This window comes from Sycon ciliatum, chromosome 8 (genome assembly GCF_964019385.1).
Source record: "Sycon ciliatum chromosome 8, ocSycCili1.1, whole genome shotgun sequence".
In the NCBI taxonomy this organism is placed as follows: Eukaryota; Metazoa; Porifera; class Calcarea; order Leucosolenida; family Sycettidae; genus Sycon; species Sycon ciliatum.
In genome coordinates, this window is record NC_088650.1 from 16,767,883 (window position 1) to 16,912,061 (window position 144,179).

At 47.4% G+C, this 144,179-nt stretch overlaps 3 protein-coding genes and 2 long non-coding RNA genes across 5 annotated transcripts in view; 3 read left to right on the top strand and 2 right to left on the bottom strand.

Moving 5' to 3' along the window:
• Positions 1-14,826: 14,826 nt before the first annotated feature.
• On the top strand, positions 14,827-70,079 carry LOC135823904 (uncharacterized). Its single transcript, XM_065336780.1, has 8 exons — positions 14,827-15,042; positions 22,278-23,085; positions 25,825-26,022; positions 32,459-32,532; positions 33,704-48,288; positions 49,826-49,889; positions 51,916-52,118; positions 69,957-70,079. The coding sequence occupies exons 2-8, from the start codon at positions 22,308-22,310 to the stop codon at positions 70,039-70,041; spliced, it is 15,987 nt and encodes a 5,328-aa protein (XP_065192852.1). The 5' UTR covers positions 14,827-15,042; positions 22,278-22,307; the 3' UTR covers positions 70,042-70,079.
• On the top strand, positions 69,955-118,302 carry LOC135823905 (uncharacterized). Its single transcript, XM_065336782.1, has 6 exons — positions 69,955-70,020; positions 83,050-83,857; positions 92,527-92,724; positions 98,938-99,011; positions 100,183-114,755; positions 117,115-118,302. Exons 2-6 carry the CDS (start codon positions 83,080-83,082, stop codon positions 117,263-117,265), a joined length of 15,774 nt encoding a protein of 5,257 aa, XP_065192854.1. The 5' UTR covers positions 69,955-70,020; positions 83,050-83,079; the 3' UTR covers positions 117,266-118,302.
• LOC135823173 (uncharacterized) lies at positions 86,980-88,549 on the bottom strand. Its single transcript, XR_010554621.1, has 2 exons — positions 87,949-88,549; positions 86,980-87,362 (listed from the first exon to the last, which is right to left on the bottom strand). It is a non-coding gene; the product is annotated as an uncharacterized LOC135823173 (long non-coding RNA).
• A 12,235-nt stretch (positions 118,303-130,537) lies between the features above and the next one.
• LOC135823596 (uncharacterized) lies at positions 130,538-131,455 on the top strand. The gene has a single exon (XM_065336442.1). It carries the CDS (start codon positions 130,538-130,540, stop codon positions 131,453-131,455), a length of 918 nt encoding a protein of 305 aa, XP_065192514.1.
• An 11,543-nt stretch (positions 131,456-142,998) lies between these two features.
• Positions 142,999-144,179, bottom strand: part of LOC135823179 (uncharacterized) — a 2,187-nt gene continuing 1,006 nt past the window's right edge. The window contains exon 3 of the long non-coding RNA XR_010554622.1: positions 142,999-143,995. This is a non-coding gene — a long non-coding RNA (uncharacterized LOC135823179). The remainder of the gene's footprint in view (positions 143,996-144,179) is intronic.

The window sequence follows — 144,179 nt, forward strand, 5'->3', positions numbered from 1 at the left end:
GTCTCTTGTATAACTCCCCCTTTCTCAACACACCAACCGAGCCTGTTAGCTCCAGTCAGTGTTGACAGACTAAGGGTCAGAAACAGTCTCCCTTCAACTGTTCGCAACTCCAATGCTCGTTCCTGTTGAATAAATGCATATGTACATTAGGCTACTTACATACACACACACATACTCGTACATCCATACATCCACACATCCATACATACAAACATACAAACATACATCACTTCTCAGGAAACTACCATCCCTTATTGGCCTCCAAGCCTACAAATCCAAAGTCCACCATCATCTTCGTCGTAGCTCCACTTATATAAAATATATTAATCATAGCACTTCTTTCATAACACTCCCTTGCTCATCTAATCCCGACCCTAACCCTCTGATCCGTTCTGTCCATGGTGACAATGTGTCACATGGCTCTCTCTCTCCTTTAGTGTCAAACTGCTTCAATGTCAAACTGTTTCACTCCGCATTTACATAACTTCTTTCCCTCTCCCTTCAGAATCTCTTTTCTCTCCCTTTCAGCCCCCATAATCTATGCCTTATCGTGCGCGCACTAGCGCTAACGCCAAGATAAGAGGTCGTTGTTGCTGGCATGCCTCACTGGCGCAGGCTCCACTTTGGAGCCCTTCTGTCCCTAATTTTGTGCTTTCATTGCTGTATCTTCAGTAAAAAACACATACTATACACAGTATGAGCAAGTTGCAACGGGTTTGAATATTGGTACTAGAAAACTTCTGACAGATGGTGTAATGTAGAAGTAAGAGGATGTGTTGGAACTCCCCAGGTTGTACATGTGTCTAGTACTTGAAGCTCCGTCATCTTCTGTGAGGCTGGTTTTGAGTCAAAGATGTGGGATTCTATCCAGCACCTCGGGAAGAGATTCAGAGTATTTGAGATGCGTGTTAACTACCATATTTCCCTAATTGTAAGTCACACCCTTTCGCCCTTAACAAGGGCAAAGATTAGAAAGGGAGAGAATTCCGATCAATTGTGACATAATCCTACCAATGTTACTATATTGAAACAATAATAATGGATCGAGTCTGAAAATGGGAGTGTGATTTATTATCGAGTGCGACTTATAACCGGCGAAATACGGTTATGTTATGCTTCCCGATTTCGAATCAAGTAGCTTTGCTCTGGAAGAAGATGAATTGTACAGGAATACGGGAAGAAAATTGTATTGTGGTGAGGGTGGGAGGAAGGGGGGGGGGTATATTGAGACACGAATGTTTTGTTACCGTATCCGGAACTGCCCATTGCGGCAGAGTTCATCCACGCTAAACTCAATGCAAGTTGACATGGTACCTCCACAGTCTGTTCACATAAAGACCCAAGTCAGCCGGTCATGATTTCGATTAGCATCAGATCATTTTCACGTTGCTCTATTTGGCAGATACAATCCAAAAGCAATAGTGAGCCGAAGCTATAATTGAGATATGAAAACGTGACATGCTGCTGTAAAATGTACAATTAGTATAAGTAATATCAAATGAACAACTCTTTTTTAGACCAAAAACATATTCTGAAAGAAAAAGTACAAACTTGTCAAGTAATATGTCGTGGTCGGCCGATCGTCCCTACGTGTGAGTTATCCCAAGCCTGTTTGCACAAAGTATATGTGCGACTCTTGGTCATTCCAATCAGGCATACCTCAGACCCAACGCACAGAGAAATCAGCATGGCGGAGCACAAAGGTCCGGTATAGTAAAAGTAGAAATGCAAGGGAAAAGTAAGAAACTTGAAATGCACAACCCGGCTTGAGCGGTAACGGAACTCTCTATTAAATAATAATAAATGTAGTAATAAACTCTAAGACTCTCTCTCTCTCTCTCTCTCTCTCTCTCTCTCTCTCTCTCTCTCTCTCTCTCTCTCTCTCTCTCTCTCTCTCTCTCTCTCTCTCTCTCTCTCTCTCTCTCTCTCTCTCTCTCTCTCTCTCTCTCTCTCTCTCTCTCTCTCTCTCTCTCTCTCTCTCTCTCTCTCTCTCTCTCTCTCTCTCTCTCTCTCTCTAAAAGTCCACTCTAAAACTCGACTCCACAACTCTACACTCTACTCAAAATAAATCCTGACTGCCAGACTCTACCCGAGTCAGCGAACTTATACCAGCTGAAGTCTATAGCCAGCAGCTGCGAAGAGAAGGAACGAGCAGGCAGCAGCAAACAGAGCGCGAGCAAAGGTCAGCAGAAGCAAGCGGCACGTAACGTTGCTGCAAGGAAACTGCAACACTATAAACATGCAATGAAAACAGGCAGACGGAAAGGCAAGACGATCGATTACAGTTCTGTGGTAAGGACGAGTCTAGGCAACACATTGAGGAGCGTCAGCAGGACATGGCTAATAGTGATGACGAGTAGTAGAACATATCTAACACGTGGCTCGATCTTCTAGAAACGTACATCATATGTGCCTATGCTACTGTTCTAATTATTATGCATAGTCATGGTCGCAGCGATAGGGTACATAACTGTTACATGTAAATGGTTACGAGCACTACTGTGTACGCAGTGCCATCACAAATACATAAGCAGTAGGAACCGTTGAAACATACGGATAAAATTATCGTCAAAAGAGTGGAGAGAAGAAGAAAGCAAGGAAGAGGACGGTGAGACTAGAGGTAAAAATAGTACGCAGTGTTCTATTGTTTGCAAAGTGAAGGCTGTGTAGTATAGATATGCAGTGTAGATATGTAGCTTGTAACGTCTTCAAATGAGTGAGACCATAAACACATGTACGTAACAAAACAAAGAAATGTTTATTAGCAAACACACATGCACAATCAGCATTATCAATGAGGCGATTGGCCACAGAAGAATTCTCCTTCCGATCAACGGCACGAACACTAACCCGTGATTTAGGTGTACGGTTAGACTCATCCGGTGTTGTCGCACTCCAACACACTCTCCCACACATACACACATACACACCAGGGACGTGCTGATTGAAATGCTGCTCTGTATGTGGCAAAGTGTAGTTCATGTGTGGTTTTGATCCAACACGTCTCTTTGCTACTCTATACAAGTACTTCGAAGTACCTTATTTGCCGCGCATTGTAATTGACTCACCAGTGTTGTTGAGACGGAAATATGGATACCACTTTCCTTCATCGCGAGCGCAGTCAGAGGGCAGGCTGAGGATCTTCACTCGTTCCATGCCTTCGAACAGCACCTCGAGCCTCTGACGATCTAGATCGATAGTCATAGCTGCGTAGCAATTCTTGTACGGTACGGGGATGTCAGATGACTTACCGTGCGTATGCTGTTGACAATGTTCCTCGCACCACCACCATCCTTGCACCTCCTTGCACGTCTCTGCTTCTCTGACAGTATCCTGGTCCTTCAGCTTTGCTACACCCATGAAAATGTTGTGATGATCTTCCCAGTTGATCACAAATCGCCAGCACTCTCTGCCAGATGAGAATCCGTCAGTACATACAGCCGTTGCACAGTCAGTATTGGTAGCAGTGACAGTGTAGCTGTCCTCAGGAACTGATAGTGATGTTGAGCATAAGTTACGGTTGAATTCCGTGAAATGGTAGCTCGTACAACACGCGTACAACGTCTTTTCAGCTGATGATATATGAAGAGGATAACCACCTAATCCAATTTTGATCGATTGAGTCTCACATACTGGTTTATCATCGTCGCTACGGGACATTGTTAGCTGCATTTTCTCCATGCGATTGTCAGGATGTACCATGGCTATATGGATATCATCCGGTACAGTATCAACGTGCAGTGGTAGTTTGTCAAAGCCTTCAAGTGGAAACTGGAAGAAATTACCTCCATCTGGTGTTGACTTGATAATGTATGGCACCGTGCTCTCCACATCCACTCTGGTTGAGAATACGGTTGTTTGTGACTTAACCATTTTGACAGCATTCTCCACAGCATCCTCAGCAATGGTCACACCTAGCTTTCCAGTGGTATGCATCACTGGTGTGGCCAGGTCTTCTGACGTCATGCTACTCGTAGCGTCCAGAATGCTGCTGTGAAGGGATAAGACATGCTGGTCCATTGCTGACACTGTTTCTCTGGGCGAAGCATCAGAACAGCCTTCAGCAAGGCGTTCACCAAGCACCTTGATGGTGTCGATTGTCTGTCTCTTTGAATGCAGGCGGCTTCGCTCTGACTCCAACTGCTTTCGCTTTTTCCACCTGATCTGGTCGATCTCATCCTTGACACGTTGTTTGTCGTTCTCCAAGGCTTTGATCAGATCGTTGTAAAACGCTTCCACTTTCTTAGAGGCATCAGTAGCCTGCTCGTCAACTTGATCCACTGCAGCACTGAGGTCTGCTAGTCTGTCGTCCAAACCGGCCAGGCCAGACAAGCCTGGAACACTGCTGACTTCTTTCACGACTTGGAGAATTTCTTGCCTCTGCTTCTGGACAATGTCCATAGCAGGAACCATGCTATGTCCATCGCGTATGTGCGGAGCACAGCACAACCCGCATACAAGAGCACTACAGGTTTCACAATACAGCGACAACACCTGGCCAGCATGAGTGGGACATTTAGCTTGCACGTCGTCTGAAAGCGGGTTCGACCCACCTTCGGTAGTGTTGGCGGTGTACAAAGTACCTGCGGAAGGTGGCAATGTTTGCCACGCTGGGTTGCGAGCACTCCCCGCAGCAGCTCCGCCCCCAGTCAATTTTGTTTCTTTGCTGCACAATACACAATGGATGCTGGCCGTTTGTGGATTGACGCTGTCCTTCAAGCACCCATCGCATAGGAGGTGCAGGCAGCGAAGCAAACGTCCAGTGTCTGGCTTTTCAGTTTCGTACTGGACGCACGCGCTAGAAGACTTGAACATTGTGAACGCTCGGGTGATGAAAAGAATAGGTTGCGATCCAACGATTCCAATACGATGTGAAGATTGGAAACCTTTTTCCGTATCTCTATAAATATTTCGATGCCTGAGCGATAGAGAGACTGAGACCGACTGTAGATCGAACAGTGTACGGGAAGGTTTCGAGGTCGCCTATGACTACAATCATGTATACCATGTATACAGTATGTCTACTGGACTTTGATTGTGAGGCTGTTTCTGCCACGGACCGCAGCAGCACAGGCACGGACAAGAATCTGGGCATGTTGAAGGGGATGTCCCTCCACGTCTCCTCGGATCAAGGCGTGGACTTAGTAGATCTACGTAGTCATTGTATGTTTGTAGAAGTGTGGCGTTCCCGTATCCAAGCAGATGTCAACTATCTGTCTTTGAAGTCATGGCAGCGTGTCAGCATGTCAGCCACTTGAACTGAAGTCTTCTCTTTGGTGAGGAGCTGGTTTGGTTGTCATTTGACTTGTGATGATCCGTCCACAATAAACGTATGCCGGCAGTCCCTTCAAATTTGGAGGAACAGTCGTGTAAACATTAGCAGTCTACAGTGCGGCACCACAAATGTATGAGAATGTAAGCAATTATCACCAGAAATTATTACTATCAAGAAGAGGTTGGTGGGACTTTGGCGATACTTGGGGAATTGTGTGTTGCTCCCTACGTGGGAGCTCGCGCTTTTCCTGCTGATTTGAATTCTCACAACTGGCATGTTTCTGAGACATTCAACGACCTGAGACCTAGCTCTCACACACCTCCCCGCTCCAGTGCGCAAACCAACAGCCTTCCAGCTTGGAAGGTTCAAGGTTCAAGGCTGTTGGTTTGCGCCATGAAGGTGTGTGAGAGTTACATGTAGGTCTCAGGTCGTTGAATGTTTCAGTAATAATTATGTCAGTTTTCTGCCCGGTTATCGGACGTTCTGACTGCTTATACAGTAAGTATCGTTTATAAAGTGACCGGATATAATGATATACCGGTTATAGTGATAGAACACGTCAAAATCAAAATCAAATCTGAAAAAATACAGCTAAAATATCACTATATACACTATTATCGGCTATACCGATATATCGCTTATTGTGATGGCCTTCAGGAAGCAAACCATATCAAATGTACAGGAAAATATCGCATTATAATGATCAAGAGTGATCTTTCTGCATGCTCTTGTCCGTTTCTGGCTGTGTTGCCTCTCACGATGATGTTGCCAACTCACGTACACAGCCACTCATGTCTATTTCTGGCTCTACGCAACTCGTTGGACGCCGAGTAGATCTACGATCTACGTGAGCACGGATCCAGCTCAGGCTTTTTTTGGAGAACACGCTGAAGAAGCAGCCATGCCACATGATGTATCGAAGTTCTAGTACATGTACATATGTACAGTCTGTACTCGTACTGCACTGCCATGCACTGCTCTGTGTCATGCACCGGTACACAGTCCGCGGAGCATGCATGCACTTTGAGCATGCTTTTTCCAGCGTGTACGCATCATTTCATGTGCAGTCATGTGCCATGTGTCGGTCAAACATGCAAATCGGCTATAGTGATGCACCGGATATAGTGATACATTTTCGAAAATCAAAGGGGCACGTTATATCCGATATTTACTGTAATCGTGTCACGGTCGTGGTTAGTTGCTTCATGACTCGTTCGTCGGGCCATGTGATTTCTTCTATGAATAATGCAAACCCAGAAACAATTACATGCTTTGTGTGTTTGTGTCTGTGTTCTGTATGTTGCCATATTCGGATAGTTTGAAACTTTGTCCCGCACAAAGACTTGCGTCAGAAATGGATGTGTACTACAGGTCTTGTTGGGTAAGGTCATTTGCTCTGTGTCTACAGTTGTGGCCAAAGACATCCAACCCGCAAGTAAAATTAAGTTACACCACGTTTCCAGTTCAATTACAGCATGCACGTTCCAAAAACGTATGTGAGAGCCGTAGGAGCCGCGTGAGCCTAGGCGCTGCTTTTGGCACGTGAGTTGGATTTCTTTGGCCACAACTGTTGCTTGTGTGTGTGTGTGGACTAGACCCGCTTTTATGTGCCTCCCACGTGTTCATGAAGAGTCGGAGAATGATGACAAAGTAAGATGAGAGTAGTGTTCGCACATTTTGAAAATAACTTTTCAAAATGTCATGTAGATGTGTCGCCCTTGTTAGGTGGTACTGAGTGATGACAGCCCCCCCCCCCTCCCCCCTTCATCCACCTGATATTCCCCGTCTTTACAGAAAAGAAACAGATTGTAGAAAAGAAAAAGGATCAAGGAACTACAAGTTATGCTAGAATGTCCACAAGAAACACCGCTCAAGCACGATCCGTTGTCTGGAAGAGCACAACAGGGCAGGCAAGATTTGTTTTTCTTTTCAGCAAAACGGACTGGGTGCCATTTGTGATTACGCAGCAAAACAAAGCGCATGATGTCAGTCTTGAATGCAGTACAAAGCTATGCTGTGCAGTGTGTCTGCTAGTTCGGATTGTTGCTAACGAGTACTAGCACAGCTAGTACCCCAGTATAACTTAGAACTTTCCAAGTTGGATGGCTGTTGAAGTGCGCATCCAAGATGTGCTAGAGCTGTTAGCCAGTTAGTTGTAGAAAGTCAGTACCGTCGGTCAGTGTCGTGCAATGTTATCGCATGAGCTGATTGTTTAGTAACTTGTGGTGTTAGTGTAACATGTAGTTCCTTGTTTTTTTTCTTTTCTATGAATTTATCCTTGGCTCTCCATCGAAGTCCATTCTTGAAACAGATTTTGGTGAACATTGTGGTGCACATTGTGGTGAACATTGATGGAGACCAGGAGACAACCGAGTAACATGCCACCCGTTGCGCAAATGTTCCATTCAGGGACGTACCCACTTTTACGTGCAAAGTACCAGCCTTGACATTGCAGTCTGTCCAACCTTGAATTGTCTCCCTTCTAAATGTATACAAATGTTTCGGTCCAAAGCAGGACGGTTGGACAGCCTGATATTGTGTTGCTCAGGCTTCCAAATCGTTTGCCCGAGTTGGTTCAATTGAGTTGTGGACTGATCCCACGTTTAACTGCCGGGGTGACAGTGGGCATTAATTGCAAGCCTGTGCATGTAAGATTGCATTGGTTGCCCTACATGCAGGGCAGTGTATAGTCATATGAAATTTTGAAATGTTGTTTTACCTTTCATGTACAACTTCGGCTAGCCATACGTGGCTCCCCGTATAGTGACCGGCCCCTTACTACCTAGGGCGCCGTTACACATGCACAGGGTTCAGCTTCGGACTCTTTAAAGGTGTGGTCAGACATGCGGACAGTGCAAGCTCTTAGTTTGGTGAAACAATGATAGAAAGTGGACCGTGTTGCATATGGTACGGTACATCCACACCGATTATGGAAAATGAAAATATTCGAGCAATTTTTTTGCACGTGCATTTTACACATGCAAATTTGTAGTAACAAGTCTGTATGTATCAGAACCCGTTGTTTCCGCTGGAGCCAGATTGCAGAAGTGAGAGTATTGCTCCCAATATTTTGGAGGCAGTTTATTTGAGTTTCGGTAGTTCCGCTGTCGGCTGTTGCCATGGTGTTCTCGCTCCACATATACTGGGACACACAGAGATATAGACAGCTATAGCGACAACGCACAAAGTGAAGGGTAGTTGGACGCGGTCAGATGTGAACTGGATAACGAGTGAGGTATGGAAGCAAGGACTGAGAACAGAGTGTCTCAAATGGAATAGGTGTGCAAGCGGATAGCAGAAATAGGCCACGATGCAGAACCACTTGGGACCGTCAGATTATTTTTTCTGGACCGAGCAATCCGGGGAAAAAACCCTCGCGCCGACGGACACAGTAGTGAGGAAAAAACTGGGTGTATATCCCCAATCGCGATTTGGCATCATGTAGGCATAACAACTACATCACGGCAACAAATTATAAAAAGCAATAATATGATGCAGGGACACCGGTGAGACTCAAAACTGACTGAAGAAGTCAGGAATAGAAACGACGATAAAGAACACACCAGATGCCATATTTGCAACCTAAAATGTTGCTCGAGAATTCATTTCTCACATGTCTCCCTGCTTTCGGCCGGCGTTTCTTCAGTGGAACCGCTATGCTTGCGTTCATCTGTAACTTTGCCTTATCTAGGGTTTGGTGCATACAGCCTGTCTTTTGGGATAGCACTTTTAAAAAAGAAGACGAAGTCACGCTTGCCTGTCGCAATCGGCCATGACAAATTCTAAGCACATTCACTACACCACTACCACGGTTATTTCCTTTCCAGTCATTCAACAACTCAACTTTCTCTGATGAAGTCTCAGTGACCGAAACAGCTCTCAGAAGGAATTATAAATTATAATTCCTTCTGAGAGCTGTTTCGGCTATTTCAATACTCCGAAGGAACCTCTTGTTGTTGTGGAAAATGTGTGTGGTCGGCCATAGAGCGCGATGGTGATGATGGGGGTGGTGGTGGTGTCAACGTACGCTGATTTTACTTATGGTTTTCAAATATTTAATGTTTCCCGCTTTGTGGTATCACACACAAGACTACTTTGACAGCTGCGACAGCTTATGACTAGAAACGTTTTTTAATGCTGACATTTCCGTCCACTTGTCGGAAATACAGGATTCAGAAAAGAAGAAAAATGTTTCATGCTTCGCGTGAGACTCGGCCACCACCCTCAATGGAACAAGGCGCAGATGCAGCTCATAAAGCGGTGGAAGATGAGTAGATCAGACCCACCACAAAGTAGTGAAAGACCGAAAATCATATTCGCTACATCCATGCTTCCCTCTTGCCAGGCCATGAGTTCCCAATTAACTGTGGGTTGCAGGCTGCAGCACGGCTGGAAAAATCCTTCCGCTTCCAAGCAGGACTTGAACCCGGCACATGTACCCTCTGTTTCTCAATCATGGTCTTAGACCATTCTACTATCCCCGCATGGATTCAGAAAATTATCAAAAATAGTAGCCAGTTCATGGAAAGGAATACGAAATGCCCTCTTGGTCAATTGATTGGCTATGCACAATCACGTGACATATTGTGTCATGTATTAAATTATAAGAACATGGTTCCTGCACAACCTGTTCACACAAAGAGGCAATTCACCAGCTCATGGCTTCCGAATAGGATTACATCATTTTGTACAAATGCTGACGGAAGGCAAATTCTACTGTGCCAGGTCATTCATAATTTAATCTATAGATGGCAGATGCAATTCCAAGCAATCGTGAGCCAAAGCACATGCTGCCGCACTATATACAAGTATGCATTATCTGAAGAATATCAAAATAAGACTAGGATGGAGTGCCAATGATTAAATTTAAAGAGAAAGGACAAAAATGTTACATGTTATGCGTAGTTTATCTCGAAGTGAGCCGCGGCCGTCCTGTGCCGTGGTCCTTCGTCTTTCGTCACCATCTCGTTGAAGCTAACATTCTTAGTTAGCCGTGATGTTTAGCTTGTTTTCGTCTTGAGTGCGCTCACCTCCTCTTTCTCATGTTATTTCATAACTTAGAAGGTTGGTATGCGCATCCAAGACTTGATAGAGCTTATCATCAGGTCGTTGAATGTCAGTATCACACCAGCCAGTATTGTACTGGCTGTTGCGCCTTCTGACTACACAACATCTTACAACATTTTGCTTATAACTGTTAGTGTTGGATACAAACTACGGAAAACAGGTAACATTTTGGTCCTTTCTTTTTAAATATCAAAATACCGGTTCGGGCCTGATTGGAAATTTTTATTTCCATTGCTGTCAGGTTCGGCCTCATTTCCTCTGTGCTGCGCTGACGAGTCCACAAAGGACGAAACAGTTCTGTCCGCAGATTGAGTATTTCGCTCCTGCTCTTGTAGCAGTTGAGCACTCTTGCGTGGGGTAGTGTCTTTGCTGTTTGCGTTATGCAGAGCTCACTGACTTGTCAGTTTGAGCACTCTGGCAAGGTACGTTCGGGCCTGATTGGAAATTTTTATTTCCATTGCTGTCAAGTTCGGCCTCATTTCCTCTGTGCTGCGCTGACGAGTCCACAAAGGACGAAACAGTTCTGTCCGCAGATTGAGTAAATATCAAAATAATAATTTTTGTAAAGTAGAGGGAGTTGAACATGGGAAATGTAAAATAATGTTTTTGGGCCTTTGAAAGAGATTCAATAATTATAATGAATAGAGCAACCTGTGCATTACCATCCAAGATCATGGGCTACGATTCAAATACTAGTACCAGTCCGGGAATAGCAGACCGGAACTAGCAATGACTACTATTATCATGGAAAGGCTGATGTAAGGGGCTTGTCAAGATTCAGTGTGTTCCAATGATGTAGTGTATAGGACTCGAGCGGTTACTCAGTCCTATGTGTGCATAAAGCTGTCAGGAGATACATTTGTGTGCGCATGTGCTGATTGTATTTTGTTTTTATTTTACATCGCAAGCCAAACGGGCATGCCCAATGTTATGATGACGATGGAAAGGGAGAAATGATAACCTGGATAAATGGAGTGAAGAAAATAGTGAGCCTAGGAATATCTCCGGGTGAGGACCATCTTAGTGTTGGCCATGAAAGTGAACTTTCAGTGGATGCGTGGATTGGGATGTGGTAAGGCAGGACTTTAAAGAGGGGAATACTAGGCTGTGAGAACCCGAAGTACATGACTGTATTGTTTTGTTTTGTTTTATGTTACATTGCAAATCAAACGGACAAATAAAATGGACGATCATGCCCAAACGGATAAAAGATAGGATAACCTGGATACATATACATGTAGGTGGAATAAAGAAAACAGTGGGCCTAGAGAACTCTAGGGATCGGGAAGCATTAGCCATGAAGGTAAACTTTCAATAGGATCATGCACGCACGCACACACACGTACAAGAGGGCCATGCTACTGAATGTGCTACATGGTGGTGCTTCTTTTCTACTCTACCCCTTTTTACCTAGTACAGTGTACCTACTAATTCAACTGGCTCACCGGTGTTGTTCAGACGGAAATATGGATACCACTTTCCTCCACCGCTAGGGCGGTCAGAGGGCAGGCTGAGGATGTGTCTTCGGTCCATGTCATTGACCAGCAGCTCTATCCTCTGACGATCTAGATCAATAGTCATAGCCGCATAGCACTTCTTGTACGGTATGGTGATGTCAGAAGACCTATTGTGCGTATGCTGCCGACAATTTTCCTCGCGCCACCACCATCCTTGCACCTCCCTGCACGTCTCTGCTTCTCTGACTGTATCCCTGTCTTTCAGATTTGCTACACTCATTAAGATGTTGTGATGATCTTCCCAGTTGATCTGGAAACACCAGCACGCTCTGCCGGATGAGAATCCGTTAGTACATACAGCCGTTGCACAGTCGGTATTAGTAGCGGTGACAGTGCAGCTGTCCTCAGAAATTGATAGTGATGTTGAGCGTAAATCACGGTTGAATTCATTGAATAAATAACTCGCATACCAACTGAACGTCTTCTTTTCAGCTGAGGATACATATAGAGGATAACCACCAAGGACAGGTTTGAACGCTTCAGTCTCACATACTGGTTTACCGTTGTCGCTGCGGCCCACTATTAACTGCATTTCCTGCACATGATCATCAGGATGTATCAAGCTTACATGGATATCATCCGAGACAGTATCAAGTACAGTGGTCGTTTGTCAAAGCCTTGAACTGGAAGTTGGAAGATATCCATATTTGCTTCCGGTGCTGACTTCTTCTTAATTTTATAAGGCACCATCCTCTCAACGTCCACTCTGGTTGAGAAGACTGTTGTTTGGGGCTTAAAGGGGAAGTTAAGGCAAAAATTAAAATTTCACCAGTTGTAGTCTTCGGGGTGCTGAGTCGAATGGTCTTGGTCCGAGAAAGCTGAGACGCTCCCTTCCTACTTGAATCCCAATCGAACTCGCGCACTTCCACTGAAACTGGGTGACTGCGCCCTACGAGATGGGGATTTGTATGCAAAATGTCACTAAAGGCGCCATTTCGTTCTTATAAAAGCACGGATGACCGCGATTGGCCCATATGTTGTAGTCTTTTGGACGCTGAGTCGACTGGTTTTGATCCGAAAAGGCTGCGATGCAGCGTTCCTCCTATATTCCCAATCGAAGATAGTTGAACAAGCGGTCACGTGCTCCTGCGTACACCAGTCACCTGGTCACCGTGCCTGCAGGGTACAACTTACTAGCATGTTTGACCTTTTTTGGGTGCACTCCTGTCACTCGAGTTGAACCTTGGTGTGAAATTTGTCGCCTGCTGGCGTGGTGACCAGGTGATTTGGGCACCCAGGAGCACGTGACCGCTTGTTCAACCATGTTCGATTGGGAATAAAGGAGGAACGCTGCATCGCAGCCTTTTCGGACCAAAACCAGTCGACTCAGCGTCCAAAAGACTACAACAAATGGGCCAATCGCGGTCATCCGTGCTTTTATAAGAACGAAATGGCGCTTTTAGTGACATTTTGCCTACAAATCCCCATCTAGTAGGGCGCAGTCACCCAGTTTCGGTGGAAGTGCGCGAGTTCGATTGGGATTCAAGTAGGAAGGGAGCGTCTCAGCTTTCTCGGACCGAGACCATTCGACTCAGCACCCCGAAGACTACAACTGGTGAAATTTTAATTTTTGCCCTAACTTCCCCTGTAACCATTTTGACAGCATTCTACAGTGCACCACCATGGCTGCACTGTTTGCAACGGACCTGCACCAACTCTTTCAAAAATTCTGACTGGTTTGCTAACATTTGGTAACATGCTTGCTTCAAGGTTGCCGGGTGTTACTGTCCAACCTGTCCAACCTTGCCACCATTCCCGGCCAAGCAGGACACCCATATTATACAATGTATACAAAGGCAATCGTGTCTCATGTAAGTGTGTACGAATGTTTTGGTCCAAAGCAGGACTGTCCTGCTCAGTCAAAGCAATGCAGGACGGTTGGACAGTCTGTAACCATGGTAACACTGATATGATACTGCATTACTGCTGCCTGGTTTTCACCGCGCCCTCCACCATGATCAGATCTCCAGCATGTCACAGACTCAGTTCTGCCTCAAGCCGTCAGGGCCTTTCTCGACTGGGCGGTAGGTCAGTTTCTCACTAGCACTATTTCGGTGGCTGCATGACACTTTGCCAGCCACAAAGATGTCGGAGAGATCAAGGTGCAAGCCTGGCCTGTGAAACATTTCCTTCATTCTTACACAGTACCTACATGACCTGTTCGGAAATTTGAATGCACCTCGCTATTCTCCACTCTAGGTTTACCTGGTTTACGGGTACTGTGTCCTTTCATGCACGTTTATTCTCCATAGTCGTCAAAGAGCGAGTACAGTACGAGTCCTGTCGGTTTGTGTTTTGCTGACGTGGCAGCTCATGCCTGCGCATGCGTCTGCAGCTCTGATATCCAGGCTGCAGGCCGGGTCGATCAGATCATCTGCCTCATGTCGGAGTCATGACAGTCTGACTCTGAGTCTGAGTCTGAAACAGTCTGTTGTATTTGCAACGCATGGGCCGATCCAGACTGGAAACCATGCATGAACTAACTAACTACTTGTAGTAAAAATTTGTACATGTCTCAGTACAGTACGAGTATTCAGTTTTGACTAAATAATTAATTGTAAACTGGAAACCCCAGGCATGTATGGTACTGGTAGTGGAGTAGAGATTGTTGCCTGTTGCCTTGTTGGATACGCCCCTGCAAAGCCTAGACTCAGACTCAGAGGCTAGACTAGTACTGTAAACAGTAGATCTACTAGTAGTAGTAAGGACACTCTTACTAAGTTATATACTCTTAGTCTTAGGCCGCTTGCTTATGCCGCATATGCGCTCTACTTCCTGACAGGATGCTACATCATTCAGTCCAGTCTTATGGCCATACATGTACTAAAATTATTCTTTTTTCTTAGTCTTAGGCCGCTTGCTTATGCCGCATATGCGCTCTACTTCCTGACAGGATGCTACATCATTCAGTCCAGTCTTATGGCCATACATGTACTAAAATTATTCTATAAGGCTATCCTTGGCATGGTGGAGAACTACATGACTGTACAATCATATTCCGTGCAGGTGACAAAGTCAAAGGCCACGTTTCGAAAAGTACCTGAAAAAGCGTTTGAAGAGACCCGACGAGTGAAGTCCGAGCTTGTTCTGACCGGGCCTAATCTAATCACCCTGTGAGCGCGGTCGGCAGAACACAGGAGTGATTCAATGGAACTGCTGTCAAGTGGACCGACTATTCCGATGGTACGTGGTCTTCTTTTTGCATGATACTGTTGATAGCGCACGAGGCCGGCCAAATGCAAGGTGACCACGTTTCATTCTTTTCACAATCATACACGCATTCACTGTAGATCTACCAGTATCCGTAGGCGTTGTTTCCAAAGTCCGACTGCAAAGATCAAAAGGTCGTAGCAGTCATCATGGTCATCAGAGTCAGGCCTGGGCCTTTGTAACATCTTGGACTCACGAAATACTGGTTTCGACTTCGGCGATGAGTCAAGTCAAGTCGGCGGAATAGCGCTGGCTCCATTGTGGGGAGCAAACCCTTTTCAGTCTTAGACTTGGATAGTTTTGCATGTTCTGGCTATGCTCTGAGCCTAGCTTAGCGTTAAATTAACGCGTTGGCTACAAAATACAGACGTCACACAATGCAAAGGTTCACATGGTTCATGGGCCTAGGTTTTCGGGGGAAACTGGTATGAAATTGTTGCGTATTAATAAATAATAATATTCGCGGGATCCGCGTTAGCATCACTTGAATGTTCAGAAACACACAAGCTATAGCCTTCGCTTCCGCAGGCCACGTTGCGCAGGGTTTGGAAGAAAGGAACACTTTGGAATTCCATTATCGTAATGACGCACATAAAGGTCCATGCGCTTATGAGTGAGTTTTTGCGTTATTTGCTATTTTTTTGCGGGTAGTTCTGTTTCACATGTACAGGTGCATGCGCTTGAGTTTATGAGTGAGTTTTTGCGTTATTTGCTATTTTTTTGCGGGTAGTTCTGTTTCACATGTACAGGTGCATGCGCTTGAGTTTCTAGTGTATTGGTGCATTGTATCAAATAGTGTGATACTGCGCCGCACTTTTATTCATTAAACTATGTTTTTGTGGTGTCCTTGACCCCGTATGTCGTGGGATGGAAGTGCATTTAGGTTCAATTATATGCCCATGCGCTTATTTGTGAGGGTGCGCTTATGCCCGGGTATAGGCACATGTGCCCTGTACGCCAAACGACTTATGCAGACGTCATGAGATTTGCGCCGTATATCCCAGTGCATAGATCAGTGTACAAGCTTTCGTAACTCCGTCAAAAATAAGTCTATCTCGACAATCGATACACCGTTGGAATTACGGAAAGGTATTGAGCTCAGCTTTTTAGCGATATACATGTAAAGTTCTTCGCGATAGGAGAAAGATTGACGGAGCGGCGACGGTGTGAACACGGATCGCGGATTCACGGCACTGAGCGATCGTGAATTTTTTTGTTCATGCGTTCGCAGCCTGGCGTGCCAGGGGATTTCCCTTTGGCACAGCGCATGCATAATGGACACCGGCAAAAGCATGTGGATCTCAGCTTTGTAGCGCAGTTTGAATCGTGAAATCGGCTGAACTGGAATAAGAAACCGAAAAAGAATGTGAGATCGAGTTCCTGTGCCTTTGCGAGGCATCGTGAGGTAGTTTCGAGAGAACGTAGAAGTTGCACCGCCGTGCATATTGAGATGAGAGCTACCAGGATGGATTCGCTTGGTCCTGATCTTTCCAACAAGCGCAGGATGACGAAAATCCATCAAGGTGAACTGAATTGAGAGAAACACTCGTTCAAACCTGTGCGTGGAAATGACACGAGGAGAGTCAGTGCGCTGCAAAGGCAGTTTGCTGGAGTGAAGGGGGCCAGCACGGAAAGGGTTAAATGCGCGTCACTACGGTGACGGCGAGTGATGTGTCTGTGGTGCACACGTGTACCAGATGTACAGTACTACACTGTTCTATCCTGTACATCATTGTACATAGTCAGCAGTGCACGCTGTTCTATCCTGTACATCATTGTACATAGTCAGCAGTGCACACTGTTCTATCCTGTACATCATTGTACATAGTCAGCAGTGCACGCTGTTCTATCCTGTACATCATTGTACATAGTCAGCAGTGCACGCTGTTCTATCCTGTACATCATTGTACATAGTCAGCGGTGCACACTGTTCTATCCTGTACATCATTGTACATAGTCAGCGGTGCACACTGTTCTATCCTGTACATCATTGTACATAGTCAGCAGTGCACGCTGTTCTATCCTGTACATCATTGTACATAGTCAGCGGTGCACACTGTTCTATCCTGTACATCATTGTACATAGTCAGCGGTGCACGCTGTTCTATCCTGTACATCATTGTACATAGTCAGCAGTGCACGCTGTTCTATCCTGTACATCATTGTACATAGTCAGCAGTGCACACTGTTCTATCCTGTACATCATTGTACATAGTCAGCGGTGCACGCTGTTCTATCCTGTACATCATTGTACATAGTCAGCAGTGCACGCTGTTCTATCCTGTACATCATTGTACATAGTCAGCAGTGCACACTGTTCTATCCTGTACATCATTGTACATAGTCAGCGGTGCACGCTGTTCTATCCTGTACATCATTGTACATAGTCAGCGGTGCACACTGTTCTATCCTGTACCTCATTGTACATAGTCAGCGGTGCACACTGTTCTATCCTGTACATCATTGTACATAGTCAGCAGTGCACACTGTTCTATCCTGTACATCATTGTACATAGTCAGCGGTGCACACTGTTCTATCCTGTACATCATTGTACATAGTCAGCAGTGCACACTGTTCTATCCTGTACATCATTGTACATAGTCAGCAGTGCACACTGTTCTATCCTGTACATCATTGTACATAGTCAGCAGTGCACACTGTTCTATCCTGTACATCATTGTACATAGTCAGCGGTGCACACTGTTCTATCCTGTACATCATTGTACATAGTCAGCAGTGCACACTGTTCTATCCTGTACATCATTGTACATAGTCAGCGGTGCACGCTGTTCTATCCTGTACATCATTGTACATAGTCAGCGGTGCACGCTGTTCTATCCTGTACATCATTGTACATAGTCAGCGGTGCACGCTGTTCTATCCTGTACATCATTGTACATAGTCAGCGGTGCACGCTGTTCTATCCTGTACATCATTGTACATAGTCAGCGGTGCACGCTGTTCTATCCTGTACATCATTGTACATAGTCAGCGGTGCACGCTGTTCTATCCTGTACATCATTGTACATAGTCAGCGGTGCACGCTGTTCTATCCTGTACATCATTGTACATAGTCAGCGGTGCACGCTGTTCTATCCTGTACATCATTGTACATAGTCAGCGGTGCACGCTGTTCTATCCTGTACATCATTGTACATAGTCAGCGGTGCACGCTGTTCTATCCTGTACATCATTGTACATAGTCAGCGGTGCACGTCGTTACGACAGCTCCGAATGAAATCTATTTTCATTTCAGTTCACCTTGATGGATTTCCATCATCCTGGACTTCAAGTTCAACGGCTGGAAAGATCAGGACCAAGAGAAATCGTCCCGGTATCTCGAAGCGCCATGGGCACATCAGGGCCACTTTCAGGGAGTCGTCAAAATACCGGTAGTCAAACCCCGTTAGGACGAACTTCAAGGGACCGAACATGTTTGTTTGTCATATCCGGAGTTCTTCTTATCCAGATCTAACAAAGAATTGATATGCATATCATATGGATTGTATTGATGGGAAGGTGCATGCTGTGGCAAATGTAAAACAATTTTTCATAACATAACCCAGCAACAGGTAAGTACAATGTGCAATGAATTACTGACAGCATGTCCTCCACCTTGTAACATGTTTTGCCAGTACAAGTGAAAACACAGCCCCGACTATCAGAAAAACCTACAGCCAGCGTACCGACGGGGACCGAAAGTTCGTACTACGCGCTGATTTTGTTCGAATCACGCTTGAAATTTGTTCGTTTTCACGAACGTTAGCCCAGGGGCGTCGGAACTAGTGCGGCAGGTGCGGCCAAAGCCGCACCAATAATTTTCGATTTTTTTTAAATTTCAACCTTGTTGGTGGCTTGTCGACTCTTGTACAGGTACCATGTTTTACATCGACAATCATATGCGAATGCGGTGTATCATCAGCATGCATATTCTTTTTTTATTCTATATGGCTTTTTAGGCCCAATTTTCAAAATTTTTCCCGGGGCAGGACCCCCCTCTCACACTTTAGCCGCACAAATGTTAAACTCCTTCCGACGCCCCTGTAGCCGTAGAGGAGTTTGTCTTAAACAAATAATTTTGACTTTACACACACTTGAGAGGAATCAAAAAGCATTTCTACTCTAAACAATCGACGAGGAGACAATAGTCGTAAAATGGCAATAAATAAGATAAATTGTGCACTCATAACAACAGCAAAAATGAAGAAAGTCAAGTTCCATAACGTTTTCTTGTGACTGTCATCAGTGGAACGCCGTCACATAAAAATGTAATAACAAAACACACACTTATATACATGTAGCTAATATGGTTTCTGGTAGAAATACAGCAGCTAACAGGTACAAAAAGGGAAGTTTGCACCTTTGCAATGTGTGAATATAGTGTATGTGAGAAAGGTAGTGGCAGATGAATGTGATACTGTGTGAATGAATGTACACTATATTCACACATTGCAAAGGTGCAAACTTCCCTTTTTGTACCTGTTAGCTGCTGTATTTCTACCTGAAACCATATTAGCTACATGTATATAAGTGTGTGTTTTAGTTATTACATTTTTATGTGACGGCGTTCCACTGATGACAGTCACAAGAAAACTTTATGGAACTTGACTTTCTTCATTTTTGCTGTTGTTATGAGTGCACAATTTATCTTATTTATTGCCATTTTATTTCTACTCTAACTTTGAGTTTCACGGTTTTAACCGATCATCAGACAGCAACTAATTTTGACTTTATATGATGCTTGGCCAACCATAGGATTGGCCCTAGTTCGTACTAAAGGAAAGTTCGCCTTGTCAGTGTTCGTCCTAACGAGGTTTGACTATACTTCACGACTCCCTGGCTGAGATGATACGCGTCCCATCCCGCGTGCGTCGTGCCAAAGGGAAATCCCCCAGCACCCTCGCCCGACTCAAGTGTTCGTCCTAACGAGGTTTGACTATACTTCACGACTCCCTGGCTGAGATGATACGCGTCCCATCCCGCGTGCGTCGTGCCAAAGGGAAATCCCCCAGCACCCTCGCCCGACTCATTCGTCTGCCACAGTCTTCCTCCTCCCCAATCGGTCTTCCAATCGTGTGAGTCCGCCGTCAGATGTATCCACTCGGTCTTCGATTGGTTGCCATTTAAGAACTACGTACCGAGAGTGTCCAATAGTGTTGGCAGATTGGTCTCTAGCCACTTGCGGTCCTTAAAATAGAAGTTGATTTCATCTGCATATCGGGTCTCGTGGGGGAGTAGGTGGTCTGTTGCTGGTCTGGTTGGGAAATTGGCTCTGCACTCTCACGTAGTGCAGCTTCGAAGTAGCATATATAGCACGGGACTGAGGCCATCCCCTTGTGTGGTACCAATCGTGCTGCGAAATGGTTGAGATGTGGCAGACCCAATCTTGACCGTTATTGTTGTATTGTGTATCAGGTTATGTATAAGGCAAACTTCGTCAGAGCCCGTAATGTTTTTCATGGTTTCCAGGAGCTTATCCCTGTTAATCGTGTCGAACGCTTTCGACATGTCTAGGCCGAGGATGTGGCAATCCCAGCGGTACCGTATCGCCTTGGCAATGAGATATACCGGGTCCACACTACATCTGCTGTGCTGCGACCAGCTCTGAACCCAGATTGCGAGTCGCCCAGGTACTCGGAGACTTGCCTGCAAATACGGCTGAGTACGACCAGAGAGAGAGAGAGGCGCTTTCGTACGGTATTTAACAGAATGATGGGACGCCTGTTAGCGACTGGGCCCTTGGTCTTGTTTGGTGGGAATTAGCGCTCCTGTACCAATGATGGATGACATATCAGTGCCGTTGTCGATGCAAGTGTTAATGAGGGAGGTGATGATTGATCCCAGCTCGTTCGTGGCATATTTGAGCAGGAGCATTGTCTGGTCTACACGCCCTGAGATTTCTCAATTGAGATGCTGCCTTTGAGATTTCATGAGGTGTGATCGGGTTGTTCAGGTGGCATAGAGTTAGTGGAGCCATCGGGGTGGTCGCTGGGTCAGCGAACTGGCTTGCAATATGCTCCCGAACACGATCTCCTTTGTCACAGTTCCTAAGCAATGAATGGCCATCCTGGGAGTGAACTGTAAGCGATGGCTGCTTGCCAGCTCTCATAGCTGATGCGGCAATGAACATCTTGGTGGAGTCGGGTGCCATTCTCTACGTGCTTAGCCAGCTTATCTTTTCTCTTGTTTGCTTCATCACGTTGAATTCTGCGAATCCTATGCGACAGCTGGTTTCTTTCGTGTTTTAGCGTGGCACAATTGGCCAGGTTGGAGTCAATTAGGATCTTGAGTTCATTTTGCTTCTTTGATAATTCTGCAAATTCTCCAACTTCTGCATTGGGCATAATGAGTATCTGTATTGGCACACTTCAATCTCCGAAGGAACCTTTGATATGGGCAAAGGTTGAGCAAAGCTCAGTGCTGCTCATTGAAATCCAATCGGGTGAGTCAAGCTGTCGCCCTGCACAAGATTCCATGAGCCGCCTGGTGTGGCATGGACTCACTTGATTGTATTTCATTGGGCTGCACCGTACCATTTTGTTTCCTCGTTCCCCAGGTTCTAGTGCACAGTTACCCAGTCGAAGGTCACTCGGCTTTGACGTCCTGAGCATTCACGCATGCAGCCGTGAAAGTTTATAGCTGACTCTCGTACTATTAAATATTGGTTGTGACGGGTTGAGAATGTAGTAAAATGACTCTTGTTCTGGTTCAAATTTCCCTTGCTATGGCTGTGCAATTATTACTGTTTGAAGTATTATTTAGACACTTGCCGTATTTCCCTGAATATATGTCGCACCTTTCTACACTTAATTTCAGGGCCGACAAATCGAGTGCGACTTACAATCGAGCATGACCCAGTTAGAACTGGTGCGACTTACAATCAGGGAAATACGGTACTACAGTCAACTTCGCTTAAAACGACACAAAATTGTCGTTATTCACAAAGTGTCGTTATACCCGAAGTCTCATTATATGTACAGTCAACATCGCTTATAACGACACTCGGCGGGGCATCAGAAAAGTGTCCTAATTCGCGAAGTGTCGTTATCCCCGAAGTCTCATTATATGTATTACAGTTGGATGGGACTTTGCTCTGGGCACGGAAATTCTCTCGTTATTCGCGAATTGTCGTTATATCCGCAGTCGTTATTAGCCAAGTAGACTTTAGATGATGTTCTTGTGTAACATTTCGTTTTTTGCTTGATAGATTGGATAAGCCAAAGAGAACGATATTGTGATGAGCTCCCCGCATTCTGAATTTGCGGCCGGTCTTGGAAGACCCCCGGAAAGGCAGTTGCTAGCGGAGCAGGAGTTGGAGAGACTGCTTCAGCGGTCCCGTACGTCGAGCTCCCTGCAGCAAAGTACAGGTGGTGTGCGACATTCAGCAAGCCTACCACTGACTAGCCAAACAGGACTGGAGAGTGTTGCGGAGGTGGATGCGCGCGAGTCGGCCATAGTCGCGGACGAATCTGGTGATGTGGACAGATCAACCCTGCAGAGGACAGCTAGTGCACCTGTGTTGTGCCCCAGTCGACCCATACCTGCTGTATATCGCCAGCAGTCAGCAAGGCCAGGGCGCGCAGGTGAACAAAAGCCATTCGGGAATGCATCTGTACGCTCTGCCAGCGTCCCTTTGCCGACTCACCGAGGACAAGCACATGTGCCTGAAACCGATGGGCATCATGCGGCCAGCACTGTGAACGAGCACGGCAGTGCAGGCTACTCCACTCCGCCAAGATCTGCAAGTGTGCCGGTGACTCCGGGGCACGAGTTCGAAGCACTCAATGCACAGCGTTTCGATGCACTGACGCAACATGTGAGCAACGCCAGTGCCCCTGGCTCTCCTGTGCAGGCCATGCATCTGTTAGATCATGATGCAAGCGTGCTCAACCCAGTCCGGGAATGCGGCCAGGCACCTCGTGACAACCTGGCATTGGCTCAGGGAGATGATAGCGATGTCAGGAATGAAAGTGCGATGCCCGATGATGAGAACCCTGCCATTCCTGTTGCAGTCAGTAAGTGTCCAAAAGGTAGCGATCCATGTATGCTCATTGTGTCGCATCGTTAATCAGGAGATACATAGAATGGGTATCAAACGATGATCCCTCATTTGGAACCCCTCTAAGCCTTACTTAGGGTCCTCAGTGCACATCCCGATGGACTTCTCTCATCACATACCATATTATCTCCATTGTGGGCTTACAGAACAGAACAACAAGGACAATCAAGGCTTGTTTGCTGCTACTTCAAGTTTCATGCTCTTGCAATCATCAGGGAAAAGATGTTGCCTGATGATTGCAAGAGCATGAAACTTGAAGTAGCAGCAAACACACCTTGATTGTCCTTGTTGCTCTGTTCTGTATTACACTCTGCCTCCGCGGTGTTGAGCGCTGTCAGCACACTGGGTACATCCTCCGGTCCATTCTAGGCTTATATATTTTCAACCAATCCTGACCCTGGGATTATATTGGAGACTGGGCTTCTACAAGAGACTGCGCTTGTAATGGAGATAATACGGTACCGGTACGTGTACTTGACTGATGTAATCATAATACTGTGCTCACGTCACTTTATGGTTCGTGTTAAAGGGGAAGTTAAGGCAAAAATTAAAATTTCACCAGTTGTAGTCTTCGGGGTGCTAAGTCGAATGGTCTTGGTCCGAGAAAGCTAAGACGCTCCCTTCCTACTTGAATCCCAATCGAACTCGCGCACTTCCACCGAAACTGGGTGACTGCGCCCTACTAGATTGGGATTTGTATGTAAAATGTCACTAAAAGCGCCACTTCGTTCTTATAAAAGCACGGATGACCGCGATTGGCCCATATGTTGTAGTCTTTTGGACGCTGAGTCGACTGGTTTTGGTCCGAAAAGGCTGCGATGCAGCGTTCCTCCTTTATTCCCAATCGAACATGGTTGAAGAAGCGGTCACGTGCTCCTGGGTGCCCAAATCACCTGGTCACCACGCCAGCAGGCGACAACTTTCACACCAAGGTTCAACTCGAGTGACAGGACTGCACCCAAAAAAGGTCAAACAGGCTAGTAAGTTGTACCCTGCAGGCACGGTGACCAGGTGACTGGCGTACGCATGAGCACGTGACCACTTGTTCAACCATGTTCGATTGGGAATAAAGGAGGAACGCTGCATCGCAGCCTTTTTGGACCAAAACCAGTCGACTCAGCGTCCAAAAGACTACAACATATGGGCCAATCGCGGTCATTCGTGCTTTTATAAGAACGAAATGGCGCTTTTAGTGACATTTTGCATACAAATCCCCATCTGGTAGGGCGCAGTCACCCAGTTTCGGTGGAAGTGCGCGAGTTCGATTGGGATTCAAGTAGGAAGGGAGCGTCTCAGCTTCCTCGGACCACGACCATTCGACTCAGCACCCCGAAACCTACAACTGGTGAAATTTTATTTTTTGCTTTAACTTCCCCTTTAAAGGGGAAGTGCATCGATTTTTCGAGTAGGATCCAGAAGAAAGGCAATTTGATATCGGTTCGAATGGTGTATCTCTCTCTTCCATACGATAAGCCAAACTTGCCAAATCGCCAATTGTATACTCACGTTGCCATAGCGACCAGCGTAGTGATGACGTATGAAAGGCTTAGCTCCACCACAGAGAAGGTTGATCAATGCAGAAATTGGTCGTTTTCAATTGTCTTATTGTATTCACGATGTGAAAGAAGTGCTGTGTTCAATGCTATTAGTGCCGTGAACTGTTTATCGGCCTTCTCTTGCACTTCCCTAGGCTGACTGTGCCTAGGAAATGGTTCCCCTAGGAGAAGATGCTTGGTACTCGTCATCTCTCCTGAGACATTTTCAGCAAATTTTCAAACCTACGGCATTATTTCATTCGTCAATCTCCACCACCCGTCGTCTCACCTGGCTTCAGAAGATGTTACGAGAGATAGGAGAGTCGCCAGGGAGCATCACATCCATCTTCAGGAAGTGGAAAGAGCAAATGGCATGGTCTTTGGCTGGGGAAATGCTGAACGTTTGATTTGTCCCAACCAAGATTTCAGCTTTTTGTTCGTAACTATTTTCTCTTGTCTGCTGATGTCTCCGCACTCCAGCATTCTCCTGTCGGTGTCACGTCCCAGTACACAACCGAGAGGACTACTAACAAACAGTTCACTGCACTAACAGCATTGAACACAGTCCTTCTTTCGCTTCGTGAATACAATAAACCAATTGAAAATGACCAAATTCTGAAGTGATCGACCTACTCTGTGGTGGAGCTAAGCCTTTCATACGTCATCACTGCGCTGGTCGCTATGGCAACGCAAGTATACAATTGGCGATTTGGCAAGTTTGGCGTATCGTATGGAAGCGAGAGATATGCCATTCGAACCGATATCAAATTGTCTTTCTTCTGGACCCTACTCGAAAAATCGATGCACTTCCCCTTTAACGTTATTCAAACTTCAGTTTGGACCTACAATCCCTCTACCCTCAGAAGTGTAGCTGTGCAAAGTGGGGTCTTCTGAGACCTGCTTGGATGCGGAATGATTTTCCGCCCGTGGTGCGACCCAAATTTGATTTGGATAGTCGTAATCTGGCATGAGAGTGACATTGATGCAACGATTAGGAGTTCGTGAAGTTGATTAACAAGCCCTGGTGGCTCTGATCTGCTCACTGCCATCCTCTGGATTATGAGCTTTACCGAAACGGCATGTAACAAACATACCCACTACAAAAATTCCATGTAAATAGCACTGTTGATGTCTGTTATGTGTGTTTCTGTATCGTGCAGATTTCCCCTTTGCCGCACACATCTGTGAGAGCGTACCACCTCCGTCCGCAAGCAAACCTAGACGGATCGAGTGCAAACCCGGCGAGGAGGTGACCGTGCTGGACTGCTTGCCCAGCCAGGAGTTCTTCGTGCACAACAAAAGCACTGGCCACCTGGGTGTTGTGCCGGTGACAGCACTAGAGGATTCCCGTCCACAATGTGAGCACAGCAACACCGGTTCTAAAATCCTATTCTTGTATAATATTATTTAAGACTAGGATGGAGGCAGAACACATGAGTAAAATATCTTGTCTATACATGCACCTACGCAAGAATGCACCACCAGCCAATTAGGACGTGTGAAAATATACTGATGGACATTTAACAAAAGCAGGTAGAGATCCACTGCACAAAAGTGCTCAATATCTTTCGATCGTGCTATTAATGCTAAAACGGTTCAACGACAAAACTACCAAGATCTCATTTGCATTGGACGTCTATACAATGTCATTTTTACATGTCCTAATTGGCTGGTGGTGCGTTCTTGCATAGATGCATAGGTAGACAATATATCATTATTATTGTCATTAGGAAATGTGAGTTACGAAGTCTGAAGAAAATGGAAAATGCTAGACGGTCTCTGCTGGGATAACGACTACACCATAGCTCAGTGGTTAGAGCATTGCTGGCCTCAAGCGAGTGTCCCTGGTTCGAGTCCTGGTGTTGGCAGTCAAGTTTTTCTTCAGACTTTTCCCGTTTGCGCCTTTCCCTCAAAAGAATGGATTATTTTTATTCCCGTAGCTATGCAAAAGACGTTACTTCAGTAACGTCTGGCGCTAGCCAGGGTCCACACAGCTGTTTGTGTGTTCGTGTGTTTGTGCCGCTGGCATGCCTGGCGCTATCCTGTACCTGTCAGGTACCGTACCATCAAAGACAGCTGGCTACAATATTCAAATAGGGCTTTCAAATGCAAGATCATAACGTGAAGCAACTTGGAAGAATGAGTACGTATGCAAAGTGTATCGGGGGAGTGCATGCAGGGCGATAGTGCGGGTTCGAATCCTAGGTTATGTCTTGAAAAAAATAGGAGAAATGAAAAATTTATAACATCCCTATGCTTTTTTGCCTAGGTCATCAAGGTGGTAGACGGTGTCGTATTACCCTTGCATGCAAAGAGAAAATTTATTTTTTTCGCTCAGGGAAAGCATAGCGTAGGGCCCTGAGCTTCCACGCTCTCTCGTTATTAAAAAGCTTACGTAAAGAATTGAGTGTTGCTACCTACATGGGAGCTCGCGGTTTTCCTGCCGACTTGAATTCTCACTTGACTGACTCACGACTGCCATCCAGAGCACACGAGAATTCCATCGAACCGTCCACTCGGCAAACTTGCAAGAAAACACCACGCTCTGCTCAGTACACAGTGTTTCGGGGAATTCACGCCTCATCAGTTGAGCTTGAGTAGGCTGAGGAAGATTGTGCCTGAAGAACACCACTTATATAGTGCTCTCTCCAGGCACAAACGTCACCAGGGATACCAGCTAACAGAGAAGCTCCGTTTCCAGCGCGACAAACACCTCGTGAACACCAGATAGCAGCGTGAGTCAGTGTCGCTTATGGAGGTGCTGGACAAGCGCTGAGGACCGTTGGTCATTCACAACGTTGTTGCCTCCAAATCATCTAATTAGCTGGTGACAACAAATTTGTTGTCCCCAGCGCGAGCTTTCCTCAGCCTTCTCAACCCCAACTGATGAGGGGTGAATTCCCCGAACCACTGTGTAGTGAGCAGGGAGTGGTGCTTTCTTGCAGGTTTGCCGAGTGGACGGTTCGATGTACTTCTCGTGTGCTCTGGCTGGCAGTCGTGAGTCAGTTAGGTGAGAATTCAAGTCGGCAGGGAAACCGCGAGCTCCCATGCAGGGAGCAACACTCAATTCCCCAAGTATCGCCGAAGTGGCACCAATCTCTTCTTCAAAAACCTACCTGTAGATAGAAAAGTAATTACCGTAACGCAATAAATGGAGCAAGCTGCTGCGCACTCAGTACAAGCACCATAAGCAAGTCTTGTTTTTGATTTGCCACTAATCCTTCTGAAGAGATGAGCACGAAAACGTTCAAGGAATAATTCTACATGAAAACCAGATTTGCTCATGGTGTTTGTACTGAGTGCTCAGCTTGCTCTATTTATTGTGTTAATTATTATTCTTTCCCCTCCTTATATTTTTCCTATAACTGAGAACCTTCCAAGTTGGAAGGCTGATGGAATGCGCATCCAATATGTGCTAGATCTATTAGCCAGTTAGTTGAAGAACATCAGTACCGTCGGTCAGTGTCGTGCAATGTTATCCCATGAGCTGATTGTTTAGTAACTGGTGGTGTTAGTGGACATTATAGCGTTACCTGCAGTTCCTTGGTTACGCTACAAGAAATCACATGGAAACGAGTTACGAAGCATCTACTTCGAAGTATCCACTACTGTGACAAAATAAGCAGTCAGAACGTGCGATAACAGGGCACAACACTGACATGTTACTGAGACATTTTCTTTATCTCTGATATTGCTGACCCACCCAAGTTGGATGGTGTTTTGCTTTGCTGCTTCAAATTGTAGTTAGACCGCATTTTCATGTTATTAACTGGTCCCGTCATGGCCCTGTAACAGTCGGCATTCTTTGTTGCTCTCACCTTCCCCTCATTGATCCTGCCATAACCTTGAACCTTCCAAGCTGGAAGGCTGTTGGTTTGCGCACTCGAGGTGTGTGAGAGCTAGGTCTTAGGTTGTTGAATGTCTCAGTAACATGTCAGTTTTGTGCCCTGTTATCGCACTTTCCGACTGCTAATTATCGTGTTACAGTCGTGGATAGTGCCTTCGTAACTCGTTTCCATGTGATTTCTTCTATTTTAATTAAAAATGAATTATTATTATTTAAACAAACGGCGAGGAGACAATAATTTGATAACCGCAATCATAAGACAAGCTGAATCGACGTTTGTTTATACTATATTCATTCAATGTTAAACGGTGGAGACAATGTGCAATAAAACGATGAAAATAGGAAGAAATAGTGTAGAGAAATATTAGGAAAAAAGTTACCACTGGGGTCAAAAATTTGAATAATGTGTACAACACAGAACCATTCTGGTATATCCCATGAAAATGATTGACTGTCCTGTCATGTCAACACACACACACACACACACAGACACACACACACACACACACACACACACACACACATACACATACACAAACACACACACACACACGCAAAGCAACGCAATTACTTGGTCCGCGTCAGCAATATTGTTGCTTATCTTTCAGCTTTGCTATTATGTCGCCAATGCTCACTTGGCAGCCCATTTCATCCCAATTTCGGTTAGTAAGTCAGCTTACTAGTACTTCCCCCGGAAATAAAAACTTCGTGACTTCTTTACATGACTTTTCAAGGAGTTACTGTGCTCAACAGAAGTGTTCTTTTGGAAGAGAAACACTTCAACACGTTCAATCGACATGTCTACAATATCTACAGGATCGATTAGTGGGAGTAGAGTCTCAGTCTGGATCGCCATCGCTCGACTCATCATGGCTGAAGCCGGTCCAAGTGGCAGGTCGATCGACGCGATGTCGTATGTCGCGGAGAAGATTCTCCGCGTTCCTGATCGTATTTGCTGTTACCTGAATGCCTTCTCCAACATCTCGGCGGACACCTCGGTACCGCTGCAGCACTGGTACTCATTACCGCCTCCGCTCTCGCTCGAGGACAAACACAGGCAGAGCCAAACATTTCAAATTTCCTCCGAGGGATATCATAGTTGTACCAGCACTTCCCGACTGCCCCGATCAGATCTCGCCTGTTCTCCTATGCGACCAAGGACACACCGTCGAGGCTGCTGGAAAAGGCGACATCAAGCACCGGGCAATCGTGTACCGTGGCTTTGTCCGCCCTGTGTTAGAGTATGGCATGCTGGTGTAGATGAGCGCAGCCCCCACCACCTTGGCCCGCCTCACTGCCATCCAGCGCCGTGCCCTGCACATAATTGGCGATGGATCATACTTCCCGAGCCTCGACATCCGCCGTACCGTAGCAGGGCTCTGCTTTCTGTACAAGCTGCACTCTGTGGGGGGCCGGAAATGGTGAAAGCCATTCTGCCACCATCAGCAGCCGCACCGCAATGCCGCATGTCTACTCGTGAGACAACCAGATCTGCAACACATCATCCATCGCAACTCACCAGTATTCTTCCTCCTCAGTCACGAAACAACACGATCCGCTCATTTCCCCACTCCCTCATCGCAACGTGGAATCGGCTCCCACCTACCCTTCTGCAGTCTCCCCCTTCTCGCAGAGGTATGCACACGTTCAAGAAAAACGTCAACGACCACTTGCGGCGCAGCAAGTGGGAGTGGGCCACAGACAGGCTATGATCTCTGCCAACACACCAGCCTAATTATACTGACCGCACTCCAGCTCCCTTCTACCCCTCTTTGATCCCCTTCGCTCAGCCTTAAAATCCGATTATCAGTTCTCTCCATCCGTTCCTACGGTGCACTGCTTTTACTATTGTTTTGTCCTATCTCAATCTCAAATTCTCCCCATTATCGTTTGCAAAGCCGGTGCTTCCCTCTTGGATGCACATGTTTCTTTTCTCCTATGTATCGGCGCACAGGAGTAACGATGATTCTACCCCTCTTTGATCCCCTTCGCTCAGCCTTAAAATCCGATTATCAGTTCTCTCCATCCGTTCCTACGGTGCACTGCTTTTACTATTGTTTTGTCCTATCTCAATCTCAAATTCTCCCCATTATCGTTTGCAAAGCCGGTGCTTCCCTCTTGGATGCACATGTTTCTTTTCTCCTATGTATCGGCGCACAGGAGTAACAATGATTCCGAGACCTTTGGTCGGAGGAGTTACTTTTGCCCCGCCCCCACTTCTATCCAATATGCCACCGCCCCCGCTGTGCAGCATCTGATGGTACTGTGGTATTCTGTCGCAGTAATGTAGTTAGTGTGTGTTAGCATCCGCCGATCACACTGCCATGTTTGCATCTGCCGCGCACCGCTGCATCAGTGCATTGCGCACTTCACTCACACTGCCAGTGCATAGATTTGGGCACGCTTAGCCTGACGTCACACAACTGCTTCCTTTGAACTTTTGCTCACTGCACTCACACTGCCAGCGCATGGATTCGGGCGCGCTTAGCCTGACGTCGTACAACTGCTTCCTTTGAACTTTCTCTATTTTTCTTGCTGTTGGCTTCACTTCAAAGACTAGTCTAATTAGTGGTGACTTTTAGCTTGTGCCAGCATCAAATTTTCACCCTCCATCCCTCCCATCTTATCATCTTGCTAATGGTACTAGGGAACATTTAGCTCTATCGCTCCTAACTGGTCACTTGCTTCGCTAGTTGCGGCTCTTCACGAGCCAGTTGTTGCCAATTGCATTGGCTTCGCCTTGCAACCCCATTGTGGCACAATGTGGGTTTATTGCGCCTCCTCGTGAGCCAGTTGCTGCCAGTGGCCTGGCATTGCTTTCCAGCTCTTCGAGCTTTTGCATTACAAGACCAGTTACTCGAAGCAGCACACTATCTCCAAAACAATTCCTTGTTGCCTTGGGCTGAGTATGAGTGTGTGAGGGATATGGTGCTTAAGTACAAAAAATAAAACAATAAACGTTGAGGCCTGAGCTCTGCAGTGGCTGAGCGTTGACTTCTATTTTGAACGTGTTCATCTTGCTCTGCTGCGTGAAGTGACGATTGTCACATCTCTGCGTTTTATAGTTTTGACATCGTGCCGACTTGTTCGCATGCCGACAGGCGTTTCGGGGATGGCGAAGATTTAAAAACGCTAGCTGCTATTGCTATTCAGTTTCCACTCTTCTTGCTCCTCGGTGCCATTGTCCTGCTCTGTCAAGTTCTGAACTAAAACATAGCAACGACGAGCAGTGAGCGGAGTGCTTTTCTTCTCACTGCGCCTGGTGGACGAAAATGAAAAACATGTTCGCTTTGCTTTGTTTGCAACGTCGACACCTTTGCTCTGCGACAACTGTCGGCTCTCCAGAATATGAGTTATGCTTTCCTACGATTCCGAAATGTCATGTCAGTGTTCCAGGCTGACAGAACATTTTGCGGGCGGGTGACCCGAAACAACGAATTAATTCTGGGTGGCCTAAGCATGTTCTTATAATGGATGAGCATGTACGTGTAATGGATGAGCATGTGCGTGTAATGGATGAGCATGTGCGTGTAATGGACAAACGAAAATGAAAATTACACATTTTAAAAATTTACTCATGATGCATTTACTCATACACTCATTTCACAAGTACAGTCAACCTTGCGAATAACAACACTTGGTCATGCAAGCTGTGGTTATTCACGAGTTTTTATACCCCAGGTAGTTTTACATGAAGTGGCCCGTAAGTCAGAAAGACTGGTAGCCACTTCTTGAAAACTCCTGCCAAAAATCAACAGTTCCTGGCTGGATACTTGTTGCCAGTTCACTTGAAGAGGTCTGACAATATTGAACATTGTATATGTGTATGCATGTGTGTGTGTGTGTGTGTTGTGCGTGTATGTGTGTTCGTGTGCGTGTGTGTATGTGTGCGTGTATGTTCACGTGTGTGCGTGTGCATATGTCGATGTTTTGTGTTTTATGAACAGTTCATTACCATGCTGATGGGAACAGTGGCTTTGGAAGCAACGGTGATAACGGTCTTACGGAATCATTCGCTCAGGTAAGCATTGCCAAAAGATACCTTTTTAAACCAAGACCCATTATCCAAGCCGGATAGGTTCCGGGAAATTACACGGGTCAGTTGAATGTGAGATGCTGATGTTTTCTCACGAGCTATCCGTTCCAGTCACTCTTTGCGCGGTGACGATTTCTGCACGCTCCCAATCACTATGCTTGCGTGTGCAATTTCTTGTCTTTGCCTGTGAGCTGTGATCATTGTAAAAAATATAACACTTGCACATGCCATCACTGGTCTGGGCTGCGTCGGACCAAGCAGGCCATGCTCGCTATTGCGACCGGGTGCTGCAAAGACACTGAGTTACATAGAATTTCAAAAGGCGGTTTTGAAGCACGCACCGTTTTGAGCGATAGTTCTATAGTGCCATGCTGTCTACCTAAATGCTTACCCCCTGGTGCAATCTGATGTCGATTTTTACATATATGGCTGTGACTGTCGAGTTTGTCAAGTAGCTAGTGGACCAATCAGTGATAACTTGATTCTTTCTGGTCCAACATGGCTGTATTCCCACTAACGCATGCACGCACGCGTATACGGTTAAGTGATTACGTAATCAAGTTACTGTAAATCCGGAAAGTGTTTTTGTAATTTTGGCATGATAACGTGCAGAAAGTTTAAGGATGGCTACCTGGCCACCCATCTGTATGCGCATCTTTACACAGACACCTCACTCGTTAGACTTTCCGGTTTTACAGCAATAATTATGAAATTGTACTGAGCATCTCAATTCAAAACCTTGATGGTGCATTGTGTCAAGAAAGTTGTGCGTGGCATGGGAAGTTCTAGGACGCAGTAATCGATATTATAATCGATAATCGAATCGATACAAGGGAATTTTAAGGGGAAGTTCACCCTAAAATGCAAATTTCATAACCTGTAGCGAAAAATGCACTGATTCCAATGGTGAAAGTCCCAGTTTGATCAGAGCAGCCGTTCTCGAGTTATACATGTTTGAAGTTTGCACTAAATTTGGTGACATCATCATAACGTCATTCATTTGCCCATGCTAGGCCGGATTTATGACGTCAGACGATAGTTGAAAAGTGTAATCGTTTCACCCCTAGTAAAATTAAACGGGTGCAATATTTTACGTCCTCTTGCCTACATTAAGTTCTTTCCTCCTCTGTGTGCTCTTGTTCTCTCTTCTGTTCAGGAAGGGTCCGTGGAAGACTTGGCCAGTGCAAAGGAGACTGTTGTGCATATGTCCCATTTGGTGCACAACGACACGAACTGGAACATCTTGCTGCAGCGCCTGAGGCCTACAAATTTCACTCAGCTCGACTCGTATCTGAAGTCAATGGCACGCCGCGTGAGGATCTTGTGCCCTGAGGTCGGCCTGCGGGCGGTGTGCGAGGAGACGCGTCTCTTCCTAGAGGTCTGTAGCAAGCACATTGCCGTGGTTGAGCGCCATGCTACAGGCCAAGACGCCGCCGGAATACGTGCTGCCGACGCCAGGCTGCGCGTGCTTCACATCTGCGCCTGTGTACTGCTGCATTTGCCAAACAACGGACGCCACTACAACCAGCTGGTCAAGTCCGAAGAGTTCAAACTGCTCGTGGATGCGTGCAATCTGTGTGCCATCAGTGCCGTGAGAGTGGATCTGGCAGCAACCATCCTGGCCTTCAGAAACGGTCTTATCAGGGCACTGGTGGCCTCACTGCCCACCAGTCGCCATCAACAGAGCACAACTGTAGCTGGCTACCTGGCAATGACCTGCTGCAGTTCCAACATCTTCCTTCTCCAGTACCTGCTGATCGTGCAGGCGTGCATCTCGGCCAATGCTGGCAATCCCAAGGCAACCTGTATACCTTGGGACAAGGTGCAGCTGCGATGGTGTGACTTGCACGTTCCTGCAGCAGCGCTGATCCACAGTGTGTGCAACGAGGCTAGGCTCGGCTTCTACGACGAACTCAACCCCAGCCTGCCCGTAGAGGGGCTCGTCAAAGGACTTCTAGCATCCAGTCTCACAGAGTGGAGCATGTTGGAAGCCGCCGAAGCGGTATGGCCACTACTTAGTTGTAGCAATCTGGAGGATGAGAACATCAGGAGGATGATCAAACTAGTGGCCACTCAGTTTTCAAGCCAGAGTTCTCAAGCAACCCTTCAGTCGGAAGTCCACGCGGCCCATTACATGCCGCCTGATCAGCTCAAGTATCTCATTGAAATGCACGACAGGACTGTGTCTCTGGCCAAACTTCACCATATATTCACCTCTGTGGACGGAAGCACACACGAGCGGAGAGATAGTGCATTAAGGACAGTCCAGCAACTGGTCTTCGACACTTTCTATCAGTCACAGATCTTATCCCACCATGATCCGTGTGCTGTTATCGAACATGGTTTGACCTCGGATGATGTTGAGCAGCAATGGGCGTTCTCCTGTATTGCTCTGGCCATTGTCAATGGACAGCAAATCAACAGCTTCTATACTAGCTGGGAGCAAGCGGCCAGCATATTCGATCGCCTTGCTCGGTTGGGCTATGGCAGCCAGATGGAGGCATCGCTGGAGGACATACTAATCTCCCTGCATACCTCACTGGGTAGCAATCCACTGTACACTGTCAATGCTATCATGAAGTCAGAGTTCCTCCGCCAGTGCCACAAGCCGGGAGCGAACCTCAGTGGACGCGTGATATCACTGCAAGCGACAGAATCAGCAGCGCACCTCATCCTGGCAGCAAACAATTGCTTGATGGAAGTACAGAAGTCGAGCAGGTCGTCTGACTTCAGCAGCAGTTTGTTCTTGTCTGAACACTGTGCCATGAGGCTCTTCTGGAAAACCTACTGCAACAGCCTGCACGGAGCATGTCAATCGCTACAAGCACATGAAGTGAGAGACTTGCATGATGACCTAGAAAGACAGCTGAAAGAAATCGAGCAGGCGCTGGCAACTTCCACTTGCACCTCCATCCTTGCTGGCTGCCTGGCATCGACTATGATGGAAATATTGCAGCTTTCCGAGCCAGAGTTTCACCAGGAGCCATCCGGCACTCTTCTTGCGCTGTTGCGCATCTGCTCACACATACAGAAAGTCCTGGGAGCGGAACAGTTTCAGCCATACCATGCTCAGGCGGGCACGATGGCGATGTTTGTGAACTACACAGACACGCTGCGTCGCATTGTGATTTGTGTGGAGAGCTGTCAGTACACTCGCAAGGAGTTTGACGACTACTATGCACATCATGGCAACATGAGAGCTCTCTACGCTGCTGCAAATATCTCAATTGTGCACACCATCGAGAACTTTGATGATGTCGACATGTCCTGCCAGCGCAAGCTAGTACTGCTAAGGTGGCTGGCATTGAGGCGAGTGCCGAATGCGCGACGCAGGCATGATGAACTGCTGTCCGCTTTTGCAGAGCAAGGCTCGCATCTGTGTGAGGTCAAAGCGCTGCTGGAGCAAGTGGATAGCGAATACACACGCCACCTGTCCTACCCGATTGGTCCTGGCCAGCATCATTGCCCAGCTCACGAATACATAGTGTGCACGGTGGCAAATAGCAACTTGTGCAGTGCGCTGTCTCCTGATGTCGGTTACGTCCTGACTGACTATGAGTGGATCAACAACGTCAGGGACTGCCTTGTTCACGTTTACCACAGCGTGGAACATCTTCTCTCGCCAAACACGGAATATATCCATCTTAGCAACCTGGCTGGCAGCATAGCGAGAAATGAGGCAACCCATGGCGGGGATGGCATGGCGCTCTTCACGCTCAGCAAGGACACGAAAACAGTGCTTGCCAATTCTGTGCCGCATCAAACGAAGCAAGAAGACATTAAGCGGCTGCAAAGACTGCTGCATTGCATTGCCTGGGCAAGGTTGGGCATCGATGGCGTTCTGACAGCGCTTGAGCTGAGCCCCCTAGCTGACAGCTACGTCAAACATCCATGGAAGAAATTCAAGCAAATGAAGCCGAGACTTGATGCACCTCTCAGCTCAGTGGATGCCAACTTCATTGGGATATACGAGCTCACGTCAGGATTCGAGGAACATCACTACAAATTCTTCAACCTGGTGCGCCGTGGGATATGCAATGGAATGTTTGCATTCTTCAGGGACGAGCTGTGCAAAACTGACCAGACCTCTAGTGTCCGGACAAGGCTCCAGCTGGTTAATTCTCGACTTGAAGGTGACACGCATCGCACTGCTTTGACGAGCTCGCTCCTGGATGTAGAAGATGCAATAAAGCCATTCTTTACCGGCGAGGCTTCTCAGATTCTGCAATCATTTCAGACAAAAGTGTTTGACTGTGGTATGGTCCTGGACACAGCACAGAACATGGGAACTATTCAACGCTTGCTGGACACACTCGCCGGCAATGCATTCGACACCGCCAAAGAGATCCTGACCTGCTGCCTTCGAGACAATGCGCAGGCCATCGTGGAAATATTTCACGAGCCCGGGCAACCGTACCGCTATCGGTGCTTGCTTGAAGTGGATAGCTCTGGCAAGGATCCCAAATGGCAGAGTATGTCTGAGATGCGCCAGTTCCATGTGTGTCTTCCGTATCTGTACCATATTGAGCAGTGGAAAAACTTGGCCCACGGGATGTCAGAGTCAATTGCCATTTTGGAGAAGCTCCTTGGTAAAGTACAGGAGTTAGAAGCATGCGGATGTTTCAACTACCTCAGACAGATGCAGTGCATTCAACTACCCTTACTCAAAGATAACCTGTCTACAAGACTGGCTGAAGTGTGCGAGAAGCTGTGCGTCTGGTATGAGCTGCTCGCCGACGCAAAGTTGAAATGTCCCGCACTACGCTTGTTCTCTGACTACGACATCGGGAGCATGTCGGAACATGTCCAGATGTTGACAACAGATGGAAGATCCGACCACCGCCAACATGCCAGTCTACTATTGTGGATTCTGCTGTCTGCATCGCATTTGATCTCATCAAAACCTGAGCAGTTGACACAGCCTGGCTTACTGTCTGCATTGGAACAAGTTGGATCCAAAGAAGACGACAACGTTCTTGACCAACTGGTGCGGCTGCTACGACTTGTGACAAACAGGCACTCTGTGAGGCCGACGAGAGATGGCATCCATGCACTCGCACCAGTCGTTCAGCAATACCTGTGCACTGTTGAAGGATGCCACTCCTTTGACGACAGATCCGATGCGCTGGTGTCACTGTTTTGCCACAGCTTCCGCGACCACTTACCCTGCCGCGCTCAGTTTCTCTTCTGTTCCCCTCACACCACCGAGGCAGAGCTTCGCAGCTTTAGCAATGCAGTAGGTAATTCCTCTGGCACATTTGCTGTGGTCGGAATTGATCTGCTAACGGCTGACTGCCTGTCCGCTCTGCTGGAGCTGCAGCAGTTCTTAGCACAGCCACGCCAGCAGCAGGAGCATGCTTGCACAAGTAGCAAGGTGTTCTATCTGGCTTACAATAGTGCTTTCCACAGTTGTTGGCCGAAACTGATAGAGCTGGAGCAAGCAGTCATTCCGAGAGGCAGTGTGGACAATTTACGCACTTGCTACAATGCCCTGGACAAAGCAGGCAAGTTTTCCCTGGGTTTGGAGCTGATTGTTGTTGGTGGTCCTGCCGGTGTTGGAAAGACGACTTGGATAAATGAAATGTGCCGTCGTGAGGATGGTGCTCTGCCGGTCGTCATTGATCTGATTCAAGTGGATCGCACAGCCGACATATGTCAAGTGCTGATGGTCGCAGTTCAGGGCAACGAGCGACTTCAGCAGCGCACTGGCAGCATTCACTTCCGCCTGCCGTCCAACGCCAACCTAGCTGATGTTGATCGGGTTTTCTTCGAGCTGGTGTGGTGTGGTGCCATGCGCAGTACCGACACCAGGCATGTTGTCGCCATTGAGCCAAACTCAGGCAGGAAATTCAAGTGGTTCATAGAGATGTGTGAGGACGGCTTCTCAGATTGTGACACAGACAACTCAGTATATTGCATGCTGCCATTTCTAATGACGTCGTTAGTGTGCAAGCCTCTGCAGCGCACTGACAGCAAAAAGATGATACTGTCCACTGAACACGAAAAGCTGGCACGGCTGCTTGACTTGTTCTTCCGACACGAGCTCGGGACGGATGTTATTGATGGCAATATCAGTGTGCTTTGCTCCGACTGGGTCATTGAGAAGCAGAGCTTGTATATGTTTGACCGCTTGTTCCGAATGTATGGTCTCCCACGAGATAATCGCGTTCAGGAAGTCTTCTGCCTGAAGTACATTGCGGCAAAGTGGAAAACAATGCTTGAGACCACCAAGTTACTTAAGGATGGTGTCTCCTATAAGGACTTGGCCTGGGAGGTAATGCATCAAATCATCCTGGAGGCAAAGTACCTGGCCACGCCCAACCTGAGGTGTGTCTTCCGTGGATGTTCGCAGGCTTTTCTTGCTTGTGATGCCTTCTCGTTGATGGCCACCAACATCACACAGCAGAATGTGCCCAACTTGCCCGTGCTTCCTAATCGTAACGATCGAACACGCAGTCGATCCTGGACCTACATTCCAGTCTCGCGAGAGAAGCAGATCGCACTACTCAGCTGGGCATTCCAAATAGAGAAGAGAGATGTTGAACGCCTTGTGTCGGATAGCAAGTTTGTCCTGACTGCGGACTTCACTTTCAAGCTGATCTTGATCAAGCAGCGTCAGCAGCTCGGCTTGTCTTTGATCCTGGAGAGTGAAACAGGTGCTGGAAAGACCTATTTGCTTAAGTTTTATACTATGCTGTCTGCGTTTGCCACCGCTAACAGCTCTAGAATGGAGGCCGCCCACCGTGCGGAACCCAGGCTGTTGAACCTGCTGAAGCAGATCATCTTTGGACCGCTCTGGACTGAGCTAAGTATGCTGAATCGCATCCAATACCCGAGATGTGGCTCAGCCTGGCAACCATTGCCTGATCGTCTGAAAGGACATCTTGGATTCAGCGAAGGTTGTGACTGGCATGACTTTGGAACGGAGCACCTGTTCGAGAGCTGGCTCCACTTCCTCAGCCTCTTGCGACGTGAACCCGCGTCCAACGCAAAGAGACTTCTGCAGGAAGGGATTCGTTCTTGGTGCAACAAGCTAACAATACTGGAGCCTCTGTCCATTGAGTTCTCTGAGCTCCTTGCGGATCCTAATTTGACAGATGCTCATAGCAAACGGCTGCTGGAAGGCTGGCTCGAAACGAAAACCAAGGATCTGTTCCGAAAGATGCTTGTGCACCCTGGTCTCGTCAAGGAGGACATCAGGCGGTTTCTACTTGATGATGTGGTGAATTTGGCTGAAAACACGCATGGTCACTCAGTTGTTGTGTTTTTCGACGAGTTCAACACATCTAGGTACATGCACTTGTTCAAGGAAATCATGCTTGATGGGACATTTGACGGCCAAGCTATTCCCCACCACGATCAGCTGTTCTTTGTTGCCGCTCTCAATCCGTGCAATAAAGAGGATCAGGTCCACATCAATGGGCCGTGGAGCACTAACTATTTTGCTTTCGAGCCCAATGCGACTGAAGATGATGAAATCTTAAAGAGGTGTGACCGCGAGCTTGGCCAGGTGTACAATATTAGCGTAAAGCTACCCACCGTTATGAAATATCATCGCTGGATCTATCAGAGCCTGACTGGCCCCGACGAGCTGTTTGAATACACCGAGGGAAAGATTGACTTCCTGAAGACCGACCCGCGCCTAGACGCCATCAATGCCGGGGCTCAGTTCTCTGATCGCATGCTGGGTGTCCTCAAGGAGTTCCTGTTTCATTCATATTGTTTCTGTCGAGACAATGTCACTCGGAGTTTTGTCAGCCAGCGTGATGTACAGCGTGTCTTCAAGCTCATACCGCACTTCTGGAGCATCGAGACAAATCTTTTGGAGCCCGACGATATTTCTGACGCAAACCAGGTCCTTCAAAAATGCATCCTTCTCTCCATATCCTTGGTGTTCTTGGTAAGATTGCCGCTGGAGCCGACTCGCAAGTATCGTAGGGCATCCCGGGCCAAGTTTGATGTCTACGTTTCCAATCACGTGCAGCGTAAGTTTAAGGCCATCAAACTCTCCCTGCAGGCTATGCTAGAGGACGAGATCAACAGAGTGGTGACCAAGGAGAACTTTCTCATTCCGTATGGCGTGGCCCTGACACCGGCGCTGAAGGAGAACATATTCTGCATGATCGCTTGCATCCAAGAGAAAATTCCAATGGGCATCATCGGTGAGCCGGGCTCATCGAAGACTCTCTCCTACCAGATTGTGCGCCAGAATTTGTCCGGTGAGCACGGGTCTGTCACCAAGTTTTGCCAGCAGTTTGGTGCGATAGATCCGTTCTTTTACCAGTGCTCGCCCGAGTCCAGCACCGATCAGATTCAGAAGCTGTTCAACAGTGCCATTGACAGAAAGGACTACTATCGTAAGCACCGGCCTACGCCAGTGTCATCCGCTCTGAAAGGAAGAGGCACCAGAGTCACTGTGTTCATCGATGAAGCCGGACTGCTTAGTGTGAAAAGGAACCGCATGGTGATGAAAGTACTTCACCCGTACCTTGACGAGCCCGAGGTCTCATTCGTGACGATGTCCAACCACTGGTTTGATGCTGCCAACACTAACCGCATGCTGACGGTGTTCCGCTCGCGTGCAGCAGGGCAAGGACGGTCCAGGCAGGAGGAGACCGGGCAAGTGGAGTCCAGGCAAGGAGAGTCTGGGCAAGAGGACTGTGGGAAATCACAGTCTGGGCATGACTTGATCAGCTTGGCTTATGGCTGCCTGTGCTTGCAGCCTGAGCTGTGTCCACCTTCCCTGGAGCAGTTTTTGCATGGTATATGTAAAGGCTACCGGCGAGTTTGCCAAATGATTCCCGACTGGTTCCACCAGCGTGACCTGATCGCACTGTTCCGCTTCTTCCTGCGCTCCAAACTGGTGACCGGATCCGAAGAGATCAATATGACGGCTGATTCCCTCCTGAGGGCGCTTGAAGAGAGCTTTGGTGGCCGGCATCCAGAAGAGTTCAAGGCCATAGCTAATGCCTTCTTTGAGGAGGTTCACAGCCGCCTTGCGTCATTTCCGCAGGAAATTGATGTTGCCTCCCTGCGCACTCCTATCGACATAGCACTTCAGCTGCGCAAGAAGCTGCACCCTGAAAATGCATCCGAGCACTTCACAAACCTCAGTGCAGTTGCACCCCGCTACCTACTCTTCATCGATGACTATGGCTGCGATTACAACACTGTGGATATGTTGTATCAACTGGGAGTTCTATCCAGAAATCCTGGCCAAACCCTGGTCTTTCAGCAGGACGACGAGATGAAACAGGGAAACGATGTGCAGTGTGCAAGTATCCTTGCTCAGCTGCGTCAGTTTCTCAACCAGCCGTGCACAGTTGTGATTGTCAACTCCCCCAGGCTACATGGCTACCTGTATGAGCTCTTCAACAAGAACTATCTGATGCTACAGGAAAAGGGCAAGCGCTGTGCATTTTCGAACATAGCAATGGGAGACGGTACTTTTCCGTGCCAAATTCATCCAAATTTCCAGTGCATTATCATCTTGAGCAGGGAGATCGCGACGAGAGAGCGAACACCGTTCCTAAGCCGGTTTTCCAAGCACACCCTGCACCCGTGCCAAGGCTGGGAGTATGTCCTCAGGAACACGGATGCAGATCGGCTACTGCGCAGCGTGCAAAAGCAGTGCGAACTCTTTACGACCCAGATGAATGCACACTACTTCTTTGGAGCTGGCAGTGACTCTACTGCCGCACCAGGGAAGGTAGTAATAGAGGAAGGAACTCCCAGAATGTCATCGTCAGCTGCTGCCGACCAATTGCAGTGGTCTTCCATGTTCAGTGGTACATTGTTCCTTCAATTCCTCAACTTGCTAAAGTCTAGCGGTAATGGTCGGTTTTCAGTGCACGACCGAGGGCAAGCGCCCGCTGGTGACTTTGTGCGGCTTGCCACACGGAGAATTGTGGCTAGCTACTTTCAGCTCATGCCTCTTGAGTCCTACATATCTTCCTGCCAGTTACTTACCCCGCCGTCAGCCTATCATAAGTTCTTCGTCGAGAGCCGCCAGAACTCGTTCACGCTTCGAGCTATACTGGAGAACACACTGCGCACAACGGAGCATTCCAGAGACAAAACGGCGAAGCTAATGCTTCTGACGAAATCTACATCATGCGACGTTCAACGGCTGACAAGATCCAGCGATCTCCGAGAGAGGTGCCTTGGCAGAACTCTTTCGGAAATGACAGAAATACACATATTAAGCAAGTTTCAGCATTTCTCTGAACTCCGACAAGCCATGGAGGAATTTAGCCGAGGACCAATGGCGTGTACAGTATTCTCTGTGGATGTGTCACAGCCATCCCAGAAATCCGCAATTGGTCCTCTGAAGAGACTCATTGACGATCACTGCACTCAGCTGCGCCGGAACGGCATCAAGCAAACCAAACTGTTTGTGATACTGCTAGATGTTCTTCTGAAGAACCCCCTGCACAAGGATGCCTGCGGTGCCATGCTGAACGGCTGGAAGTCCAACTTTGTCTCCGTGGACAGTCTATCCAGCTGCTGTCCCATCTCTATCCCCGAATTCCTCTCCTTCACAAAGTGGTCCGGCAGCTGGGAGCCTCCCGGCAGACAGAACCATGTGTCACGGCTAAAACCACTGTTGGAGAAGCACGTGGATCTCTTCTGTGATCACTTCTGCAGAAGTCTGCACGATGTTCGCATGAGTAATGCCCATCTGGAAATGCTTCCTGCCTCTGTACGACCGCTGTTTGCTCCGATTTCAGCGAGCAGTCCATCACACTCTGAGGTACGCCTCAAGGCACTGAAATGGGTCATTGAGACTGTTCCAGGAATATTTGCTTGGCTTGCCAATGCATTGATTTCCTGGCTGATAGAAGAAGGAAGTGAGTGGGCAGAGAAGTTCTCCAAACAAATAATCAAGCAAGACATCTACGTCAGCCTGGAGGACCTGATTTTCGTTGAAACCGATGCAGCCTTAAAGGACCTGATGCAAACATTGCTGTTGGCGCTCCTTAGTGACTACAACCTACACAATGTTCTACAGCTGGTCGAGCAGAAATGCCTTGTCGAGAAGTTGCTGATGCTTGTTCCTGCACGGAGAGTGGATTTGGCTACCGACGGGCGGCTTTTTCACGGCAACAGGCACCTGTACACGACACCTTTCTTTCAGGAATTTATCACGCATGTCAACGCTGCAGTGTCTACGGAGAGGGAAACTCTGGGGGCTGTTCACGAAGGCATGATGAAAAGTGTTGTTGTCCGACCACTTCTCGATATGCGTGCATTCCTCGAGCTGTGCGTTGTTGACAGCTTGGTGTACAAGTTCGACTGGAAGAAGCCGAGGCTCACCCTTGAGGTAGCTGCCCGCTTCGTCCAACTGAACTACACCGAACAGATGGCGTTTGGAGTGGAAGGCCCGCCAGATCTCTTCTCATTCACCCATGTCCACATACGCAAAGACCGCCAGTTACTGTTGAGTGCCTTGCATGGCTCGAATGCTCTACTGAAGTTAATAGGTCGGGAGGCATGTGCAGAAGAAGTCCATCAGCTGGTGGGTGATACGAATCCAGCACTACAGGCAAGGGACCTGCTTCACCGCTTGGGCTGTGTTCTAGTGGAGAAGCTGTGGTCTGAGCTGAACAAGATACTATGCAGTGGCAGCTATGAGCCAGATAAACTGCTGCCACAGTTGTTGAGATGGAAGAAGACGGTGGACTATGCGTTCCAGTACTGGCCATTCCACTGTCTGCAGTCCAGCAAGTCCAGTCAAGGACAAGGCGCAAAGCAACCAGTCGATGCAGTGCCTGAAAGCAGCACCGGCCAGGTGAAGCTTGTTGTCGCTGCTAACCTAGTCCTGTCCTCTCTGACCAGTACGAATCCTCATCCACTGCTGAAGGTTCTGCGCACTCTCATACCTGACGACAATGCAAGAGATGTTTCACTCGACAAGATACTGGACCGACTCCTCAGCCAGCACGAGGAGATTCACCTTCCGAGCGAGATCGTCCAGTTAAAGTACGGCTGTGGTGAGTGGTTGGTGCAGAGATTAATGCTGCAGACTTTCTCGACTGTCGGCGAATGCGTGAACGACCATGACTTTGAACTGCTGCTGACTTGTATTCACGGTTCATATGCCATCCTTCGCTTTGATCACTGCTACATGCCAGGAAAGTCTGGGGCAGCACTGCTTGCGAAGATTGAAGACAAGCTGGTGAAGGACCTGAATTGCCCAAGATCACGTGTGCAGCACGGCATGGAGCAGGCCATCAGCAAATGGATTGGTGAACTGAAAAGCGCGATCACTCAGACATTCACGCCGGGCCACCTGCCTTCGGGGACATCGTGGAGGGCCAAGCGCAAAGAGCCGGTCATGCCCTTGGAACAGGCGTTCTATGAGCTGGCGTACATGTGGCGACGACAAATCCGGCTTCCGAATCTCGACGCCTTCGAGCACCACGTGAATGCAGCCTGCGATGACAGCATGAATGTGAGACGTGATTTCAGAAGAGAAATGCAAGGCACAACTCCACTCTCTACATTGTCCATCCAGGAAATGGCCAAGAAAAGAATTGCCATTGAAGTCGCAGCAGCGCGAATTCGAGAGTATGCTCAGCGAACTCACAGACAAGGATCTATCGCAGAACAACAAGGATTTCCTGACGCTCAGCTAATGGCCAAGTTGTTTGCAGCGATAGAGGAGGAGAGTGTCTTTCTTGACCTTTTCACCTGGAAAATAGCGACGACCATTAACTGTCTAACGGCTCAAGATGCCATCTCTGGAATTGGTGACAAGTGGGCTGTGACGCTCTCCGAGAGATGCAGGCCTTTAGTGCCATTGCAGTACAGTAATTCTCTCTTGTCCAACTCCATCAATACAGCAGAGTGTGAGATCTTGCCCTGTCTCGTGCAGCGTAAAAACTTTGCAGGTCCACGTCAGGATCTCAACAGCTCGCTGAAAATCTCCGGCTTGCCGAAGACATTGCACCTATTGGCGCAACAAGATGGAAGCAGCTCATATTTTCGTCGCATGGAGGCCTGCCTAGTTTGGAAGGCATTCAATGAAGATTTCAAGTTAAACAGAATTGGCATACAGACTATGTACAGCAAGCTTGCACCAGGTGGCAATCTGGAAGGCGTGTATCGCCTACTCTTTAGCAACAGTGGACCTATTTGTGAGGAATTTTGGGACATGATCGGTGGCAATGGTTCTGCAGCAGAGTATCACATGCTGGAGGAGATGTATGTGTCCACTCTAGTAGCCATCATTTCAATGGGTCCCAATTGTCACTTGCACACTTGTGTCTACTGCCCTGACATTCTGAGGGGATCGTACATCTTTGGATCACTGTCCAGCCACGGCAAGCAGCTGGGCCAGGCCGAAGCACAGTCTTCGATCATTGACGGGTTTCTGCGCATGTGCGTGCCAGATGATGTCCATGGTCTTGCGTGGCCTGTCATGGCGTTTGAGGCGAGAAAGCGTCCATCGCGCTTGTCCGTGTTGGGCGCTATGCTCAGTTCCTTGCTGACGTGCATTGCACTCTGTTGGCATACCGTTCTGTTTCCGACCGCCACTGACAATGTGATTGCCGACCAGGACCATGACCAGGGTCTCTCACCACCAGATGCACGGTCATTACTGACAAAGAGGTGTCTTGCAGCAGCACGCAGCCTGTTCAAGGAGATGTCGCGTGCCGAACTCAATATGTCACCACTGAGCATGAAATCGTACATGCTTACTTCTCTCCAATGCATGGTGGAGCATGCCAACAACCCCACAGGACCCACCTTCAGGGCTAGTTACATCAACCTGCCTCAACTGGAGGAAATGGAAGCCGCCTTTCAACGTGATGTTGTAGAAACAGCACTTGAAACACACTGTGCCACTCTAAACCGCTATCTGACCAGATCGCTCGGTGAGAGCTTCGCAGCACTTCACTGGGCACAGCTCCGGTCGCAGTACAACTGCCAAAGAGATGTTTGGTACGCAGCGCATGCCGACAACCCAATCCTGGCTTACGTAATGGCGTATCACCCACGCCTGCAGCTTGTCAGGCGGCTGCTCAGCATCATGAAGTTCTTTGTTGATATCCATGCATTTGGATCAAGGCAGTTCTACCTTGCTGATGTTATAACAAATACCTTGGCTGTAAAGGATGGTATTGACTTGATTGGCGGTCAGGCAGGTCGACTCCTTCAGGAAACGTTTGAACAGGCTAAGGTGGATTACAACATTATCAGTAAGGCCATCAGCAGAATGCCGATGGAAGTAGTTGGCCCATGGCAACACAGTCCCATCGTTGATGCTACACCACTGAAAGATCTTGTGAACGTCCACAGACCCCAGACGCAGGGCTCGCGCCTGAATCATCTGATCACTCTCGTTCTGTCATGGCAGACGGCGCTCTACACACTGTGCTCTCGCCACTCCAAAGTAGCACGTTCCCCTCTAGATATGTATCTGGCACAGAATTTGCACGCAGAGGCAGTGATGCCCGCAGACGTCATTGCACACAATGGTGCTGAGCTGCTGGAGATGAGCAGTGATGACTTGGAGCAGCTGCTACGTGTTCATTGCCAGCATGATCGAAAGTCGCGACGTCTGGTCATGAACATTGATGCGGACACCATGGAAGTCCAAGTGGTGACGCGCCATATCAGCAAGATGCGGCGAATCAGCTGGGATTCGTATAGCAGCGCGACGCATTTCTTCTTCCAGGATGAAGATGGGTTTGTGTTCAGCGTCACACCAAGCAGCCCCACTAAGAAGACGGACCTTCGTCAGGATATCGAACTGGAGCATGTGCTCTTCAACATCAGCAACGCCCAGTTGACTGACACACTTCTAGACCTGCGACAGCTGATGAGAGACATCAAACAACAAAACTGGCCGGACGACGGCCAACGTCACAAGCAGAGTCTCGACCAGTACATGGAGCATGCACGGCAGAGCCACAGCGTTGAGTATCCAAACCTGCAGGCATTCGGGCGCTTCATCCGCCTTGAAAACTTGGGCGCCCTGCAGCTTGCACTGGAGAGGCGGCAGCATCGCAGTGAGTTCACGCAGATTCCACGTAGCCTGGCTCACGCCATGAGAGGGGAAGACCAGAAAACTATCCTAGAACAGCTAGAGGAATTGGTGCATGCCAGCGGTGACCTGGCCAGGTCTGTGGAGTTTCTGAAGCGTTTCCGTGACGCTCTGCTGACTGTACAGCGGCAGGTGGAAAAGCAGCCTAGCCTCAGTTTACTCACTCTTCTAACACAAGATGTCGGTACCGAGAGCACTGAGAATAGCTTGGATGAGAGTGTTCTTCATAGCATCCTTCCCGTAGGAGTGCTGGGTCTTCACCTCAAGCAGCTCGTCATCATGGTGTCGTCTTTCCTGAAAGAAGTAACAGCTAAGCAGCTAGAGCAAGAGATCTTGTCCAAGACACCCCGTGATCCATGCTGCCTCGAGGTGGTTCGCAGGCCGAGTGCTGCGGATGAGCTGGCCACCTCTCTGGTCGTGGAGGTGGTTGATTTGAACGACACGACGCGGCCAGTGAAGCGAGTGGTCACCGCGCAGAGATCTGATTCTGTGCTTCACGTGATCAACCAAGTACTCCAGCGGCTGAACTGTACACTGACCTTTGCATTGTACGGCATGGGAGGGAAACTGTTCCAGCATTCAAAAGACCAGAAAGTTGATATCTTAGCCCGGCGGCATGCACAAACGAACAGCATTGGCGAGCTCACTGTCACAGTTTATCTGCAAGAAAAAGAAGAAGAGGATGAGTAGTAAGTATACTGTAATTGTGATGTAAAAGGCGGCGAGGGGACAACAATTTTATAAGTGATGCAGTAGAAAGAATTCATTGTGCTTTTGTGTACCTTGCTGTGTGTGTGTGTGTGTGTTTGTGTGGGTGGACATGACGGCACAATTAATTCTTTTTATCGCATTACTTAATTGTAATGTCCTATTATTTCCTCGATCGAAGCATGCAAACGCGGTCTCTCTGCTGGAAACGTCAGAGAGGGCGGCCTTCCATGGCCGCCCCACCTCCAAAGTCGGTGCGACGGGCCTGTGCTTTGCTGCTTCGAATTGTAGTTAGACTGCATCGTCATGTTATTAACTGGTCTCGTCATGGTCCTGTAGCAGTCGGCATTCTTTGTTGCCGTGGCAGCGAAGCAAACGCCCAGTGTCTGGCTTTTCAGCTTCGCACTGGACGCACGCGGTAGAAGACCTGAACATTGTGAACGCTCGGGCGAAGGAAAGAATAGGTTCCGATCCAATGATTCCAATGCGATGTGAAGATTGGAAACCTTTTTTCCGCGTCTCTATAAAATTTCGCTGCTTGAGCGACACAGAGACTGAGACCGACGTGACCGTACCTGTATGGAACAGTGTACGTGAAGGTTTCGAGGTCGCCTAGTATCATGAGTATGACTATGACCATGACGATGTCTACGTGACTCTGATTGTGAGGCTGTTTCTGCCACGAACCGAAACAGCACAAGCGCGGACAAGAATCTGGGCATGTTGAAGGGGATGTCCCTTCACGTCTCCGTGGATCAAGGCGTGGACTTGGTACATAGTCATTGTATGTTTGTAGCAGTGTGGCGTTCCCGTATCCCTGGTGATGGCAACCATCTGTCTTTGAAGTAATGGCAGGGTGTCAGAATGTCAGCCACTTCTCTTTACTGACTTTGGTGAGGAGCTGGTTTGGTTGTCATTTGACTTGTGGTGATCCGTCCACAATACACGTATGTCGGCAGTCCCTTCAAATTTGGAGGAACAGTCGTGTAAACATTAGTAGTCCACAGTGCACCACAAATGTATGAGAATGTAAGCAGTTATCACCAGAAACTATTACTATCAAGAAGAGGTTGGTGGGACTTCGGCGATACTTGGGGAATTGTGTGTTGCTCCCTACGTGGGAGCTCACGCTTTTCCTGCCGACTTGAATTCTCACAACTGACATGTTTCTGAGACATTCAACGACCTGAGACCTAGCTCTCACACACCTCCAGGCTCCAGTGCGCAAACCAACAGCCTTCCAGCTTGGAAGGTTCAAGGTTCAAGGCTGTTGGTTTGCACACTGGAGGTGTGTGAGAGTTACATGTAGGTCTCAGGTCGTTGAATGTCTCAGTAAGATGTCAGTTTTCTGCCCGGTTATCGCACTTTCTGACGGCTTATAATCGTGTTACAGTCGTGGTTAGTTGCTACATAACTCGTTCGTCGGGACATGTGATTTCTTCTATGAATAATGCAAACCCAGAAATATATACTTTGTGTGTTTGTGTCTGTGTTCTGTTTGTTGCCATATTCGGATAGTTTGAAACTCTGTCCCGCACAAAGACTTGCGTCAGAAATGGATATGTACTACAGGTCTTGTTGGGTAAGGTCATTAAATTTTGCTCTGTGACTACAGTTGTGGCCAAAGATATCCAACCCGCAAGAAAAAAGTTGCACAGCGTGTCCAGTTCAATTACAGCATGCACGTTCCAAAAAACCGTATGTGACAGCGGTAGGAGTCGCGTGAGCCTAGGAGCTGCTTTCGGCACGTGAGTCGTATTTCTTTGGCCACAGCTGTAACTTGTGTGTGTGGACTAGATCTGCTTTTATGTGCCTCTCACGTGTTCATGAAGAGAGAATGATGACCTAGTACGAAGAGAGTGGTGTTCGCACATTTTGAGAATAATTTTCCAATCTCTAGACAGTCATGTAGATGTGTCGCCCTTGTTAGGTGGTACTGAGTGATGATAGGGTCCCCCCACCCCCCTTCATCCACCTGATATTCCCCGCCTTAACAGAAAAGAAACAGATTGCTATAGTGCCCACTAATACGACCAGTTACTAAACAATCAGCTCATGTTATCAGCTTATGTTACCGTATAATTTAGAACCTTCCAAGTTGGAAGGCTGTTAGAGTGCGCATCCAAGATGTGCTAGAGCTGTTAGCCAGTTATTTGTAGAAAGTCAGTACCGTCGGTCAGTGTCGTGCAATGTTATCGCACGAGCTGATCGTTTTGTAACTGGTGGTGTTAGTGTAACGTGCAGTTCCTTGTTTCTTTTTCTTTTCTATGAATTTATCCTTGGCTCTCCATCGAAGTCCATTCTTGAAACAGATTGTGGTGAACATTGTGGTGAACATTGTGTTGAACATTGATGGAGACCAGGAGACAACCGAGTAACATGCCACCCGTTGCACAAATGTTTCATTCAGGGACGTACCCACTTTTACGTGCAAAGTACAAGCCTTGAGCTATGGACATTGCAGTCTGTCCAAACTTGAATTGTCTCCCTTGTAAATGTATAGAAATGTTTCGGTCCAAAGCAGGACGGTTAGACAGCCTGATATTGTGTTGCTCAGGCTTCCAAATCGTTTGCCCAAGTTGGTTCAATTGAGCTGTGGACTGATCCCACGGTTAACTGCCGGGGTGACAGTGGACATTAATTGCAAGCCTGTGCATGTAAGATTGCATTGGTTGCCCTACATGCAGGGCAGTGTATAGTCATATGAAATGTTGTGTTACGTTTCATGTACAACTTCGGCTAGCTATACGTGGCTCCCCGTATAGTGACCAGCCCCTTACTACCTAGTCTAGGCTAGGGCGCCGTTATACATGCACGGGGGGTTCAGCTTATGACTTTTTAAAAGTGTGGTCAGACATGCGGACAGTGCAAGCTGGTACTTTGGTGTGGACCGTGTTGCATATGGTATGGTACATCCACATCGATTATGAAAAATGAAAATATTCAAGCAATTTATTGCACGTTCATTTTACACATGCAAATTTGCCGTAACAAGTCTGTAAATACCAGAACCCGTTGTTTTCGCTGAAGCCAGATTGAGGAAGCGAGAGTATTGCTCCCAAAATTTTGGAGGCAGTTTATTTGAGTTTCGGTACTTCCGCGTTTCGCTGTTGCCATGGTGTTCTCGCTCCACATATACTGGCACACACAGAGATATAGACAGCAATAGAAACAACACACAAAGTGAAGGGTAGTTGGATGCAGTCAGATGTAAACTGCATGGATAACGAGTGAGGTATGGAAGCAAGGACTGAGAACAGGGTGTCTCAAATGTAATAGGTGTGCAAGCGGATAGCAGAAATAGGCCATGATGCAGGACCACTTGGGACCGTCAGATATATTTTTAGCCTACGAAGTAGGGAGTCATCAAAAGAACTCCCTGGATCTTTAAAAATTCCTTTCCATGACTGTTGTCTTCCTGGTGTTTTCTGCGCTGGTGCTGTGTAGGTCTGGAATGAGAATACACTGCATCAAGGCTGTGAGTGGCATGTGCACATCCAATTCTTACTTCACACTGTTCAGTGTAAGTCATTTACGCTGCATTCTTCCATGCGGGGTTTAACTAACGGGTTGTTATCATGTCTACTTGTGTTCATTTTCTCTTCCAGCTAACCAGCTTGCACGACCATGGAGTACAGTACAATGTCCGGCTCTGTAGTCAGATATCTCATCTTTCACTTCAAAGAGTCCTGAGCAAGGCTAGGAAGTGGGGGATGGATATGACAAACGATATGCTTTCTTCACTTCACACTGTTCTATTTCAAATGGGTTCAAAGCCTCGCATCTCTCCTCCAAGGCAAAATTTGCAAAGGTAAGCTGTCTGTGCTGAATCGTTATCCAATGTGATGAGATACAATTTAAATTGCATGTCGTTTTCAATCGAAACAGTTTATGCTGTCAAGCAGACCATTGGGAGTAATTATGGTGATAGCGGACGGGGAAGGGTTTGTAAATACATGTATATATTTAGGGGTTGTAGTTGTTGTAGAAGTTTATTTAACGTCGCACCACAAACAGGCGATTTCGCCTCCTTTGATACATGTGGACGACAGAAGGAATGAGAGAGAGAGGGGGGGGGGGGGACAGAAGTATGGAGAGAGGAAGGGTAGAAATAAATAAGCAATCAACCTCAAGGCTACACCAAAGCAAAAACGGAATGGGAACATACTATATACAAAATAGCTTCATACATATATTGCAAAACACGTTTACTATTCTTCAGTCCGCTATACCACAGAAACACACTAGCCGAAAAGCATTTAAACGGAGCCATGATGCGCTTTTAGCAGGGCACAGAACTGAAGGTGGCTGGGCTCGGAACGGAGATCAGGCGGGAGCTGGTTCCACAGGACTGCGCCGATGAACTGCATGGTCGCTCGACCCGCAGGACCGGGCCAAAATGGTACTCGAACGAGGTGTTGTGCTGCTCCCCGAGTGCGGTCACCAGTAACTCTCACGAAGAAGCTGGTGAAGAGGGAGCTAGCTCGGGAGAACAGACAACGACGGACAAAGATGAGGAGCTTAATGTTAAACATGTCCTCCAGGGTGGTGAGGCGGAGCTGTTCAAAGATCGGGCTCGTGCGCGACCACGGTGGCAGACCGAAGAAGCCGCGGATAGCGCACTTCGTTAGACGTGTGAGGGGCTCCATGTTGCCAATTTGAAGTGACGGATAAAAGGCGTTGGAAGCGTACGACAACCTACCCTGGATCATCGACCTGTAAAACAGGATCTTTGACGCCAGGGTGAGGCTTCGGCGGCTCCGCCACAGCGCACCTACTGACTTCTGCACCTGCTGGATTGTGTGATTGACGTGAGGCTCCCAGGAGAGCTGCCCATCTACCATTACGCCCAGGTACCGCGCTTGTTCCACAACTGCAAGGGCTGCATTCCCACAGCGAATTTGAATGTTATCTGTGTCAGGGGCTGGGCCTCTTGGGGTAATCAACAGAGCTTGCGTTTTCTTTTGGTTCAGCATTAGTCCGCGGTCCTCCAACCACTGCGACAGGCCAGTGATGGCTGTGCTTAGAGGAGAGCACACTTGTTCGCAACTGCCCGAGGCTTCAATTGCAAGGGGTGAAACGAGTGCCAAAATTGAGGACTCGAGTACTCGTTCAAAAAGCGAGCGAGTATTCGAACGAGTACGAGTATTTTACTGACAACATAAACAATGCACTGCACATATTCTAGGCACACCGAACGTAGTACGCCCGATACATGAAGTCTTGCCAAGCACTTCTCACAACTTGTTACTATCAAAAAGCACTGGACTTTCACAAGATTCAGATCTAGAGGTGCTAGGCCACAGTAGGCACACTTGCCTGGGCTGTGAGTACTGGTCAGTGTAATGCTAGTACTTGATGTACATTCATACAGCAGTGCCTAGAACATTTCGAGTATTTTTCGCGAAACGAGTACTCGCTCTTTTCAAATTTTCGAGCGAGTGCTCAAGTATTCGATATACTCGTTTCACCCCTAGTATATAATGCTCCAATTTTACCCAAGGCTGAGGACAGCAAGCTGTTCCGGCCATCTAGGCCTCATCAGTACAGACACAGGCTCTTAAAAGTAAGGCAAGCTACCAGCTATGGTGCAAAGGTGGCACCACAGACATTAAGACAGCTCGTCACTCTAGCGGCCGAGTGCTCGAACTACGAAAAGTAGCAGGCGATGCGTAACGCAGCAGCAGTAAAGCAGCCGACCGAGAGTGATCAACAAGACGAAATCTGGGGAGGGTAATATCCAATATGCTTCAATTTTATTCAAGCGTTAGGTATGATGATAGGTGATGCGCCCATGGTTGGCCAATGGTGAGCCCATGGTTGGCCAATGGTTAACCCATGGTTGGCCAATGGTTGCTGCCACCTTGAAGGTTAGATGTTAATATCGGATGAGCCGGTGCCTAGGTTTTTGAACATTGGCACGGTTATAACTACGGACCAGCACTTTGGCCGAGTGCTTGTAGGCTTGTGTGCGGATCATGAGGTCCTGATTTCTAGATCCGCGCTGACAGCCGGGAGCAGGGAGTGGGCACTGTGCTCTTTCCACCTCGGCGAAGCATGCGGGAACCACTTTTACAATGAACTGTGCTGACAGCCAATAATGCCACTACAAGGAGCCTATGAGTGGAACATGGATGAAGTTAACGTGGCTTTGCCCCCTGTTAGGGTTTGATTATGAGGCTTATCATATTTGATACTACTTGTAGTATGTCTGAAATAATACCCGATACTCGTAATTATGGTTATGGCGCAAGATTACCTCTTAACAACATGTTTATATCCAAAGTTAGCACACCGGGATTTCAGGTTGTACACAGTCCGGTCAAATGAGATACTTGACCATTGATGAACATCATTGAAAAAAAACCCGTTTTCCAATGAATTGAGTTGGTATTCACTGGTTTGAGGGAAAGACACAAACGGGAAAAATTGAGTCGGTCAAACAATTTTCGAAACAAGGTTCGGCCATCGCCAGACTTGCTGCACCGTGTGCTACAGACCTGCACCAACTCTTACAAAACTTCTGACTGGTTTGCTAAAATTTGATAACATGCTTGCTTCGAGGTTACCGGGATTTTAGCATAACATATGGTGTGATAAGTCATGAGCCCTGTGTTGCTGCAACTTGAAGGGTGCTCAGTAGATGTTGAGACCAACAATACATGAATGTCAACCAGCTTAGCCATGTCCACACGACGGGTTCTGCACATCCTGGGGCCCAATGTATTCTTCCAGAGCCTCAAGGGACAGCAGACAGTGGCTCTTCTGTATTTTCTGTACAAGTTGACTAGAATGCACGGTGCTCCTATGTATGATTTCCCTGGCCCTTTTCTCCACACCCCAGCTGAGCCTGTTAACTGCATTCAATGTTAACAGACTAAGGGTCAGAAACAGTCTCCGTTCAACTGGTCCCAACTACGGCGCTCGTTCCAGTTGAAGAAATACCCTCCCATCTTCACCTTTCAGCAAACTACCATTCCTTATCGGCATTCAAGCTTTCAAAACCAAGGTCCACCGTCATCTCCGTAGTGGCCATTATCTACGGATCACATACCCCTCTTTTTGTAAATCACCTCTTTCATGAATTAGGCTCCCTTGCTCGTCTAATCCCCAACGCTCTGGTTAGTTATGTCCGTGGCGACAATTTATCTCATGTTTCTCTCTCCTTTATTGTCAAACTGCTTCTCTCTGCATTTACATAACTTGTTTCCCTCTCCCTTCAGAACTTCTTTTCTCTCACAGTCAGCCCCCATAGTCTATACCTTATCGTGTGCGTAATAGCGCCAAGACAAGAGGTCGGTGTTGCTGGCATGCCTCACTTGCGCAGGCTCCAAAGTCCCAAATGTTGTGGTTTCATTGCTGTATCTTCAGTAGAATGTATACTAGTATGTGTATTGAAGCTCAAGCATCTACTGTGTGGCTGGGTTGAGTCAAAAGATGTGGATTTCTATCCAGCACCTCGGGAAGAGTTTCGAAGCATTTCAGATGCGCGTTAACTACTAAACTTCAAAGAATATAAGTCGCAACTTTTCACGCTTTTAAAAAGGGCAAAGAAGGGGAGAGAATTCCGATGAAGTGTGACATGATCTTACCAATGTTACTATATTGAAACAATAATTATGGATCAGATCTGGATTGGGAGTGTGATTTATAACCGAGTGCTACTTATACCGGTAACCGGCGAAATACGGTTATATTATTATGCTTCCCGATTTCGAATCAAGTAGCTTTGCTCTGGAAGAAGATGAATTGTACAGGAGTACGGGAAGAAAATTGTATAGTGGTGAGGGTGGGAGGAAGGAGTGTGTGTGTGTGTGGGGGGGGGGGTATACTGAGACTAGACTCTTTTGCTGCCGTATCGGGAACTGCCAACTGCGGCAGAGTTCATCCACGCTAAACTCCATGCAAGGTATAACAGTTATGGCATGGTACCTCCACAGTCTGTTCACACAAACACCCAAGTCAGCCGCTCATGATTTCCATTAGCATCTGATCATTTTCACGTTGCTCTATTTTGGCAGATGCAATCCAAAGTAAAACTACTAATAGGGAGCCGAAGCTATAATTGAAATATGAAAACGTGGCATGCTGCTGTAAAATGTACAACTAGTGTAAGTAATATCAAATGAACAACTTTTTTTAGACCAAAAAATATTCTGAAAGAAAAAGTACAAACTTGTCAAGTAATATGTCGTGGTCGGCCGATCGTCCCTACGTATGAGTTATCCCAAGCCCGCTTGCACAAAGTATATGTGCGACTCTTGGTCATTCCACTCAGGCGTACCTCAGACCCAACGTACAGAGAGATCAGGGTGGCGGAGCACAAAGATCCGATATAGTAAAAGTAGAAAAGCAAAGGAAAAGTAAGAAACTTCAAATGCAAAAACCCGGCTCAAGCGGACAAGTCCGCTTGAGCGGTAACGGAACTCTCTATTAAATAATAATACATGTAGTAATTGTTGTGTCCTGCTCAAGGCAGACCAACTCTTCGAAAGATGAGAATGAATCATCAGTAAAACGCAATGGCTTTTAAAGGGAAGCTGGCTGCAAAGGCGGCTTGAAAGGTGACATGTGAATGTGTTATGCGCAAGGCGCCAGAGGTACAGCAGTGCAGGGCCTAGGGTGCGAACAGTAGCACTAGCAGCCTGAGTGCCAAGACCCATGCAGGGAAAGGTGCTATAATATCACCACAGTAATAAACGTTCAGACTCTCTCTCTAAAACTCCACTCTAAAACTGTACTCTACAACTCTACCCTAAAACTCTACTCAACATAAAACTTTACTGCCAGACTCTACCCGAGTCAGCCAACTTAAACCAGCTGAAGTCTATAGCCAGCAGCTGCGAAGAGAAGGAACGAGCAGGCAGCAGCAAACAGAGCGTGAGCAAAGGTCAGCAGAAGCGAGCAAACGTAACGTTGCTGCAAGGAAACTGCAACACTATAAACATGCAATGGAAACAGGCAGACGGAAAGGCAAGACGATCGATTACAGTTCTGTGGTAAGGGCGAGTCTAGGCAACACATTGAGGAACGCCAGCAGGACATGACTAATAGCGATGACAAGTAGTAGAACATATCTAACACGTGGCTCGATCTTCTAGAAACGTACATCATATGTACCTGTGCTACTGTTCTAATTATTATGCATGGTCATGGTCGCAGCGATAGGGTACATAACTGTTACATGTAATGGTTACGAGCACTACTGTGTACGCAGTGCCATCACAAATACATAAGCAGTAGGAACCGTTGAAACATATGGATAAATTATCGTCAAAAGAGTGGAGAGAAGAAGAAAGCAAGGAAGAGGACGGTGAGACTAGAGGTAAAAATAGTACGCAGTGTTCTATTGTTTGCAAAGTGAAGGCTGTGTAGTGTAGATATGTAGCTTGTAACGTCTTCAAAAGAGTGAGACCATAAACACATTTACGTGACAAAACAAAGAAATTTTTATTAGCAAACACACGTGCACAACCAACATTATCAATGAGACGATTGGCAACATAAGAATTCTCCTTCCGATCAACGGCACGAACACTAACCCGTGATTTACGTGTACGATTAGACTCATCCGGTGTTGTCGCACTCCAACACACACTCCCACACATACACACATACACACCAGGGACGTGCTGATTGAAATGCTGCTCTGTATGTGGCATAGTGTAATTGATGTGTGGTTTTGCTCCAACACGTCTCTTTACTACTCTATACAAGTACTTCGAAGTACCTTATTTGCCGTCTATTGTAATCGACTCGCCGGTGTTGTTGAGACGGAAATATGGATACCACTTTCCTTTACCGCTAGCGCAGTCAGAGGGCAGGCTGAGGATCTTCACTCGTTCCATGCCTTCGAACAGCACCTCGAGCCTCTGACGATCTAGATCGATAGTCATAGCTGCGTCGCAATTCTTATACAGTACGGGAATGTCAGAAGCCTTGTCATGCGCATGCTGTTGACAATGATCATCACACCACCATCCATCCTTGCACCTCCTTGCACGTCTCTGCTTCTCTGACAGTATCCTGGTCCTTCAGCTTTGCTACACCCATGAAAATGTTGTGATGATCTTCCCAGTTGATCACAAATCGCCAGCACTCTCTGCCAGATGAGAATCCGTCAGTACATACAGCCGTTGCACAGTCAGTATTGGTAGCAGTGACAGTGTAGCTGTCCTCAGGAACTGATAGTGATGTTGAGCATAAGTTACGGTTGAATTCCTGGAAATGGTAGCTCGTACAACACGCGTACAACGTCTTTTCAGCTGATAATATATGAAGAGGATAACCACCTAATCCAATTTTGATCGATTGAGTCTCACATACTGGTTTATCATCGTCGCTACGGGACATTGTTAGCTGCATTTTCTCCATGCGATTGTCAGGATGTACCATGGCTATATGGATATCATCCGGTACAGTATCAACGTGCAGTGGTAGTTTGTCAAAGCCTTCGAGTGGAAACTGGAAGAAATTACCTCCATCTGGTGTTGACTTGATAATGTATGGCACCGTGCTCTCCACATCCACTCTGGTTGAGAATACGGTTGTTTGTGACTTAACCATTTTGACAGCATTCTCCACAGCATCCTCAGCAATGGTCACACCTAGCTTTCCAGTGGTATGCATCACTGGTGTGGCCAGGTCTTCTGACGTCATGCTACTCGTAGCGTCCAGAATGCTGCTGTGAAGGGATAAGACATGCTGGTCCATTGCTGACACTGTTTCTCTGGGCGAAGCATCAGAACAGCCTTCAGCAAGGCGTTCACCAAGCACCTTGATGGTGTCGATTGTCTGTCTCTTTGAATGCAGGCGGCTTCGCTCTGACTCCAACTGCTTTCGCTTTTTCCACCTGATCTGGTCGATCTCATCCTTGACACGTTGTTTGTCGTTCTCCAAGGCTTTGATCAGATCGTTGTAAAACGCTTCCACTTTCTTAGAGGCATCAGTAGCCTGCTCGTCAACTTGATCCACTGCAGCACTGAGGTCTGCTAGTCTGTCGTCCAAACCGGCCAGGCCAGACAAGCCTGGAACACTGCTGACTTCTTTCACGACTTGGAGAATTTCTTGCCTCTGCTTCTGGACAATGTCCATAGCAGGAACAATGCTATGTCCATCGCGTATGTGCGGAGCACAGCACAACCCGCATACAAGAGCACTACAGGTTTCACAATACAGCGACAACACCTGGCCAGCGTGAGCGGGACATTTAGCTTGCACGTCGTCTGAAAGCGGGTTCGACCCACCTTCAGTAGTGTTGGCGGTGTACAAAGTACCAGCGGAAGGTGGCAATGTTTGCCACGCTGGGTTGCGAGCACTCCCCGCAGCAGCTCCGCCATCGGTCAATTTTGTTTCTTTGCTGCACAATACACAATGGATGCTGGCCGTTTGTGGATTGACGCTGTCCTTCAAGCACCCATCGCATAGGACGTGCAGGCAGCGAAGCAAACGCCCAGTGTCTGGCTTTTCAGCTTCGCACTGGACGCACGCGCTAGAAGACCTGAACATTGTGAACGGTCGGGCGAAGGAAAGAATAGGTTGCGATCCAATGATTCCAATGCGATGTGAAGATTGGAAACCTTTTTTCCGCGTCTATAAAATTTCGCTGCTTGAGCGATAGAAAGACTGAGAGTGAGATCGACCGTACCTGTATGGAACAGTGTACGTGAAGGTTTCGAGGTCGCCTAGTATGACTATGACCATGACGATGTCTACGTGACTCTGATTGTGAGGCTGTTTCTGCCACGAACCGCAGCAGCACAAGCGCGGACAAGAATCTGGGGATGTTGAAGGGGATGCCCTTCCACGTCTACGTGGATCAAGGCGTGGACTTGGTACTGGTAGATCTACGTAGTCATTGTATGTTTGTAGCAGTGTGGCGTTCCCGTATCCAGTGCTGCCAAGACCCATGCAGGGAAAGGTGCTATAATATCACCACAGTAATAAACGTTCAGACTCTCTCTCTAAAACTCCACTCTAAAACTGTACTCTACAACTCTACCCTAAAACTCTACTCAACATAAAACTTTACTGCCAGACTCTACCCGAGTCAGCCAACTTAAACCAGCTGAAGTCTATAGCCAGCAGCTGCGAAGAGAAGGAACGAGCAGGCAGCAGCAAACAGAGCGTGAGCAAAGGTCAGCAGAAGCGAGCAAACGTAACGTTGCTGCAAGGAAACTGCAACACTATAAACATGCAATGGAAACAGGCAGACGGAAAGGCAAGACGATCGATTACAGTTCTGTGGTAAGGGCGAGTCTAGGCAACACATTGAGGAACGCCAGCAGGACATGACTAATAGCGATGACAAGTAGTAGAACATATCTAACACGTGGCTCGATCTTCTAGAAACGTACATCATATGTACCTGTGCTACTGTTCTAATTATTATGCATGGTCATGGTCGCAGCGATAGGGTACATAACTGTTACATGTAATGGTTACGAGCACTACTGTGTACGCAGTGCCATCACAAATACATAAGCAGTAGGAACCGTTGAAACATATGGATAAATTATCGTCAAAAGAGTGGAGAGAAGAAGAAAGCAAGGAAGAGGACGGTGAGACTAGAGGTAAAAATAGTACGCAGTGTTCTATTGTTTGCAAAGTGAAGGCTGTGTAGTGTAGATATGTAGCTTGTAACGTCTTCAAAAGAGTGAGACCATAAACACATTTACGTGACAAAACAAAGAAATTTTTATTAGCAAACACACGTGCACAACCAACATTATCAATGAGACGATTGGCAACATAAGAATTCTCCTTCCGATCAACGGCACGAACACTAACCCGTGATTTACGTGTACGATTAGACTCATCCGGTGTTGTCGCACTCCAACACACACTCCCACACATACACACATACACACCAGGGACGTGCTGATTGAAATGCTGCTCTGTATGTGGCATAGTGTAATTGATGTGTGGTTTTGCTCCAACACGTCTCTTTACTACTCTATACAAGTACTTCGAAGTACCTTATTTGCCGTCTATTGTAATCGACTCGCCGGTGTTGTTGAGACGGAAATATGGATACCACTTTCCTTTACCGCTAGCGCAGTCAGAGGGCAGGCTGAGGATCTTCACTCGTTCCATGCCTTCGAACAGCACCTCGAGCCTCTGACGATCTAGATCGATAGTCATAGCTGCGTCGCAATTCTTATACAGTACGGGAATGTCAGAAGCCTTGTCATGCGCATGCTGTTGACAATGATCATCACACCACCATCCATCCTTGCACCTCCTTGCACGTCTCTGCTTCTCTGACAGTATCCTGGTCCTTCAGCTTTGCTACACCCATGAAAATGTTGTGATGATCTTCCCAGTTGATCACAAATCGCCAGCACTCTCTGCCAGATGAGAATCCGTCAGTACATACAGCCGTTGCACAGTCAGTATTGGTAGCAGTGACAGTGTAGCTGTCCTCAGGAACTGATAGTGATGTTGAGCATAAGTTACGGTTGAATTCCTGGAAATGGTAGCTCGTACAACACGCGTACAACGTCTTTTCAGCTGATAATATATGAAGAGGATAACCACCTAATCCAATTTTGATCGATTGAGTCTCACATACTGGTTTATCATCGTCGCTACGGGACATTGTTAGCTGCATTTTCTCCATGCGATTGTCAGGATGTATCATGGCTATATGGATATCATCCGGTACAGTATCAACGTGCAGTGGTAGTTTGTCAAAGCCTTCGAGTGGAAACTGGAAGAAATTACCTCCATCTGGTGTTGACTTGATAATGTATGGCACCGTGCTCTCCACATCCACTCTGGTTGAGAATACGGTTGTTTGTGACTTAACCATTTTGACAGCATTCTCCACAGCATCCTCAGCAATGGTCACACCTAGCTTTCCAGTGGTATGCATCACTGGTGTGGCCAGGTCTTCTGACGTCATGCTACTCGTAGCGTCCAGAATGCTGCTGTGAAGGGATAAGACATGCTGGTCCATTGCTGACACTGTTTCTCTGGGCGAAGCATCAGAACAGCCTTCAGCAAGGCGTTCACCAAGCACCTTGATGGTGTCGATTGTCTGTCTCTTTGAATGCAGGCGGCTTCGCTCTGACTCCAACTGCTTTCGCTTTTTCCACCTGATCTGGTCGATCTCATCCTTGACACGTTGTTTGTCGTTCTCCAAGGCTTTGATCAGATCGTTGTAAAACGCTTCCACTTTCTTAGAGGCATCAGTAGCCTGCTCGTCAACTTGATCCACTGCAGCACTGAGGTCTGCTAGTCTGTCGTCCAAACCGGCCAGGCCAGACAAGCCTGGAACACTGCTGACTTCTTTCACGACTTGGAGAATTTCTTGCCTCTGCTTCTGGACAATGTCCATAGCAGGAACAATGCTATGTCCATCGCGTATGTGCGGAGCACAGCACAACCCGCATACAAGAGCACTACAGGTTTCACAATACAGCGACAACACCTGGCCAGCGTGAGCGGGACATTTAGCTTGCACGTCGTCTGAAAGCGGGTTCGACCCACCTTCAGTAGTGTTGGCGGTGTACAAAGTACCAGCGGAAGGTGGCAATGTTTGCCACGCTGGGTTGCGAGCACTCCCCGCAGCAGCTCCGCCATCGGTCAATTTTGTTTCTTTGCTGCACAATACACAATGGATGCTGGCCGTTTGTGGATTGACGCTGTCCTTCAAGCACCCATCGCATAGGACGTGCAGGCAGCGAAGCAAACGCCCAGTGTCTGGCTTTTCAGCTTCGCACTGGACGCACGCGCTAGAAGACCTGAACATTGTGAACGGTCGGGCGAAGGAAAGAATAGGTTGCGATCCAATGATTCCAATGCGATGTGAAGATTGGAAACCTTTTTTCCGCGTCTATAAAATTTCGCTGCTTGAGCGATAGAAAGACTGAGAGTGAGATCGACCGTACCTGTATGGAACAGTGTACGTGAAGGTTTCGAGGTCGCCTAGTATGACTATGACCATGACGATGTCTACGTGACTCTGATTGTGAGGCTGTTTCTGCCACGAACCGCAGCAGCACAAGCGCGGACAAGAATCTGGGGATGTTGAAGGGGATGCCCTTCCACGTCTACGTGGATCAAGGCGTGGACTTGGTACTGGTAGATCTACGTAGTCATTGTATGTTTGTAGCAGTGTGGCGTTCCCGTATCCAGTGCTGCCAAGACCCATGCAGGGAAAGGTGCTATAATATCACCACAGTAATAAACGTTCAGACTCTCTCTCTAAAACTCCACTCTAAAACTGTACTCTACAACTCTACCCTAAAACTCTACTCAACATAAAACTTTACTGCCAGACTCTACCCGAGTCAGCCAACTTAAACCAGCTGAAGTCTATAGCCAGCAGCTGCGAAGAGAAGGAACGAGCAGGCAGCAGCAAACAGAGCGTGAGCAAAGGTCAGCAGAAGCGAGCAAACGTAACGTTGCTGCAAGGAAACTGCAACACTATAAACATGCAATGGAAACAGGCAGACGGAAAGGCAAGACGATCGATTACAGTTCTGTGGTAAGGGCGAGTCTAGGCAACACATTGAGGAACGCCAGCAGGACATGACTAATAGCGATGACAAGTAGTAGAACATATCTAACACGTGGCTCGATCTTCTAGAAACGTACATCATATGTACCTGTGCTACTGTTCTAATTATTATGCATGGTCATGGTCGCAGCGATAGGGTACATAACTGTTACATGTAATGGTTACGAGCACTACTGTGTACGCAGTGCCATCACAAATACATAAGCAGTAGGAACCGTTGAAACATATGGATAAATTATCGTCAAAAGAGTGGAGAGAAGAAGAAAGCAAGGAAGAGGACGGTGAGACTAGAGGTAAAAATAGTACGCAGTGTTCTATTGTTTGCAAAGTGAAGGCTGTGTAGTGTAGATATGTAGCTTGTAACGTCTTCAAAAGAGTGAGACCATAAACACATTTACGTGACAAAACAAAGAAATTTTTATTAGCAAACACACGTGCACAACCAACATTATCAATGAGACGATTGGCAACATAAGAATTCTCCTTCCGATCAACGGCACGAACACTAACCCGTGATTTACGTGTACGATTAGACTCATCCGGTGTTGTCGCACTCCAACACACACTCCCACACATACACACATACACACCAGGGACGTGCTGATTGAAATGCTGCTCTGTATGTGGCATAGTGTAATTGATGTGTGGTTTTGCTCCAACACGTCTCTTTACTACTCTATACAAGTACTTCGAAGTACCTTATTTGCCGTCTATTGTAATCGACTCGCCGGTGTTGTTGAGACGGAAATATGGATACCACTTTCCTTTACCGCTAGCGCAGTCAGAGGGCAGGCTGAGGATCTTCACTCGTTCCATGCCTTCGAACAGCACCTCGAGCCTCTGACGATCTAGATCGATAGTCATAGCTGCGTCGCAATTCTTATACAGTACGGGAATGTCAGAAGCCTTGTCATGCGCATGCTGTTGACAATGATCATCACACCACCATCCATCCTTGCACCTCCTTGCACGTCTCTGCTTCTCTGACAGTATCCTGGTCCTTCAGCTTTGCTACACCCATGAAAATGTTGTGATGATCTTCCCAGTTGATCACAAATCGCCAGCACTCTCTGCCAGATGAGAATCCGTCAGTACATACAGCCGTTGCACAGTCAGTATTGGTAGCAGTGACAGTGTAGCTGTCCTCAGGAACTGATAGTGATGTTGAGCATAAGTTACGGTTGAATTCCTGGAAATGGTAGCTCGTACAACACGCGTACAACGTCTTTTCAGCTGATAATATATGAAGAGGATAACCACCTAATCCAATTTTGATCGATTGAGTCTCACATACTGGTTTATCATCGTCGCTACGGGACATTGTTAGCTGCATTTTCTCCATGCGATTGTCAGGATGTACCATGGCTATATGGATATCATCCGGTACAGTATCAACGTGCAGTGGTAGTTTGTCAAAGCCTTCGAGTGGAAACTGGAAGAAATTACCTCCATCTGGTGTTGACTTGATAATGTATGGCACCGTGCTCTCCACATCCACTCTGGTTGAGAATACGGTTGTTTGTGACTTAACCATTTTGACAGCATTCTCCACAGCATCCTCAGCAATGGTCACACCTAGCTTTCCAGTGGTATGCATCACTGGTGTGGCCAGGTCTTCTGACGTCATGCTACTCGTAGCGTCCAGAATGCTGCTGTGAAGGGATAAGACATGCTGGTCCATTGCTGACACTGTTTCTCTGGGCGAAGCATCAGAACAGCCTTCAGCAAGGCGTTCACCAAGCACCTTGATGGTGTCGATTGTCTGTCTCTTTGAATGCAGGCGGCTTCGCTCTGACTCCAACTGCTTTCGCTTTTTCCACCTGATCTGGTCGATCTCATCCTTGACACGTTGTTTGTCGTTCTCCAAGGCTTTGATCAGATCGTTGTAAAACGCTTCCACTTTCTTAGAGGCATCAGTAGCCTGCTCGTCAACTTGATCCACTGCAGCACTGAGGTCTGCTAGTCTGTCGTCCAAACCGGCCAGGCCAGACAAGCCTGGAACACTGCTGACTTCTTTCACGACTTGGAGAATTTCTTGCCTCTGCTTCTGGACAATGTCCATAGCAGGAACAATGCTATGTCCATCGCGTATGTGCGGAGCACAGCACAACCCGCATACAAGAGCACTACAGGTTTCACAATACAGCGACAACACCTGGCCAGCGTGAGCGGGACATTTAGCTTGCACGTCGTCTGAAAGCGGGTTCGACCCACCTTCAGTAGTGTTGGCGGTGTACAAAGTACCAGCGGAAGGTGGCAATGTTTGCCACGCTGGGTTGCGAGCACTCCCCGCAGCAGCTCCGCCATCGGTCAATTTTGTTTCTTTGCTGCACAATACACAATGGATGCTGGCCGTTTGTGGATTGACGCTGTCCTTCAAGCACCCATCGCATAGGACGTGCAGGCAGCGAAGCAAACGCCCAGTGTCTGGCTTTTCAGCTTCGCACTGGACGCACGCGCTAGAAGACCTGAACATTGTGAACGGTCGGGCGAAGGAAAGAATAGGTTGCGATCCAATGATTCCAATGCGATGTGAAGATTGGAAACCTTTTTTCCGCGTCTATAAAATTTCGCTGCTTGAGCGATAGAAAGACTGAGAGTGAGATCGACCGTACCTGTATGGAACAGTGTACGTGAAGGTTTCGAGGTCGCCTAGTATGACTATGACCATGACGATGTCTACGTGACTCTGATTGTGAGGCTGTTTCTGCCACGAACCGCAGCAGCACAAGCGCGGACAAGAATCTGGGGATGTTGAAGGGGATGCCCTTCCACGTCTACGTGGATCAAGGCGTGGACTTGGTACTGGTAGATCTACGTAGTCATTGTATGTTTGTAGCAGTGTGGCGTTCCCGTATCCAGTGCTGCCAAACCGTCCGATTTTTCGGACTGTCCGATTTTTGAAGGCTCTTCCGAAAACCGGTCCGAAAAAAAAAGGGAAACGTCCGAAAAGCAGCCAAAATGTCGAAGATCATTACTTTTCTATGCAGAAGTCCTGTAATTTCACTTTTCAGCGCAACTGAAGGCACACATCACTGTACATTTGCTTCTGAAAAGGCTATAGCTTGGCTGTGGAAGTGCAAAGTAACATGCCTGTGTAATACTAGCCGAGTGGTAGGCGCGGTGCAATTAACAATAATTACTTTTATTCTACTTTCAGGTACACACCTGAGATATAATCGTTCGTGAAAGAAGAAGCGGCAAAATAAATAACTTTCTCTCCGGTGCTCACCTAGAGGCTGAATCCTTATTCTTCGAGTTAGCTTTCATTGCTATCCAATCTAATCTAATCTTCTCGTTATCAAAACAGAAATGCGCAGCCGCTTTTATGCAGCAGACGACGTACGCTTACATACGGAGATACACTAAATATACATCAGGCAAGCTCCGTATTAGTTCCGTACTGCTTCCGTATTGGTCGGGCAGGGATACTACACCCTCCCTTCCTACAGATTATCACGCCCTCGTGGTTTTCAAAAAATTAGTGAAGAGTTACGAACACAGCGTCAACCGGAAGATGGCAAATTATATCGGAAATGATAACGTTTAGAGTAGACAGAAGAAATGAACTGATAACAAATCATAAAGTAGAAGCACACCAGGTTCACACGATCTCACGGGGTCAAAAGGGGAAAGAACTGTTCTCCAAATTGGACCTGAAAATCCACAGCACTCTTGCTGCACAACGCTGGCACAACCCGCCAGGAACATCGCAGGTCAAAAACCGAACTGAATACACTATACCTATAAGGGGCGTTGTCACACACATTGTCCCACGTTAGCCGGGTAAGCCGTGGCTCACCATGATCAGACGCCTACCAAACTAAACTGGATTCACACACTCGCATAAAGGAAGACTGAAGAGAACAGGGAGACTGAAGGAAGACAGGAAAGAAAATGCCATACCTGGAATCAGCGTTAGTAACCACGGCGGCGGCTGGAGCTACGGCGGAGAGCAAGCCACGTTTTATCTTCATCTTGGTTGAGCCGGTCACTCAGAGCGGCTAGCTCGGCGTCAGACAAATGACCTCCCTCCTCGTCTTGAATCGTGGTCTTCACATTGTCGATAGCATCGCTTTGCGTGACGTAAAGAGTGATGGTCTAGCCAGGAAGAGTGTTGACGAAAATCTGCATTCCACCACGGAGGCGAAGTACCAAAGTGAAGAGTGGGCTCCTGCTTCCGACTGCGTGCCGGGGAAAATCAAACGCTGCTGGTCTTGGGGAATACCCTCCCTTGATTCGTCGCAGGGAGCTGCAGCGGGTTGAGCCATGGGGGTCTGGGGTCGAATCACGTTGTTTTATTTAAAACTACACCGCTGCCACCAATGTAATAGGTAGCCGAGTGGTAGGCGCGGTGAAATCAACAATAATTACTTTTATTCTACTTTCAGGTACACACCTGAGATATAATCGTTCGTGAAAGAAGAAGCGGCAAAATAAATAACTTTCTCTCCGGTGCTCACCTAGAGGCTGAATCCTTATTCTTCGAGTTAGCTTTCATTGCTATCCAATCTAATCTAATCTTCTCTTTATCAAAACAGAAATGCGCAGCCGCTTTTATGCAGCAGACGACGTACGCTTACATACGGAGATACACTAAATATACATCAGGCAAGCTCCGTATTAGTTCCGTACTGCTTCCGTATTGGTCGGGCAGGGATACTACACCTGGATCAGGCTGGACGGCATGTACACTGACAGTCTGTACAGAGTCAGTGTGCGACCACACTCATCATTACAAAATGACAACTCTGGGGTTACCATGGCAACGGAGCGATTTTTCATTGTGTTTTAGGCGATATTTTGAATTCTCTGTAAAAAAATTGCCGAGGAGAAAAATTCGCACCATGGCCAGCCTTGGCGGTGAAGGGTGTCCGATTTTGGGCGAAAATTATTTGGCAGCACTGCGTATCCCAGGCGATGTCAACTATCTGTCTTTGAAGTAATGGCAGCGTGTCAGAATGTCAGCCACTTCTCTTTGGTGAGGAGCTGGTTTGGTTGTTATTTGACTTGTCATGATCAGTCCACAATACACGTATGTCGACAGTCCCTTCAAATTTGGAGGAACAGTCGTGTAAACATTAGTAGACTACAGTGCACCACAGATGTATGGGAATGTAAGCAGTTATCACCAGAAATTATTATTATGAAGAAGAGATTGGTGGGACTTCGGCGATACTTGGGGAATTGTGTGTTGCTCCCTACGTGGGAGCTCGCGCTTTTCCTGCCGACCTGAATTCTCACAACTGACATGTTTCTGAGACATTCAACGACCTGAGGCCTAGCTCTCACACACCTCCAGGCTCCAGTGCGCAAGCCAACAGCCTTCCACCTTGGAAGGTTCAAGGTTCAAGGCTGTTGGTTTGCGCACTGGAGGTGTGTGAGAGCTACATGTAGGTCTCAGGTCATTGAATGTCTCAGTAGGATGTCAGTTTTGTGCCCGTTTATTACACGTTCTGACTGCTTATAACCGTGTTACAGTCGTGGTTAGTTGCTTCATAACTCGTTTGTCGGGCCATGTGATTTCTTCTATGAATAATGCAAACTTATGGTTGATAAAAATGGTGGTAAAGACTAGGGACCGGCGGATTCTGCTCGAAAAGGTGGCAGATTCTGCTCGAAAAGCAGTGAAATCGGCAGAACCATACAAACCTTATGGCGGGCAATTCCTCGAATTCTGCTCCATTTTTTATCCACATACCAAACATGCATGAAACTTACCAGAAAAAGTACCGAATTCTGCAAATTTTTCTGCCGGCAGAATCCGCCGGACCCTAGTAAAGACACACCTGGCAATATGGCGGTAAACACACGCCTGCCCACACACACTCTCTTGTAGGCTGCAAAGTTCTGGCACAGAGCTCTCCTTCTCACCACCACCACCATCAGTTCGCGCCTGGCGCCTGGTCGATGCATGGCTGGCGGTATCCGGCATAGCAGGCTGGTACATCAAGTAGCGCATGGCACTTAGATGATGACACAGCAACGACATAGCTCGATTGCGACGTACATTTCGTCCCCGCTGGACTCATCAGGCAATCTTCTTCTTAAATATATACTTTGTGTGAAATATATACTTTGTGTGTTTGTGTCTGTGTCCTGTGTGTTGCCATATTCGGATAGTTTGAAACTTTGTCCCGCACAAAGGCTTGCGTCAGAAATGGATGTGTGCTACAGGTCTTGTTGGGTAAGGTCGTTTGCTCTGTGACTACAGTTGTGGCCAAAGATATCCAACCTGCAAGTAAAAATAAGTTGCACCACGTTTCCAGTTCAATTACAGCATGCACGTTCCAAAAACGTATGTGAGAGCCGTAGGAGCCGCGTGAGCCTAGGCGCTGCTTTCGGCACGCGAGTCGGATTTCTTTGGCCACAACTGTAACTTGTGTGTGTGGACTAGATCTGCTTTTATGTGCCTCCTACGTGTTCATGAAGTGAGAATGATGACCTAGTAAGATGAGAGTTGTGTTCGCACATTTTGAAAATAGATTTTCAATCTCTATACAGTCATGTAGATGTGTCACCCTTGTTAGGTGATACTGAGTGGTGACAGGGTCCCCCCCCCCCCCCCCTTCATCCACCTGATATTCCCCGTCTTAACAGAAAAGAAACAGATTGTCGAAAAGAAAAAGGATCAAGGAACTACAAGTTATGCTAACTGTAATAATGTCCACAAGAAACACTGCTCAAGCACAATCCGTTGTCTGGAAGAGTACAACAGGGCAGGCAAGATTTGTTTTTCTTTTCAGCAAAACGGACTGGGTGCCATTTGTGATTACGCAGCAAAACAAAGCGCATGATGTCAGTCTTGAATGCAGTACAAAGCTATGCAGTGCAGTGTGTCTGCTAGTTAAGGGTTTCCACAAAATTCAAGAAAAAAATCTCAAAATTGAAATTCAAAATTCAAAAAAATTAGGCAAATTTCAATGATAGAATTCAAAAAAATCGCAAAATAAAAAAAAATTTAGCCAATTACTCTGGTTCCACCGAAACTTCTGGGTATCACCATGGCAACACCATGGTAACGCAAAATGGTGGCCGAAGAAAAATGGTTGTGGTCAATCTTCTGTCAATCTGCTTTCCAGTTCCGGTGATTATTATTATTATTTTTTGATCCAAGGTTTCTCCACACAGGTCGATGGGACGATGGCATCCAACAGCTTACTGGAAACCCAAAACCAACCATGCAAGTGGGTAATCGACTGTAATGTATGGCAAAATTCAACAAAAGGGACTCAAAATTCATAAAAAAATCAAAAAATCAAAAAATCGCCAAAATTCAGAAAATATTCAGAAATATTTGTGGAAAGCCCTACTGCTAGTTCGGATTGTTGCTAACGAGTACTAGCACAGCTAGTACCCCAGTATAACTTAGAACTTTCCAAGTTGGATGGCTGTTGAAGTGCGCATCCAAGATGTGCTAGAGCTGTTAGCCAGTTAGTTGTAGAAAGTCAGTACCGTCGGTCAGTGTCGTGCAATGTTATCGCATGAGCTGATTGTTTAGTAACTTGTGGTGTTAGTGTAACATGTAGTTCCTTGTTTCTTTTTCTTTTCTATGAATTTATCCTTGGCTCTCCATCGAAGTCCATTCTTGAAACAGATTTTGGTGAACATTGTGGTGCACATTGTGGTGAACATTGATGGAGACCAGGAGACAACCGAGTAACATGCCACCCGTTGCGCAAATGTTCCATTCAGGGACGTACCCACTTTTCCGTGCAAAGTACCAGCCTTGAGCTATAGACATTGCAGTCTGTCCAACCTTGAATTGTCTCCCTTAGAAATGTATACAAATGTTTCGGTCCAAAGCAGGACGGCTGGACAGCCTGATATTGTGTTGCTCAGGCTTCCAAATCGTTTGCCCGAGTTGGTTCAATTGAGTTGTGGACTGATCCCACGTTTAACTGCCGGGGTGACAGTGGACATTAATTGCAAGCCTGTGCATGTAAGATTGCATTGGTTGCCCTACATGCAGGGCAGTGTATAGTCATATGAAATTTTGAAATGTTGTTTTACCTTTCATGTACAACTTCGGCTAGCCATACGTGGCTCCCCGTATAGTGACCGGCCCCTTACTACCTAGGGCGCCGTTACACATGCACGAGGTCAGCTTCGGACTATTTAAAGGTGTGGTCAGACATGCGGACAGTGCAAGCTCCTAGTTTGGTGAAACAATGATAGAAAGTGGACCGTGTTGCATATGGTACGGTACATCCACATCGATTATGGAAAATGAAAATATTCAAGCAATTTTTTTGCACTTGCATTTTACACATGCAAATTTGTAGTAACAAGTCTGTATGTATCAGAACCCGTTGTTTCCGCTGGAGCCAGATTGCAGAAGTGAGAGTATTGCTCCCAAAATTTTGGAGGCAGTTTATTAGAGTTTCGGTAGTTCCGCTGTCCGCTGTTGCCATGGTGTTCTCGCTCCACATATATGGGACACACCGAGATATAGACAGCTATAGCGACAACGCACAAAGTGAAGGGTAGTTGGACGCGGTCAGATGTGAACTGGATAACGAGTGAGGTATGGAAGCAAGGACTGAGAACAGAGTGTCTCAAATGGAATAGGTGTGCAAGCGGATAGCAGAAATAGGCCACGATGCAGAACCACTTGGGACCGTCAGATTATTTTTTCTGGACCGAGCAAGCTGGGGAAAAAACCCTCGCGCCGACGGACACAGTAGTGAGGAAAAAACTGGGTGTATATCCCCAATGGCTATTTGGCATCATGTAGGCATAACAACTACATCACGGCAACAAATTATAAAAAGCAATAATATGATGCAGGGACACCGGTGAGACTCAAAACTGACTGAAGAAGTCAGGAATAGAAACGACGATAAAGAACACACCAGATGCCATATTTGCAACCTAAAATGTTGCTCGAGAATTCATTTCTCACGTGTCTCCCTGCTTTCGGCCGGCGTTTCTTCAGTGGAACCGCTACGCTTGCGTTCATCTGTAACTTTGCCTTATCTAGGGTTTGGTGCATACAGCCTGTCTTTTGGGATAGCACTTTTAAAAAAGAAGATGAAGTTACGCTTGCCTGTCGCAATCGGCCATGACAAATTCTAAGCACATTCACTACACCACTACCACGGTTATTTCCTTTCCAGTCATTCAACAACTCAACCTTCTCTGATGAAGTCTCAGTGACCGAAACAGCTCTCAGAAGGAATTATAAATTATAATTCCTTCTGAGAGCTGTTTCGGCTATTTCAATACTCCGAAGGAACCTCTTGTTGTTGTGGAAAATGTGTGTGGTCGGCCATAGAGCGCGATGGTGATGATGGGGGTGGTGGTGGTGTCAACGTACGCTGATCAGTTTACTTATGGTTTTCAATGTTTCCCGCTTTGTGGTATCACACACAAGACTACTTTGACAGCTGCGACAGCTTATGACTAGAAACGTTTTTAAATGCTGACATTTCCGTCCACTTGTCGGAAATACAGGATTCAGAAAAGAAGAAAAAATGTTTCATGCTTCGCGTGAGACTTGGCCACCACCCTCAATGGAACAAGGCGCAGATGCAGCTCATAAAGCGGTGGAAGATGAGTAGATCAGACCCACCACAAAGTAGTGAAAGACCGAAAATCATATTCGCTACATCCATGCTTCCCTCTTGCCAGGCCATGAGTTCCCAATTAACTGTGGGTTGCAGGCTGCAGCACGGCTGGAAAAATCCTTCCGCTTCCAAGCAGGACTTGAACCCGGCACATGTACCCTCTGTTTCTCAATCATGGTCTTAGACCATTCTACTATCCCCGCATGGATTCAGAAAATTATCAAAAATAGTAGCCAGTTCATAGAAAGGAATACGAAATGCCCTCTTGGTCAATTGATTGGCTATGCACAATCACGTGACATATTGTGTCATGTATTAAATTATAAGAACATGGTTCCTGCACAACCTGTTCACACAATGAGGCAATTCACCAGCTCATGGCTTCCGAATAGGATTACATCATTTTGTACAATTGTTGACGGAAGGCAAATTCTACTGTGCCAGGTCATTCATAATTTAATCTATAGATGGCAGATGCAATTCCAAGCAATCGTGAGCCAAAGCACATGCTGCCGCACTATATACAAGTATGCATTATCTGAAGAATATCAAAATAAGACTAGGATGGAGAGCCAATGATTAAATTTAAAGAGAAAGGACAAAAATGTTACATGTTATGCGTAGTTTATCTCGAAGTGAGCCGCAGCCGTCCTGTGCCGTGGTCCTTCGTCTTTCGTCACCATCTCGTTGAAGCTAACATTCTTAGTTAGCCGTGATGTTTAGCTTGTTTTCTTCTTGAGTGCGCTCACCTCCTCTTATGTTATTTCATAACTTAGAAGGTTGGTATGCGCATCCAAGACTTGATAGAGCTTATCATCAGGTCGTTGAATGTCAGTATCACACCAGCCAGTATTGTACTGGCTGTTGCGCCTTCTGACTACACAACATCTTACAACATTTTTGCTTATAACTGTTAGTGTTGGATACAAACTACGGAAAACAGGTAACATTTTGGTCCTTTCTTTTTAAATATCAAAATAATAATTTTTGTAAAGTAGAGGGAGTTGAACATGGGAAATGTAAAATAATGTTTTTGGGCCTTTGAAAGAGATTCAATATAATGAATAGAGCAACCTGTGTATTACCATCCAAGATCATGGGCTACGATTCAAATACCAGTACCAGTCCGGGAATAGCAATGACTACTATTATCATGGAAAGCCTGATGTAAGGGGCTTGTCAAGATTCAGTGTGTTCCAACTTCCAATGATGTAGTGTATAGGACTCGAGCGGTTACTCAGTCCTATGTGTGCATAAAGCTGTCAGGAGATACATTTGTGTGCGCATGTGCTGATTGTATTTTGTTTTTATTTTACATCGCAAGCCAAACGGGCATGGCCAATGTTATGATGACGATGGAAAGGGAGAAATGATAACCTGGATAAATGGAGTGAAGAAAATAGTGAGCCTTGGAATATCTCCGGGTAAGGACAATCTTAGTGTTGGCCATGAAAGTGAACTTTCAGTGGATGCGTGGATTGGGATGTGGTAAGGCAGGACTTTAAAGAGGGGAATACTAGGCTGTGAGAACCCAAAGTACATGACTGTATTGTTTTTGTTTTGTTTTGTTTTATGTTACATTGCAAATCAAACGGACAAATAAAATGGACGATCATGCCCAAACGGATAAAAGATAGGATAACCTGGATACATGTAGGTGGAATAAAGAAAACAGTGGGCCTAGAGAACTCTAGGGATCGGGAAGCATTAGCCATGAAGGTAAACTTTCAATAGGATCATGCACACACGCACACACGCATAAAAGAGGGCCATGCTACTGAATGTGCTACATGGTGGTGCTTCTTTTCTACTCTATTCCTTTTTACCTAGTACAGTGTACCTACTAATTCAACTGACTCACCGGTGTTGTTCAGACGGAAATATGGATACCACTTTCCTCCACCGCTAGCGCGGTCAGAGGGCAGGCTGAGGGTGTGTCTTCGGTCCATGTCATTGAACAGCAGCTCTATCCTCTGACGATCTAGATCGATAGTCATAGCCGCATAGCACTTCTTGTACGGTATGGTGATGTCAGAAGACCTATTGTGCGTATGCTGCTGACAATTTTCCTCGCGCCACCACCATCCTTGCACCTCCCTGCACGTCTCTGCTTCTCTGACTGTATCCCTGTCTTTCAGATTTGCTACACCCATGAAGATGTTGTGATGATCTTCCCAGTTCATCTGGAAACACCAACATTCTCTGCCGGATGAGCATCTGTTAGTACATACAGCCGTTGCACAGTCGGTATTAGTAACAGTGACAGTGCAGCTGTCCTCAGAAATTGATAGTGATGTTGAGCGTAAATCACGGTTGATTGTATTGAATAAATAACTCGCATACCAACTGAACTTCTTCTTTTCAGCTGAGCATACATGTACAGAGTAACCACCGTAGACACGTTTGAACGCTTCAGTCTCACATACTGGTTGACCGTTGTCGCTGCGGCCCACTGTTAACTGCATTTCCTGCACATGATCATCAGGATGTATCAAGCTTACATGGATATCATCCGAGACAGTATCAAGTACAGTGGTCGTTTGTCAAAGCCTTCAAGTGGAAGTTGGAAGATATCCATATTTGCTTCCGGTGTTGACTTCTTCTTAATTTTATAAGGCACCATCCTCTCAACGTCCACTCTGGTTGAGAAGACTGTTGTTTGGGACTTAACCATTTTGACAGCATTCTACAGTGCACCACCATGGCTGCACTGTTTGCAACGAACCTGCACCAACTCTTTCAAAACTTCTGACTGGTTTGCTAACATTTGGTAACATGCTTGCTTCAAGGTTGCCGGGTGTTACTGTCCAACCTGTCCAACCTTACCACCATTCCAAAGCAGGACACCCACAGTACAATGTATACAAAGGCAATCGTGTCTCATGTAAATGTATACGAATGTTTTGGTCCAAAGCTCCTGCAGGACTGTCCTGCTCAAAGCAATGCAGGACGGTTGGACAGTCTGTAACCATGGTAACACTGATATGATACTGCATTACTGCTGCCTGGTTTTCACCGCGCCCTCCACCATGATCAGATCTCCATCATGTCACAGACTCAGTTCTGCCTCAAGCCGTCTGGGCCTTTCTCGACTGGGCGGTAGGTCAGTTTCTCGCTAGCACTATTTCGGTGGCTGCATGACACTTTGCCAGCCACAAAGATGTCGGAGAGATCAAGGTGCAAGCCTGGCCTGTGAAACATTTCGTTGTTTCTTACACAGTACCTACATGACCTGTTCGGAAATTTGAAGGCACCTCGCCATTCTCCACTCTAGGTTTACGGGTACTGTGTCCTTTCATGCACGTTTATTCTCCATAGTCGTCAAAGAGCGAGTACAGTACGAGTCCTGTCGGTTTGTGTTTTGCTGACGTGGCAGCTCATGCCTGCGCATGCGTCTGCAGCTCTGATATCCAGGCTGCAGGGTCGATCATCTGCCTCATGACAGTCTGACTCTGAGTCTGAGTCTGAAACAGTCTGTTTGCAACGCATGGGCCGATCCAGACTGGAAACCATGCATGAACCAGGTGAACTAACTAACTACTTGTACAGTAAAAATTATTTGTCCATGTCTCAGTACAGTATTCAGTTTTGACTAAATAATTTTTAAATTGTAAACTGGAAACCCCAGGCTGTAGTCATGGTAGTACTGGTAGTGGAGTAGATAGAGTCTAAGTATGCGCTCTACTTCCGGACAGGATGCTACATCATTCTTCAGTCCAGTCTTATGTTATGGCCATACATGTACTAAAATAATTATTCCTATGTTTCATGGCATGGTGGAGAACTACATGACTGTACATATACCGTGCAGGTGACAAAGTCAAAGGCCACGTTTCAAAAAGTACCTGAAAAAGCGTTTGAAGAGACCCGACGAGTGAAGTCCGAGCTTGTTCTGACCGGGCCTAATCTAATCACCCTGTGAGCGCGGTCGGCAGAACACAGGAGTGATTCAATGGAACTGCTGTCAAGTGGAACGACTATTCCGATGGTACGTGGTCTTCTTTTTGCATGATACTGTTGATAGCGCACGAGGCCGGCCAAATGCAAGGTGACCACGTTTCATTCTTTTCACAATCATGCACGCATTCACTGTAGATCTACCAGTATCCGTAGGCGTTGTTTCCAAAGTCCGACTGCAAAGATCAAAAGGTCGTAGCAGTCATCATGGTCATCAGAGTCAGGCCTGGGCCTTTGTAACATCTTGGACTCACGAAATACTGGTTTCGACTTCGGCGATGAGTCAAGCCAAGTCGGCGGAATAGCGCTGGCTCCATTGTGGGGAGCAAACCCTTCTCAGTCTTAGACTTGGATAGTTTTGCATGTTCTGGCTATGCTCTGAGCCAAGCTTAGCGTTAAATTAACGCGTTGGCTACTAAATACAGACGTCACACAGTACAAAGGTTCACATGGTTCATGGGCCTTGGTTTTCGGGGGAAACTGGTATGAAAGTGTTGCGTAATAATAAATAATAATATTCGCGGGATCCGCGTTAGCATCACTTGAATGTTCAGAAACACACAAGCTATAGCCTTCGCTTCTGCAGGCCACGTTGCGTAGGGTTTGGAAAAAAGGAACACTTTGGAATTCCATTATCGTAGTGACGCACATAAAGGCCCATGCGCTTATGAGTGAGTTTTTGCGTTATTTGCTATTTTTTGCGGGTAGTTCTGTTTCACATGTACAGGTGCATGCGCTTGAGTTTCTAGTGTATTGGTGCATTGTATCAAATAGTGTGATACCGCACCGCACATTAAGCTATGTTTTTGTGGTGTCCTTGACTCCGTGTGTCGTGGGATGGAATTGCATTTAGGTTCACTTATAAGCCCATGCGCTTATTTGTGAGGGTGCGCTTATGCCCGGGTATGGGCACATGTGCCCTGTACGCCAAACGACTAATGCAGACGTCATGAGATTTGCGCAGTACATCCCAGTGCATAGATCAGTGTACAAGCTTTCGTAACTCCGTCAAAAATAAGTCTATCTCGACAATCGATACACCGTTGGAATTACGGAAAGGTATTGAGCTCAGCTTTTTAGCGATATACATGTAAAGTTCTTCGCGATAGGAGAAAGATTGACAGAGCGGCGACGGTGTCAACACGGATCGCGGATTCACGGCACTGAGCGATCGTGAATTTTTTTGTTCATGCGTTCGCAGCCTGGCGTGCCAGGGGATTTCCCTTTGGCACAGCGCATGCATAATGGACACCGGCGAAAGCATGTGGATCTCAGCTTTGTAGCGCAGTTTGAATCGTGAAATCGGCTGAACTGGAACAAGAAACCGAAAAAGAATGTGAGATCGAGTTCCTGTGCCTTTGCGAGGCATCGTGAGGTAGTTTCGAGAGAACGTAGAAGTTGCACCGCCGTGCATATTGAGATGAGAGCTACCAGGATGGATTCGCTTGGTCCTGATCTTTCCAACAAGCCCAGGATGACGAAAATCCATCAAGGTGAACTGAATTGAGAGAAACACTCGTTCAAACCTGTGCGTGAAAATGACACGAGGAGAGTCAGTGCGCTGCAAAGGCAGGTTGCTGGAGTAAAGGGGGCCAGCACGGAAAGGGTTAAATGCGCGTCACTACGGTGACGGCGAGTGATGTGTCTGTGGTGCACACGTGTACCAGATGTACACTACTACACTGTTCTATCCTGTACATCATTGTACATAGTCAGCAGTGCACACTGTTCTATCCTGTACATCATTGTACATAGTCAGCAGTGCACACTGTTCTATCCTGTACATCATTGTACATAGTCAGCAGTGCACACTGTTCTATCCTGTACATCATTGTACATAGTCAGCAGTGCACACTGTTCTATCCTGTACATCATTGTACATAGTCAGCGGTGCACACTGTTCTATCCTGTACATCATTGTACATAGTCAGCGGTGCACACTGTTCTATCCTGTACATCATTGTACATAGTCAGCAGTGCACGCTGTTCTATCCTGTACATCATTGTACATAGTACCAGATGTACACTACTACACTGTTCTATCCTGTACATCATTGTACATAGTCAGCAGTGCACGCTGCTCTATCCTGTACATCATTGTACATAGTCAGCAGTGCACGCTGTTCTATCCTGTACATCATTGTACATAGTCAGCGGTGCACGCTGTTCTATCCTGTACATCATTGTACATAGTCAGCAGTGCACGCTGTTCTATCCTGTACATCATTGTACATAGTCAGCAGTGCACGCTGTTCTATCCTGTACATCATTGTACATAGTCAGCAGTGCACGCTGTTCTATCCTGTACATCATTGTACATAGTCAGCGGTGCACGCTGTTCTATCCTGTACATCATTGTACATAGTCAGCAGTGCACGCTGTTCTATCCTGTACATCATTGTACATAGTCAGCGGTGCACGCTGTTCTATCCTGTACATCATTGTACATAGTCAGCAGTGCACGTCGTTACGACAGCTCCGAATGAAATCTATTTTCATTTCAGTTCACCTTTGATGGGTTTCCATCATCCTGGACTTCAAGTTCAACGGCTGGAAAGATCAGGACCAAGAGAAATCGTCCCGGTATCTCGAAGCGCCATGGGCACATCAGGGCCACTTCCACGTCCTCTCCAAACTAATCCACCATGCCTCGGAACGAAACGACAACTCAACATCGCGTTCCTGTTCGGCTTCTTGCTCAACGGTCCAACCAATTTTCACGATTCAAACTGTGCTGCAAAGCTGAGATCAGGGAGTCGTCAAAATACCGGCAGTCAAACCCCGTTAGGACGAACTTCAAGGGACCGAACACGTTTGTTTGTCATATCCGGAGTTCTTCTTATCCAGATCTAACAAAGAATTGATATGCATATCATATGGATTGTATTGATGCGAGGTGCATGCTGTGGCAAATGTAAAACAATTTTTCATAACATAACCCAGCAACAGGTAAGTACAATGTGCAATGAATTACTGACAGCATGTCCTCCACCTTGTAACATGTTTTGCCAGTACAAGTGAAAACACAGCCCCGACTATCAGAAAAACCTACAGCCAGCGTACCGACGGGGACCGAAAGTTCGTACTACGCGCTGATTTTGTTCGAATCACGCTTGAAATTAGTTCGTTTTCACGAACGTTAGCCGTAGAGGAGTTTGTCCTAAACAAATAATTTTGACTTTACACACACTTGAGAGGAATCAAAAAGCGTTTCTACTCTAACTTTGAGTTTCACGGTTTTAACCGATCATCAGACAGCAACTAATTTTGACTTTATATGATGCTTGGCCAACCATAGGATTGGCCCTAGTTCGTACTAAAGGAAAGTTTGCCTTGTCAGTGTTCGTCCTAACGAGGTTTGACTATACTTCACGACTTCCTGGCTGAGATGATACGCGTCCCATCCCGCGTGCGTCGTGCCAAAGGGAAATCCCCCAGCACCCTCGCCTGACTCATTCGTCTGCCACAGTCTTCCTCCTCCCCAATCGGTCTTCCAATCGTGTGAGTCCGCCGTCAGATGTATCCACTCAGTCTTCGATTGGTTGCCATTTAAGAACTACGTACCGAGAGTGTCCAATAGTGTTGGCAGATTGGTCTCTAGCCACTTGCGGTCCTTAAAATAGAAGTTGATTTCATCTGCATATCGGGTCTCGTGGGGGAGTAGGTGGTCTGTTGCTGGTCTGGTTGGGAATGGCTCTGCACTCTCACGTAGTGCAGCCTCGAAGTAGCATATATAGCACGGGACTGAGGCCATCCCCTTGTGGGGTACCAATCGTGCTGCGAAATGGTTGAGATGTGGCAGACCCAATCTTGACCGTTATTGTTGTATTGTGTATCAGGTTTTGTATAAGGCAAACTTCGTCAGAGCCCATAATGTTTTTCATGGTTTCCAGGAGCTTATCCCTGTTAATCGTGTCGAACGCTTTCGACATGTCTAGGCCGAGGATGTGGCAATCCCAGCGGTACCGTATCGCCTTGGCAATGAGATATACCCGGGTCCACACTACATCTGCTGTGCTGCGACCAGCTCTGAACCCAGATTGCGAGTCGCCCAGGTACTCGGAGACTTGCCTGCAAATACGGCTGAGTACGACCAGAGAGAGAGAGAGAGAGAGAGAGAGAGAGAGAGAGAGAGAGAGAGAGAGAGAGAGAGAGAGAGAGAGAGAGAGAGGCGCTTTCGTACGGTATTTAACAGAATGATGGGACGCCTGTTAGCGACTGGGCCCTTGGTCTTGTTTGGTGGGAATTAGCGCTCCTGTACCAATGATGGATGACATATCAGTGCCGTTGTCGATGCAAGTGTAAATGAGGGAGGCGATGATTGATCCCAGCTCGTTCGTGGCATATTTGAGCAGGAGCATTGTCTGGTCTACATGCCCTGAGATTTCTCAATTGAGATGCTGCCTTTGAGATTTCATGAGGTGTGATCGGGTTGTTCAGGTGGCATAGAGTTAGTGGAGCCATCGGGGTGGTCGCTGGGTCAGCGAACTGGCTTGCAATATGCTCCCGAACACGATCTCCTTTGTCACAGTTCCTAAGCAATGAAAGGCCATCCTGGGAGTGAACTGTAAGCGATGGCTGCTTGCCAGCTCTCATAGCTGATGCGGCAATGAACATCTTGGTGGAGTCGGGTGCATTCTCTACGTGCTTAGCCAGCTTATCTTTTCTCTTGTTTGCTTCATCACGTTGAATTCTGCGAATCCTATGCGACAGCTGGTTTCTTTCGTGTTTTAGCGTGGCACAATTGGCCAGGTTGGAGTCAATTAGGATCTTGAGTTCATTTTGCTTCTTTGATAATTCTGCAAATTCTCCAACTTCTGCATTGGGCATAATGAGTATCTGTATTGGCACACTTCAATCTCCGAAGGAACCTTTGATATGGGCAAAGGTTGAGCAAAGCTCAGTGCTGCTCATTGAAATCCAATCGGGTGAGTCAAGCTGTCGCCCTGCACAAGATTCCATGAGCCGCCCGGTGTGGCATGGACTCACTTGATTGTATTTCATTGGGCTGCACCGTACCATTTTGTTTCCTCGTTCCCCAGGTTCTAGTGCACAGTTACCCAGTCGAAGGTCACTCGGCTTTGACGTCCTGAGCATTCACGCATGCAGCCGTGAAAGTTTATAGCTGACTCTCGTACTATTAAATATTGGTTGTGACGGGTTGAGAATGTAGTAAAATGACTCTTGTTCTGGTTCAAATTTCCCTTGCTATGGCTGTGCAATTATTACTGTTTGAAGTATTATTTAGACACTTGCCGTATTTCCCTGAATATATGTCGCACCTTTCTACACTTAATTTCAGGGCCGACAAATCGAGTGCGACTTACAATCGAGCATGACCCAGTTAGAACTGGTGCGACTTACAATCAGGGAAATACGGTACAGTCAACTTCGCTTAAAACGACACAAAATTGTCGTTATTCACAAAGTGTCGTTATACCCGAAGTCTCATTATATGTACAGTCAACATCGCTTATAACGACACTCGGCGGGGCATCAGAAAAGTGTCCTAATTCGCGAAGTGTCGTTATCCCCGAAGTCTCATTATATGTATTACAGTTGGATGGGACTTTGCTCTGGGCACGGAAATTCTCTCGTTATTCGCGAATTGTCGTTATATCCGCAGTCGTTATTAGCCAAGTAGACTTTAGATGATGTTCTTGTGTAACATTTCGTTTTTTGCTTGATAGATTGGATAAGCCAAAGAGAACGATATTGTGATGAGCTCCCCGCATTCTGAATTTGCGGCCGGTCTTGGAAGACCCCCGGAAAGGCAGTTGCTAGCGGAGCAGGAGTTGGAGAGACTGCTTCAGCGGTCCCGTACGTCGAGCTCCCTGCAGCAAAGTACAGGTGGTGTGCGACATTCAGCAAGCCTACCACTGACTAGCCAAACAGGACTGGAGAGTGTTGCGGAGGTGGATGCGCGCGAGTCGGCCATAGTCGCGGACGAATCTGGTGATGTGGACAGATCAACCCTGCAGAGGACAGCTAGTGCACCTGTGTTGTGCCCCAGTCGACCCATACCTGCTGTATATCGCCAGCAGTCAGCAAGGCCAGGGCGCGCAGGTGAACAAAAGCCATTCGGGAATGCATCTGTACGCTCTGCCAGCGTCCCTTTGCCGACTCACCGAGGACAAGCACATGTGCCTGAAACCGATGGGTATCATGCGGCCAGCACTGTGAACGAGCACGGCAGTGCAGGCTACTCCACTCCGCCAAGATCTGCAAGTGTGCCGGTGACTCCGGGGCACGAGTTCGAAGCACTCAATGCACAGCGTTTCGATGCACTGACGCAACATGTGAGCAACGCCAGTGCCCCTGGCTCTCCTGTGCAGGCCATGCATCTGTTAGATCATGATGCAAGCGTGCTCAACCCAGTCCGGGAATGCGGCCAGGCACCTCGTGACAACCTGGCATTGGCTCAGGGAGATGATAGCGATGTCAGGAATGAAAGTGCGATGCCCGATGATGAGAACCCTGCCATTCCTGTTGCAGTCAGTAAGTGTCCAAAAGGTAGCGATCCATGTATGCTCATTGTGTCGCATCGTTAATCAGGAGATACATAGAATGGGTATCAAACGATGATCCCTCATTTGGAACCCCTCTAAGCCTTACTTAGGGTCCTCAGTGCACATCCCGATGGACTTCTCTCATCACATACCATATTATCTCCATTGTGGGCTTACAGAACAGAACAACAAGGACAATCAAGGCTTGTTTGCTGCTACTTCAAGTTTCATGCTCTTGCAATCATCAGGGAAAAGATGTTGCCTGATGATTGCAAGAGCATGAAACTTGAAGTAGCAGCAAACACACCTTGATTGTCCTTGTTGCTCCGTTCTGTATTACACTCTGCCTCCACGGTGTTGAGCGCTGTCAGCACACTGGGTACATCCTCCGGTCCATTCTAGGCTTATATATTTTCAACCAATCCTGACCCTGGGATTATATTGGAGACTGGGCTTCTACAAGAGACTGCGCTTGTAATGGAGATAATACGGTACCGGTACGTGTACTTGACTGATGTACTGCGCTTGCAATGGAGATAATACGGTACCGGTACGTGTACTTGACTGCGCTTGCAATGGAGATAATACGGTACCGGTACGTGTACTTGTTCTACAAGAGACTGCGCTTGTAATGGAGATAATACGGTACCGGTACGTGTACTTGTTCTACAAGAGACTGCGCTTGTAATGGAGATAATACGGTACCGGTACGTGTACTTGTTCTACAAGAGACTGCGCTTGTAATGGAGATAATACGGTACCGGTACGTGTACTTGTTCTACAAGAGACTGCGCTTGCAATGGAGATAATACGGTACCGGTACTTGTACTTGACTGCGCTTGTAATGGAGATAATACGGTACCGGTACGTGTACTTGTTCTACAAGAGACTGCGCTTGTAATGGAGATAATACGGTACCGGTACGTGTACTTGACTGATGTACTCACAATACTGTGCTCACGTCACTTTATGGTTCGTGTTAAAGGGGAAGTTAAAGGGAAACTGAACGCCAAAAATAAGTATGGCTTATCCGAAGGGGAATTGGGCACTGATTCCGATGAGCTATGTCTCGAGCCGATCAGAGAAGAGGAACCGTGTCAAATTTCATAAATAACACCTTCCATATTTGGAAATTGGGCTTGATGACGTGCGTACTGCTTAGCTGTCACCATGCTGTGCATGCTCAGCAGTGTAATTGAATGGAAGAAAACAATTACTTTGGTGTTTTGCAGCTCTATTTCGTTCCCTGACGGTAACCAAATCTAGACGTCAGGCGAAATTACTGGTCAGTCGGCGTCACGCATTTTTCACAAAAATTTGCGTTTCACCTGCTGGGAGAGTATGCGTGTACTCGAGTCTCATCCTGAGCACGTTTTTTTCTTCTTTTTTTTCAGCTCCAGTATAACTGTATTTTTCATTGCAAAGCCGTCCTCGATTGTTGTGTTCGTTGTTCAAACGAAGTGAACATTCAATCATGAAGGCAGAGGACATAGGAGCCTGATTGGAGTTTCTCGTGGCATAGGACGGCCACACAGAGACACTTTGGGATTTTCTGAATATAAAATACCGTACGCACGATGCTGAGATCAATTTGTGCGATATCAAAATTGTTTGTGATCTACCACATCGAGCAGAACGGGATCCAAACACAAGCTTACCGACGGTTAGGCTGCCGACCTGACTGGACAAATGATCCCTGGCTTCACCAGACGCCAGACGTCGGACACCATGTCCTTTGCCGCGACGTCCATCTCCAAAAAGAACTCCATCTTCGTCGTGAAAAGGCTTGAAATACTCAATATTCAACCGAGATTCGCGGTCTCACCCTTTCTCAGATCGAATCATTTTTTGTTGTAGCAGTTGCAGGGCAGATCCCCGCCACTACTTCAACAGAAGATGGCTCCAAAGCATACCTGGAACAAGCCATATCGAGGTTGCAAGCCACCCCTCTCAGCACTTTTTTTGAAGAAATTCGAAATTTCAATGGTGGAAGATATACTATGAAGAGAATTTCAAAAAGTTTAATTTCGCGGAGCGATCGCTCAACCTACGTCATTCAAACTTTGCAGGATGGTTCAGACGTACATGCTAGGCATGGAACCACAGAAGATGATATCATAGCTGACACACAGAGTCACACACACAGCAGATTCGTGTGCAAAGATACTAAATTAGTGGACGTCGTCATCTTCTTCCCGCTGATCTCAAATGTACGATGACGTGCTATTTCGCCTGACGTGTAGGTATCTGTTGAGCAGGAGAGTGACACATGTCTTCCCGAAGGCTGTCCAGGCTGCAGTGGTGATGAAGAAGACACGATCATCACCCCGAGATCGATTGTAGCGAATTGGAAAACTCATGGTGAATTTGCTTCCACTCCAAGGCAATGTCGAGGTATGAAGGGTGCTTGTACTGCCTTCCAAAGTGAAGAGGAGATGAACATGGCTGTGCATAGCTGTTGTTCTATGCCAACTTACTTACCTACTCTTGCTGGTACCGTAGACGTAGTGCTATATTGCGAATTTCGTGGACGAACAACTCTAGTCACTAGTGGCTAGTGAGCAACACTAACAGGTGAGATTTTTAAATTTGACAAAAATTGTTTTTGTTTGAGAACTGACAGTGGCAGTCATTTGACTCAGTAGGTGTCTTTGCTGCTTCTTTCCCTTCATTCGTAGGGTTGTGCTTGAATAGTACAAGTGCTTGAAGTAAAATAAAATAAATAGAACATGTGGAACATAAATCTAATCAAGCATGAGTACATGTATTGCGAATTTCAACTTCAAAGCACATGAAATCACAATGATCACAAAGTTTATGGAATCAAGAGGACACCATGTGTTCAACGAACACATACACACATGCTGTATCAGTGCGCGCACACATGTACACATGTGCGTGCACCCCCACCCCATCCCACAGACATGCGCGTGCAGCGCGCACATCCATACACATGTGCATGTACCCCCCCCCCCCCTCCCCCGACACACACACACACACTCCTACCCATACACATGTGCGTAGGACCCACGCACACACACACACACACACACACACGTGTGCACAGACAAATACACAAACACACACGCCCGAACACACACAATATACGTGTAAGTGTACATGGTCTTCCTGGTGCAGATGCGAGGCCAGCACAATGGAAAATACCTCCATCAAGATGCTTGATCAAGTGTTGTGATAATGGCACTGTTTGTTTGTTTTTACAAAGAAGTGTGGGAAGGATTACTATGCGTTATAATTCATAATTGTTCTTTGCCTTGTACTGTGCAGACCAGAATGCTTCGCTATCAACTCCTGGCTTTCCATCGGCATGGTGTTCAGCTGCAGCGGCATCTGGTCCGGGGAGTTGAAGTTGCTGGATGGCTGCACTGACACAGGATGGGTTTGCGTTGGCAATGCGATACGGCAGTCATTCCACATCATGAGCTACATGTTTATGTAATTTATATTGTCACTCGTCCAGCAACGTCAAGGCTCTGCATGTAAACACAGGAGAACACCATAATAAAAAATACTACTCATACTCAGGGGATAATATATTTGGATTAGCAATTTCGTGCCATTTATGGGTTCCTGTCTAAACCATGCTGTGATATTGATTTCTATCTGCTCACAAAGTACCTTGTATTGTAACAATGCTCTGCCTAATCACTACCCTCCGCCAATTATAAGATTCACACAATATTCACAACACAATGCTGTCTATTTACACTACTTCGAACTGAAATGCTCACTACTCTTCTCCCGTTTTCAGCTCCCTCTACCTTATGAATACTCTACATTACTGGTTTCGTTTCTACCCTTTCCATTGCTGCCAGCTCCCAGTCTTTTTCAATGCACAGCACCACCTTGAAATTTTTGTGATTTGATGTACACATACTTTGAAGTTGAAATTCGAACTACATGATCAGATTTTTGTTCCACATTTTCTATTTATTTTTACTTCAAGCACAACCCTACCGATGAAGGGAAAGAAGCAGCAGAGAGACACCTACTGAGTCTAATGACTACCACTGTCAGTTCTCAAACAAAAACAATTTTTGTCAAATTTAAAAATCTCACCTGTTAGTGTTGCTCACTAGCCACTAGTGACTAGAGTTGTTCGTCCACGAAATTCGCAATATAGCACTACGTCTACGGTACCAGCAAGAGTAGGTAAGTAAGTTGGCATAGAACAACAGCTATGCACAGCCATGTTCATCTCCTCTTCACTTTGGAAGGCAGTACAAGCACCCTTCATACCTCGACATTGCCTTGGAGTGGAAGCAAATTCACCATGAGTTTTCCAATTCGCTACAATCGATCTCGGGGTGATGATCGTGTCTTCTTCATCACCACTGCAGCCTGGACAGCCTTCGGGAAGACATGTGTCACTCTCCTGCTCAACAGATTCCTACATCTAGATTTGGTTACCGTCAGGGAACGAAATAGAGCTGCAAAACACCAAAGTAATTGTTTTCTTCCATTCAATTACACTGCTGAGCATGCACAGCATGGTGACAGCTAAGCAGTACGCACGTCATCAAGCCCAATTTCCAAATATGGAAGGTGTTATTTATGAAATTTGACACGGTTCCTCTTCTCTGATCGGCTCGAGACATAGCTCATCGGAATCAGTGCCCAATTCCCCTTCGGATAAGCCATACTTATTTTTGGCGTTCAGTTTCCCTTTAAGGCAAAAATTAAAATTTCACCAGTTGTAGTCTTCGGGGTGCTAAGTCGAATGGTCTTGGTCCGAGAAAGCTAAGACGCTCCCTTCCTACTTGAATCCCAATCGAACTCGCGCACTTCCACCGAAACTGGGTGACTGCGCCCTACTAGATTGGGATTTGTATGTAAAATGTCACTAAAAGCGCCACTTCGTTCTTATAAAAGCACGGATGACCGCGATTGACCCATATGTTGTAGTCTTTTGGACGCTGAGTCGACTGGTTTTGGTCCGAAAAGGCTGCGATGCAGCGTTCCTCCTTTATTCCCAATCGAACATGGTTGAACAAGCGGTCACGTGCTCCTGGGTGCCCAAATCACCTGGTCACCACGCCAGCAGGCGACAACTTTCACACCAAGGTTCAACTCGAGTGACAGGACCGCACCCAAAAAAGGTCAAACAGGCTAGTAAGTTGTACCCTGCAGGCACGGTGACCAGGTGACTGGCGTACGCATGAGCACGTGACCGCTTGTTCAACCATGTTCAATTGGGAATAAAGGAGGAACGCTGCATCGCAGCCTTTTCGGACCAAAACCAGTCGACTCAGCGTCCAAAAGACTACAACATATGGGCCAATCGCGGTCATTCGTGCTTTTATAAGAACGAAATGGCGCTTTTAGTGACATTTTGCATACAAATCCCCATCTAGTAGGGCGCAGTCACCCAGTTTCGGTGGAAGTGCGCGAGTTCGATTGGGATTCAAGTAGGAAGGGAGCGTCTCAGCTTCCTCGGACCACGACCATTCGACTCAGCACCCCGAAACCTACAACTGGTGAAATTTTATTTTTTGCCTTAATTTCCCCTTTAAAGGGGAAGTGCATCGATTTTTCGAGTAGGATCCAGAAGAAAGGCAATTTGATATCGGTTCGAATGGTGTATCTCTCTCTTCCATACGATAAGTCAAACTTGCCAAATCGCCAATTGTATACTCACGTTGCCATAGCGACCAGCGTAGTGATGACGTATGAAAGACATACCACCGTTATTAGCTTCCAATGGTTCGATGGTGACTGACCCCAAGTCTATAGCTAATACTCTCAATACGCAATTCACATCAGCTGGTATTCCAGACGACCATTCCTCTCCAATACCACCTCTGCAACGTTCTGCGACTGTGTCTTCTGATCTGCGCTCTATACATACCACCACATCATCTGTTCGCACCTACCTAAAAAGACTAAAAAGCAACAAAAGCCCTGGTCCTGATGCCCTACCAAATGAAGTTCTCAAAGTTCTGGCTCCATCTCTGGCGTACCCACTGTGCCTTATATTCAACCTTTCCTACTCCTCCGGCGTATTTCCTGATCGCTGGAAGATCGCTAAGGTCACGCCCACCTACAAGTGTAAAGGCTCCCGATCACAAGCCTCAAACTATCGTCCAATATCTCTTCTCTGCTCCCTTTCAAAAGTATGTGAAAAGGTATTTTACGACCAGTTGTATTGCCACATTTCACCATGCCTTAGCCCTTCCCAATCTGGCTTTCGGCGCAACGACTCAACCTCTGACCAACTAGCTCGTCTAGTACAAGACATTGCCACCCTTCGTGATGCTCGACACCATATTGCTCTCTGTTTCTTTGACTTGGCAAAGGCCTTTGATACTGTCTGGCATCGTGGCCTCCTTGCCAAGCTACATATTGTCTTTGGTGTGTCTGGCCCTGCTCTGTCCTGGCTGGAGTCCTATCTGAGTAGCCGATCCCAGTTTGTTTCTGCCCTCTCCATCAACTCTGATCCTCTACCAGTGTCTTCTGGAGTTCCCCAAGGCTCCATACTTGGACCTCTTTTGTTCGTAGCATACGTAAATGATTTACCCTCTATAGACCCAGGTGTCTCGTTATTTGCTGATGATACAACCCTACTGTCAGCATCCTCGTCCTCAGCGGCTCTTGTGCCTCGAGTGTCGGCTCAGATATGCAGTGTCCTACGCTGGATGCAAACATGGCGACTTAGACCCAACCTGACTAAAACCGAAATAATGTTCCTTCCCCCAATCTCATCCATGTCACTTTTACACCATCCTGATTTCCCAGAACCCATAAAGGTTGTTTCCAACCATAAACACCTGGGAATAATGCTTGATGATCGTCTCTCTTGGTCTTTCCATATTGATGCTCTTTGCAGCCGTTCAAGCTCTGCCCTAGGTGTTATACGTCCCCATTGTTTCCATCTTCCTTTCAAATGTAAAATTTTGTTTTACAAACTGTACATCCTGCCTCTTTTCATGTACGCTGCTGTTAGCTGGTGTGGCTTGTCCTCGGTTCTCGCTGAGCATCTCGAAATCCACCATAGAAAACTTCTTCGTATCCTATTTAGTCTACCCCCTCTCTACCCTTCTGCTTCCCTGTATGTCCTTGCAAATGCTTGCCCACTGTCGACCCACCGTCAAAAATTAATTTGCACTTTTGCTCACAAATTTAAACTAGCTCTACATCCTCCTCATCTTAACGTGTATAACTGGTTCCGAATCACAGATGGCTCCCAGACAAGATGCTCTGTTGCCCTCCCCTTGGCTAAAACGTCCTCCCTTGTACGCTCTCCACTCTTTGTTGCTTACTCTGCTTGGCTTGCGCTGCCCGCTACTACGCGCAATGCCAGTACCCTGGACGCATTTAAATCTGCTCACTAGATTCACCATCACCTGTCCCTCCCATGCTTCTCCGTCTTGACCATTACTTTTCTTCTTTTATTCACCATGGTTGGTTAACACCCACATCTCCCGTACTGGCTGATTTTCTTCTCATGCCATGAGGTGTTGTCTATAATAATAATAATAATAAGGCTTAGCTCCACCACAGAGAAGGTTGATCAATGCAGAAATTGGTCGTTTTCAATTGTCTTATTGTATTCACGATGTGAAAGAAGTGCTGTGTTCAATGCTATTAGTGCCGTGAACTGTTTATCGGCCTTCTCTTGCACTTCCCTAGGCTGACTGTGCCTAGGAAATGGTTCCCCTAGGAGAAGATGCTTGGTACTCGTCATCTCTCCTGAGACATTTTCAGCAAACTTTCAAACCTACGGCATTATTTCATTCGTCAATCTCCACCACCCGTCGTCTCACCTGGCTTCAGAAGATGTTACGAGAGATAGGAGAGTCGCCAGGGAGCATCACATCCATCTTCAGGAAGTGGAAAGAGCAAATGGCATGGTCTTTGGTTGGGGAAATGCTGAACGTTGATTTGTCCCAACCAAGATTTCAGCTTTTTGTTCGTAACTATTTTCTCTTGTCTGCTGATGTCTCCGCACTCCAGCATTCTCCTGTCGGTGTCACGTCCCAGTACACAACCGAGAGGACTACTAACAAACAGTTCACTGCACTAACAGCATTGAACACAGCCCTTCTTTCGCTTCGTGAATACAATAAACCAATTGAAAATGACCAAATTCTGAAGTGATCGACCTACTCTGTGGTGGAGCTAAGCCTTTCATACGTCATCACTGCGCTGGTCGCTATGGCAACGCAAGTATACAATTGGCGATTTGGCAAGTTTGGCGTATCGTATGGAAGCGAGAGATATGCCATTCGAACCGATATCAAAATAATTGTTTTTCTTCTGGACCCTACTCGAAAAATCGATGCACTTCCCCTTTAACGTTATTCAAACTTCAGTTTGGACCTACAATCCCTCTACCCTCAGAAGTGTAGCTGTGCAAAGTGGGGTCTTCTGAGACCTGCTTGGATGCGGAATGATTTTCCGCCCGTGGTGCGACCCAAATTTGATTTGGATAGTCGTAATCTGGCATGAGAGTGACATTGATGCAACGATTAGGAGTTCGTGAAGTTGATTAACAAGCCCTGGTGGCTCTGATCTGCTCACTGCCATCCTCTGGATTATGAGCTTTACCGAAACGGCATGTAACAAACATACCCACTACAAAAATTCCATGTAAATAGCACTGTTGATGTCTGTTATGTGTGTTTCTGTATCGTGCAGATTTCCCCTTTGCCGCACACATCTGCGAGAGCGTACCACCTCCGTCCGCAAGCAAACCTAGACGGATCGAGTGCAAACCCGGCGAGGAGGTGACCGTGCTGGACTGCTTGCCCAGCCAGGAGTTCTTCGTGCACAACAAAAGCACTGGCCACCTGGGTGTTGTGCCGGTGACAGCACTAGAGGATTCCCGTCCACAATGTGAGCACAGCAACACCGGTTCTAAAATCCTATTCTTGTATAATATTATTTAAGACTAGGATGGAGGCAGAACACATGAGTAAAATATCTTGTCTATACATGCACCTACGCAAGAATGCACCACCAGCCAATTAGGACGTGTGAAAATATACTGATGGACATTTAACAAAAGCAGGTAGAGATCCGCTGCACAAAAGTGCTCAATATCTTTCGATAGTGCTATTAATGCTAAAACGGTTCAACGACAAAACTACCAAGATCTCATTTGCATTGGACGTCTATACAATGTCATTTTTACATGTCCTAATTGGCTGGCGGTGCGTTCTTGCATAGATGCATAGGTAGACAATATATCATTATTATTGTCATTAGGAAATGTGAGTTACGAAGTCTGAAGAAAATGGAAAATGCTAGACGGTCTCGGCTGGGATAACGACTACACCATAGCTCAGTGGTTAGAGCATTGCTGGCCTCAAGCGAGGGTCCCTGGTTCGAGTCCTGGTGTTGGCAGTCAAGTTTTTATTCAGACTTTTCCCGTTTGCGCCTTTCCCTCAAAAGAATGGGTTATTTTTATTCCCGTAGCTATGCAAAAGACGTTACTTCAGTAACGTCTGGCGCTAGCCAGGGTCCACACAGCTGTTTGTGTGTTCGTGTGTTTGTGCTGCTGGCATGCCTGGCGCTATCCTGTACCTGTCAGGTACCGTACCATCAAAGACAGCTGGCTACAATATTCAAATAGGGCTTTCAAATGCAAGATCATAACGTGAAGCAACTTGGAAGAATGAGTACGTATGCAAAGTGTATCGGGGGAGTGCATGCAGGGCGATAGTGCGGGTTCGAATCCTAGGTTATGTCTTGAAAAAAATAGGAGAAATGAAAAATTTATAACATCCCTATGCTTTTTTGCCTAGGTCATCAAGGTGGTAGACGGTGTCGTATTACCCTCGCATGCAAAGAGAAAGTTTATTTTTTTCGCTCAGGGAAAGCATAGCGTAGGGCCCTGAGCTTCCACGCTCTCTCGTTATTAAAAAGCTTACGTAAAGAATTGAGTGTTGCTACCTACATGGGAGCTCGCGGTTTTCCTGCCGACTTGAATTCTCACTTGACTGACTCACGACTGCCATCCAGAGCACACGAGAATTCCATCGAACCGTCCACTCGGCAAACTTGCAAGAATGCACCACGCTCTGCTCAGTACACAGTGTTTCGGGGAATTCACGCCTCATCAGTTGAGCTTGAGTAGGCTGAGGAAGATTGTGCCTGAAGAACACCACTTATATAGTGCTCTCTCCAGGCACAAACGTCACCAGGGATACCAGCTAACAGAGAAGCTCCGTTTCCAGCGCGACAAACACCTCGTGAACACCAGATAGCAGCGTGAGTCAGTGTCGCTTATGGAGGTGCTGGACAAGCGCTGAGGACCGTTGGTCATTCACAACGTTGTTGCCTCCAAATCATCTAATTAGCTGGTGACAAAAATTTTGTTGTCCCCAGCGCGAGCTTTCCTCAGCCTTCTCAACCCCAACTGATGAGGGGTGAATTCCCCGAACCACTGTGTAGTGAGCAGGGAGTGGTGCTTTCTTGCAGGTTTGCCGAGTGGACGGTTCGATGTACTTCTCGTGTGCTCTGGCTGGCAGTCGTGAGTCAGTTAGGTGAGAATTCAAGTCGGCAGGAAAACCGCGAGCTCCCATGCAGGGAGCAACACTCAATTCCCCAAGTATCGCCGAAGTAGCACCAACCTCTTCTTCAAAAACCTACCTGTAGATAGAAAAGTAATTACCGTAACGCAATAAATGGAGCAAGCTGCTGCGCACTCAGTACAAGCACCATAAGCAAGTCTTGTTTTTGATTTGCCACTAATCCTTCTGAAGAGATGAGCACGAAAACGTTCAAGGAATAATTCTACATGAAAACCAGATTTGCTCATGGTGTTTGTACTGAGTGCTCAGCTTGCTCTATTTATTGTGTTAATTATTATTCTTTCCCCTCCTTATATTTTTCCTATAACTGAGAACCTTCCAAGTTGGAAGGCTGATGGAATGCGCATCCAATATGTGCTAGATCTATTAGCCAGTTAGTTGAAGAACATCAGTACCGTCGGTCAGTGTCGTGCAATGTTATCCCATGAGCTGATTGTTTAGTAACTGGTGGTGTTAGTGGACATTATAGCGTTACCTGCAGTTCCTTGGTTACGCTATAAGAAATCACATGGAAACGAGTTACGAAGCATCTACTTCGAAGTATCCACTACTGTAACAAAATAAGCAGTCAGAACGTGCGATAACAGGGCACAACACTGACATGTTACTGAGACATATTCTTTATCTCTGATATTGCTGACCCACCCAAGTTGGATGGTGTTTTGCTTTGCTGCTTCAAATTGTAGTTAGACCGCATTTTCATGTTATTAACTGGTCCCGTCATGGCCCTGTAACAGTCGGCATTCTTTGTTGCTCTCACATTCCCCTCATTGATCCTGCCATAACCTTGAACCTTCCAAGCTGGAAGGCTGTTGGTTTGCGCACTCGAGGTGTGTGAGAGCTAGGTCTTAGGTTGTTGAATGTCTCAGTAACATGTCAGTTTTGTGCCCTGTTATCGCACTTTCCGACTGCTAATTATCTTGTTACAGTCGTGGATAGTGCCTTCGTAACTCGTTTCCACGTGATTTCTTCTATTTTAATTAAAAATGAATTATTATTATTTAAACAAACGGCGAGGAGACAATAATTTGATAACCGCAATCATAAGACAAGCTGAATCGACGTTTGTTTATACTTTATTCATTCAATGTTAAACGGTGGAGACAATGTGCAATAAAACGATGAAAATAGGAAGAAATAGTGTAGAGAAATATTAGGAGAAAAATTACCACTGGGGTCAAAAATTTGAATAATGTGTACAACACAGAACCTTTCTGGTATATCCCATGAAAATGATTGACTGTCCTGTCATGTCAACACACACACACACACACACACACACACACACACACACACACACACACACATACACAAACACACACACACACGCAAAGCAACGCAATTACTTGGTCCGCGTCAGCAATATTGTTGCTTATCTTTCAGCTTTGCTATTATGTCGCCAATGCTCACTTGGCAGCCCATTTCATCCCAATTTCGGTTAGTAAGTCAGCTTACTAGTACTTCCCCCGGAAATAAAAACTTCGTGACTTCTTTACATGACTTTTCAAGGAGTTACTGTGCTCAACAGAAGTGTTCTTTTGGAAGAGAAACACTTCAACACGTTCAATCGACATGTCTACAATATCTACAGGATCGATTAGTGGGAGTAGAGTCTCAGTCTGGATCGCCATCGCTCGACTCATCACGGCTGAAGCCGGTCCAAGTGGCAGGTCGATCGACGCGATGTCGTATGTCGCGGAGAAGATTCTCCGCGTTCCTGATCGTATTCGCTGTTACCTGAATGCCTTCTCCAACATCTCGGCGGACACCTCGGTACCGCTGCAGCACTGGTACTCATTACCGCCTCCGCTCTCGCTCGAGGACAAACACAGGCAGAGCCAAACATTTCAAATTTCCTCCGAGGGATATCATAGTTGTACCAGCACTTCCCGACTGCCCCGATCAGATCTCGCCTGTTCTCCTATGCGACCAAGGACACATCGTCGAGGCTGCTGGAAAAGGCGACATCAAGCACCGGGCAATCGTGTACCGTGGCTTTGTCCGCCCTGTGTTAGAGTATGGCATGCTGGTGTAGATGAGCGCAGCCCCCACCACCTTGGCCCGCCTCACTGCCATCCAGCGCCGTGCCCTGCACATAATTGGAGATGGATCATACTTCCCGAGCCTCGACATTCGCCGTACCGTAGCAGGGCTCTGCTTTCTGTACAAGCTGCACTCTGTGGAGGGTCCGGAAATGGTGAAAGCCATTCTGCCACCATCAGCAGCCGCACCGCAATGCCGCATGTCTACTCGTGAGACAACCAGATCTGCAACACATCATCCATCGCAACTCACCAGTATTCTTCCTCCTCAGTCACGAAACAACACGCTCCGCTCATTTCCCCACTCCCTCATCGCAACGTGGAATCGGCTCCCACCTACCCTTCTGCAGTCTCCCCCTTCTCGCAGAGGTATGCACACGTTCAAGAAAAACGTCAACGACCACTTGCGGCGCAGCAAGTGGGAGTGGGCCACAGACAGGCTATGATCTCTGCCAACACACCAGCCTAATTATACTGACCGCACTCCAGCTCCCTTCTACCCCTCTTTGATCCCCTTCGCTCAGCCTTAAAATCCGATTATCAGTTCTCTCCATCTTCCTACGGTGCACTGCTTTTACTATTGTTTTGTCCTATCTCAATCTCAAATTCTCCCCATTATCGTTTGCAAAGCCGGTGCTTCCCTCTTGGATGCACATGTTTCTTTTCTCCTATGTATCGGCGCACAGGAGTAACGATGATTCCGAGACCTTTGGTCGGAGGAGTTACTTTTGCCCCGCCCCCACTTCTATCCAATATGCCACCGCCCCCGCTGTGCAGCATCTGATGGTACTGTGGTATTCTGTCGCAGTAATGTAGTTAGTGTGTGTTAGCATCCGCCGATCACACTGCCATGTTTGCATCTGCCGCGCACCGCTGCATCAGTGCATTGCGCACTTCACTCACACTGCCAGCGCATAGATTTGGGCACGCTTAGCCTGACGTCACACAACTGCTTCCTTTGAAATTTTGCTCACTGCACTCACACTGCCAGCGCATGGATTCGGGCGCGCTAGCCTGACATCGTACAACTGCTTCCTTTGAACTTTCTCTTTCTTTCTTGCTGTTGGCTTCACTTCAAAGACTAGTCTAATTAGTGGTGACTTTTAGCTTGTGCCAGCATCAAATTTTCACCCTCCATCCCTCCCATCTTATCATCTTGCTAATGGTACTAGGGAACATTTAGCTCTATCGCTCCTAACTGGTCACTTGCTTCGCTAGTTGCGGCTCTTCACGAGCCAGTTGTTGCCAATTGCATTGGCTTTGCCTTGCAACCCCATTGTGGCACAATGTGGGTTTATTGCGCCTCCTTGCGAGCCAGTTGCTGCCAGTGGCCTGGCATTGCTTTCCAGCTCTTCGAGCTTTTGCATTACAAGACCAGTTACTCGAAGCAGCACACTATCTCCAAAACAATTCCTTGTTGCCTTGGGCTGAGTATGAGTGTGTGAGGGATATGGTGCTAAAGTAAAAAAAATAAAAAAATAAACGTTGAGGCCTGAGCTCTGCAGTGGCTGAGCGTTGACTTCTATTTTGAACGTGTTCATCTTGCTCTGCTGCGTGAAGTGGCGATTGTCACATCTCTGCGTTTTATAGTTTTGACATCGTGCCGACTTGTTCGCATGCCGACAGGCGTTTCGGGGATGGCGAAGATTTAAAAACGCTAGCTGCTATTGCTATTCAGTTTCCACTCTTCTTGCTCCTCGGTGCCATTGTCCTGCTCTGTCAAGTTCTGAACTAAAACATAGCAACGACGAGCAGTGAGCGGAGTGCTTTTCTTCTCACTGCGCCTGGTGGACGAAAATGAAAAACACGTTCGCTTTGCTTTGTTTGCAACGTCGACACCTTTGCTCTGCGACAACTGTCGGCTCTCCAGAATATGAATTATGCTTTCCTACGATTCCGAAATGTCATGTCAGTGTTCCAGGCTGACAGAACATTTTGCGGTCGGGTGACCCGAAACAACGAATTAATTCTGGGTTGCCTAAGCATGTTCTTATAATGGATGAGCATGTTCTTATAATGGATGAGCATGTTCTTATAATGGATGAGCATGTGCGTGTAGTGGACAAACGAAAATGAAAATTACACATTTTAAAAATTTACTCATGATGCATTTACTCATACACTCATTTCACAAGTACAGTCAACCTTGCGAATAACAACACTTGGTAATGCAAGCTGTGGTTATTCACGAGTTTTTATACCCCAGGTAGTTTTACATGAAGTGGACCGTAAGTCAGAAAGACTGGTAGCCACTTCTTGAAAACTCCTGCCAAAAATCAACAGTCCCTGGCTGGATACTTGTTGCCAGTTCACTTGAAGAGGTCTGACAATATTGAACATTGTATATGTGTATGCATGTGTGTGTGTGTATGTGTGTGCGTGTATGTGTGTTCGTGTGCGTGTGTATATGTGTGCGTGTATGTTCACGCGTGTGCGTGTGCATATGTCGATGTTTTGTGTTTTATGAACAGTTCATTACCATGCTGATGGGAACAGTGGCTTTGGAAGCAACGGTGATAACGGTCTTACAGAATCATTCGCTCAGGTAAGCATTGCCAAAAGATACCTTTTTAAACCAAGACCCATTATCCAAGCCGGATAGGTTCCGGGAAATTACACGGGTCAGTTGAATGTGAGATGCTGATGTTTTCTCACGAGCTATCCGTTCCAGTCACTCTTTGCGCGGTGACGATTTCTGCACGCTCCCAATCACTATGCTTGCGTGTGCAATTTCTTGTCTTTGCCTGTGAGCTGTGATCATTGTAAAAAATATAACACTTGCACATGCCATCACTGGTCTGGGCTGCGTCGGACCAAGCAGGCCATGCTCGCTATTGCGACCGGGTGCTGCAAAGACACTGAGTTACATAGAATTTCAAAAGGCGGTTTTGAAGCACGCACCGTTTTGAGCGATAGTTCTATAGTGCCATGCTGTCTACCTAAATGCTTACCCCCTGGTGCAATCTGATGTCGATTTTTACATATATGGCTGTGACTGTCGAGTTTGTCAAGTAGCTAGTGGACCAATCAGTGATAACTTGATTCTTTCTGGTCCAACATGGCTGTATTCCCACTAACGCACGCACGCACGCGTATACGGTTAAGTGATTACGTAATCAAGTTACTGTAAATCCGGAAAGTGTTTTTGTAATTTTGGCATGATAACGTGCAGAAAGTTTAAGGATGGCTACCTGGCCACCCATCTGTATGCGCATCTTTACACAGACACCTCACTCGTAGACTTTCCGGTTTTACAACAATAATTATGAAATTGTACTGAGCATCTCAATTCAAAACCTTGATGGTGCATTGTGTCAAGTAAGTTGTGCGTAGCATGGGAAGTTCTAGGACGCAGTAATCGATATTATAATCGATAATCGAATCGATACAAGGGAATTTTAATGGGGAAGTTCACCCTAAAATGCAAATTTCATAACCTGTAGCGAAAAATGCACTGATTCCAATGGTGAAAGTCCCAGTTTGATCAGAGCAGCCGTTCTCGAGTTATACATGTTTGAAGTTTGCACTAAATTTGGTGACATCATCATAACGTCATTCATTTGCCCATGCTAGGCCGGATTTATGACGTCAGACGATAGTTGAAAAGTGTAATCGTTTCACCCCTAGTAAAATTAAACGGGTGCAATATCTTACGTCCTCTTGCCTAGATTAAGTTCTTTTCTCCTCTGTGTGCTCTTGTTCTCTCTTCTGTTCAGGAAGGGTCCGTGGAAGACTTGGCCAGTGCAAAGGAGACTGTTGTGCATATGTCCCATTTGGTGCACAACGACACGAACTGGAACATCTTGCTGCAGCGCCTGAGGCCTACAAATTTCACTCAGCTCGACTCGTATCTGAAGTCAATGGCACGCCGCGTGAGGATCTTGTGCCCTGAGGTCGGCCTGCGGGCGGTGTGCGAGGAGACGCGTCTCTTCCTAGAGGTCTGTAGCAAGCACATTGCCGTGGTTGAGCGCCATGCTACAGGCCAAGACGCCGCCGGAATACGTGCTGCCGACGCCAGGCTGCGCGTGCTTCACATCTGCGCCTGTGTACTGCTGCATTTGCCAAACAACGGACGCCACTACAACCAGCTGGTCAAGTCCGAAGAGTTCAAACTGCTCGTGGATGCGTGCAATCTGTGTGCCATCAGTGCCGTGAGAGTGGATCTGGCAGCAACCATCCTGGCCTTCAGAAACGGTCTTATCAGGGCACTGGTGGCCTCACTGCCCACCAGTCGCCATCAACAGAGCACAACTGTAGCTGGCTACCTGGCAATGACCTGCTGCAGTTCCAACATCTTCCTTCTCCAGTACCTGCTGATCGTGCAGGCGTGCATCTCGGCCAATGCTGGCAATCCCAAGGCAACCTGTATACCTTGGGACAAGGTGCAGCTGCGATGGTGTGACTTGCACGTTCCTGCAGCAGCGCTGATCCACAGTGTGTGCAACGAGGCTAGGCTCGGCTTCTACGACGAACTCAACCCCAGCCTGCCCGTAGAGGGGCTCGTCAAAGGACTTCTAGCATCCAGTCTCACAGAGTGGAGCATGTTGGAAGCCGCCGAAGCGGTATGGCCACTACTTAGTTGTAGCAATCTGGAGGATGAGAACATCAGGAGGATGATCAAACTAGTGGCCACTCAGTTTTCAAGCCAGAGTTCTCAAGCAACCCTTCAGTCGGAAGTCCACGCGGCCCATTACATGCCGCCTGATCAGCTCAAGTATCTCATTGAAATGCACGACAGGACTGTGTCTCTGGCCAAACTTCACCATATATTCACCTCTGTGGACGGAAGCACACACGAGCGGAGAGATAGTGCATTAAGGACAGTCCAGCAACTGGTCTTCGACACTTTCTATCAGTCACAGATCTTATCCCACCATGATCCGTGTGCTGTTATCGAACATGGTTTGACCTCGGATGATGTTGAGCAGCAATGGGCGTTCTCCTGTATTGCTCTGGCCATTGTCAATGGACAGCAAATCGACAGCTTCTATACTAGCTGGGAGCAAGCGGCCAGCATATTCGATCGCCTTGCTCGGTTGGGCTATGGCAGCCAGATGGAGGCATCGCTGGAGGACATACTTATCTCCCTGCATACCTCACTGGGTAGCAATCCACTGTACACTGTCAATGCTATCATGAAGTCAGAGTTCCTCCGCCAGTGCCACAAGCCGGGAGCGAACCTCAGTGGACGCGTGATATCACTGCAAGCGACAGAATCAGCAGCGCACCTCATCCTGGCAGCAAACAATTGCTTGATGGAAGTACAGAAGTCGATCAGGTCGTCTGACTTCAGCAGCAGTTTGTTCTTGTCTGAACACTGTGCCATGAGGCTCTTCTGGAAAACCTACTGCAACAGCCTGCACGGAGCATGTCAATCGCTACAAGCACATGAAGTGAGAGACTTGCATCATGACCTAGAAAGACAGCTGAAAGAAATCGAGCAGGCGCTGGCAACTTCCACTTGCACCTCCATCCTTGCTGGCTGCCTGGCATCGACTATGATGGGAATATTGCAGCTTTCCGAGCCAGAGTTTCACCAGGAGCCATCTGGCACTCTTCTTGCGCTGCTGCGCATCTGCTCACACATACAGAAAGTCCTGGGAGCGGAACAGTTTCAGCCATACCATGCTCAGGCGGGCACGATGGCGATGTTTGTGAACTACACAGACACGCTGCGTCGCATTGTGATTTGTGTGGAGAGCTGTCAGTACACTCGCAAGGAGTTTGACGACTACTATGCACATCATGGCAACATGAGAGCTCTCTACGCTGCTGCAAATATCTCAATTGTGCACACCATCGAGAACTTTGATGATGTCGACATGTCCTGCCAGCGCAAGCTAGTACTGCTAAGGTGGCTGGCATTGAGGCGAGTGCCGAATGCGCGACGCAGGCATGATGAACTGCTGTCCGCTTTTGCAGAGCAAGGCTCGCATCTGTGTGAGGTCAAAGCGCTGCTGGAGCAAGTGGATAGCGAATACACACGCCACCTGTCCTACCCGATTGGTCCTGGCCAGCATCATTGCCCAGCTCACGAATACATAGTGTGCACGGTGGCAAATAGCAACTTGTGCAGTGCGCTGTCTCCTGATGTCGGTTACGTCCTGACTGACTATGAGTGGATCAAGAACGTCAGGGACTGCCTTGTTCACGTTTACCACAGCGTGGAACATCTTCTCTCGCCAAACACGGAATATATCCATCTTAGCAACCTGGCTGGCAGCATAGCGAGAAATGAGGCAACCCATGGCGGGGATGGCATGGCGCTCTTCACGCTCAGCAAGGACACGAAAACAGTGCTTGCCAATTCTGTGCCGCATCAAACGAAGCAAGAAGACATTAAGCGGCTGCAAAGACTGCTGCATTGCATTGCCTGGGCAAGGTTGGGCATCGATGGCGTTCTGACAGCGCTTGAGCTGAGCCCCCTAGCTGACAGCTACGTCAAACATCCATGGAAGAAATTCAAGCAAATGAAGCCGAGACTTGATGCACCTCTCAGCTCAGTGGATGCCAACTTCATTGGGATATACGAGCTCACGTCAGGATTCGAGGAACATCACTACAAGTTCTTCAACCTGGTGCGCCGTGGGATATGCAATGGAATGTTTGCATTCTTCAGGGACGAGCTGTGCAAAACTGACCAGACCTCTAGTGTCCGGACAAGGCTCCAGCTGGTTAATTCTCGACTTGAAGGTGACACGCATCGCACTGCTTTGATGAGCTCGCTCCTGGATGTAGAAGATGCAATAAAGCCATTCTTTACCGGCGAGGCTTCTCAGATTCTGCAATTATTTCAGACCAAAGTGTTTGACTGTGGTATGGTCCTGGACACAGCACAGAACATGGGAACTATTCAACGCTTGCTGGACACACTCGCCGGCAATGCATTCGACACCGCCAAAGAGATCCTGACCTGCCTTCGAGACAATGCGCAGGCCATCGTGGAAATATTTCACGAGCCCGGGCAACCGTACCGCTATCGGTGCTTGCTTGAAGTGGATAGCTCTGACAAGGATCCCAAATGGCAGAGTATGTCTGAGATGCGCCAGTTCCATGTGTGTCTTCCGTATCTGTACCATATTGAGCAGTGGGAAAACTTGGCCCACGGGATGTCAGAGTCAATTGCCATTTTGGAGAAGCTCCTTGGTAAAGTACAGGAGTTAGAAGCATGCGGATGTTTCAACTACCTCAGACAGATGCAGTGCATTCAACTACCCTTACGCAAAGATAACCTGTCTACAAGACTGGCTGAAGTGTGCGAGAAGCTGTGCGTCTGGTATGAGCTGCTCGCTGACGCAAAGTTGAAATGTCCCGCACTACGCTTGTTCTCTGACTACGACATCGGGAGCATGTCGGAACATGTCCAGATGTTGACAACAGATGGAAGATCCGACCACCGCCAACATGCCAGTCTACTATTGTGGATTCTGCTGTCTGCATCGCATTTGATCTCATCAAAACCTGAGCAGTTGACACAGCCTGGTTTACTGTCTGCCTTGGAACAAGTTGGATCCAAAGAAGACGACAACGTTCTTGACCAACTGGTGCGGCTGTTACAACTTGTGACAAACAGGCACTTTGTGAGGCCGACGAGAGATGGCATCCATGCACTCGCACCAGTCGTTCAGCAATACCTGTGCACTGTTGAAGGATGCCACTCCTTTGATGACAGATCCGATGCGCTGGTGTCACTGTTTTGCCAAAGCTTCCGCGACCACTTACCCTGCCGCGCTCAGTTTCTCTTCTGTTCCCCTCACACCACCGAGGCAGAGCTTCGCAGCTTTAGCAATGCAGTAGGTAATTCCTCTGGCACATTTGCTGTGGTCGGAATTGATCTGCTAACGGCTGACTGCCTGTCCGCTCTGCTGGAGCTGCAGCAGTTCTTAGCACAGCCACGCCAGCAGCAGGAGCATGCTTGCACAAGTAGCAAGGTGTTCTATCTGGCTTACAATAGTGCTTTCCACAGTTGTTGGCCGAAACTGATAGAGCTGGAGCAAGCAGTCATTCCGAGAGGCAGTGTGGACAATTTACGCACTTGCTACAATGCCCTGGACAAAGCAGGCAAGTTTTCCCTGGGTTTGGAGCTGATTGTTGTTGGTGGTCCTGCCGGTGTTGGAAAGACGACTTGGATAAATGAAATGTGCCGTCGTGAGGATGGTGCTCTGCCGGTCGTCATTGATCTGATTCAAGTGGATCGCACAGCCGACATATGTCAAGTGCTGATGGTCGCAGTTCAGGGCAACGAGCGACTTCAGCAGCGCACTGGCAGCATTCACTTCCGCCTGCCGTCCAACGCCAACCTAGCTGATGTTGATCGGGTTTTCTTCGAGCTGGTGTGGTGTGGTGCCATGCGCAGTACCGACACCAGGCATGTTGTCGCCATTGAGCCAAACTCAGGCAGGAAATTCAAGTGGTTCATAGAGATGTGTGAGGACGGCTTCTCAGATTGTGACACAGACAACTCAGTATATTGCAAGCTGCCATTTCTAATGACGTCGTTAGTGTGCAAGCCACTGCAGCGCACTGACAGCAAAAAGATGATACTGTCCACTGAACACGAAAAGCTGGCACGGCTGCTTGACTTGTTCTTCGGACACAAGCTCGGGACGGATGTTATTGATGGCAATATCAGTGTGCTTTGCTCCGACTGGGTCATTGAGAAGCAGAGCTTGTATATGTTTGATCGCTTGTTCCAAACGTATGGTCTCCCACGAGATAATCGCGTTCAGGAAGTCTTCTGCCTGAAGTACATTGCGGCAAAGTGGAAAACAATGCTTGAGACCACCAAGTTACTTAAGGATGGTGTCTCCTATAAGGACTTGGCCTGGGAGGTAATGCATCAAATCATCCTGGAGGCAAAGTACCTGGCCACGCCCAACCTGAGGTGTGTCTTCCGTGGATGTTCGCAGGCTTTTCTTGCTTGTGATGCCTTCTCGTTGATGGCCACCGACATCACACAGCAGAATGTGCCCAACTTGCTCGTGCTTCGTAATCGTAACGATCGAACACGCAGTCGATCCTGGACCTACATTCCAGTCTCGCGAGAGAAGCAGATCGGACTACTCAGCTGGGCATTCCAAATAGAGAAGAGAGATGTTGAACGCCTTGTGTCGGATAGCAAGTTTGTCCTGACTGCGGACTTCACTTTCAAGCTGATCTTGATCAAGCAGCGTCAGCAGCTCGGCTTGTCTTTGATCCTGGAGAGTGAAACTGGTGCTGGAAAGACCTATTTGCTTAAGTTTTATACTATGCTGTCTGCGTTTGCCACCGCTAACAGCTCTAGAATGGAGGCCGCCCACCGTGCGGAACCCAGGCTGTTGAACCTGCTGAAGCAGATCATCTTTGGACCGCTCTGGACTGAGCTAAGTATGCTGAATCGCATCCAATACCCGAGATGTGGCTCAGCCTGGCAACCATTGCCTGATCGTCTGAAAGGACATCTTGGATTCAGCGAAGGTTGTGACTGGCATGACTTTGGAACGGAGCACCTGTTCGAGAGCTGGCTCCACTTCCTCAGCCTCTTGCGACGTGAACCCGCGTCCAACGCAAAGAGACTTCTGCAGGAAGGGATTCGTTCTTGGTGCAACAAGCTAACAATACTGGAGCCTCTGTCCATTGAGTTCTCTGAGCTCCTTGCGGATCCTAATTTGACAGATGCTCATAGCAAACGGCTGCTGGAAGGCTGGCTCGAAACGAAAACCAAGGATCTGTTCCGAAAGATGCTTGTGCACCCTGGTCTCGTCAAGGAGGACATCAGGCGGTTTCTACTTGATGATGTGGTGATTTTGGCTGAAAACACGCATGGTCACTCAGTTGTTGTGTTTTTCGACGAGTTCAACACATCTAGGTACATGCACTTGTTCAAGGAAATCATGCTTGATGGGACATTTGACGGCCAAGCTATTCCCCACCACGATCAGCTGTTCTTTGTTGCCGCTCTCAATCCGTGCAATAAAGAGGATCAGGTCCACATCAATGGGCCGTGGAGCACTAACTATTTTGCTTTCGAGCCCAATGCGACTGAAGATGATGAAATCTTAAAGAGGTGTGACCGCGAGCTTGGCCAGGTGTACAATATTAGCGTAAAGCTACCCACCGTTATGAAATATCATCGCTGGATCTATCAGAGCCTGACTGGCCCCGACGAGCTGTTTGAATACACCGAGGGAAAGATTGACTTCCTGAAGACCGACCCGCGCCTAGACGCCATTAATGCCGGGGCTCAGTTCTCTGATCGCATGCTGGGTGTCCTCAAAGAGTTCCTGTTTCATTCATATTGTTTCTGTCGAGACAATGTCACTCGGAGTTTTGTCAGCCAGCGTGATGTACAGCGTGTCTTCAAGCTCATACCGCACTTCTGGAGCATCGAGACAAATCTTTTGGAGCCCGACGATATTTCTGACGCAAACCAGGTCCTTCAAAAATGCATCCTTCTCTCCATATCCTTGGTGTTCTTGGTAAGATTGCCGCTGGAGCCGACTCGCAAGTATCGTAGGGCATCCCGGGCCAAGTTTGATGTCTACGTTTCCAATCACGTGCAGCGTAAGTTTAAGGCCATCAAACTCTCCCTGCAGGCTATGCTAGAGGACGAGATCAACAGGGTGGTGACCAAGGAGAACTTTCTCATTCCGTATGGCGTGGCCCTGACACCGGCGCTGAAGGAGAACATATTCTGCATGATCGCCTGCATCCAAGAGAAAATTCCAATGGGCATCATCGGTGAGCCGGGCTCATCGAAGACTCTCTCCTACCAGATTGTGCGCCAGAACTTGTCCGGTGAGCACGGGTCTGTCACCAAGTTTTGCCAGCAGTTTGGTGCGATAGACCCGTTCTTTTACCAGTGCTCGCCTGAGTCCAGCACCGATCAGATTCAGAAGCTGTTCAACAGTGCCATTGACAGAAAGGACTACTATCGTAAGCACCGGCCTACGCCAGTGTCATCCGCTCTGAAAGGAAGAGGCACCAGAGTCACTGTGTTCATCGATGAAGCCGGACTGCTTAGTGTGAAAAGGAACCGCATGGTGATGAAAGTACTTCACCCGTACCTTGACGAGCCCGAGGTCTCATTCGTGACGATGTCCAACCACTGGTTTGATGCTGCCAACACTAACCGCATGCTGACGGTGTTCCGCTCGCGTGCAGCAGGGCAAGGACGGTCCAGGCAGGAGGAGACCGGGCAAGTGGAGTCCAGGCAAGGAGAGTCTGGGCAAGAGGACTGTGGGAAATCACAGTCTGGGCATGACTTGATCAGCTTGGCTTATGGCTGCCTGTGCTTGCAGCCTGAGCTGTGTCCACCTTCCCTGGAGCAGTTTTTGCATGGTATATGTAATGGCTACCGGCGAGTTTGCCAAATGATTCCCGACTGGTTCCACCAGCGTGACCTGATCGCACTGTTCCGCTTCTTCCTGCGCTCCAAACTGGTGACCGGATCCGAAGAGATCAATATGACGGCTGATTCCCTCCTGAGGGCGCTTGAAGAGAGCTTTGGTGGCCGGCATCCAGAAGAGTTCAAGGCCATAGCTAATGCCTTCTTTGAGGAGGTTCACAGCCGCCTTGCGTCATTTCCGCAGGAAATTGATGTTGCCTCCCTGCGCACTCCTATCGACATAGCACTTCAGCTGCGTAAGAAGCTGCACCCTGAAAATGCATCCGAGCACTTCACAAACCTCAGTGCAGTTGCACCCCGCTACCTACTCTTCATCGATGACTATGGCTGCGATTACAACACTGTGGATATGTTGTATCAACTGGGAGTTCTATCCAGAAATCCTGGCCAAACCCTGGTCTTTCAGCAGGACGACGGGATGAAGCAGGGAAACGATGTGCAGTGTGCAAGTATCCTTGCTCAGCTGCGTCAGTTTCTCAACCAGCCGTGCACAGTTGTGATTGTCAACTCCCCCAGGCTACATGGCTACCTGTATGAGCTCTTCAACAAGAACTATCTGATGCTACAGGAAAAGGGCAAGTGCTGTGCATTTTCGAACATAGCAATGGGAGACGGTACTTTTCCGTGCCAAATTCATCCAAATTTCCAGTGCATTATCATCTTGAGCAGGGAGATCGCGACGAGAGAGCGAACACCGTTCCTAAGCCGGTTTTCCAAGCACACCCTGCACCCGTGCCAAGGCTGGGAGTATGTCCTCAGGAACACGGATGCAGATCGGCTACTGCGCAGCGTGCAAAAGCAGTGCGAACTCTTTACGACCCAGATGAATGCACACTACTTCTTTGGAGCTGGCAGTGACTCTACTGCCGCACCAGGGAAGGTAGTAATAGAGGAAGGAACTCCCAGAATGTCATCGTCAGCTGCTGCCGACCAATTGCAGTGGTCTTCCATGTTCAGTGGTACATTGTTCCTTCAATTCCTCAACTTGCTAAAGTCTAGCGGTAATGGTCGGTTTTCAGTGCACGACCGAGGGCAAACGCCCGCTGGTGACTTTGTGCGGCTTGCCACACGGAGAATTGTGGCTAGCTACTTTCAGCTCATGCCTCTTGAGTCCTACATATCTTCCTGCCAGTTACTTACCCCGCCGTCAGCCTATCATAAGTTCTTCGTCGAGAGCCGCCAGAACTCGTTCACGCTTCGAGCTATACTGGAGAACACACTGCGCACAACGGAGCATTCCAGAGACAAAACGGCGAAGCTAATGCTTCTGACGAAATCTACATCATCCGACGTTCAACGGCTGACAAGATCCAGCGATCTCCGAGAGAGGTGCCTTGGCAGAACTCTTTCGGAAATGACAGAAATACACATATTAAGCAAGTTTCAGCATTTCTCTGAACTCCGACAAGCCATGGAGGAATTTAGCCGAGGACCAATGGCGTGTACAGTATTCTCTGTGGATGTGTCACAGCCATCCCAGAAATCCGCAATTGGTCCTCTGAAGAGACTCATTGACGATCACTGCACTCAGCTGCGCCGGAACGGCATCAAGCAAACCAAACTGTTTGTGATACTGCTAGATGTTCTTCTGAAGAACCCCCTGCACAAGGATGCCTGCGGTGCCATGCTGAACGGCTGGAAGTCCAACTTTGTCTCCGTGGACAGTCTATCCAGCTGCTGTCCCATCTCTATCCCCGAATTCCTCTCCTTCACAAAGTGGTCCGGCAGCTGGGAGCCTCCCGGCAGACAGAACCATGTGTCACGGCTAAAACCACTGTTGGAGAAGCACGTGGATCTCTTCTGTGATCACTTCTGCAGAAGTCTGCACGATGTTCGCATGAGTAATGCCCATCTGGAAATGCTTCCTGCCTCTGTACGACCGCTGTTTGCTCCGATTTCAGCCAGCAGTCCATCACACTCTGAGGTACGCCTCAAGGCACTGAAATGGGTCATTGAGACTGTTCCAGGAATATTTGCTTGGCTTGCCAATGCATTGATTTCCTGGCTGATAGAAGAAGGAAGTGAGTGGGCAGAGAAGTTCTCCAAACAAATAATCAAGCAAGACATCTACGTCAGCCTGGAGGACCTGATTTTCGTTGAAACCGATGCAGCCTTAAAGGACCTGATGCAAACATTGCTGTTGGCGCTCCTTAGTGACTACAACCTACACAATGTTCTACAGCTGGTCGAGCAGAAATGCCTTGTCGAGAAGTTGCTGATGCTTGTTCCTGCACGGAGAGTGGATTTGGCTACCGACGGGCGGCTTTTTCACGGCAACAGGCACCTGTACACGACACCTTTCTTTCAGGAATTTATCACGCATGTCAACGCTGCAGTGTCTACGGAGAGGGAAACTCTGGGGGCTGTTCACGAAGGCATGATGAAAAGTGTTGTTGTCCGACCACTTCTCGATATGCGTGCATTCCTCGAGCTGTGCGTTGTTGACAGCTTGGTGTACAAGTTCGACTGGAAGAAGCCGAGGCTCACTCTTGAGGTAGCTGCCCGCTTCGTCCAACTGAACTACACCGAACAGATGGCGTTTGGAGTGGAAGGCCCGCCAGATCTCTTCTCATTCACCCATGTCCACATACGCAAAAACCGCCAGTTACTGTTGAGTGCCTTGCATGGCTCGAATGCTCTACTGAAGTTAATAGGTCGGGAGGCGTGTGCAGAAGAAGTCCATCAGCTGGTGGGTGATACGAATCCAGCACTACAGGCAAGGGACCTGCTTCACCGCTTGGGCTGTGTTCTAGTGGAGAAGCTGTGGTCTGAGCTGAACAAGATACTATGCAGTGGCAGCTATGAGCCAGATAAACTGCTGCCACAGTTGTTGAGATGGAAGAAGACGGTGGACTATGCGTTCCAGTACTGGCCATTCCATTATCTGCAGTCCAGTCAAGGACAAGGCGCAAAGCAACCAGTCGATGCAGTGCCTGAAAGCAGCGCCGGCCAGGTGAAGCTTGTTGTTGCTGCTAACCTAGTCCTGTCCTCTCTGACCAGTACGAATCCTCATCCACTGCTGAAGGTTCTGCGCACTCTCATACCTGACGACAGTGCAAGAGATGTTTCACTCGACAAGATACTGGACCGACTCCTCAGCCAGCACGAGGAGATTCACCTTCCGAGCGAGATCGTCCAGTTAAAGTACGGCTGTGGTGAGTGGTTCGTGCAAAGATTAATGCTGCAGACTTTCTCGACTGTCGGCGAATGCGTCAACGACCATGACTTTGAACTGCTGCTGACTTGTATTCACGGTTCATATTCCATCCTTCGCTTTGATCACTGCTACATGCCAGCAAAGTCTGGGGCAGCACTGCTTGCGAAGATTGAAGACAAGCTGGTGAAGGACCTGAATTGCCCAAGATCACGTGTGCAGCACGGCATCGAGCAGGCCATCAGCAAATGGATTGGTGTACAGAAGGGTGAGATCACGCTGACATTCACGCCGGGCCACCTGCCTTCGGGGACATCGTCGAGAGCCAAGCGCAAAGAGCCGGTCATGCCCTTGGAACAGGCGTTCTACGAGTTGGCGTACACATGGCGACGACAAATCCGGCTTCCGAATCTCGACGCCTTTGAGTACCACGTGAACGCAGCCTGCGATGACGGCATGATTGTGAGACGTGATTTCAGAAGAGAAATGCAGGACAGAACTCCACTTTCCACACTGTCCATCCAGGAAATGGCCAAGAAATGCATTGCGACTGAAGAGGCAGCAGCGGGAATTCAAGAGTATGCTCAGCAAACTCACAGACAAGGATCTATCGCCGGACAACAAGGATTTCCTGACGCTCAGCCAATGGCCAAGTTGTTTGCAGCAATAGAGGAGGAGAGTGCCTTTCTTGACCTTTTCACCTGGAAAATAGTGACGACCATTAACTGTCCAATGGTTCAAGATGCCATCTCTGGAATTGGTGACAAGTGGGCTGTGACGCTCTCCGAGAGATGCAGGCCTTTAGTGCTATTGCAGTACAGTAATTCTCTCTTGTCGAACTCCATCAATACAGCAGAGTGTGAGATCTTGCCCTGTCTCGTGCAGCGTAAAAACTTTGCAGGTCCACGTCAGGATCTCAACAGCTCGCTGAAAATCTCCGGCTTGCCGAAGACATTGCACCTATTGGCGCAACAAGATGGAAGCAGCTCATATTTTCGTCGCATGGAGGCCTGCCTAGTTTGGAAGGCATTCAATGAAGATTTCAAGTTCAACAGAATTGGCATACAGACTATGTACAGCAAGCTTGCACCAGGTGGCAATCTGGAAGGCGTGTATCGCCTACTCTTTAGCAACAGTGGACCTATTTGTGAGGAATTTTGGGACATGATCGGTGGCAATGGTTCTGCAGCAGAGTATCACATGCTGGAGGAGATGTATGTGTCCACTCTAGTAGCCATCATTTCAATGGGTCCCAATTGTCACTTGCACACTTGTGTCTACTGCCCTGACATTCTGAGGGGATCATACATCTTTGGATCACTGTCCAGCCACGGCAAGCAGCTGGGCCAGGCCGAAGCACAGTCTTCAATCATTGACGGGTTTCTGCGCACGTGCGTGCCAGATGATGCCCATGGTCTTGCGTGGCCTGTCATGGCGTTTGAGGCGAGAAAGCGTCCATCGCGCTTGTCCGTGTTGGGCGCTATGCTCAGTTCCTTGCTGACGTGCATTGCACTCTGTTGGCATACCGTTCTGTTTCCGACCGCCACTGACAATGTGATCGCCGACCAGGACCATGACCAGGGTCTCTCACCACCAGATGCACGGTCATTACTGACAAAGAGGTGTCTTGCAGCAGCACGCAGCCTGTTCAATGAGATGTCGCGTGCAGAACTCAGTATGTCACCACTGAGCATGAAATCGTACATGCTTACTGCTCTCCAGTGCATGGTGGAGCATGCCAACAACCCCACAGGACCCACCTTCAGGGCAAGTTACATCAACCTGCCTCAACTGGAGGAAATGGAAGCCGCCTTTCAACGTGATGTTGTAGAAACAGCACTTGAAACACACTGTGCCACTCTAAACCGCTATCTGACCAGATCGCTCGGTGAGAGCTTCGCAGCACTTCACTGGGCACAGCTCCGGTCGCAGTACAACTGCCAAAGAGATGTTTGGTACGCAGCGCATGCCGACAACCCTATCCTGGCTTACGTAATGGCGTATCACCCACGCCTACAGCTTGTCAGGCGGCTGCTCAGCATCATGAAGTTCTTTGTTGATATCCATGCATTTGGATCAAGACAGTTCTACCTTGCTGATGTTATAACAAATACCTTGGCTGTAAAGGATGGTATTGACTTGATTGGCGGTCAGGCAGGTCGACTCCTTCAGGAAACGTTTGAACAGGCTAAGGTGGATTACAACATTATCAGTAAGGCCATCAGCAGAATGCCGATGGAAGTAGTTGGCCCATGGCAACACAGTCCCATCATTGATACTACACCACTGAAGGATCTTGTGAACATCCACAGTCCCCAGACGCAGGGCTCGCGCCTGAATCATCTGATCACTCTCGTTCTGTCATGGCAGACGGCGCTGTACACACTGTGCTCTCGCCACTCCAAAGTAGCACGCTCCCCTCTAGATATGTATCTGGCACAGAATTTGCACGCAGAGGCAGTGATGCCCGCAGACGTCATTGCACACAATGGTGCTGAGCTGCTGGAGATGAGCAGTGATGACTTGGAGCAGCTGCTACGTGTTCATTGCCAGCATGATCGAAAGTCGCGACGTCTGGTCATGAACATTGATGCGGACACCATGGAAGTCCAAGTGGTGACGCGCCATATCAGCAAGATGCGGCGAATCAGCTGGGATTCGTATAGCAGCGCGACGCATTTCTTCTTCCAGGATGAAGATGGGCTTGTGTTCAGCGTCACACCAAGCAGCCCCACTAAGAAGACGGACCTTCGTCAGGATATCGAACTGGAGCATGTGCTCTTCAACATCAGCAACGCCCAGTTGACTGACACACTTCTAGACCTGCGACAGCTGATGAGAGACATCAAACAACAAAACTGGCCGGACGACGGCCAACGTCACAAGCAGAGTCTCGACCAGTACATGGAGCATGCACGGCAGAGCCACAGCGTTGAGTATCCAAACCTGCAGGCATTCGGGCGCTTCATCCGCCTTGAAAACTTGGGCGCCCTGCAGCTTGCACTGGAGAGGCGGCAGCATCGCAGTGAGTTCACGCAGATTCCACGTAGCCTGGCTCACGCCATGAGAGGGGAAGACCAGAAAACTATCCTAGAACAGCTAGAGGAACTGGTGCATGCCAGCGGTGACCTGGCCAGGTCTGTGGAGTTTCTGAAGCGTTTCCGTGACGCTCTGCTGACTGTACAGCGGCAGGTGGAAAAGCAGCCTAGCCTCAGTTTACTCACTCTTCTAACACAAGATGTCGGTACCGAGAGCACTGAGAATAGCTTGGATGAGAGTGTTCTTCATAGCATCCTTCCCGTAGGAGTGCTGGGTCTTCACCTCAAGCAGCTCGTCATCATGGTGTCGTCTTTCCTGAAAGAAGTAACAGCTAAGCAGCTAGAGCAAGAGATCTTGTCCAAGACACCCCGTGATCCATGCTGCCTCGAGGTGGTTCGCAGGCCGAGTGCTGCGGATGAGCTGGCCACCTCTCTGGTCGTGGAGGTGGTTGATTTGAACGACACGACGCGGCCAGTGAAGCGAGTGGTCACCGCGCAGAGATCTGATTCTGTGCTTCACGTGATCAACCAAGTACTCCAGCGGCTGAACTGTACACAGACCTTTGCACTGTACGGCATGGGAGGGAAACTGTTCCAGCATTCAAAAGACCAGAAAGTTGATGTGTTAGCCCGGCGGCATGCACAAACGAACAGCAATGGCGAGCCCACTGTCACAGTTTATCTGCAAGAAAAAGAAGAAGAGGATGAGTAGTAAGTAGACTGTAATTGTGATGTAAAAGGCGGCAAGGGGACAACAATTTTATAAGTGATGCAGTAGAAAGAATTCATTGTGCTTTTGTGTACCTTGCTGTGTGTGTGTGTGTGTGTGTGTGTGTGTGTGTGTGTGTGTGTGTGTGTTTGTGTGGGTGGACATGACGGCACAATTAATTCTTTTTATCGCATTACTTAATTGTAATGTCCTATTATTTCCTCGATCGAAGCATGCAAACACGGTCTCTCTGCTGGAAACGTCAGAGAGGGCGGCCTTCCATGGCCGCCCCACCTCCAAAGTCGGTGCGACGGGCCTGTGCTTTGCTGCTTCGAATTGTAGTTAGACTGCATTGTCATGTTATTAACTGGTCTCGTCATGGTCCTGTAGCAGTCAGCATTCTTTGTTGCCGTGGGACTTAGCTTGTACACATTTCCGCTACGCTCACCTTCCCCCTCTTTGGTCCTACCCAACTTTGAACATTCCAAGTTGGAAGGCTGTTGGTATGTGCACTGGAGATGTGTTAGAGCTAGGTCTTAGGTTGCTGAATGTCTCAGTAGCCTGTCAATTGTGTGCCCTATTATCGCACATATTGACCGCTTATTATCTTGTTACATTCGTGGATAGTTTTTCATAACTCGTTTCCATGTGTTCGCTTCTTCTTTTTGAAATGTAGTAGCCTCATGATTTATTGCAATTACATACCTATATAAAAACTGAGACGAAGCAGAGGTTTTTATAACTGGTAAGTACTTGCAATAAATCCTGAGGCTGCTATATTTGAAACTCGGATGTTGAGCCATAAATAAATGAAGGAATGGTCTCGTCATCGTTCAGTAACAATCGACATTCTTTGTTCCGTTGGGACTGTAGCTTTTGCTCGTTTTCGTTGCACTTGCCTTCCCCTCTTTGGTCTTTTCATAACGTTGAACCTTCCAAGTTGGAAGGCTGTCGGTTAGCGCTACGGAGATGGGTTGAAGCTAGGGGTCAGGACGTCGAATGTCTCAGTACTCTGTCAGTTTTGTGCCTAGTTATTGCACTTTCTGACTGTATATAGTATCCAGTTACAGAGATGGAGAGTTACTCTTAACTCGTATCCATATGTCCTTTTCATTGCTACATTTATTTATTTTACATTATACACATATGTACAATCATGTATGTTCACCTGCACTTGGTGTGGTGTGGTGTGGTGTGGTATGGTATGGTATGGTTAATGATTTATTTGAATTCGGTATCTCAACAGTACAATGTACAACTTGGGAAGATCCGAATGACATAGATACATAAACATAAAAGTGGAATAGGTGCTACAGCTGATCATTTTATCACAAGTTGTGGGACTAAACTAATACCAGTATGCAAGTACACAAGAAATAAAAGCTGAATAAATACGACTACATGACATTGGCACTTTCCCTAAAAGGGAGTATTTTATACACAGCATTTATTGGCCATAGTGGTATTTTACACAGTGTTTATTGGCTCAAAACCCAATAAACACTGTGTATAAATTACTCCTCTTTAGGGAAAGGTGCAGTGGTATTTATTGAGTCGAAGCAATTTTTGCATGCAAAACCCCTTCTAGTAGGGGTGCACTCACCCAGTTTTGGTGGAAATGGCGAGTTCGATTGGGAATAAAGGAGGGAGTGTGCGTCTCAGCTGCCTCAGACCAAGACCATTCGCCTCAGCACCCACAGACTACAACTGGTGAAAAATTTGATTTTAGGCTTAACTTCCCCTTAGGCAGGCAGGCACAGTGGGATGGTCTAAGACCATGATTGAGAAACAGAGGGTACCAGGTTCAAGTCCTGCTTGGAAGCGGAAGGATTTTTTCCAACCATGCTGCGACCCACAGTTAATTGGGAACTCGTGGCCTGGCACGAGGAAACATGGATGCAGTGAATGGGATTTTCGGTCTTTGACCACTTGCTGGTGAGCTGATCTACTCACCTCCCACCGCTTTAGGAGCTGCATCTGCACCTTGATCCTTGAAGGGTGGTGGCGTTCCTACGGATGCGGAAAACCCGGCTTCCAGCCGAGTCCCACGCGAACCGTGAATTTTTTCCCCTTTAGTTCATTGCTGGGCCTCGTTTTCTCTGTGTTGCACACCATTAATGGGTTCACAAAGGAAGAAACATTTCTGTCCACAGATACTTGAAAAATGTTGTCATAAAGGTGTGTGGGTGTGCGTGTGTATTTGTGTGTGTGTGTGTGTGTGTGTGTGTATGTGTGCGTGTGTCTGTGCATGTGTGTGTGTGTGTGAGTGAGTGTGCATGTATGTGTGCGTGTGACTGTGCGTGTGTGTGTGTGTGTGTGTATGTGTGTGCGTGCGTGTGTGTGCGTCAATGACTGGTACAGCCTAGCCGAGGACCGTCGTGAGTCGAGATTGGCCTCCAACACCATCCAGCCGCCTAAACCTGTGTCTCGGGATTTCAGGTGCCGCTGCGGCCGAGAGTTTCGCCGTCGCCAGGAACTCACTCGCCACTCAAAGTTCTGTTCCCGTGGCTGAAACACTGTCATTCCTGTCCGGACCTGCCATCATCTGCGGATGGGCATTATTGTATTGTATTGTATTGTGTGTTAGCGTGTGTTCATGTTTTCTATACCAAGGTTCAGGTTTCTCCCACAGACTTGTCGAGAGGGTCAGCTTGGTGTTGTGCAGAGCTGCAACAAGTTCACCTCTGGGGATCATTTCTATGTGGCATCTGATTTTTAGACGAAGTAGCGTGACGGTGTGCGTATAGTGTGTCTAGTGGGACTGCGTTACTGTGTGTATGTATGTGTGTGTGTGTGTGTGTGTGTGTGTGTGTGTGTGTGTGTGTGTGTGTGTGTGTGTGTGTGTGTGCGTGCGTGTTTGCGCGTATGCATGCGTACGGATCTATACGTGCATGTACCTACATATAACATGAAAGGTGGCAAAGGCGGAATGGCCTGCCTACTGCGGTGTTCAAGTTTGCAGACATTTATCTCAATGTACTAGATTGCATTGCTTCATATAACGTTGTTTGTGGCTATAGTCTACAGATGTGTCAAAGATAGAAGTGTCTAGCCTGGTGTTAATATATAAACAATTTGGTTAAAGAATTAGTAAAAGCCTTTCCTAATTCTGTAGCATTCTAGCATGGACAATCTCTGTATGGAATGAGGTGGCAAGTTTCCCACCAATGGAAAATCGTGCATGGAAAAGCAATTTTAATCTCCCGTGATCTTGGTATTCTATTGAATTTGTATTCCCGAAGCTATGCAAAAGATGTTACTTCAGTAGCGTCTAGCGCTAGCCAGGGTCTACACCACTTTATTTTGTATTACAATAATGATTATGTGTGTTTGTAAACCATTGTGTTAATTTGCCCATATTTGTATTTATATATTTTTTTTCCCGTTTGTGTCTTTCCCTCAAACTAGTCAAGATATATTTTATATATTATATTGCCGAAGTCGCAACCTCTATTTCATTTTATATATAATTATTATAAAAACAAATAATAAAAATAATGTGTGTGGTTCGTAGGGCCGTTGGTAGGGTCATTACCACGTGGTGCATAATGCGATGACGTGCTCTCCCGTTCGGTGTGTGTGTGCGTGTGTGTGTGTGTGTGTGTGTGTGTGTGTGTGTGTGTGTGTGTGTGTGTGTGTGCCTGTGTGGTAGGGCCTTTCACATGACGCGCCATGGTTGGCCCGGTATCCCGTTTGTGTCCCAAACTGTACCATACCGTAAAAGAAAGCGTGTCAAATATTCAAATAGTGCTTTCAATGGCAGGACCATAACATGAAGCAACTACTAAGGGGCCGGGCCGGTCATATTGGTGACAAAAAATATAGCACGTGTGGGTTAGATTTTTTTAATCGTGCACATCCAGTGTGAGCGTGATAAAAGTAAATAAACAAATTCCGGTTTACATTCTGAGGACTATTCCCTCAATGTGACTGCCCCCTTACTTGATAGAATGCGTATGTATGCGCAATATATCTACTGCCTACATGGCTAGGGAATGCATGAAGAGCGGAAGTGCGGGTTCGAATCCCATGTTATGTGTGGAAATAAATAAATAAATAAAAAAGGCTATGACCATAGCATAATATAAGCTAACTACAGTTCTTTGAAGAATTGACAGGTCTGCAGAGCTGGAAATTGGAGTTGTGAGTTTTAAAGTTTCGCTTTTTACTAAGCTTAATTAAAACCCGGTTTCCGTGTTGCAAAGACGTTTCTATAATATAAGTCCGAGTAACACGCATGATGAACTACATGCATAGTGCTGCTCAATGAAATCCAGTCACGTCACTCAAGTCCGCGCTGGGCGTTGCGCAGCCCTAGACCTGCCAACACTGGCCTGCGAAATGATGCAAAGCGCTAACTCGAGTGACGCGACTGAATTTTATTGAGCAGCACTGAAGAGCAGTGTTTTTAAAAACATTGGGTTGTCGACATGTCATCATTTCGCATTTCCGACGAACCGTGGCTTGATCATTCTCCACATTCTGTGTTCCACGATTGTGCCCGTGACTTACTTGGTTAGAATTCACATCGCCGCACCGAACCCGATTCAGTCTTCAATATGGAAGCTTACCGGGTTACGCGGAAAAAGAAAGAAAAAAAGCATTCGCTTTTTCCAGTTCCACACGCCATGGATACGCCCAATGTCATGCAGTGCAAGTATTATAGCGCCAACAAAATGTAGCCTTTGTTACATAAGCGCGGGCGAAGTGCAGTATTGCTTATCTCAGCGCCCACAATCCACAGAAATATTCATTTCAGCGCCAAATACACGAATCGCGGATTCGTGTCAGGGCAGTCATAAAGTTACCACACTGTACTGTCTGTACACAATGTACGTCGTGTCAACGTCATGCATGTGCGAATTCTGTTTGCTAATCCTTCTCATAACGCGAATTCCGTCACTGAGTTCGACTTTCCTTGGAGAGCAAACGCGAACGCGAATTTCGTCTTGCTATTACGGAGGATTAGCAAGACGAAATTCGCGTTCGCGTTCGCTCTCCAAGGAAAGTCGAACTCAGTGACGGAATTCGCGTTATGAGAAGGATTAGCAGACAGAATTCGCACTTGCATGACGTTGACACGACGTACATTGCGTACAGACACTACAGCGTGGTAAATTTATGACTGCCCTGACACGAATCCGCGATTCGTGTTCCGACTACTTTTCCGAACGAAAAATGCGAAAGTACGCAATCCAGTTCGCGAACTGAAAAATGTTTGCGAACGCGAACGCGAATTTCGTCTTGCTAATCCTCCGTATTAGTTCGCAATCCAATTCGCGAACCGAAAAATGTTTGCGAACACGAACGCGAATTTCGTCTTGCTAATCCTCCGTATTATTGGGCAGCTGGACTGCCGGTTTGACATGCGGTGTAAAATTACTAAGCAGCAGCAGCAGCAACAACAACAACAACGACAACTACGACAACAGTAGCAGCAACAACGACAACAACAACAACAACAACGACAGCGACAACGACAACGACAACGACAACAACAACAACTTGGCAACAACAACAACAACAACAACAACAACAACAACAACAACAACAAGGCAGATAGAGATGCTACTGGTAGTAGTAGCGTGGATGCTGCCAGGGTATCCATTTCGTGGAGTTGTCCGGTGACTGCAGAGTTGATTTTGGGAATTGGTTCGGTCGGTGTAGTTGCTTTTTCTTTCATCATGTAGCCATGCAGCTTCTAGGCCTTTCCCAAATCGGCCATTTATTTTGGCCTATTCGGCTTTTCGATCGGCTGAAAATTTCTGTAAAAGGTGGAAATTCGGCTCTAAAGTCACAGCCACCTTTCGCAGACAATGATTACAGAAATTGTATTTGCATGCTATTGAGGCACTAAAACATCAATTTTCGACGTATTCAGTGCGAAAATTGGTTATTCGGCTAAAAGATCGGTGATTTCTTCAAAACCACTATTTTCGGCCAATGTTTCGGCCGGCCGATTTGGGAAATGCCCACGGGCCGTGGCGCAGGCGCGCACGAGCGGGCATGCCCAGTTGCCCACGACCCTGCAAAACATGTACACTGTATACCGTATTATCTCTAATAAAAGCACAGTCCTTTATTTTTTCAATGTACCTCCGCCCCGTGCTATTAATGGAGACGTTCCTTTATTGGAGACTGTTCCATTATTATTTCAACCTCATTTCATAAGCATGTTGCCATGACCATATTCATGTCAGACACACACATTTCAGGGTTTTTTTTCGCCCGTACAGATAATGAATTTACACAGTGTGCTTATAATGGAGACTGAGCACTTTATTTTTTGAATGCCGCTCCAAGGTGTTCTATTATTGGAGACGTGCAGAGAGGTTAAGATGCACGTTATTTCCGACGTGACGCGCAATTTCACGTCAAATTTGGCGTAAAACTCCAAATTTCTACGCGAGCAGCAGGTCACTCGCGTTGATTTTTCGACGTGCGAGCCAAATAACGCGAGCTGAACTTTCGCGTCACGTCAGAAATAACGTGCATCTTAACCTCTCTAATATTGGAGACTGTGCTTATATTAGAGATAATACGGTATTCGGCGATTTCTTGGTAAAATCTCAGAATTCGGCCAAAAGATCGGCGATTTTCTGAAAAGGCTACTTTTCGGCGAATTTTTCGGCCGGCCGATTTGGGAAAGGCCTAGCAGCTTCTCTAGAGAACCTCTTCCCTCTTTGCAGCATGGCAATTGTTTTCGGTATGGGGAAGGGGGATGGGAATATCCTCAAACCTTCACTCTGCCTTTTAGTAAGTTTTAGCGCAGCAAGTTTACCGTTTAGGCGTTGCATCTGCGCCTTGATCCTAGAGGGTGGTGGAGTTCCCACGGCGGATGCGAAAAACTCGGCTTCCAACCGAGTCTCACGCGAACCGTGAAATTTTATTATTATTTAAGTTTCCGCAAGGGTCCATCTCGAGAGCGCTTATCCTTTGGGCAGCAGTAGCCACCAAGGCTACAGTACAGGCTTGCTTTCCACGAGACATTTTAGAAGTACTTCAAGTACATGTATTGAATTCCATAATTATAGAATTTTGACTAGTTTGAGGGAAAGACACAAACGGGAAAAAGTCTGAAGGAAAAATTGACTGTCACCACCCTCAGAATTCAAAAGATTAATCTGCGGACAGCATGCTGTTTCGTTCTTTGTGAACTCCTCAGCGCAGCACAGAGAAAATGAATCCGAACCTGATAGCAATGAAAATAAAATTTCCAAAGCCAGATTTAAATCAGGCCCGAACGTACCAAGATTCAAATAATTATTCATGATCACGTCTTGGTGCCCCCTTTTCTATATAATTATGTATGCTCTACTTGGCGCCGAAATACGCAATGCTGACCTGGCGCTGAAACGAGCAAGGCCAGAAAAGACAGTGATAAAGTAGCCAAGGCTAACCGTTCTTCGCGCTGCATCGCTGAAAGCTTATTACCCGTAAAAGTCTTTCCGGCGCTGGGCAACGCGGAGCTGTCAAAATAGAAGGCGAAACATTTCAGCGCCCGAAATCCGTGTGCGACTGACAGTGGTGCAGCCATAGCAGGTGATGGTGGGAGTGTTATACTGTGCTGTGATTGTGATACTTGTAGTATGAGTGCGGTTTCGGGTGCGCTGGAGCGAGAAGGGGAAGTGCATCGATTTTTCAAGAAGGGTCCAGAAGAAAAACAATTTGATATTGGTGCGAATGGCATATCTGTCGCTTGCATACGATAAGCCAGACTTTGCCAAATCGCCAATTGTATGCTCACGTTGTCATAGTGACCAGCGCAGTATTCCTGTATTCCTGTATTCAATGCTGTTAGGGCCGTGAACTGTTTATTGGCCTTCTCCTGCATTTCCCTAGGCTGACTCTAGCCTACAATGTAGGAAATGGTTCCTCTAGGAGAAGATGCTTGGTATTCGCCATCTCTCCTAAGCAAACTGACCCCTAATCTCCACCACCCGTCGTCTCACCTGGCTTCAGAAGATGTCACGAGAGATAGGAGAGTTGCCAGGAAGCACTATATCCATCTTCAGAAAGTGGGAAGAGCAAACGGTATGGTCCTTGGTTGGGGTAAATGCTGAACGTCTGATTCGTCCCAACCAAGATTTCAGCACTTAATTCGTCACTATTGTCGCTAGTCTGCTGATGTCTCCGCACTCCAGCTTTCTCCTGTCGGTGTCATGTCCCAGTACACAACCGAGGGGACTACTAATAAACAGTTCACGGCACTAACAGCATTGAACACAGCCATTCTTTCACTTCGTGAATACAATAAACCAATTGAAAATGACCAAATTCTGCAATGATCGACCTTCTCTCTCACGGAGCTAAGCAGAATGTGCGTCATCACTGCGCTGGTCGCTATGGCAACGTGAGCATACAATTGGCGATTTGGCAAGTTTGGCTCATCTTATGCAAGCGAGAGATATGCCATTCAAACCGATATCAACCCAAAAGCCAATGAAGAAGTGGCAACTGATGTGGTCTTAAAGGGGAAGTGCATCGATTTTTCAAGTAGGGTTTGTCTTTCATCTGAACCCTACTTGAAAAATCGATGCACTTCCCCTTTAAGACCACATCAGTTGCCACTTCTTCATTGGCTTTTGGGTCACGGCTTATCTTTATCACCTTCCCCTTCACCGTGTTGCGACTGTAGCGAAGTCTGCTGACTCCAGGCGATAAAACGCTCGGCAAAGGCGTCGAATGACACGTGCCCGCCACCGTCCACATCCTGCTCAGCGAATAGGGCGCCTGCGTCGCTTTCCGTTAGGTCATTCAGTTCCAAACGCCTGCACCCATCCAGTAGGTTCTCCTTGGTGATTGCACCGGTGTTGTTCGGGTCGCAGGAACAGACTAAATCAGTAGTCGGAGTGCTCCTCTATCATACGGCTCCACCTAGGACCTGCCGTATCGACAGTGGCTTTTCCGCTGACACCGTCAGAACGTCCGCCATGGGCCGTGTAGCGAGAGAAGGCTGCGGTCTATGCCTTCCAACAACAGACGATACTTCGGATGTACTCTTGCGAAGCTACCGGAGCGGCTAAATAATTACATTTGTCGTGGACATATCACTTATCAGGACGATAGGCGGACATTCAACAAATCAGACACAAGTCGAAATACCGGTTTCCTCCTTTGCCTGCAGACTGCAGTCAAGTCTGTATGCGCAGAAAGAAAAATGACCGACAGTTTGTGATTGGCAAGAATGTGGGCATGGGCTGAAGCTTACACTACGTCTGTTTCCGTACATCTCTTGAACCGGCCGAAGCTGAAGCTGAAGATCACCGGTTCGCGGTGTGTCACGCCGGGCACAGGCATCCAACTCGTGATGTGCCCCATTCTTGTACACGTAGATGCAGTGCGTGACTAGTCGACTGTCGACGTCCACAAGTAACTCAGTTTAGCATTGTTTGCTTTTGAGTCAATTATTTGACTCTTGGAGTCTTGACTGATATGAGTTTTGTCATACTAGTAGTCAGTGTTCAACGCCTACGGATGGCATCATGCTGTATCCAAGTAAAAAAAACAACAACTGGCAGACTTGGATTGCAACGACGCCGGTCATCAGCTCTAATCCCAGTATATCGTACAACACTGGGTCACGGTGGTGCTGTTGTTTGACCTGGTGCAGTTGTTGAAGTACCAAGACTGGCAAGAGGCGGTCAGTGTGTTGTTTGGACATGGTTAGAGGTGAGTAATCAGACACCTGCTATGCATTCAACCACTGATGTACATGACTGTACATGCACAGTTTCATAATGCCACCCAGTAGATCTATCCAGCGTCAGTTTTTGCAGATGTTCCTAAATCTAAACGAATAAAAAGGATAAATCAGATAGGGAGACCAGTTTTAAATTTCAGCCCTCACCATCGTCTACACAGATTTGAAAAGCGTCGACCTCCATTTTGAAAACATGGTGGCTGGCCGCGCTACCCGTAGGCGCACGTGCCCCCCGCGTGTCTTTGCGCGAGCTTCGAGGTAAAGATCATGTCGCATACTCATGTTCCTGTCTTTCTCCATATCTTTGAACTGGCTCAGCTTTTGCTTCGCCCCCATGATCCACACTGTAGTCTGAGTTTAGTTCTCTTGTCTTCTTGCAGCAGAATTCTGCAAACTCTACAGTTCGTCGACTTCTCCTAGAAGAGCTGTTTTTCAGCATTGGCGAGGCCTTTTGCGTCGAGATAGACTGTTGATCGTTTCAGTCCTATCTTGCCGTCGTCTCACGAGCACCCGGATGCAACAGTATCCATTTTCTTGTCATTCCATTCCCTGGCAAACTCATTCACCTACTACTTCTTCCTTTAAGAAAGCTTCAGGTGGCTGAGTTCTCCCATTAGCGACAATCATGCCGTGGAAAAGAACGGGATATTCCTAGGGTATATCAGTGTTACCAAGTGCCCTCTACCCCATCCGTATTGCTCAGTGCCATTTTACGGAATTTTTCAGCGTTTTCCGTACTCGATTTTTTCAGGTCAACACTCTCACTGATTATTAGTGTAATTTGGAAAAGATCTAATACACACACACTTGCACATGCATGTCCATTGTCACACTGCACTTGCTGAATTTCCTATCATTTCTCACCTGTATAGTTTTTATCAGGGAGTCGTCAAATTGTGACTCCCTGGTTTTTATTACCTGCGCAAATTTCTCACAAGGAACCAAGGCAATAAGCTGGATTTAAGAAAAAGCCGAAAAAGCTACCGCTTGCTTCAAAGAGTCGCATGATGCGCATGGCATGTACATGTATACATGTACAGCGCACTGCATGCAGGTTGCATGCACTCTGCAATCCGATTTTGGGTAAATCGATCGATGGCACGTGGGTGGGCGTCTTCTGCACCATTTTCCCTTCTTTCGAAGACACCGTATTTTTTCGCTTTTCCGGGTAGTCTGGGGGCCAGGGGGATTATTTTTGAAGTTTCGTTCCGGGTAAGAGGGCACCAAGTTTTGTCGATTTGAGTGTCAAGTATCTTCAAAATGCTGCAAGATGGTATGCCATTCAATCAAAATTTCCATCGGGAAGGTCATACAATGAAGGTGGAAAGAATTGATGATGGTTGCCATGGCAACACATCAGTTAATTCAAATATACAGGAGAACTATGCGATATTTTGACAAAATTCCTCCTGAATATAAACATATCCAATACGTATGACTGGTTGGCCAAGTTTGACTGAACACAAATAAACTTCAGGGCCTCAAAGGTGAATTATAAAATCGGATCTACTGCAACTATACATTACTGTACATACGTAATTAAATATGCATGCATACACCGACAACTGTACAAATATATTGGTGACCAGTGTACATGTGACATCTATAAAGCCTTTTAGAAAAGAGGTAGAAATGAATAGAGTAGTCTGTGACCAATGGTGATCTAATGGATATACATGTACATGTACATGTACATGCCTGAGATGGCATGAAACTTGGTTGTGACTGATCAAGCCATCTGTTGTTCTGACTAGTGTGCACATGTACATGTATGTATGCATGGCGAAGAGGAAAATGTAGAGGGAAATAGAGCACGCCAAAGCAGTTCTCTAAGTACCTATCAGTTGGTAGCAACAAAGAAGAGCTTGTGGCATTCTTTGGTGGTGAAGTGGCAGCTCCCGGACAACCTGACAAGGTGCCCCCAGGCAAGGAACTGGTTGTCACTGCGGGCCAAGAGTCACAATTGTCAAGTCGGCTGGTGCAAGCATGGCGTTTACTGCTGTGGAGGAGTTGCTGTTAACCCAGGAACTCTCTTCCACTGCCTCACATCAAGAGCTGACATTGATTGTGGCTCCGAGCTCCTCCAGCAGGGCATTGATGCGTTTTCCCGTTGGGGACATAAGTGGAGGATAGAATTTGAGCCCTCCAAGACGCAGGCTATGTCTATAGGCCACCATCGCCAGCCCTGGGAGCTCCCTCGAGCAACATTTGACGGCACACCGGTCAGTGAAGAGAGTCGGCTGAAACTCCTGGGAGTCACCTTTGACGACACCCTGAGCTACTCCTTCCACCTCCGCTCCCTTGCTTCCCGTGCTAACCAGCGGATTGGCTTCCTGAAGCGAGCGTCTCCCATTCTGGTCGCCGAGAGCCGCCAACGCGTCTACAACGGCTTTGTGCGACCCACACTCAAGTATTGCCCCTTAGTGTGGATGGGCTCACCCTCGTCCCATCTTAAGAAGCTGGACCAGATCCAGCGAAGGGCCCTCTACATCATCGGAGCAGGTACTTGGCTCCCTAGCCTGGCACTCCGTCGCCTGGTAGCTGCACTTGCCTATACCTACAAGTTCTGCTATCTAGATGCATCCAGCCCTCTGAAGCAGATGCTGCCCAAACCAGCCACTGACCGTGCCCCCGAGACAAGACCTACCCGTCAGTCTCTCCAGCTGCATGATTCCCATCCATACCAGATGACAACTGGCCTGCCTGCCAACACCCGGAATAGCTGTCTCCAAGGATTCCCTGCTTGCACCGTTGCAACATGGAATGCCCTGCCACCAGACCTGTTCCACCACCCACCCGCCCAGCCCCACATGCAAAGCTTTAAGAAAAAGGCGTACCGTCACCTTCTTGCTCAGGACTGGCTCTCTGCTACTGATGCACTTTGAATCGGTTCACCAACGCTTTCCCTGTTTTTATTAGTGTTCAGCTGCTTACCTTATAACCCTGCTGCCATCATCACCAATATTCTGATTCCCATGCACATGTCCCAGAACCTGCTATTCTTCGCAGTCCCCATCACCAAGAGCACTGTGCTCTTCTATCTCCCAGCTCTCTCTCTCTCTCTCTCTCTCTCTCTCTCTCTCTCTCCCTCTCCCTCTCCCTCTCCCTCTCCCTCTCCCTCTCCCTCTCCCTCTCCCTCTCCCTCTCCCTCTCCCTCTCCCTCTCCCTCTCCCTCTCCCTCTCTCTCTCTCTCTCTCTCTCTCTCTCTCTCTCTCTCTCTCTCTCTCTCTCTCTCCTTCTTCTCTTCTTCTCCCCCCCCCATCTCCCGATAATTATTAGCCCCCGTTTTCTTTCGACGCGTTTGCTGTGCAGTGAAGCCGAGACCCTAGGTCGGTGGAGCACATCAGACCCCGTCACCACGTCCACGATTCATGCCTGCGATGCTGCACCGCTGCTTTGCATGTCATGATTGGAAGCTGTGGCCTTAGTAAAAAAAAAAGGGGGGGGGGCACCAACCTGCACCAACCTCCACCAGCAACGTACACGGGATAACATGGCTAACAGAACAAGCAATGATGGCAACATCGGTATATCGTGTTCTTATCAGAACGGTCTCATACCCACTGACAGCTGCATGCCTTGCATGAAGGAGCAGTCTGGTGTCAGCCTCTTCCTGGGTTAACAGCAACTCCTCCACAGCAGTAGACGCCATGCTTGCACCAGCCGACTTGACAATAATTATTATGCACTCTTGGCCCGCAGTGACAACCAGTTCCTTGCCTGGGGGCACCTTGTTCAGGTTATCCGGGAGCTGCCACTTCACCACCAAAGAATGCCACAAGATCCTCTTTGTTGCTACCAACTGATAGGTACTTAGAGAGAACTGCTTTGGCGTGCTCTGTTTCCCTCTACATTTTCCTCTTCGCCATACATACATGTACATGTATATCCATTAGATCACCATTGGTCACAGATTGCTCTATTCATTTCTACCTCTTTTCTAAAAGGCTTTATAGATGTCACATGTACACTGGTCACCAATATATTTGTACAGTTGTCGGTGTATGCATGCATATTTAATTACGTATGTACAGTAATGTATAGTTGCAGTAGATCCGATTTTATAATTCACCTTTGAGGCCCTGAAGTTTATTTGTTTTCAGTCAAACTTGGCCAACCAGTCATACGTATTGGATATGTTTATATCCAACAGGAATGTTGTCAAAATATTGCATAGTTCTCCTGTAAATTTGAATTAACTGATTTGTTGCCATGGCAACCATCATCAATTCTTTCCACCTTCATTGTATGACCTTCCCGATGGAAATTTTGATTGAATGGCATACCATTTTGCAGCATTTTGAAGATACTTGACACTCAAATCGCAAAAACTTGGTGCCCTCTCACTCGGAACGAAATCTATTAGACGTGACTTTTTCCTAACTTGGCCCCCGGACTAGGGATAATTCGATTGAAATCCGTACTGCGGACAAAACACCGTTTTTCCGTAAAAATACGGACAAATACGGGCAGTTGGTAACACTGGTATATACAGCCAGTGCAGTGATGGCAGTGTACTGCACTGCAAAAAGCACCTGCACTGCGCGTAGTTGTTCTTTATTATGTTTTGTCGAGAAAGAATCCCTTTGATCCCTTTCGCACTCGCGCGGGCGCAGCACGGAAACTGGTCTATTGAATTCATTTCTTGGTCGATTTTGACAACCAACACGTCGTTGTTTTTTCTTTTTTTCACTGGCTATCCTTTCTCCGCTTCCGAATTGCGATGCCGTCCACCGGGAAAGCCTTGAAGTGAAACGAGTGGAGGCCGGGTTCGGAGGTAATTTTCGGCCAAACAGCCATCAAATCAAAAAATTCGAAGCGGACGATCTGTCGGTATCTATCCAATGAAGACGTGGGTCGATAAAAAATCTTTGGAAACTACACGGCATGAACCAAGGAATTACGGTAAGTTTGAGAATTTTGGTACATTAGCTGTACGCTGATTGGTCAATCAGCGCGATTGTTGACAAACGGGCCAGTGACGCTTTGTACAGCGTTGGTGAGGGCTGAATTTTGTCATGCGCTTTGCTTTGCTGCGTAATCACAAATGGCGCCCAGCCCGTTTTGCTGAAAAGAAAAACAAATTTTGCTTGCCCTGTTGTGTTCCTCCAGACCACAGACCGTGCTTCCGCAGTGTTTCTTTTGAGCGTTCCTTTTTCCTTTCATAGCTTTGCTGCCAGCCCGAGTGTCACCTCGTTACTGGCCACCTGCACCAGCTGTGCCCTAGGCTGTGCATGAACGTATCTTGCGAGGTGAGTTCATAGATTTTTCAAGTTTGTTGCCTGAAATTCTTGCACCCCCCCCCCTCCCCGTCCACACTTCCGGCCGAACATTCCGGCTGGTGCCCAGCCCGAATAACGATAACCAGCTAAACATTGTTGAGTCAGATGATGCGAAGCAGGTGCGTTGCAAGGTTCACAATATAGCTACCTGGCACGAGGCATGGACTACTTACATATCTGTTGTCACGGCGCTGCCCCACACCGTACTGCTAAACTGATCGTGTACCAGCAGTTGATCCTGACCGCTAACCGCCAGTTTTTTCCAAGCGCGTGGCTGGATTACGACCGCCAGCTGCGGATGTTCGCGGCCCAGCAACCAGGTATGAAGAGGTTGGACACCATCGATGTGAACCTGTGGCAGATAGCCTTCACAGGGCGTGCGCGCCCAACATGCGCTCAATGTAAGACGGTTCATCCAGGGCCGGGTTTGTGTCCTCTTCGTCCCAAAGCCCAATTCCCCAAGCAAGCAGCATTAACCTCCAGTGGTCGCACCCACAGCAGCACGGGCCAGGAAATCTGCCGCAACTTCAATGGAGGTCGCTGTTCTTCGTCGTCGTGCCGATTCTCCCATACTTGCAGCCAGTGTGGCAAGCAGCACCCACACACCAAGTGCAACCAGCAGCAGCGCGGAGCCAATCGGCCACTCCTAGTAGAATGGCTACTGAATTGCTTGACTCTATACATAGCTTCTTTTCCATACACTCGGCATACACCCCACTGCTAGCTGACCACTTTGCCCGCCTGTTGCGTAACCACCCAGATCAATCATTTGCTTCGTATGTTCTCCATGGCCTGCGCCATGGCTTTGCTCTTGGTTTTTGCCGGCCAATATGACATTTCTGTTTTCTCTGATTATCTGCCCTTGGCTTTCCCTCACTCTGCATTTATTTCCGAGCAATTAGCTGCTTCCTGCGCACGCGGCGAGACCGCAGGCCCCTTTGCGTTGCCTCCATTTCAGTTCATGCGCTGCTCTGGCATTGGTGCCGTCCCCAAAAAGAACGGTAACCTGCGAATGATCCACCATCTGTGTATTCTGGCAGACGCCAGTGTGAACGACAGCATTCCCGCCGAGCCGTTCTCTCTGCACTACGTGAGCATTGACTACGCGATCAACATCATCATGTCATGCCCACAGCCTGTGTATTTGTCCAAGCTTGATGTTCGCAGTGCATTCCGGCAACACGAGTTTGCTATGGATCACCTGCTTCATTACCTCGATGACTTTCTCAATATCTCCACTGGTTTGGTTGCAGCCAACCAGCAACTGGCCATCCTCCTCCGGGCATTCACGCATTTCAGCATTCCTCTGGCTCCATCCAAGCTCGAAGGGCCATCACCATCATTGACTTTCCTTGGTATTGTGCTAGACTGCGAGCGCCGCAAAGCTCGGCTACCAGAGGACAAGCTGTCCGAGATCCGTGCGCTACTCGTGGCTACTATTAGCGAGCGCAGCATCGGCCAGCGTCAGGTCGAGTCCCTTCTGGGGAAGCTCGATTTTGCTGCCCGAGTAATCGTTCCGGGACGCACATTTATGCGTCGACTATGGTCAGTGTGTAGCCGATACCGGGAGCCCCATTACCGTATCAAGCTAAGCAACGAGTGCATCGACGCTCTGACTTGGTGGCTGCGCCTACTGCAGGACTGGAACGGGAAGTTCTTCTTCCTCCATCCGCAGTGGACGCGCCATCTCCTGACGTGCAGCTATTTGCCGATGTGAGCAGCTCGATTGTCTGGGGGGCCTACAACCACGGTCGATGGATTCGCGGCACCTGGTCCGAGAAAGATGCGTTGACCGCAGCATAAAGTGGAAAGAGTTGTATACCATCTTGGTAGCGTTCAGCACCTGGGGCTGCGAGTGGTCTAAGCTCTGCATCCTCTTGCGCGGTGACAATTCGGCTGTTGTCGATTGCATTCGATCTGGCTGCTGCAAATCTCCCCCTTTCATGTCTTTGCTGCGTGAACTATTCTTTGTGAGTGCACGGTGCCATTTTGCTGTGTCTGCCGTCCACATTGCTGGCCATCACAATGTTATTGCTGATTGTCTGTCTCGCTCCTTCAAGCAGGCATTCAGACGCCACGCCAAGACGGCTCCGGACATTGCCTGCCTGCCTCAGCAATGCTAGCCACTGTCTGCCAATATGCTGCTTGTGCTGTGTCAAGGAACACCCACCGCACTTACACCATTGGTGAAGAACGCTATTATGATTTCTGCCGTATGCAACACTGGTCACCATATCCTGCTACCGACGTTATGCTGTGCTGTTTCGTGTCATTCCTTACACGAACTGTAAGACCCGGAGCTGTATCTGCGTATGTGAGCGCGGTTCGTAATGCCCGTCTTGAGAACGGGTTTACTGACCCTTTAGTAGATGCGTGGCTTCTGAAAAGGGTGATAAAGGGCATCCAGCGATGCCATGGCACGGCTGTACTAACCCCTCGCCTTCCTATCACTACCACAGCACCACAGCACAGCGGCAAAGCATAGTCAGGGGCCACTAATCTAGTGCCAGCTAAAGGCACTTGATGGCAAAGCAAATTGTCCAGACTCTCTTTGATGTAGGAGTAAAACTGCTTCACTGTGCCAGCCACCATGCCGTTTCAACAGTCGCTGTGGAACCTTGGCTGCGGCCGCTGCCGTCGTACCCCCTGATCGGAGGCTGTGCATGCTGAACATCTCTGCCTGTAGGCCTACTCCTGCCACTACCTCCAGGAACAGCTCTCTTGCTCTGGAGTACTGGAGTGACCCTTTCTTCGTCTTCCAGCCAGACTTCGCCTTCACCAATTTGCTCCGCAAATGATCGTCAGCTTGAAGGTTCCTTTCTTCGATCAGCCTCTGCGTCAGAGCTACCACTCACAGCTCATCAGGTTGCGTGCTTATGAGGACCAAGCTGCCTTCTCTGAGCTGGTCATTCTTGCGCTTATCCAAACGAACCTCCATGTAGTCTCAACGGAATGCAATGTCCCGCACCCGGATTCTCGCCAAATCGTCCCACCTCATGAAGCCAGCAAATCCAATGACAAACATCACCGCTCTCCGCAGCTTCAGACAATCGTCGCTCCCGGCAAGTTGACCCACGATCGTAGCCACCTGCTTCTTGTTGAGGGGCTCTTTCCGCCTGGGGTACAAGCTAACCTCCTCTTTGCCGCTAATGCAATCTGCTCCACCATATCATTGACAGGAGGCTGTACGCATGCCTTCTGATGAGCCCATTTGATTGCGGACAGAGCTGCAGAAATTGGGCTTGCGAAAGCGCTTGTCTCTACGAGCTGGATCAGATACAAACTGACTGCCACCGGTGTAGCGGGTATCGCCACGAACCTATGCTCCATAGCCCAGCTTTTCCAACGCGAAAATGCAGGCGTGTAGGTCTTCACCGTGTCTCCATCACCAAGTCCTTGGCTCGTTCCGACAAACCCACTAGGCCCTTGCCTTCAGCTACTTCCTGTAGCTCCTTCCAGCACCCCTGGTCCCAGATCTCTAAAACATTTTGGCAAGCACACGGAAAGAACCACAATACAAGCCTTGTTATTCAGACCGCACAAGCTTGTGCTCCAGCTACAAGGCTACTCCTTTGCCATGTTTCATAATAATGCCCAACATGCACCACCCATACACAACCACATAAATAGCCAAAAAATACAGCTAACAATAATAATAAGCAAGAAAAAACCCCAGACTTCCCTGTGTTGGTATGTTGACAGCTCCATGACGCAGGATCCACCAGCACATTCCCCGGACCATCCAGCCTGCCGCAGGTTATGCACCCTGTGCGTCTTACAGAACCATCCTCTAGATTCTGCAGCCAATCAACAACCAACACATAGCAGAACACAGAACCATCTGCACCTGGACATCCTGCCTCACAGCGCCAACACTCCATGATCCCACTAGACCTGATTGCCATGACTTCACACCTGGGTACATACAAAAACACAGCGAACAAAAATACAAGGCAAGTACCAAACCAGACTTCCCTCTGTTGGTATGTTGACAGCTCCCTGGCGCTGGATCTACCAGCACCGTCCCCAGGACCGTTCAGCCTGCCTCAGGCTATGCGCCACGTGCGTCTTACAGAACTAGCAACAACACACAGCAAAACACAGAACCATCTGCAGACACCTTGTCTTTAAGTTCAATATCATTCCCGACTCCCTGTCTCCCAGCACCGACATCCCATGATACTACAGAACCTGATTGCCATGACTTCACACCTTGGCACCTTCTCATCAAACCAATTCCATTGGCAAGAGCCCTGTCAAACAGACCTGATATTCTAGACAGGAAAATTAAACTCCTCACCAACGTGGAGCTTTCAGTATACCTTTAGACAAGTGTGGCCACCACCATGCAGATGTCCATTTTGGGACAACCAATGTCCCATGACTGACAATCACTGAAATTCTGCTAACAACGTCCTCAATAAGGTAAATGGGGGGGGGGCATAACCATAAGTTCTCCCCCTCCCAGCACATCGTAAAAGCTTCCACGGCCAAACATCCTGGATTCCACCAACGTGAGCAGAAAGGAGGCAACTGTGCCGACTCTGCACTGGCAAAGCAGTCAACAGTATGCTGGCCCCACAAACCATCTACCTCATTGAATACCTCAGACAACAATTTCCAGTCATCTGTATCCACTACCTTGGCCAAAAAATCTGCCAGCACGTTCTCCTCCCTTGGAACCCATTCTGGTACAAGTCGAATGCAATTTTGCCTGCAAAACCTGAAAATCCGACATGCAATCTCCTGCAGTTCTGGAACTTTGCTGCCCACCTGCAGAATGCGAGCTGCCGCCTGGTTATCCGTCCGGTGCCTGCATTCCTTGCCTGCCAATTCTTGGACCACCGATTGCAACACCAACGCGGTAGTCCTCAATTCCCTCCAGGTAGAGCTCTTCTGAGCCTCTAACACCTCTTCTGGCCAATTCCCCCTTGCAATCGTTTCCCCGCAGGACACCGCGAAACCTCCCCAGGCTACATCGCTAGCATCTGACCACGTGTCTACAGCTGCTGTTATCTTGGGATCACCCACAACCAATCTTCCATGAAACTTATCGAAACAATACCACCAGAAGCTCACTTCTGCATAAGCCTAAACGGACCACTCCTGTCTATGAAACCAGCTTTTCCTTCTGAGAATTATGTCATACAATGCCCTTGTTCTCAACCTTGCAACTGGCCCAATGGTGAAAGACATTACAATGATGAAACCAAGGAACTGATCAACACTTGTTCATAATCTCGAATGGACAGCAGCTGACCAGACAGTCATTCACAGCAACAGTACTGTCTCTTGTTGCCACGGGCGGTGTACCATCCCAGTCGCACTACTCCGGGCATTCATTCCGCATCGCCGCAGCCACCACCGCTGCTATGGCCGGTGTCCCCGACTCCCTCATCCGAGCGGCAGGTCGAAGGAAGAGTGATGTGTCTACGCTACATCCGGACTACAACAAGCGCTAAGCGCCAGCTATTGTCCAGGCTTGCTGCCGTGTCACGGATGCCATGATGCCTGACTCGCGTGAGTAATGAGTTGATGAACTGTATTCGCACAATACTTGCCTGTGCCGACATTAATTGACCCTTGCTGTGTGTCAATAGTGCTTAGCTAACGGGTGCTGGTTTCATGGGTCCACTCTCCCAACTGGTGTTATCTAGCTTTTTGCTGCGGCTCTGCCTTGAGCTATAATACATCCATTTAGCATTGCAGCTCTGCGTTGAGCTAACAGCAGCTCTCCTTTGAGCTAACAGCAGCTCTACTTTGAGCTAACAGCAGCTCTACTTTGAGCTAACAGCAGCTCTACTTTGAGCTAACAGCAGCTCTACTTTGAGTTAACAGCAGCTCTACTCTGAGCTAGCAACAGCTCTACTTTGAGCTTCAAACCAAAAGATGCCTCTTTGTTGACTTGTTTGTGTGAGGGATGGGGGCTAACCGGGTACTAGCTGTGCTACTACTCGTTAGCAACGATCCGAACTAGCGCACACACTGCGCTGCATTGCTTCGTACTGCCTTCAAGACTGACGTCATGCGCTTTGATTTGCTGAGTAATCACAAAATTGGCACCCAGCCCGTTTTGCTGAGAAGAAAAACAAATCTTGCTTGCCCTGTCATGTTCCTCCAGACAACAGACCGTGCTTCCGAAGTGTTCCTTTTCCCACCATCCCTCCCTATCCAACTTATTCACACAATCATTATAATTATCGTATCCACTGATCCGGTCCACTCTCACAACTGGTCACGGTTATCTAGCTATTTGCTGCGACTCTGCTTTGATCGATATTACATCCATTTAGCATTGCAGCTCTACGTTGAGGCAACAGCAGCTCTACTTTGAGCTTCAAACCAGTTGTTTCGAAACCAGCACCCCTCAATCCAAAGATGCCTCTTTGTTGACTTGTTTGTGCGAGGGAGTTGTTTTTTTGACGTTTGATAGTGGGTGTTGAACTAGTAGAAAATAGGGAATTGGAGAGTGGATATTCCGATACTTAGGCTTCCAAATCTGTTGCCCGAGCTGTATTGAGCAGGAGACTTCACGCACGGATTACTGCCGGGGTGACAGTGGACATTACAGTAAAACCAAGAGTATTATAACCCCCCAAGAGTGTGCAACTCTGATACGTTCGTACTACGTACAAACGAAGCATAGCGTGCGCGCAATCCGAACATCGTGCTGTATTTGCATACGCGCAGTGAGTTTCTGTCGCATTGAGTGCTTTTTTTATTACTCCGCTGCTCGCTAAAAACGGGCTTGAAACGTACAACTGCGACACTGCACCACGTGATGTGAGTTTTCGCCGTCGGCTTACCCCAAAAAAAGGGTATCATGAGTTGCATACTCTTGGGGGGGGGGGGGATTATAATTATACTCTTGGTAAAACCTGGTACTACAGACCACTTCGCCAGGCACGACACAGTCTCACCTTCATACATGGTTGTGCGGTGCAAACTTCTAACTAAAGACCACCTGCCACTAAAGACCGCTTTCTCTGGCCCCAAGGGGTGGTCGTTAGTCACAGGTTTTACTTAAATTGCAATCCCGTGTATGTAAGATTGCGTTAGGGGTCGTCGCAAAAGTTTTTTTGTCGTCCCTGAAACGAACATGATTCATTTGGGGGGGAGGGGGTGTGAGCCAAAATCGCAAGTCGACCGACACTGTACATATGACATGTACATGGATGCGATTTTCGTCGTCCAGCATAGCAAGCTGTGTTCGTTTCAGAGGGAGGGGAGGGGTCCGAGTACGAAATGAACGATGTTCGTTTCAGGGACGACAGAAAACTTTTGCGACGACCCCTTAGTTGCCCTACTTCGAGTACATGAAGGGCAGTGTATGGTCATATCAAATCTTGTGTTACCTTTCACGTACCGTTGAACTTAGCCATGTGCGGTTGCCCAGCTAGTGCCCGCCTGACCGGCCCCTCAGCCTAGGGCAACGTCATGCATGCACCGAGGTTCCGCTTCGGCCTTAATAACTGTATGATCAGACATGCAGACAGGGCAAGCTCCTACTTTGGTGGAACAATGAGAGAGAAGTGGACTGTGTTGCATACGGTACGGCAAATCCACATGGACTAGGAAACATGACTGATATCTTCAATGCATTAATTTATATCAAGATTCGATAATAGACTCTTGAATATATTCCATGCACATCTCACTGGTCCAAATTGTCAAAGCAAGTCCGTATCAAGCAGAACATATTGTTTCCGCTGAAGCCAACACACAGAAGCGAGAATATTGCTCCCATTATTTTGGAGGCAGTTGATTTGAGTTTCAGCTGAAGCAGTAGTCCCGCTTCCCACAGTTGCCGTGATGTTTCCGCTCCTGCGGCATCGCTTCAGTAGGACACAGCGTGCGCTCCCCTTGAGCTCATTTGTAGCCAGGCCCCAACTAGGATTTGCTGTGCAAAGCCTGGCTTTTGGGATTTAAACCTGTACGTGGGACAGCACTTGAAGGGGAAGACGAATTCATGCATGCCTTTTTTGCAATTTATTGCATCTTGACTTAACGTGTAGCTTTTCACATATTTAAGGTTGGCCGATTTGTGGTATCACACACAGGATTCCTATGGCAGCTAATGACTAGAGAGCACTTTTTAAATGCTGATATTTCTGTCCACTAAGGGGCCATCCGTAAATACAGATATTCCCGTAGCTATGCAGAAGACGTTACTTCAGTAACGTCTGGCGCTAGCCAGGGTCCACACAGCTTTAATTTGGTGTTTGTTTGTTTGTGTCACGCCTGGCGCTATCCCGTATCTGTCCCGTACCGTACCATCAAACACAGCTAGCTGGCCACATGCAGCTGGCCGCAATATTCAAATAGGGCTTTCAAACGCAAGATCATAACGTGAAGCAACTTGGAAGAATGAGTATGAATGCGAAGTGTATGAGGGAATGCATGTAGGGCGATAGTGCGGGTTCGAATCCCAGGTTATGCCTGAAAAAAAGGAGAATTGAAAAATTTATAACATCCCTATGCTTTTTTTGCCTATGTCATCAATGCGGTAGACGGTGTCGTATTACCTCGACCGTACCTGTCCCGTACCTGTGCCATACCGTACCGGACCATCAAAGATGGCTGGCCACAAAAAAAACCCAGAATGCATATTCAAATAGGGCTTTCAAATGAAAGATCATAACGTGAAGCAACTTGGAAGAATTAGTATGTATGTATGCGAAGTGTATCGGGGGATGCATGCAGGGCGATAGTGCGGGTTCGAATCCCAGGTTATGTCTTAAAAAAAATGAGAAATTTATAAGAATTTATAACATCCCTATGCTTTTTTTGGTCTAGGTCATCAAGGCAAAAAAGCATAGCGTAGGGCCCTGAGCTTCCAAGCTCTCTCGTTTAGAAACGAAAACTAGTCATTTCTCGTCAACCCCCCCCCCCCCTCCCCTCCCTGAGATACGAACACATACAAACGGTACATAGAATCGATATTTTTTTCCTTTTTATCTGGACATGCCCACACATACAAACTGTGCGTCGATATTTCTCGTTAAACGAACATGCGCTCAACCCCCTCCCCCTAAACGACTAGTTTTCATTTCTAAATAAATATCTATATTTACGGATGGCCCCTAATGACTTCCAGGATAGACAGAATTCCGAAAATTATGATAAAAAGTAGCCGGTTCAGGGGACGGACACAAAAAGAATGCCCACTTAGTCAATTGATTGGCTGTGCATATGGCAACGATCACGTGACATGTGATAACATTGTTCCTGCGAAGTCTGTTCACACATGGACCAAACCGCCAGCTCATCAATTCCAAATGGCATCACATCATTCGGACAAACGTGTACAGAAGGCTAATTCTACTGTGTCAGATCATTCATATAATGTCATTTACTTTATAGGTGGCAGGTGCAATCCAAAGCAATTTCAAACCAAAGCAAATGTCACAACTTGGCAGGTTTCCGCACTATGTACAAGTATGCATTATCTGAAGAATATAAAAAAGGAAGGTTTCGTTTATAAAGTTGAGGAGGGAGTTGAATATGGGACATGTAAAAATAATTTTTCTGTGCTTTATAAAAGAGATTCATTATAATGAATAGAATAACCCGTGCATTACAATCCAAGATGATGGACTACGTTTGCAATATACCGGTCCGAGAATAGCAGACCAGAGCTAGCAATGATGACGATTTTATAGAAAGCATAGCGTAAGGGGCACGCCAAGATTCGAAATATTCCAAATAATATCATGCAGTGTATAGGACTGAGCAGGTATTCAGTCCTACGTACACATAAAGCAGTCAGGAAATAATTTTGCGCACGCATGTGCTGACTGCTGAACCGCTACATATCACAATCGGTAATGTCAATTAAGCGTTAAGTCACAGAATGTACTCAACATGCATTGTTGGGAGTATGAACGCATGCACACACACACACACACACACACACACACACACACACACACACACACACACACACACACACACACACACACACACACACACACACACACATACACACAAAAACACACACACACACACACAACTTGGATATGATAATGAAAGTGCTACATTGCGATGTTAAGCGTAGTGTTGTTGACATGATGTATTAGAGATTGTTGCAACATGTCTCTTTTCTACTCTATTCCTATTTCCTATCTAATGTAATTGACTCGCCGGTGTTGTTGAGACGAAAATACGGATACCACTTTCCTTCACCGCTAGCGCAGTCAGATGGCAGGCTGAGGATCTTCACTCGTTCCATGCACATGGCAATCACCTCGATCCTCTGACGATTTAGATCGATACTCAAAATCACTGTGAAATCCTTGACTGGAAATCTGAGGTCGGAAGACTTGTCATGCGCATGCTGTTGACAATGGTCATCGCACAACCACCATCCTTGCACCTCCTTGCACGTCTCTGCTTCTCTGACTGTATCCTTGTCCTTCAGCTTTGCTACACCCATGAAAATGTTGTGATGATCTTCCCAGTTGATCACAAATCGCCAGCATGCTCTGCCGGATGAGTATCCGTTAGTACATACAGCCGTTGCACAGTCGGTATTAGTAGCAGTGACAGTGTAGCTGTCCTCAGAAATTGATAGTGATGTTGAGCGTAAATCACGGTTGATTGTATTGTAGAAATAACTCGTATACCAAGTGTACTTCTTCTTTTCAGCTGATGACACATGTACAGGATAACCACCACGGACAGGTTTGAACCCTTCAGTCTCACATACTGGTTTACCGTTGTCGTTGCGGCCCACTGTTAACTGCATTTCCTGCACATGATCATCAGGATGTATCAAGCCAACATGGATATCATCCGGGACAGTATCAACGTACAGCGGTCGTTTGTCAAAGCCTTCAAGTGGAAATTGGAAGAAACGCATATCTCCATCCGGTGTTGACTTGACGGTAAACGGTATCATCCTCTCGACGTCCACTCTGGTTGAGAAGACAGTTGTTTGTGACTTTACCATCTTGACGGCATGCTCCACAGCATTATCATCAATGGTCACACCTAGCTTTCCAGCGGTATGCATCACTGCTGTGTCCAGGTCTTCCAATGTCATACCACTCGTAGCGTCCAGAATGCTGCTGTGAAGCAATAAGACATGCGTGTCCATTGTTGATACCGTCTCTCTGGGGGAAGCATCAGAACAGCCTTGAGCAAGGCGTTCACCAAGCACCTGGATGGTGTCGATTGTCTGTCTCTTTGAATGCAGGCGGCTTCGCTCTGACTCCAACTGCTTCTGCTTTTTCCACCTGATCTGGTCGATCTCATCCTTCACACGTTGTTTGTCTTTCTCCAAGGCTTTGATCAGATCGTTGTAAAACGCTTCCACTTTCTTAGAGGCATCAGTAGCCTGCTCGTCAACTTGATCCACTGCAGCACTGAGGTCTGTTAGTCTGTCGTCCAAACCGGCCAGGTCAGACAATCCTGGAACACTGCTGATTTCCTTTACGGCTTCGAGAATTTCTTGCCTCTGCTTCTCGACAACATCCGTAGCAGGAACCGGGCTACTGTGTCCGTCGCGTATGTGCGCAGCACAACACATCCCGCATACAAGAGCAGAGCAAGTTCCACAATACAGCGACAACACCTGGCCAGCGTGAGTGGGACATTTAGCTTGCACGTCGTCTGAAAGCGGGTTCGACCCACCTTCGGTAGTGTTGGCGGTGTACAAGGTACCTGCGGAAGGTGGCAATGTTTGCCACGCTGGGTTGCGAGCACTCCCCGCAGCAGCTCCGCCATCGGTCAATTTTGTTTCTTTTCTGCACAATACGCAATGAACGCTGGCCGTCTCCGGATTGACGCTGTCCTTCAAGCACCCATCGCATAGGACGTGCAGGCAGCGAAGCAAACGTCCACTGTCTGGCTTTTCAGCTTCGCACTGGACGCACGCGCTAGAAGACTTGAACATTGTGAATGCTCGGGTGATGGAAAGAATAGGTTGCGATCCAACGATTCCAACACGATGTGAAGATTGGACACCTTTTTCCGTGTCTGTATAAATATTTCGATGCCTGAGCGATAGAGAGACTGAGCTGAGTGAGACCGACCTTACCTGTATGGAACAGTGTACGGGAAGGTTTCGAGGTCGCCTATGACTATGACTATGACTATGTCGATGTGGCTCTGATTGTGAGGCCGTTTCTGCCACGGACCGCAGCAGCACAGGCACGGACAAGAATCTGGGCATGTTGAAGGGGATGTCCCTCCAGGTCTCCTCGTATCAAGGCGTGGACTTGGTACAATAGTCATTGTATGGTTGTACATGTAGCAAAGTGTAGCGTTCCTGTATCCCAAGTGATGTCAACCATCTGTCTTTGAAGTATGGGGCTCTTAAGTGTGACGTCACGGCTCCTTCGATACGCATAGCAACGGAGAGCACTGGGGACAAACAAAAGTCGCGTCCTCTGGATGGAACCAGATGTCAAGGGCAACAGCATCTAAATGACTGGAGAGACAGTTGTTTTTCTTTGCTTTTTCTTCAAGCGATTGTTGTCGCTCTTTACTCCTTGTTCTTTCCTCTACAAAACTCCTGTAGTCGTCGAGTGCCTTCATGATGGCTGTGAAATTGGCTGCCCACAGTAAAACTCCGTGTTTGAGAGTGCTTTGAAGATGTTTCGCGTCCTGATGGATCAAAGTATGAGCGCTCCTTGTGGATTCGATTATATAGGTGAGTTGTTCAAGAAATCAGTGTCTTCTTTCTGTCTCTGCCCTCACGCTGGCACAATATCAGCCTCTATATCCATGACAGCTCGCACCTCCCGTAAACTGCATGACTTAGATATATTTTCGCCCTCCGTGGTGATTGAAGACCCATGGAAGAATTTATTATGTTCAGAATGATGTCCTAAGAATATAAAATAAAATAATTCTAGGGAATTGTTATAGGGTATTTTTGGAAGGATGGAGACAGAGAGAGAGCACTGTTTGAAGTGTTTGTCTCACTGTAATTACTCCAGATTATTGAATGTTGTATAATCTACTCTATATTTTCCATAATGGTTTTTCCTGATTTGCGGGATCTCTTCTTTTGCTGTTTGCGTGTTTACAGGAAGTGGCTGTCTGGTGCAACTGCACCAGATCCTGGGGAAATGAAGTCAGATGCAGAGGCAGGGTCGTCCAGTGATGCAACACTGCAGTTCTGTGTGCAACGTTACCGCTAATACCCCCGGCGAAAACACAAAAAAAGACAAACACGTGAAAAGACTACAGTATTGACCGTTCTGCAAATAAATGCATGACTGCTCCGACAGTCGATAATCGAAACACAGAGCACCAGCATGATGTTTTCATATTGGGAACCACACAACAGCTCAATTCTCAAGCCCAAAAATTGATGAATACAAATACAGAGCGACGCAACAAGAGGTCATCCGGCAACCAAACAAACCTGGGTCTAATGCACTGAATAGTCCTGAAATAAGCAGGCCAGACAAAGCAGTGCAAGCACATAATGTTACAAGGTACAGGTCCTCCCTCATTATAACGAGTCCGGTTACTACATAAACCCCGTTAGTAAACAGAAATCTGAAATCCCCTGGCAAAACGTGGTCTATATAACTGTTTACAGGTCCGGTTACAACATAATCCGTTAGTACATAAAATCCGTTATAACGACCCTTTGCCCAGGTCCCTGGAGTGCCAACCCTCAGTATAAGATAATATCGACCATGCAGGACCAAGGCCAAAACACGTAGGATAAAGCAGAAAGAGGAAACATATTATGTCTATGTATTCGTGAATATGGACGATCCTTTCCATCCAAGGAAGAGCTATGTTGGAGTAACTTGGAGATTTTCAATTATCTTATAAAGAGTTGAAGCATCGATAAATTATGTTGTATCGAGGGTAGCCCCGGTAAGTACGAAGTAGTGCCTATTTCACCATTAGCTGCAAGTCCTGCTACAAGATAAGTATCGTTATAAGATAACTTTTTCGATGGCCCAGAGATTATCTAATAACGAGGGAGGACCTGTACATGCATTGCAGAACAAAGTGTAACCAAAGATACACAGGGGTATAGCTGCACACTCGTGCATGTGTTCACTCAGCCCAAGAACACACGATCATGATGATAGAAACAATCCGGGGGAAACACGCTAACACCGAAGTAAGCATGAACACGTAAATAGTGCAGCTCTGAAAAAATTACATTGACATGAACATTGGTGTGTCGAGTAGTATCAGGCTTGAATAATCATCCAACCAAGACTTCATCAGGTCCCAGACGCTGAGATCGCACGCCGAATGTGAAGTGCATCTAGCCTTGAACCTGTCGCACAAGGCACACATATATGGCAAAATGACATCCACTCTGATTATTTCCAGAGGCCAATCATGACAGAACACAGAAATGAAACCACGGGCTCAACCAAGTAAACGCAAAGGAAGTTAGTCAAAATCATCCATGCAGTGCTCTTTTAATTGCAGCGCTGATTGCAGTGTTGTGTCATAGC

Bases quoted from the DNA above. Each gene is read 5' to 3' on its own strand.
- LOC135823904 (XM_065336780.1), top strand. From the start codon at position 22,308: ATGAGCTCCCCGCATTCTGAATTTGCGGCCGGTCTTGGAAGACCCCCG. The intron at 49,890-51,915 runs GTAAGGTCATTA...TTTCTCTTCCAG, and splicing joins TGTACTACAGGTCTTGTTGG to CTAACCAGCTTGCACGACCA. The intron at 52,119-69,956 runs GTAAGCTGTCTG...ATATTCGGATAG, and splicing joins CCAAGGCAAAATTTGCAAAG to TTTGAAACTTTGTCCCGCAC.
- LOC135823905 (XM_065336782.1), top strand. From the start codon at position 83,080: ATGAGCTCCCCGCATTCTGAATTTGCGGCCGGTCTTGGAAGACCCCCG. The intron at 83,858-92,526 runs GTAAGTGTCCAA...TGTATCGTGCAG, and splicing joins TGCCATTCCTGTTGCAGTCA to ATTTCCCCTTTGCCGCACAC. The intron at 92,725-98,937 runs GTGAGCACAGCA...TTTTATGAACAG, and splicing joins AGAGGATTCCCGTCCACAAT to TTCATTACCATGCTGATGGG.
- LOC135823596 (XM_065336442.1), top strand. From the start codon at position 130,538: ATGGCTTTGCTCTTGGTTTTTGCCGGCCAATATGACATTTCTGTTTTC.